General features: G+C 41.3%; 4 protein-coding genes and 1 long non-coding RNA gene across 5 annotated transcripts; 2 read left to right on the top strand and 3 right to left on the bottom strand.

The window, feature by feature from the left end:
• Positions 1-49,565: 49,565 nt before the first annotated feature.
• On the bottom strand, positions 49,566-50,048 carry LOC308079043 (nuclear receptor 2C2-associated protein-like; the record flags this gene model as incomplete). The annotated part of the gene is made up of 1 exon (XM_080420380.1): positions 49,566-50,048. The coding sequence occupies one exon, from the start codon at positions 50,046-50,048 to the stop codon at positions 49,566-49,568; it is 483 nt and encodes a 160-aa protein (XP_080276506.1).
• Positions 50,049-52,012: 1,964 nt separating this feature from the next.
• LOC308077773 (G protein-coupled receptor kinase 5-like) lies at positions 52,013-86,699 on the top strand. The gene is made up of 16 exons (XM_080418696.1): positions 52,013-52,164; positions 57,338-57,427; positions 58,300-58,412; positions 59,043-59,120; positions 59,922-60,019; positions 60,845-60,937; positions 62,794-62,857; positions 65,740-65,880; positions 66,511-66,701; positions 67,950-67,987; positions 72,488-72,577; positions 75,242-75,450; positions 76,595-76,732; positions 77,648-77,785; positions 80,937-81,074; positions 82,685-86,699. Exons 1-16 carry the CDS (start codon positions 52,113-52,115, stop codon positions 82,760-82,762), a joined length of 1,749 nt encoding a protein of 582 aa, XP_080274822.1. The 5' UTR covers positions 52,013-52,112; the 3' UTR covers positions 82,763-86,699.
• On the bottom strand, positions 85,529-87,375 carry LOC308077774. Its single transcript, XR_013932445.1, has 2 exons — positions 86,402-87,375; positions 85,529-86,216 (listed from the first exon to the last, which is right to left on the bottom strand). It is a non-coding gene; the product is annotated as an uncharacterized lncRNA (long non-coding RNA).
• A 97-nt stretch (positions 87,376-87,472) lies between these two features.
• Positions 87,473-118,347, bottom strand: ash2l (ash2 like, histone lysine methyltransferase complex subunit). Its single transcript, XM_080419299.1, has 17 exons — positions 118,306-118,347; positions 114,540-114,606; positions 113,673-113,818; positions 109,091-109,179; positions 108,133-108,227; positions 107,942-108,037; positions 105,722-105,817; positions 105,193-105,268; positions 104,644-104,661; positions 100,668-100,770; positions 96,687-96,904; positions 95,125-95,292; positions 94,341-94,534; positions 92,985-93,077; positions 91,561-91,659; positions 90,022-90,081; positions 87,473-89,015 (listed from the first exon to the last, which is right to left on the bottom strand). The coding sequence occupies exons 2-17, from the start codon at positions 114,573-114,575 to the stop codon at positions 88,908-88,910; spliced, it is 1,695 nt and encodes a 564-aa protein (XP_080275425.1). The 5' UTR covers positions 114,576-114,606; positions 118,306-118,347; the 3' UTR covers positions 87,473-88,907.
• Positions 118,348-124,392: 6,045 nt separating this feature from the next.
• Positions 124,393-125,402, top strand: LOC308079042 (lactose-binding lectin l-2-like; the record flags this gene model as incomplete). Its single annotated transcript, XM_080420379.1, has 3 exons — positions 124,393-124,506; positions 124,928-125,229; positions 125,391-125,402. Exons 1-3 carry the CDS (start codon positions 124,461-124,463, stop codon positions 125,400-125,402), a joined length of 360 nt encoding a protein of 119 aa, XP_080276505.1. The 5' UTR covers positions 124,393-124,460.
• Positions 125,403-144,179: the final 18,777 nt, after the last annotated feature.

Genomic DNA, 144,179 nt, shown 5'->3' with positions numbered 1-144,179 from the left:
GGTTGGACCTTACCCTGGTAGCTCACTGGCTATTCAGTGCAGCACTTGTTTAATATTTTTCCGTTGTTGTGGGACTGACCCAAGCAAAAATGGCACTGTTTAGGAGGTTCTCCCTGCAAAGTAGGCTGTGCTATTATGTTTTATTACTATTTTATTTTCATTCGACCAGTGACGTGTAAAAAAAGGGAGAATTTAACTGTTCTGGATCAAGCTTAATCAGCCCTAATGACTGCTGTGTGTGTGTGTGTGTGTGTGTGTGTGTGTGTCCTTCTGTATGACCTTCTGTATTCAGTCTTGAGCTAGACAGCATGGAACAACATTGTGGGAGTTAAGTGGCTGTCCCGCTTCTGTTCTGTCAAAATAATTCAAAGCTGGCTTGATCTGCTGTTTGTTTGAATACATAATTAGTCAGTTAGGTAAACGTCATGAGGTACGTTAAGGCTAAAAGGATAACACAAGTCCTGGGGACTTGTTTCCATTGTGGTCCTATGAACTAGATTCCCTTTCAGGGGGTCTAGTTCCAGTCCACAAATATTCCACAATCATATGGAATATTTGTGGAATACTGTAATTGTGGATTTGTAATTTGTTTGCGCAGCTGTGTATTCACAAGAAAAATAAAGAGATAAGGAAAAAAGTGTACTGAATTGTGATTTATTTGTAAACCTCTGCTCTGTGTACTGTATTCCCAGTTTTCAGAAGGTGGCATAACCATTTGATCCTGTTCATTTTCCTGTAGCTTTGTTTGATTAGCTCAGCAGCATGTTAACTGGAAACACATACACCTTCAAATGTGTTTCTGCTGAGCCAATCAAACAAAGCTACAGGAAAATGAGGATAACAGTTACTCTATGCAACGAGCCTAGAAGCAGTATAAAAAAGACGTCCACAATGACCACATTTGGACTAGAATAAGCCCTTATATAGAGGTGTGGACGTTGAAATTGGACGTTCAGAAGACATAAAAACTTGCCGGACCGAGGTGGAAGGGCAACACTGCCCTCTAGTGGGTAAATCCAGTTTGTACATGCACATATTAACCCACTATTGGAACAGTTAAGGTGTTTATTGTCACTGTATAGAGTACAGAAGTCCTGACGTCACTCGTCCATCCCCTGGGTCGTAAAGTAATTTCTCTATAGAGAATAACATTGGGTCATCATAGAATCGTCTCGTATATGAATTGTGGTCCAAAAATAAACAAACTGCCTCGGCGATATTGTCAGGGAGGAGCCTCTGTATCGTTTATGATAGTCAGTCACTCATATTTGAAACGGTCCGTTTCTGGCGAAAATTTTACTAATTCGGCGGAAGTAACATTAGAGTTTTCTCACCGTCAGTTGATGCTTCATATCCATAAGAGTAAAACCGCCGGGGTCATTTGTTTATTTTTGGAACACAGTTTGACGCGATATTTAACACGTCTATGGGAATTCAGAACGGGGGGAAAAGGTTTACGCACTTTAACAACTAACAGCCTCAAAGCACATACATGTGTCCTCTGCACTTTAACAACTAACAGCCTCATATCATTCTAAAGGTCCTTGCACACTGGTGCGTCTTTTCGTTGCGTTTTTTTTACAACAATGAAAAAAATTGAAAAAACAATGAAAAAAAATAAAACGCAACGAAAAGACGCACCAGTGTGCAAGGACCTTAAGGCTGTGGGTTTGTGTCATTCTAAGGCGTCGGTTTGTCTCCATCGCTGAAAATAACATACATGTAAACAGACACAAAACTGCTGTCCTGTGCATTTGGTGTGAAAAAACACAACCATTTCACTCCTAATAATACCTATTTGATCCTTTGGGGGGCAATGCAGCTTTACCCAGTTGATGTCTGCCCTCAGAGGAACAGTTAGAAATGTCTTGCTCAGGAACATCCTGACTTGGCTGCTGTGGCCGAGCTTTGAACCTGTTACCTGCGGCTCACCAGTCAGTCACTCTATCCATTCACTTAAAGCTGTCTCCTTAGAGTCTCTGGTTCTAAAACCCTTTGTTGTCAACCCCCCAAATATTTGGGCAGTGGACCCCAATGTGAAAAGATGTAGTGTCAGGGCCCCCCATGAAAAAGATTTATATTTATGCTGTTACAATGTTTTTTCTTTTAATTATTTGTCTTGTTTGTTGTTCAAGTCAAAGGAGAAGAAAAGCTGTATTGTATCAACCAGCATATAGCTCAGTGAGGTGAGACACTATATATATGATCTGGAGGCCATGGGTTCAAATCCCACTGGAGTCTTTCCTGTCATGTTCTCCTTTGCAGACTGGCTTCCAAAAAAACAACTTAAAACTACCAGGAAGGCTGTCTTTCTCAGCCAGCAGCTAGCTCAATGGAAGAGTATCTGCCCAATAACTTGACTTGACTAGAGTGGGTTCGATTCCCACTCAATGCAAATGTCCCTGGTAAGTTGGGGCGGCGGATACATTGACTGATATCTGTAGTGATGCTTTCCTTTAAAGACTAACTTCCAGAGAAACAACATAAATCCACCAAGAAACCTGTCTTTCTCAACCAGCAGCTAGCTCAATGGAAGAGCATCTGTCCAATAACTTGACTTGACTTGAGTGGGTTCGATTCCCACTCAAGGCAAGTGTCCCCGGTAAGTTGGGGCAGTGGATAAATTGACTGATATCTGTAGTGATGCTTTCCTTTAAAGACTAACTTCCAGAGAAACAACATAAATCCACCAAGAAACCAGTCTTTCTCAGCCAGCAGCTAGCTCAATGGAAGAGCATCTGCCCAATAACTTGACTTGACTTGACTTGAGTGGGTTCGATTCCCACTCAAGGCAAGTGTCCCCGGTAAGTTGGGGAAACGGATAAATTGACTTATATCCGTAGAATAACTTGTAGAGTGTGCTGGTTCAAATCCAGTCACCACCGAGCTGTCCTGGGTTCGATTCCCACTAACGTGAAGTCCCCGGTAATTGGGGCAGCGGATAAATTGACTGATTGACTGATATCCGTAGATTAACTTGTAGGAGTGTCCTAATTCACATCCAGTCACCACCTTAGTAACTGAGATCAAATCTGGCCAATTTGATCTCAGTTACTGAGCGATAGATAGAGGGTGTGTGGAGTAGGGGGTAGAGTAGAAAAGGGTGGGATATAGGAGGTGGGGTACAATAGGGGGAGGAGTAGTGGGCAGAGTAGAATAGGTTAGGAATAGGGGGAGGAGTAGGTTGTAGGAATAGGGGGAGGAGTAGGATGAGGAGTAGAAATAGGGGGAGTAGGCGGCAGAGTAGGAATAGGGGGCAGAGCAGGGGGAGGAGTAGGAGGCAGAGTAGGAATAGGGGGAGGAGTAGGAGGTAGAGTAGGAATAGGGGGAGGAGTAGGAGACAGAGTAGGAATAGGGGGAGGAGTAGGAGGCAGAGTAGGAGTAGGAGGCAGAGTAGGGAGAGAAGTAGGAATAGGGGGAGGAGTAGAATAGGTTAGGAATAGGGGGAGGAGTAGGTTGTAGGAATAGGGGGAGGAGTAGGATGAGGAGTAGGGGGAGTAGGCGGCAGAGTAGGAATAGGGGGCAGAGCAGGGGGAGTAGGAGGTAGAGTAGGAATAGGGGGAGGAGTAGGAGGTAGAGTAGGAATAGGGGGAGGAGTAGGAGACAGAGTAGGAGTAGGAGTAGGGGGAGGAGTAGGAATAGGGGGAGGAGTAGGAGACAGAGTAGGAATAGGAGGCAGAGTAGGAGTAGGGGGAGGAGTAGGAATAGGGGGAGGAGTAGGGGAGGAATAGGAGGCAGAGTAGGGAGAGAAGTAGGGGAGGAATAGGAATAGGGGGAGGGGCAGGAGTAGGAATAAGGGGAGGAGTAGGAGGCAGAGTAGGAGTAGGGAGAGAAGTAGGAATAGGGGGAGGAGTAGGAATAGGGGGAGGAGTAGGGGAGGAATAGGGGGAGGCGGAGTAGGAGGGAGAGAAGTAGGAATAGGGGGAGGAGTAGGAATAGGGGGAGTAGGAGGCAGAGTAGGAATAGGGGGAGGAGTAGGGGAGGCAGAGGAGTAGTAGGGAGAGAAGTAGGAATAGGGGGCGGAGTAGGAATAGGGGGAGGAGTAGGAGGCAGAGTAGGAATAGGGGGAGGAGTAGGAGGCAGAGGAGTAGGGGAGGGATAGGAGGCAGAGGAGTAGTAGGGAGAGAAGTAGGAATAGGGGGAGGAGTAGTGGGCAGAGTAGAATATGTTAGGGGTAGGAATAGGGAGAGGAGTAGGATGTAGAAGAGGAGTAGGATGTAGAGTAGGAATAGGGGGAGGAGTAGGATGCAGCGTAGGGGGAGTAGTAGGCAGAGTAAGAATAGGGGGATGAGTAGGATGCAGAGAAAGGGGAGGAGGCAGAATGAGGAGGGAGGCTTATGATTTTGGTTTGTTTGTGGAGGTGAAATTTTATTAGAGATTCTAATAATACTAATAGCGCGTGTGGAGGTGAAATTTTATTTGAGATTTGCAATAAGAGGAAATAGAGATAAATAGGAGTGTTGGCACTAGCAATAATATCTCCTACTCTGCCCCCTATTACTACCCCTACTCTGTATCCCACTCCTCCGCCTACTACTCCTTCCCCTATTCCTACTCCTATTCCTACTTTGCCTCCTACTCCCCCTATTTACTCTGCCTCCTACTATTCTTACTCTTCCTACTCTGTCTCCTACTCCTCCCCTGTCTCCTACTCCTCCCCCTACTCCGCCTCCTACTCCCCCTACTCCTACTCTGCCTCCTATTCCTCCCCTATTCCTACTCTGTCTCCTACTCCTCCCCCTATTCCTACTTCTCTCCCTACTCCTACTCTGCCTCCTATTCCTCCCCTTATTCCTACTCTGTCTCCTACTCCTCCCCCTACTCCTACTCTGCCTCCTACTCCCCCTACTCCTACTCTGCCTCCTACTCCTCCCCTACTCCTCCCCCTATTCCTACTCTGCCTCCTACTCCCCCTATTTCTATTCCTCCCCTACTCCTCCCCCTATTCCTACTCTGTCTCCTACTCCTCCCCCTATTCCTACTCTGTCTCCTACTCCTCCCCCTATTCCTACTCCTCCCCCTACTCCTCCCCTTATTCCTACTCTGCCTCCTACTCCTCCCCTTATTCCTACTCTGCCTCCTACTCCTCCCCTTATTCCTACTCCTGCCCCTACTCCTCCCCCTATTCCTATTCCTCCCCTACTCCTACTCCTCCCCCTATTCCTACTTCTCTCCCTACTATTCCTCCCCCTATTCCTACCCCTACTCCCCCTATTCCTACCCCTACTCCCCCTATTCCTACTCTGTCTCCTACTCCTCCCCCTATTCCTACTTCTCTCCCTACTCTGCCTCCTACTCCCCCCTATTCCTACTCTGTCTCCTACTCTCCCCCTATTCCTACTCTGTCTCCTACTCCTCCCCCTACTCTACCTCCTACTCCTCCCCCTATTCCTACTCTACCTCCTACTCCTCCCCCATTCCTACTCCCCCTATTCTTACTCTGCCGCCTACTCCCCCTATTCCTACTCCTCATCCTACTCCTCCCCCTATTCCTACAACCTACTCCTCCCCCTATTCCTAACCTATTCTACCCACTACTCCTCCCCCTATTGTACCCCACCTCCTATATCCCACCCCCTACTCCACACACCCTCTATCTATCGCTCAGTAACTGAGATCAAATTGGCCAGATTTGATCTCAGTTACTAAGGTGGTGACTGGATGTGAATTAGGACACTCCTACAAGTTAATCTACGGATATCAGTCAATCAGTCAATTTATCCGCTGCCCCAATTACCGGGGACTTCACGTTAGTGGGAATCGAACCCAGGACAGCTCGGTGGTGACTGGATTTGAACCAGCACACTCTACAAGTTATTCTACGGATATCAGTCAATTTATCCGTTTCCCCAACTTACCGGGGACACTTGCCTTGAGTGGGAATCGAACCCACTCAAGTCAAGTCAAGTCAAGTTATTGGGCAGATGCTCTTCCATTGAGCTAGCTGCTGGCTGAGAAAGACTGGTTTCTTGGTGGATTTATGTTGTTTCTCTGGAAGTTAGTCTTTAAAGGAAAGCATCACTACAGATATCAGTCAATTTATCCACTGCCCCAACTTACCGGGGACACTTGCCTTGAGTGGGAATCGAACCCACTCAAGTCAAGTCAAGTTATTGGACAGATGCTCTTCCATTGAGCTAGCTGCTGGTTGAGAAAGACAGGTTTCTTGGTGGATTTATGTTGTTTCTCTGGAAGTTAGTCTTTAAAGGAAAGCATCACTACAGATATCAGTCAATGTATCCGCCGCCCCAACTTACCAGGGACATTTGCCTTGAGTGGGAATCGAACCCACTCTAGTCAAGTCAAGTTATTGGGCAGATACTCTTCCATTGAGCTAGCTGCTGGCTGAGAAAGACAGGTTTCTTGGTGGATTTATGTTGTTTCTCTGGAAGTTAGTCTCTAAAGGGAAGCATCACTACGGACATCAGTCAATTTATCCGCTGCCCCAACTTACCAGGGACACTTGCCTTGAGTGGGAATCGAACCTACTCAATTCAAGTCAAGTTATTGGACAGATACTCTTCCATTTGAGCTAGCTGTTGGCTGAGAAACACAGCCTTCCTGGTAGTTTTAAGTTGTTTTTTTGGAAGCCAGTCTGCAAAGGAGAACATGACAGGAAAGACTCCAGTGGGATTTGAACCCATGGCCTCCAGATCATATATATAGTGTCTCACCTCACTGAGCTATATGCTGGTTGATACAATACAGCTTTTCTTCTCCTTTGACTTGAACAACAAACAAGACAAATAATTAAAAGAAAAAACATTGTAACAGCATAAATATAAATCTTTTTCATGGGGGGCCCTGACACTACATCTTTTCACATTGGGGTCCACTGCCCAAATACATGTCAATTTGGGGGGTTGACAACAAAGGGTTTTAGAACCAGAGACTCTAAGGAGACAGCTTTAAGTGAATGGATAGAGTGACTGACTGGTGAGCCGCAGGTAACAGGTTCAAAGCTCGGCCACAGCAGCCAAGTCAGGATGTTCCTGAGCAAGACATTTCTAACTGTTCCTCTGAGGGCAGACATCAACTGGCTAAAGCTGCATTGCCCCCCAAAGGATCAAATAGGTATTATTAGGAGTGAAATGGTTGTGTTTTTTCACACCAAATGCACAGGACAGCAGTTTTGTGTCTGTTTACATGTATGTTATTTTCAGCGATGGAGACAAACCCACAGCCTTAGAATGATATGAGGCTGTTAGTTGTTAAAGTGCAGAGGACACATGTATGTGCTTTGAGGCTGTTAGTTGTTAAAGTGCGTAAACCTTTTCCCCCCGTTCTGAATTCCCATAGACGTGTTAAATATCGCGTCAAACTGTGTTCCAAAAATAAACAAATGACCCCGGCGGTTTTACTCTTATGGATATGAAGCATCAACTGACGGTGAGAAAACTCTAATGTTACTTCCGCCGAATTAGTAAAATTTTCGCCAGAAACGGACCGTTTCAAATATGAGTGACTGACTATCATAAACGATACAGAGGCTCCTCCCTGACAATATCGCCGAGGCAGTTTGTTTATTTTTGGACCACAATTCATATACGAGACGATTCTATGATGACCCAATGTTATTCTCTATAGAGAAATTACTTTACGACCCAGGGGATGGACGAGTGACGTCAGGACTTCTGTACTCTATACAGTGACAATAAACACCTTAACTGTTCCAATAGTGGGTTAATATGTGCATGTACAAACTGGATTTACCCACTAGAGGGCAGTGTTGCCCTTCCACCTCGGTCCGGCAAGTTTTTAGGTCTTCTGAACGTCCAATTTCAACGTCCACACCTCTATATAAGGGCTTATTCTAGTCCAAATGTGGTCATTGTGGACGTCTTTTTTATACTGCTTCTAGGCTCGTTGCATAGAGTAACTGTTATCCTCATTTTCCTGTAGCTTTGTTTGATTGGCTCAGCAGAAACACATTTGAAGGTGTATGTGTTTCCAGTTAACATGCTGCTGAGCTAATCAAACAAAGCTACAGGAAAATGAACAGGATCAAATGGTTATGCCACCTTCTGAAAACTGGGAATACAGTACACAGAGCAGAGGTTTACAAATAAATCACAATTCAGTACACACTTTTTTCCTTATCTCTTTATTTTTCTTGTGAATACACAGCTGCGCAAACAAATTACAAATCCACAATTACAGTATTCCACAAATATTCCATATGATTGTGGAATATTTGTGGACTGGAACTAGACCCCCTGAAAGGGAATCTAGTTCATAGGACCACAATGGAAACAAGTCCCCAGGACTTGTGTTATCCTTTTAGCCTTAACGTACCTCATGACGTTTACCTAACTGACTAATTATGTATTCAAACAAACAGCAGATCAAGCCAGCTTTGAATTATTTTGACAGAACAGAAGCGGGACAGCCACTTAACTCCCACAATGTTGTTCCATGCTGTCTAGCTCAAGACTGAATACAGAAGGTCATACAGAAGGACACACACACACACACACACACACACACACACAGCAGTCATTAGGGCTGATTAAGCTTGATCCAGAACAGTTAAATTCTCTATTTTTTTACACGTCACTGGTCGAATGAAAATAAAATAGTAATAAAACATAATAGCACAGCCTACTTTGCAGGGAGAACCTCCTAAACAGTGCCATTTTTGCTTGGGTCAGTCCCGCAACAACGAAAAAATATTAAACAAGTGCTGCACTGAATAGCCAGTGAGCTACCAGGGTAAGGTCCAACCAGAGCTACATTGTTGAACAGAACAGAAGACAAGTACAAAATACACAATACTGTACAATACTGTGACACCAAGATCCCCCACAATGGACAGTGAAAGTTCAAGTTAAATCAGTCCTGAGGCCTGCTGTGTGTCCTCCGCCTCCCCTTCTTGCTAGAGCATGCTTGAGGTGGTCTGCGGCATGCTGCCTTATGAGGTCCTCTGTGGCTTCTGGGTCGAATTTCATGACTGCATCTGCATAGTAGAAAAAGACAATTGAAAATGCTGTCCCAGTGACATAATACACAGATCGATGTGTCAGGAAGGCCATGAGCATAATGACTCCTCCCACCCTTCCCACCATCTCTTTGAACTCCCGCCACCTGGTAGAAGGTTCAAGATCTTAGGTGGAGGCACCAGCAGGTCGTCCAACAGCTCTCCTGAACCCTGAATGCTCGCCATATATTGCCCCCAAAACCAACATCTTGAAAGATGGATGGCAAAAATGTGTTGCTTGTACATCCACAACTAGTTTAATACAAAGCCATCTCCCTTCTACACCCAACCACCACATTTATTTAAAATGTTATGATAGCCAACGGTAGACAGTTGGCATTGTATTTTCTAATGTCAACAGGGAAGGAAATATTTTACCCATTTCAATTTAGAGATTGGCGGGTGCCACTTGTCTGTCCTTGGTCAACATGACATACCTTGTATTGCTCTAGAAGTCTTGGTCTTCTCCAAAGGCATCTTCTCTTTTTTCCCCTTCCCCTTCATGCTGAACTGTGCCATCAGGCTGTTACTGAAGAGCCTGAAGAAAAACAATAGACAGTTATGTTAATAATGTAGTAGGATTAGGATTTTTTGTAAAACATGGTATAAACCCTTTATACTACAAATGTTCACTTAATGTTCAACCATTCTGTCATTGACATGACATAACAGAGGGTTCAGGTGTTAAGCTAAAAAAAGGCAAATGAATGGAAACATGCCCTCACCTAGAAGAATTAACCAAATAATTGTTCAGACATTGAAAACGACAGCGCACCCACACATCACACAAAGGGTTAATTCATATTGTATGTTGAAACATACCTGTCAAGAACTTGGACACAGTCCTTAATGTCCTTCCCTCCAATACGGGAAAGTTGCAGCACCTGTTGGAATAAGTCCATGAAAATACCCCAGAGGCACATAAAAAGTGTGCATCTTATAGTGTGTTATGCTGATCATTACTTCCAGACTCTTGTAACGCCTACCAGGGTATTAAAAGCTTGGACATCACTGAGGAGTTGCTCCTCTCTCTGGAAGTCCTCCATGTTCTCCATTCTCTCAACATGACTGACCGCTGAAGAGGCAGGTAAAATGCTATCTGACATTATAGACACCACCCTACAATTATACAAAACACTGCTATAATTGAAGAGCAGTTTTTGTGTCCTGATAGGAGAGGAGACAAGGACAGAGAGAACAGTTAAGGAAGAAAGGAGAGAAAGGGCAGAAGAGAGAAGGGTTGCAAATTAAAAGTGTCCCCCAGTTTTCTTGGCCAGTGTCCTGTCTTCATTGAAATAGATCAGAACTTACCTGGTGTTGGCAATGGGATTGCCCATGTGGGCCTCTCAGTCACTGCAGAGCACCTGTAATAAGAAAAAAAGTATGTTTTAGAAATTACAAAGTGATATTTTTGGGCGGTGAAACCGCCCCTATAAGTGAGATTTGGAAAAATTTACATTTTCCTGCGCTGTGATCTGGGCCCAGGAAATTAGTAGAATTATCCTGCGCTGTGATTGGCCAATCACAATCTATTCAGGACTGTGATTGGCCAGTGTCACATGACACATGTGCATAGCCCTATATAAGCAACCATAACTTGAAAAAAACCAAATATTTGTTTTTTTCAAGTTATGGTTTCGTCCATCATAAAGAGTGTTTCAATAAATGTATTTATCTTTTGTACATGATTGGTTGACTCCATTCAGTATTGTGATTAGCTAGCAAGACACCGCCCACTTCACACAGGGTGTGATTTTTGCATTAAAACTGAGAAAGATGAGAAATAATAAATCTGTCATATTGTAACAATTAGGGGTGCAAGATACTACTTGAATTATAAAGGTTTTGATTACTTGGGGCCTTTGGACAACTCACCGTGCCTGACGGTGTCCCTGGATCTGTCAACCTGACCGTGTCCCTCGACACATCACTGTCCAGAGCCTGGAAAAGACAAAGAATGTGCTTAGATTCCAAATATTGATTTGTAAAGAAAAAGGTGACTGTTTAAGTGATATTTATACTCACTAGGTGTGGACGTGTCTCTGCTCCTAGGTGCTGGGCTTGCATGTCGAGAGCCAGGAAAAGACAAAAAATGTGCGTAGATTCCAAATATCAATTTGTAAACAAAAAGGTAAATGTTTAAATGTGATGCATACTCACTGTGTGTAGCCATTTCCCTCAGCACGCTCTACCGGGCGAGGCAAGCCTGAAACACATTGAGCCTGTAACTACATTTACTCACTGCTTGTGAATTAGGTATGGTAATCATTTCTTTAGTATACACAACATGTAACACCTTGTACTGAATGTACTTTAAATGTATTGGTGCAATGGAGAAAGTGAATACTCACGGGGTGTGGACATTTCTCTACTCCGAGGTGCTACACTTGCATGTCGGGAGCCTGGAAAAGACAAAGAATGTTCTTAGATACCAAATATTGATTTGTAAACAAAAGGTGACTGCTTAAATGTGATGCATACTCACTGTGTGTAGACATTTCCCTGTGCCGAGACCCCTCCGCATGCGCCAACTCGACAGACATGGTGTCCACCACGACATCCACCAGGCCATCCAGGGCTTGATTTTCAGAGTCTGAAACGTAACAATCAGCTTGTAACTGATTTCATGTTGTGTGTACCCAATACATCATTATCATATTTCATAAATTGACATCAATACTCAATATTGTTGTCCTGGCTGGACTGCAACTTCCTTGGTGCGATAGGAAAGGAGGGCTCCTATACGGATGCAATATAAAATTAAAATAAACATTTCCATATCAAAAATAGACAGCCTTATTACAGCATTTGATTGTCATTTTTGACATTGGACTTGATTATAGAAAAAAAGTTACCCATCATGCTCGCCTCCCCCGGATCATCATCACATTCTGTTAAAGTACAAAACGTGATATAAAACATGAATGGTCTACAATGTGAGGCCCTGTTTCTGTTAACACATTTCATATTTAGAAATGAGTTAATAGAAATTAATTCGTAATTACTTGAGAAACATGAACTCTAAATCAGTCATCATCTTGTCTTTTAACATTCCTCTTCTTTTTTATCACCACTTCCTCCTCTGCTTGGCTGGTCAGGTTTTAGTTGTCACATTCACGAGCTTTAACTAGAAGTTATATAATTCAGCTGTACACATTGAACTATTTTTACTTGAATTATTGAGTAAATGATCCAAAAACAAAACAAACCTGTCATCTTTATCTCGACTAACTGGAACGTCAGCCAGTCCTCCTGGGGGTCCTTTCTCATCTTGTAAGCTTGTGTTTGTTTGGCATTTGGCCATCTAATGGTTCCCTTACCCCTGTCGACCCAGTTATTAGGAATTGTACCCTCCGTCTCCTTTCCATCCTCCAACCACACATCCCTGGCATATATGACCTGAAAAAGACAGCACAAACATGTGCAATATAAGAAAATAAATTACGTGAACCATAGTCAATAAATCACCGGACAAGTGGTCATGTTAGTAGAGGGAAAAGAACTGGAGGGGGCCACATTGAAAATGCTACGATTCTCATTAGAAGCGACATGGAGGGACAAGAACAGAAATGACTACATTAGAGTATAAGCCCAGGTTAGAAGGTTAGACGATAAAGCAAGAGAGGTGGATAAAGCGAGAGGTGAGGTAGAGATGGTTTATCTGCGGCGGAGAGAGGTGACATTGGGAGAAGGATGCCGCAACACAAGACAAATAGCAGATTTAGGGTGTGCCGAGAGAGACATGCAGGTGATGATCGAGAAAGGTGCAGCCGTGATGGGAACTAGCTGAAAGGAAAATTAAATGTAACCTTTAATATAGCTGTTCCAGAACATGGCGAAGGGGTATGAGGATATAACCACCGGTTTCTTGTGGGAGGCAAGCCACCTTGCGAAAACAGATCAGTTTCACGCAGTAGCACATTTTTCATCCTACCCTGACCATTTCCTGTGCACACTATATTTAGAAATTTGGAGCTGCATGGCTGGTCAAATAATGGCGACGTGTGGCGCTGATGCAAAATCTCACAAGCTAGAGTCCCATCTGCATTCTTCTGTCTAACAAAAGCAAATCTGTCATCTCTCAAGTGAAAACAACTGTCTTTTTCTTTAAAAGTAACAAATACTTTGGGATTCTTTTTGCTAGTGTTCAATTCTGAATGTTCAATTTCTGACTAGCGCCTGGTGACTTGTTCCAGAGGACTTCTACCACTCCTCACATGTTTCTTGATCTGTTGCAGGTAATTTTCAAACGGAAAACAGGAAACGTCATTTAACAAACAGTTGAAGTGGGCAAATGGCTCACATCTTCATGGAGATGAATTAGTCCATGTAAATTGTATATAGGAAAGGTCTTGCCATAGAGGTGAGCACTACACTTGACAAAGTGTTTAATTAGTTCATAGTGGAGCATTCCGAGTCATCTCATCTGACTCCAACATTATCGACATGGCTACTGTCAAGGGCAAGAAATATTCTCTCTTTCAGGGGACAGTGCTTTTCTTAATACCACAGGTCCTGTGTAGAGCAAAAAACTGCCTTAATTCAGTGGCCTTCCACCTACATAGATTGTGTAAACCCCGGGGTTGACGAGCAAACTCACTTGGCATCTTCCCTCTCAGTGCAATTAGTTGTTGGGATATTGCATCCTTTTGACTCACAGATAAACGACAAATCTTTGGGCCACGGGTCAAGTACATTAACATGCGTCTAACTACGCCCAAGCCGACCACATGCATGTAATCCAACACAAGGAATTCCAGCAGCAATGAGGGGGCTGGCACCAGTTTGGTTGCTGTACTCTACTCTAGAAAAAGCTTAGTCTGTTCGAGAAGCGCAGTCCTGTTTACTGAAAACCATTCTTCTCTCAACATGAACACCTCTGACTATACATATTTGACAACTCTGATAGGAATTATGATTCTTAATACATTTTAGATACAACCTTGCTGGCGCATCACAGACCAGAGCTTGAATATGGACTTGAATATAAACTATCCCATTGTCTTTGAGATGTTTGTACTCATAATTGTACTGTAATCTCTCATCGTCTTCAGCACCTGGTCCATACGACCACACTGGAACAGTCTTCGGAAGTTTCAGGTGCCTACTCCTGTGTTGATCTCGGGAAGGAAGGAAGAAAAAAAGAAAGAAAGAAAGACAGACATTTAAAAAAAAGCTCATTAGATTGCTCATAAACTAATAATATTTTCATAAGTAGCACATTCTGATTTGACTGGAAGGAGGGTTAAATATCCAGCAATAGTTTTGTTTTTATAATGCACTTTCTGCTTGTCTGTCATTGTCAAGAGACACATATTGTTATGCATTGAATACTGTAGGCTACTGATAGGCCTGCACTGGGATTATGTTGGCCTGAACACAGAATAAACACAGATCATTTGATTAAGAAAACAGAACAAATCTAGTTCTCAAATCCAGCCCAAGAGTGAGTGTTCAAGCGTGCCACATTCCACCAATCTCTTCGTCATCCGCTAGAGGATTGAGCGCAAGGAAATCGCGACACCTCTCAAGGTAAAGGAGGGGATCAGAACTGTCATCCTTCTTCCCAAAAGTCGGAAATTCCCATTTAATTGGCCGTACAGGGCGTCTAAACCCATCTGTATGAGCAGACGTATGAGTAGGAGAGCCAGAAGGAATTGCAGAGGTGGTGGGTGAAGGACTAAGGAAGCCATGAGTTTGAGGACCAGGAAGCATAGTGGACTGCATCCGGGAGGTCTGGGCTGTCTCCAGTTGTTTGGAGAAGACAGTCTTTTTATCAGTAGTAGACACCACAGAAGCTGTGTGCAGTGACGTTTGCCTGAGTGTGGTCATGTCGACCGACATGTCCCTTATCATTTAACCGCATTGTGAAAGCTCCATCTGTAAATGGTCTACTGACTTAATCAAAGGAGTAGTGGTTGCATTTACTTCCTGAAGAAGCGCTTGGTGGTGGTTCTTTAAGCGCCACTGAACGGCAGTGGTGAGTTGTGTTCTATGGTAATCAAACTGTTTGTCCATATTAGTTATTTCATCTTTTCCCTTCTCATTGAGTTGTGTTCATTTGTTAGACAGTACGTCCATGGCATTTTTAAGCTCCTTTATTTGTCCTTCCTGTTCAACTCTGAGCTGTTTGATTTGATCGAGGAGTGTTTGAAGTGTTTGCTGACTTTCATGCAGACTGTTTACATCATCTTGAATTTGGAGTAATAGCAATGAAGGTGTGAAAGTAGGTGGAGGTTGCCTGTGTCCAGGTGGCGGATTGCGGTGTTCAGGTAAATGAATGAGGTCCATGTCAACTATGGTATGACTGGTTAGCCTTCCTTTCTCTTGCACATCCACAGGGATCTGACCATCTCCAGATTGATTCAAAATAACCGGTTCCACATTGCTTTCATCCTCAGACTCAGTTTCACTTGGTGCATTGGTGACTGGGGTTTCCAGGTTGGCTCCATTGATTGATTGATTGACTGGGTTTGGCTCAGTTTTTTCCATTTTGGCTCCATTGATTGATTGATTGATTGATTGGGTTTGGCTCTGTTTTTTCCATTTTGGCTCCGTTGATTGTTTGATTGACTGGGTTTGGCTCTGGGTTTTCCAGGTTGGCTCCATTGATTGATTGATTGATTGGGTTTGGCTCTGTTTTTTCCATTTTGGCTCCGTTGATTGTTTGATTGACTGGGTTTGGCTCTGGGTTTTCCAGGTTGGCTCCATTGATTGATTGATTGGGTTTGGCTATGGGTTTTCCATGTTGGCTCCATTGATTGGTTGATTGCCTTCACTTTGCTCTGAGCTTTCCATGTTTGGTTTTATTATTCTCAATGTTTTATTGGTCCCATCTGGGGTGCCACTTTTATATGTAAGTCCTTTGTGTGGTTTTCAAACAACCACACAAAGGTGGTTGTGTGAATAGTTACGTACACATCATGACTGAAATGTGTGATTTACACAAACACACACACACAGAAAAACTGAAAGAAAGAAAGAAAGGAAAAGAAAAGAAAAAAGATGATACAGATCATTTGTGGTGCAGTTGAGTTACAAAATATCCCTCGGGAGATTTAACATAACTGATGATTTACGTACACATCATGACTTGATTTACACACATATAGTGTGTAAATCTGTATGTGTGTGTGTGTGTGTGTGTGTGTGTGTGTGTGTGTGTGTGTGTGTGTTCGCGCGCGCACACACACACACTTTGGTAGAGGTTTGGATTGTGTAGTTACCTTGCCAAGATGTAACTCCAAAGGTCATTGCAGATCAACAGCGAGACAAAATTAAACATATATTTCAAACCTAAACAAACAGATATTACATATATTACAATATACTACAAACAGAAGTGAGACTCAGTCGTTTTCTTCTTTCGTGTATCATCATCAGATGTCCAGCTCAATGACGAGCAGCCACGCCCTCGTCTCAGGTCCCAAATCAAAGAGGCCGGCCTCCGATGGCGGTCTCTGCAGGACACAGAGGTGATTATGTGATCGGTAGTCTGCTTAATCATACTTTGCAGTCTGTCAAGCCCAAACTCTAGGAGGAGTAGCGCGGCAAAATAATGTTCATCTTGAAAGAAAGAAGAAGAATAAAGTCGGAAGATTACTATAGTCTACTATAGTCCAAACTAATAAACACAGATCATTTGTAATGCAGTTGAGTTACAAAATATCCGTAGACAGATTTAACAGAACTGATGATTCACGTACACATCATGACTTACAGCCTGGAGTAAAGCCTTGCCGTGATGATGCGTTCGCTCATCGCCGTAGGGAACAGTTGCTCCATCTATCACGAGGTGCCTCTGCCCAGTCCAGCTCATCTCACTAACGCCTAGTATGTCGAGGCGATAATCTCTCATCGTCTTCAGCACCTGGTCCATACGACCACACTGGAACAGTGTTCAGACGTTTCAGGTGCCTACTCCTGTGTTGGCCTTGGTGTTGAAGATCTCGGTAAAGAAAGAAAGACAGAAAAAAAAGGAAAGAAAGGAAAGAAAAGATCATACATATTATTTGTGGTGCAGTCGATTAGTTACAAAATATCCCTTGGCATATTTAACAGAACTGATGATTTACGTACACATCAAGACTTGATTTACACATATATAGTGTGTATGTGTGTATGTGTGTGTGTGTGTGTGTGTGCACGCGCTCAAGACTCAGGCATCTTCTTCTTTCGTGTATCATCATCAGATGTCCAGCTCAATGACGTGCAGCCACGCCCTTGTCTCAGGTCCCACATCAAAGAGACCGGCCTCAGATGGTGGTCTGTACAGGACATAGAGGTGATTATGTGATCGGTAGTCTGCTTAAGCATACTTTGCAGTCTTTCACGCCCAAACTCTAGGAGGAGTAGCGCGGCAAAATAAAGTTTATCTAGGAAGAAAGAATAATAAAGTCGGAATATTACTATAGTCTACTATAGTCCACACTAATGAACACAGATCATTTGTGGTGCAGTTGATTAGTTACAAAATATCCGTAGACAGATTTAACAGAACTGACGATTTACGTACACATCATAACTTACAGCCTGGTGTACAGCCTTGCCGCGATGATGGGTTCGCTCATCGGCGAAGGGAACAGTTGCTCCATCCATCACGAGGTGCCCCTGCCCAGTCCAGCTCATCTCACTAACGCCTAGTATGTCGAGGCGATAATCTCTCATCGTCTTCAGCACCTGGTCCATACGACCACACTGGAACAGTGCTCGGACGTTTCAGGTACCTACTCCCGTGTAGGCCTTGGTGTTGAAGATCTAGGGAAAGAAAGACAGACAAAAAGAAAGAAAAGGAAAGAAAAGATCATACAGATCATTTGTGGTGCAGTTGAGTTACAAAATATCCGTAGGCAGATTTAACAGAACTGATGATTCATGTACACAGCATGACTTACAGCCTGGTGTACAGCCTTGTCGTGATGATGCGTTCGCTCATCGGCGTAGGGAACAGTTGCTCCATCCATCGGCGTAGGGAACAGTTGCTCCATCTATCACGCGGTGCCCCTGCCCAGTCCATCTCATCTCACTAACGCCTAGTATGTCGAGGCGATAATCTCTCATCGTCTTCAGCACCTGGTCCATACGACCACACTGGAACAGTGTTCCGACGTTTCAGGTACCTACTCCCGTGTTGGCCTTGGTGTTGAAGATCTTGGGAAAGAAGGAAAGAAAGAAAGACAGAAAGACAGATGGAAAGAAAGGAAAGAAAAGAAAACAAAGAAGATCATACAGTTTACTTGTGGTGCAGTTTATTAGTTACAAAATATCCCTAGGCAGATTTAACAGAACTGATGATTTAAGTACACATCATGACTTGATTTACAAATATATAGTGTGTGTGTGTGTGTGTGTGTGTGTGTGTGTGTGCACACGCTCAAGACTCAGGCATCTTCTTCTTTCGTGTATCATCATCAGATGTCTAGCTCAATGACGTGCAGCCACACCCTTGTCTCAGGTGCCACATCAAAGAGAATGGCCTCCGATGGTGGTCTGTACAGGACATAGAGGTGATTATGTGATCGGCAGTCTGCTTAAGCATACTTTGCAGTCTTTCAGGCCCAAACTCTAGGCGGAGTAGCGCGGCAAAATAAAGTTTGTCTAGGAAGAAAGAATAATAAAAAAATCTGAAGATTATTATAGTCTACTATAGTCCACACAAATAAACACAGACAGATCATTTGTGGTGCAGTTGATTAGTTACATTATCCATAGACAGATTTAACAGAACTGACGCGTACACATCATAACTTACAGCCTGGAGTACAGCCTTGCCGCGATGATGGGTTCGCTCATCGGCGAAGGGAACAGTTGCTCCATCCATCACGCGGTGCCCCTGCCCAGTCCATCTCATCTCACTAACGCCTAGTATGTCGAGGCGATAATCTCTCATCGTCTTCAGCACCTGGTCCATACGACCACACTGGAACAGTGTTCGGACGTTTCAGGTGCCTACTCCTGTGTTGGCCTTGGTGTTGAAGATCTAGGGAAAGAAAGAAAGACAGAAAGAAAAGGAAAGAAAGGAAAAGAAGATCATACAGATTATTTGTGGTGCAGTTGATTAGTTACAAAATATCCCTAGGCATATTTAACAGAACTGATGATTTACGTACATATCATGACTTGATTTACACATATATATAGTGTGTGTGTGTGTGTGTGTGTGTGTGTGTGTGTGTGTGTGTGTGTGCACGCGCTCAAGACTCAGGCATCTTCTTCTTTCGTGTATCATCATCAGATGTCCAGCTCAATGACGTGCAGCCACGCCCTCGTCTCAGGTCCCACATCAAAGAGACCGGCCTCCGATGGCGGTCTGTACAGGACACAGAGGTGATTATGTGATCGGCAGTCTGCTTAAGTATACTTTGCAGTCTTTCAGGCCCAAACTCTAGGAGGAGTAGCGCGGCAAAATAAAGTTTATCTAGGCAGAAAGAATAATAATAAAGGAAGATTACTATAGTCTACACTAATGAACACAGATCATTTGTGGTGCAGTTGATTAGTTACAAACTATCCGTAGACAGATTTAACAGAACTGACTAACTTACAGCCTGGTTTACTACAGTTGCTCCATCCATCACGAGGTGCCCCTGCCCAGTCCAGCTCATCTCACTAACGCCTAGTATGTCGAGGCGATAATCTCTCATCGTCTTCAGCACCTGGTCCATACGACCATACTGGAACAGTGTTCAGACGTTTCAGGTGCCTACTCCTGTGTTGGCCTTGGTGTTGAAGATCTAGGGAAAGAAAGACAGACAGAAAAAAAAGGAAAGAAAAGAAAATATGAAGAAAAAAGATCATAAAGATCATTTGTGGTGCAGTTGAGTTACTAAATATCCGTAGGCAGATTTAACAGAACTGATGATTCACGTACACATCATGACTTGATTTACACACATATAGTGTGTAAATGTGTGTGTGTGTGTGTGTGTGTGTGTGTGTGTGTGTGTGTACACACACACAAACACTTTGGTAGAGGTTTGGTTTGTGTAGTTACCTTGCCATGATTTCACTCCAAAGGTCACTGCAGATCAACAGCAAGACAAAATAAAACATATATTACAAACATAAACAAACAGATATTACATATGTTACAATATATTACAAACAGAAGTGAGACTCAGGCATCTTCTTCTTTCGTGTATCATCATCAGATGTCCACCTCAATGACGTGCAGCCAGGCCCTCGTCTCAGGTCCCACATCAAAGAGACCGCTTAAGCATACAGTGCTGTCTGTCGGGCCCAAACTGTGGGAGGAGTAACGTGGCAAAATAAAGTTTATCTAGAAAGAAAGAGGAAGAATAAAGTCGTTAGATTACTATAGTCTCACGCTAATAAACACAGATCATTTGTGGTGCAGTTGATTAGTTACAACATATTCGTAGACAGATTTAACAGAACTCATGATTTAAGTACAAATCATAACTTCCGTGATGGTGCGTTCGCTCATCGGCGTAGGAAACAGTTGCTCCATCCATCACATCTCACTAACGCCTAGTATGTCGAGGCGATAATCTCTCGTCTTCAGCACCTGGTCCATACGACCACACTGTAACAGTCTTCAGAAGTTTCAGGTGCCTACTCCTGTGTTGGCCTTGGTGTTGAAGATCTCAGGAAGGAAGGAAGGAAGAAAAAGAAAAGAAAGAAAGACATTAAAAAAAATGCTCATTAGATTGCTCATAAAATAATATCATGATCATAAGTACCACATTCTGATTTGACTGGAAGGAGGGTTAAATATCCAGTAATAGTTTTGTTTTTATAATGCACTTTCTGCTTGTCTGTCATTGTCAAGAGACACATATATTGTTATGCATTGAATACTGTAGGCTACTGATAGCCCTGCATTGGGATTATGTTGGCATGAACACAGAATAAACACAGATCATTTGATCAAGAAAACAGAACAAAACTAGTTCTCAAATCCAGCCCAAGAGTGAGTGTTCAAGCATGCAGTGGACTGCATCCGGGAGGTCTGGGCTGTCTCCAGTTGTTTGGAGAAGACAGCCTGTTTCTCAGTAGTAGACACCACAGAATCTGTGTGCAGTGACGTTTGCCGTGTGGTCATGTCGACCGACATGTTAACATTTTACCGCATTGTGAAAGCTCCATCTGTAAATGGTCTACTGACTTAATCAAAGGAGTAGTGGTTGCATTTACTTCCTGAAGAAGCGCTTGGTGGTGGTTCTGTAAGCGTCACTGAACGGCAGTGGTGAGTTGTGTTCTATGGTAATCAAACTGTTTGTCCATATAATTAGTTATTTAATCTTTTCCCTTCTCATTGAGTTGTGTTAATTTGTTAGACAGTGCGTCCATGGCATTTTTAAGCTCCTTTGTTTGTCCTTCCTGTTCAACTCTGAGCTGTTTGATTTGATCGAGGAGTGTTTGAAGTGTTTGCTGACTTTTATGCAGACTATTTACATCATCTTGAATTTGGAGTAATAGCCATGAAGGTGTGAAAGTAGGCGGAGGTTGCCTGTGTCCAGGTGGCGGATTGCGGTGTCAGGTAAATTAATGAGGTCCATGTCAACTATGGCATGACTGGTTAGCCTTCCTTCCTCCTGCACATCCACAGGGATCTGACCATCTCCAGATTGATTCAAAATAACCGGTTCCACATTGCTTTCATCCTCAGTTTCACTTGGTGCATTGGTGACTGGGGTTTCCATGTTGGCTCCATTGATTGGTTGACTGGGTTTGGCTCTGGGTTTTCCATGTTGGCTCCATTGATTGGTTGATTGACTGGGTTTGGCTCTGGGTTTTCCATGTTGGCTCCATTGATTGGTTGATTGACTGGGTTTGGCTCTGGGTTTTCCAGGTTGGCTCCATTGATTGATTGATTGACTGGGTTTGGCTCTGGGTTTTCCATGTTGGCTCCATTGATTGGTTGATTGCCTTGGCTTTGCTCTGAGCTTTCCATGTTTGGTTTTATTATTCTCAATGTTTTATTGGTCCCATCTGGGGTGCCACTTTTATATGTAAGTCCTTTGTGTGGTTTTCACACAACCACACAAAAGGTGGTTGTGTGAATAGTTACGTACACATCATGACTTGATTTACACACATTTAGTGTGTAAATCTGTATGTGTGTACACACACACACACACTTTGGTAGAGGTTTGGATTGTGTAGTTACCTTCCCAAGATGTAACTGCAAAGGTCACTGCAGATCAACAGCGAGATTTTTTTTTAAATGTATTACAAACATAAACAGATATTACATATATTACAATATATTACAAACAGAAGTGAGACTCAGGTGTCTTCTTCTTTCGTGCATCATCATCAGATGTCCAGCTCAATGACATGCAGCCACGCCCTCGTCTCAGGTCCCACATCAAAGAGACCGGCCTCCGATGGTGGTCTGTACAGGACACAGAGGTGATTATGTGATCGGCAGTCTACTTAAGCATACTTTGCAGTCTGTCAGGCCCAAATTCTAGGAGGAGTAGCAGGGCAAAATAAAGTTTATCTAGAAAGAAAGAAGAAGAATAAAGTCGGAAGATTACTATAGTCTACTGTAGTCCACACTAATAAACACAGATCATTTGTGGTGCAGTTGATTAGTTACAAAATATCCATAGACAGATTTAACAGAACTGATGATTTACGTACACACACATCATAACTTACAGCCTGGTGTACATTCTTGCCGTGATGATGCGTTCGCTCATCGGCGAAAGCAAAGCTCTCCAGCCATACTTCTCCCTATACCAACACTCCTGGTCTGTCAAATCCACCTCATTCTCTCTACCCTAAATGACCTCCATCATGTCCACGTGGACATCTTGGCAGCCTACCTTCGTAGGTAGAGGCAGGTTGCTCCAGAGCGTGGGACGGGGAGAGGCAGGTCGTCCAGAGCATTGGGGGGGCAGCAGCAAAGACTAGCAAAGACTTTTGCTAGTCTTTGGAACGACCAGTAACGACTGATCGGCAAGATCTCAGATCCCTGGCTGGGGTATATTGGTTCCAGGAGCTCAGCGAGGTACAGTGGAGATTTACTAGCCTGTCTAAAGATTTAAAAGGCAATAAAAAGGACTTTAAAATCCCTTGTAAAATTGACAGAATGCCAGTGAAGTGAGGCAATACGTTTACTTTATACATTTACTGTATCCTGTCACAACTAGGGATGGGAAGATAATCGTTATTAAAAACGCTCATAATAATCGTATCGCAAGCTTTTGTTGAGCTGCAAATTCAGTACCACTTAAACCCTCTATACTAACAGACCTGTAAAGATAGCATTTGGTATGCTCTTATTTCACTTTACACAGATCGATTCGCCAAAAATAGCAGATCTACAAGATCTGTGAGCTTGTAGATCGGCTATTTTGGGCTAACGTTCCCCCCAGATTAGGGATGCTGGGGGTTCAGGTGGTTTAACAAAAGTAGCATTAAGTCTTAAGCTTTTGATTAACTTGGAGAGCGGACAGATATTCAACCCCAGTGCCACTAGGGGGCGTCAACAAAGTAACTGAACATTATTTTTCATTTGTATTTTCAATTGCTTCTAAAAGCAGATGAAATATTGACTCAACAAATGCTATTGTGCAGCTATAGGGGCATTTACATTCATCATAAAATGTTTTCACGAGGGAAGTCAGGATGGCCGAGAGAAGAATAGCAAAGCTAATAAAAGGAGAGGAAAACAAGTTGGAGAAACAGTTTCACAAAATAACATGTATTAGATGACTCTGTATCAACAGCATTCCTTCAATAGTTCACCTGTTTTCGTCATCATAGGAGAGTCATCACAGTCATCATCAAAAGCCTCAGGGGGGATGAAGGCTAGAGTGCCTCCTTTGTCACCTTTGCCCGCAGTCTCCAAAACACTGTTGGACACCGTAGAAAAGCCAAAATCTGCTATCTATTGAAAGGGAGAGAACAGTAATTTTAAGCATTTATGCTTTTATTTCAGCAGGACAGTGAAGAGTCAAATAGTCAGGGCAAAGATGTGGCAATTTGTAACACGGCCTGTTAATACTTGACTACATTAAGTGTGACAGTAATAGTGTTCATTTTCAATGAAAACAATTATAATATAAAAAGATTAAATTGTTTTTTTTACGTGTATTTTATACAGTAGAATGGGACATCACCTTGGGATGCCATCTTGAATTTGAATCAGTGGTTAATTCCACTGATTCAGTCCCATTCTTTGAGCCCTAAATCCCAGGATTAGTTAACCCTAAAACCCGGGGTTAGACTAGAAGCACTTCAATTCTATTAGAGATATAGAGAGATAGAGAGAAAGAGAGATAGATAGAGGAGAGGTTCTGATTGGTTGTAATTCTAGTCTGCCGTCGTGTAGTAAACGGATTCATTGCTTTTAAATGTTCATTTAAATGAACCAAATGGACCCCATAAGGGTCCATTTGGTTCCACACTCCCCCAGTTAAGGGGGTCCATGACTTAATCATCAGTGGTGTAAAGTAACTAAGTACATTTACTTTACTACTACAATTTTGAGGTATTTGTATTTTGTACTTTACTTGAGTATTTCATATTTCCAATACTTTTAGTTCTACTCCAATACATCTCAGAGGTAAATATTATACATTTACCCCACTACAATTATTTGAAAACTTTAGTTACTAGTTACTTTGTAGATTTTGATTATTATTACAAATCATGCATTAACCACTTCAGCCCTATATACATGTCGGCCATTTGAAAATAGCAGATCTACAAGCTCACAATGCGTCGCAATGTTTTACACATTTGAAAACTTGTGAAATGCACGAGTACTTTTACTTTTGGTACTTTAAGTACATTTTGATGCCAATACTTTTGTACTTTTACTCAAGTAAATTTTTAATTCCGGAATTTAACTTGTAACAGAGTATTTCTACATTGCAGTATTGATACTTTTACTCAGGTAAAAAGATGTGAGTACTTTTTCCACCTCTGCTAATCATGCACACTGAAGGGGGTCCTTGGAATAAAAAGAAAAACTTTGAGAACTAAAGTAGCCTAATCAACAAGTCCAACGTATAAACAGGAGCTAATGGCTAGCACTGTGTGCTAACAGTTTCCTAAACAGCAAACAAACAAACTGAAAGCTCTTCTTGTCCGTTCATTACAAGTAATAAATAGGACTTATAAGTTAGCCTTAGATCAACACTCTCCTAGATGTATTTGATCAATTTTGACATTTATTTTATCTCTATTATTATTCCCCTGGAAAGTCACCAGTAAAGCCCGTATTTTTCCAAACATGTACAAATGCTAAATATAAGGTGCTTACCCGCTTGCCCCAAATGTTAACTAGGTGTCCGGAGTATTTGTCTAATGTATTAGTCCATATTCTTCAATAAAGAAGTGTTTTAATTCCGTCTGTGGCCGAACGCCATTATTTCCCCTCGTTTACTTCCAGTTTACAGTTAAGTGTAATTCCAGCTTTCACCTGATGCGCCCCGTCACTACCACCCATTGGGAACTTCCGACAGAATCGGCCACAGACGGGATTAAAACACTTCTTTATTGATAAATATGGACCAATACATTACACAAACACTCCGGACACCTAGTTAACATTTGGGACAAGCGGGTAAGCACCTTATATTTAGCATTTGTACATGTTTGGAGAAATACGGGCTTTACTGGTGAAAGTCCAGGCAATCTGGGGGGGTTGGAGCTAAGACTCTCGTAAAGATGAAAAAAAAACGATAAAATATTCTACGAGAGTCTTGATCTCATTATTATAACATTTACACTCACCTTGCAACCAAGCAGAAACACCATGTATCTGTCTCTTCTCTAGATGCGCTGCGGACAGACATGCAAACACATTGAGACCATAGACTGTGATTGAGACAGCTGGTCGAGCTGTGTTCCGCCATCAGATATAAGACTTCCGGTGGACGATCTCTTCAGAATAAGAGTACCCTCTAGAGTAAACGAATTCGTTTGCACATTAAAACTATAAATTAAGCATTTAAACGAAGCTAGACAACACGAATTATGTTTCTGTGTAACAAAAACAGTTTCTAACCGTTTTAATAACATTAAGAATGTATCTAAATTGATCAATTCTGTTCACTGGACGCCTAGACGATGTATGTATACTATATATGTGTATGTGTGTACAGTATATATATATATTATATACATATATATGTGTATGTATGTGTGTGTGTGTGTGTGTGTGTGTGTGTGTGTGTGTGTGTGTGTGTGTGTGTGTGTGTGTGTGTGTGTGTGTGTGTGTGTGTGTATATATATATATATATATATAGGCTATATATATATATATATATATATATAGTAGATAATTTGTATCTGCAAAGTAACTAAAGTTTTCAAATAATTGTAGTGGAGTAAAAGTACAATATTTTCCTCTGAGATGGTAGTGGAGTATAAGTAAAAGTACTGAAAATTGGAAATACTCCCATAAAGTAAAAAATACCTCAACATTTAACTTAATTAGAGTACTTGAGTAAATGTACTGTTACTTTACACCACTGGCCATGGGTGATGCAACTCTGATGATGCAGAGGGCCACTATATATTTCCACTGTCACTCCAGAGGGCCACTATATATTTCCACTGTCACTCCAGAGGGACACTATATATTTCCACTGTCACTCCAGAGGGACACTATATATTTCCACTGTCACTCCAGAGGGCCACTATATATTTCCACTGTCACTCCAGAGGGCCACTATATATTTCCACTGTCACTCCAGAGGGCCACTATATATTTCCACTGTCACTCCAGAGGGACACTATATATTTCCACTGTCACTCCAGAGGGCCACTATATATTTCCACTGTCACTCCAGAGGGCCACTATATATTTCCACTGTCACTCCAGAGGGCCACTATATATTTCCACTGTCACTCCAGAGGGCCACTATATATTTCCACTGTCACTCCAGAGGGACACTATATATTTCCACTGTCACTCCAGAGGGCCACTATATATTTCCACTGTCACTCCAGAGGGCCACTATATATTTCCACTGTCACTCCAGAGGGCCACTATATATTTCCACAGTCACTCCAGAGGGACACTATATATTTCCACTGTCACTCCAGAGGGACACTATATATTTCCACTGTCACTCCAGAGGGCCACTATATATTTCCACTGTCACTCCAGAGGGCCACTATATATTTCCACTGTCACTCCAGAGGGCCACTATATATTTCCACAGTCACTCCAGAGGGCCACTATATATTTCCACTGTCACTCCAGAGGGCCACTATATATTTCCACTGTCACTCCAGAGGGCCACTATATATTTCCACTGTCACTCCAGAGGGACACTATTTCCACTGTCACTCCAGAGGGACACGTTGCATATTGTTGCTGTCGGGTAGAAACCTCTTATCTCCATATTTTTACTTTTTTTCGTAAAGTAATGCCGTACTTCGTCATTCTAGTATGTCACACAAAAGTAGCAAAAATAGCAGATCTACAAGTTCAAAACATGCTGCATCACGACGCGCTTTGTTTGAGCTTGTAGATCTGCTATTTTTGCTATGTTTGAATTGGAATCCTGAAAAGTAAACATTTTATTTAATTTCAAATGCATTTAGTTAACTTTATGCAATACAAATACATTGGACATAAAGAATTAATTAAACTAACAGCTGAAATCAACATATCAGTATTCTGATATTAACCTGTGGGCCGCATTAAGGCTCCATTTAGACTGCAGTCACATCCAGTCAAATCCCATTTATTTCTCAAATATGATCTTTTGGCCCGACTGTTCACACTGCAGACTGTTCACACTGCAGACTGTTCACACTGCATTTGCAAGTGACCAGATCTGATCTGTCACAGATCTGTGTGTTCAGACAAAAAAAAAAAAAAAAAAAAACAGACCACAGAAAAACCACTGAATGTTCAAAGTTCTGTTTTTTGTGGTCTAATTGAGGTCATAAAACCCCCCAAAAAACATAAAATAAAAAAAGTGAAAATTAATGTCATATAACCTTTAATGTTTCATTATGCTGCTGCCGCACTAACCAAGGCAACCTTAGTGGGGGAACATAGGTATGACCCCACCAAGGCTAGCATTAAACCTCTTCATAAACATCACTACTACAACCATACAGTGTTGCACTAAAGTACGTTTAAAACATTAACACACTAAAGTACGTTTAAAACATTAACACAACATTCTCACAACCACTGGTTGGTTTTTATCAAGTATCTGGACTCAAACAAGCATAAAGTATGTTATGTTAGCATTAGAACATGAGTACGCTCCCCTAAGGCCTAGCCGCCTAGTGGTTTCACAACAACACTAAACTGAATTCTCTTTGGTCTGTGGACTCTAATAAGAGAATGTCTTATTAGCTCTGATGTATTAAGGAAATAATCTACAATAAATGATCATTGTGTGTGTTTTCATACCAGTAAATAATCTATAATAAATAATTCTGTGTGTTTTCATACCAGCAGTACTCTTCTTCACAGCAACCAAACAAAACCACCTGGCAGGAAGTGACGCTTACAGAACAGGAAGCAGTTCCTGAATATATAGGGCAATGGTTTTCAACCTTTTTCACGCCAAGGACCCCTAAATTGATATGCATTTGGCCGCGGACCCCCAACTGAAAATGTGTTGTGCCAGGGACCCCCAGAAGCAAAGATTTGAGTTAAAAATGTTTGCTTTAAAAATGATATACAGTATATTCAAAGATATGCTCACATTTTCAAGATCTTTCAAAAATAGCAGATCTATGAGCTTGTATATCTGCTATTTTTGAATAGCCAAAGCTAAGTGGTTAAAAATGATTGTGACGCTATGTTAACTAATTTTGCTGGGGACCCCCTGGTACCCCCCCCCCCAAGGACCACTGGTGGTCCCAGACCACTGGTTGAAAACCACTGATATAGGGTGTAGGAGTGTATTGCGCCTTCCAGTGGGAACAACATGCAACTACACCTCTAAATCACACATTTCTAGTAGCCTTATGACCATAGGGTTACACTAACATACATTATGTTACACATAGCAATGATTACCAGTGGTGGAAAGTAACTAAGTACATTTACTAAATACTGTACTTAAGTGCAATTTGGAGGTACCTTTACTTTACTGGAGTATTTCCAATTGTCTATATACTTTTACTTCTACTCCACTACATCTCAGATGCAAATGTTGTACTTTTACTCCATAACAATTATTTGAAAACTTGAGTTACTTTTGATTATCATTACAAAACTCACTTCAGCCCTATATACATTTTGGCCATTTGAGAATAGCGCGATCTACAAGCTCACAATGCGTCGCATTGTGAGCTTGTAGATCTGCTATTTTCAAAAGATTTTTATAAATTTTATATATTTGAAAACTTGTGAAATGGGACATTCTGCACAATGACTACTTTTGTACATTTTGATACCAATACTTTTACTCAAGTGAATTTTGAATTCCGGACTTTTACTTTCCGGACTTTGACAGTATTTCTACATTGCAGAATTTATACTTTTAATTAAAGGTTAAAGTACTATATTCTGATAGTATTCATTGCTACAGAGCGTTTGTTCGGTCACAGGGGTTTCTCCAGCTCTTTAGTAAACAGATTATAGTACATTTTCAGGTAGGTGACAACATTTAAGCCAATCAGGAGAGTGTTTAATAAAGAGCTGGAGAGACATGGGAGACTCTGTTACTGAACAAACACTCTATAGCAATGAGTACTATCAGAATATAGAGCTATTTAACACTTCTTTTAACCAAAGTAAATCACTTACCCTAGCTTTAAATAAAACATTTGAGTACCTTTTCCACCACTCATGGTTACTATAAGAAATTCATAATATAGAGCGTCAACTTAACAAAAAAGGGTTGGACTGTTACTCGTGCCGTTTGCATTTCTGTCTAATAAAGTATCCAATCAATGCCTTGTTCAGCGAACAGGTCATAGAACATACAGAAGAGTAACATACACTCTATACCAGAGGTGATGCAACTTTGATGATAGAGAGGGCCACTATATTTCCACACTCACTCCAGAGGGCCACATTTCACACACTGTCGGGCAAAAGACAACTCTTATCTCCATATTTTAATGTTTTTTTGTAAATTAATACCGTCTTCGACATTCTATGTCTCACAAAAGTAGCAAAAATAGCCGATCTACAAGCTCAGTTTTGAGCTTGTAGATCACCAATCAAGGTTTTCTTCTTAATAAGAATAGTAAAATCAACAGGATGTTGATTTTTTGGGACTGTTTTTGACTTAAAACATATGAATATTCCAAAATCTTATAGGATTTCTTCTTAGATGTATTCCCTTATAGGAATATTATCCTATTAGAATTGATCCAATAGGATCGATTCCAAAATCTTATAGGATTGTTTCTATTGGAATCCTGTAGGATTATTTGTTTGATTTTTCAACTGGATCCTATAGGACTTCTTGACTGCAGGGGAGTTTATTTTCTTAAAGAATAATCTACTGTATTAAAATGTACATAATAGAATGTATACATTTCTAACAGTGTGCTAACATTTAATCATTCATAAAAGCTGGATATAGAAATATGAATTATAATACTATGACACTGCTCCATTCAAATACATTAACACATTTACTCGCCGGTACCCCTTCAGACAGCACTACCCCAATTCAAATAAAAAACAACACAGCAACAATTGTCTTAATTTGGTTTATTAACTGATATTAATATACTGTAATGATATAACACAATTAATGAAACTGCCTTGAGTGCCTTCTTGCTTATCCCCTTAATATCTTGATCTCTGAAAGAAAAAGAAAGAGAGGGAGAGGGGGGGGCGGGGTGTAAGAGAAATCAGTCATGGGGTAGATGTAATGTCCTGTGTTCTGGTGAATTTTGATACTTTTATCAGGCTTGCTACTAGTATTGGAAAATGATGGGTAGATTTACAAATTTCATCCATTAAAAGTAGGCCTACAGAAATGTCAAGTGGGCCGAGTGTTTTCCAGAACATTCGGCCTGCTGGGTTCAAGCATTCTGCGTAAACAATGGGGCCAACTAGGTGTTTGGCCTACCGTTACTGTTATAGTTGTTGAAACATGTCCGTTGCTTTATTGACTGGTGCAGGGGTCATCAACATGTCCGTACACGGACAAACGTGTCAAACGTGTCCGTGGCAAGACTTGTCCATGTCCGTGACACATTTTGTATTTTGTTTATAATAATGTGTACATATCCATCCTAAATATTCACAATTTTATTTTTGAATAATTTGTTTTAATGATTTTGGTGACTCGTAAAGTGTCAGGATGACATGCTCATTAATATGTTGCAGGAGATTTGTTGAGTTGGTACCCGTACATGATTGCATCAGGTGAGGATGGAAGACAAGACAGACAGCTAGAAGTAATATTTGCTAATAGCTGCCTTAATTCTTTCATTGTTCCACTGACGTACCTTACATCATACCACTTACGCATGGTATGAGACTTTCTCAACAACATTGAGGTGCATCGAATACTTCTTCACCTTAACGGAAACCACAACTCTTGAAACTAACAAATGAGTGGGGCAGTGTGAATTAACACAGGATTGACCCTGACAGCATATCAATGGTACACGTGTGTTACCTGTTTATTAAGCTACTACTATTTTTCAACCACATCTAGTGAGACAAGACATCAGTTGAATGCGTTTGGGAACAGACCTCATGAGACAAAAGACATGGTAAACAACACATTATTTTTTATGGGAAAATAAATTGCAACAACTGAAGAAAGGGAACTTGGAAAGACACTTTCTGACAAACCATAAATCATTTGACCTTTCCAGCAGACCCTGGGAAAGCTGAGAAAGAGAAACTGAAATCTAAGCCACATGTATTTGAGTACCATACATGGAACTGTATAGAACTTTCTCATCATTATTCTACTTGTCTGATCAGCAAGAACTGCTGTGATGGTGAAGAAAGAGAACTTGGAAAGACACTTGAGGACAAACCACACGTCATTTGACTAGACACACCAAAGAGCATGCTATTTATATGGGATTTCACCCCTAGTCAGCAAGAACACCTTGAAGATTCTTGCTCCTCATGGTATAACAACACCACCCAGGCCTTAAAAATAAAGCTCCAAACATCCCAAAACAAACTATAAGGCTACTTCTTGGCCTCAACCACACAACCCATCTAACACCTGCTCACTTTGCTAGGGATGGATGGCTCAGGGTTGAGGACAGAGCAGAGGCGCCGGAATGGAATCTGACGTGGGGGGACCCAACCGTGCACGCATGTGGACCGTTTGCCTCGCACTCGCGGTGGTTGGCTGGACTGAATAGTGGGGGGACACAGTGTCCTTTAATTAAACAGGCTCCGGCGCCACTGGGACAGAGTACAGCAACTTGCTATGGGCCTGGTCTACAAGATTCCCCCAGTATTTGTCAAAATAATTCCAAAACGTAAATGAAGTCCACGATCATAACACCAGAGGCAGCTCCACGGATCATGTTCAACCCAGAGTTGGCTCAACAAAGGGAATGAACTCGTTCTCATGTTATGTCTACAAAAATGTGGAATGCCCTACCAAAAGGAGCACTTTCAAAAGTAAAGATACACCTTCAGGAGGCTATAATTTGAAAATGGCCCCTGTCAAAGTCTTAGGATACACACTGTTTAGACATCTGGATCTCAACACACACACCTCGTGCACAAGCCTATAGAAAACAGGGTATAAATATCTATTCTGAGTTGAACTCTGTCTCTTTCCTGCTGAAGCTGCCATGTGATGTTAACTCTTTACTCTCCTTAAATAAAGTAACAAAGTAGAAGCCATGCCTGGACTCTTTCATTCATCTCAATAGAGGAAAATAGTTCCACAGATTAATGCCCTTTACCACATATGTCATCATGATGTGTGTGCATGGGGATCTCATTTTAAACTAGAAAAAGTGCTCCTCGGAGCACAAGTCTCCGCCAGGTCAGTACGTTTTTGGTGAGGCCACATACTTTGTTACTGATGTGGATATTAGATAGATAGATAGATTTGTATTATAGTGTCCTGCACCACAAGATGCCCAGCTTGCACGGGCTTATAAGACACTCTCAAAATGTACATACACCAAGATACACAACAAAAAATCTGTAGGAGTGATGAAAAATGTGTTTTGCAAAAAGTGGCCTCCTGGTGGCGCTCTGTTTTTTTCTTGGCCTGCACATACAAAGTTTTACATCGATCGGTGCAGTTATAGGTAAAAACACGAATTGGCCTGTTATAGCGCCAGCGCCACCATCAGGCTCATTTAAAAAAATTCAATTGTCATTTCTTCCTCGTGGGAATGTGTGTGCCAAATTTCACGGAAATGTCATGCTGTGTTCATGATTTGAGGCATTTTGTTCAAAATGGAGCACTCTTGCAAACTTTGGAAGCCATTTTTAGCCAAACAGGATGGAATATGAAAAATCTGAATGACCTGTTTTGTTTAATGACTATAGAGATACTGTGTACCGATTTGCGTGATGTTTGGACAAAATCTGTAGGAGTAATGTCAAAAAAATTGTTTAGCGAAAATCGGCCTCATGGTGGTGCTATGACAGGCTGATCTGAATAATTAGGGGCAGAGGTTCTGCTTTGGCATCCAGGGAGTGTAAATCTGTAGGAGTAATATAAAAAAATATGTCTAGCAAAAAACGGCCTCCTGGTGGCAATATAACAGGCTCATGTGAAAAGCTTTTTCTGAATTGGCATCCAGGGAGTTTGAGTTTTGATTGAATATTTTATTAGGCAAAAAATGTAAAACAGCACAGTTACATTTAAAATACTTTGTCTAACAGGTCCGTTCATAAAAGTCCTTGCGGACTTGTTTCCAATGAGGGCCTTGGTATTTAATTCATAGACATATATAGTGGCACCACAGTTCGAATATCAATACAAAAAAACAGCAAAAACAAAATAACACTATGTACAACAAAAAAAAAGAAAAAGGGGGGGGGAAAAAAGATATGTACAAGAACAGGGGGGGGGGTCGGCTGTCTAACGGGAAAAGGTACTATACCTCCTCTTTTGGCCTCCTGAAAGGTGATTTTTTTTTAGACTATTCCAATCCTGGGTGGCAGTGCTGTAGAAGGAGAATTTGCCCATGTTTGTTTTATGGGTGGGTGGTACCAAATTGTTAACACTCCCTCTGGTATTGTGACTGTGGGTGTCGCTAACCTTTTGGAGGTATTTACTCAGATATGCGGGAATAGGGGGCATATCGGGCAAATTTGCATTTACAATTTTGAAGGCCAGTCCCATTTTTTGTTGTTTAACCCTGTCTTCCACCCTGAGCCAGCCTAGGCTGGCAAAATGGGTGGGAGAAAGGTGGGTCATGGGCCCCAATCCGAGGAGTAGCCGAATCAGTTTGTTTTGGGAGGTTTGAAGCTTAGTCTTCAGTGACACTGAGGTGTTGGAGTACCAGGAGGTGCAAGCATAGTAAAAAAGTGGTTGAATCAGGGCCCCTGAGAGGGACCTGAGGGCCTGAGGGTTGACAAAAGAGGAAACTCTGCCTATAAATTTGGTTCTCTGGTTTACTCCTTTGACCACCTTTGTCGCCATGCTTTCACCTGTCAGGTATTTGTCAAGAATACAACCCAAATAGGTAATCTCTTCTTTGCTAGAGATAATTGTGTCATCGACTTTGACCTTGAAATCATTTACATCCATCTGTCTGAGGGAATGTTTGGTCCCAAAGAGAATGGATTCAGTTTTCCCAAGGTGTAGTGACAGTTTGTTATCGGTAAGCCAAGTACAGATTTTTGAGAGTTCGGAGCTGAGCGCCTCCTCAACTTGCAACTTGTCCTCTCCCGAGATCAGGAGTGCCGAGTCATCAGCGAACAGGAACAATTTGCAGTTACAGGCAGCATTCATGTCGTTAATGTATAGAAGGAACAGTAACGGCCCTAGAATGCTGCCCTGAGGAACCCCACAGCTCACCGGGAGGGATGAGGACATGGTTCCGTTGATGTCAACCACTTGTTCTCTTCCCTCCAGGTAAGATCTCAAAGTGTGCAAAGTTTCGCTGCGATCGGGCCAGCGGTGCCGGAGATTAGCTGTCCACAGACAGAATGACACGCGGACGGATGGACGGACGGACGGACAGGATGCAAAACATACTCTCGGAGACAATAAGCAAAGTTACACTTTAGAAACAAACCCAAGAAAACCGTAATTTACAAGCAACCTTATGGAAAAACAAGCCCAAAGTCGCTTATAATAAGCGGTCCAAAAACAGCCTAATTATAAAACTGTAGATTTAAAGTTACTATAAAGTTGTGATTTATGAAACCAAAACTAGGGATTTTGTTAAAACAAAAAATTACAAATTGCTGACTGCTTTTTGAGCTGAGACGTGTGCAATACCGTCAGAGGTCAAGACACAAGAGAAACTTCTTGTAGACATGCAGTACTTGCTTTAAAATGTAAGCGTTTTTATATCTATATACCTTATCAAGATAAACATGGCCAGCAAACATGCGCAACTTGGTAAGTATATCTAATCTACCACTGCTAGGTCATCATATGAACCAACATTAGAAAGGTCCTTACTATACAGGACATACTGTAGTAACACAACCTTTTTGTAAAAGGTTGCAAACTAGGTCCAATATAATAGAAACAAGTAAGCTTGTAGACATGCAGTACTTGCTTATATATATATATATATATATATATGTTTACACTTGTTTGTTTGAAAAGAGATCACTCTGCTGGACATTTGGAGGCAGTGTCTGCACGCACACGCACACGCACACGCACACACACACACACACACACACACACACACACACACACACACACACTTAATCAACTACCTTATCAAGATAAACATGGCCAGCAAACCTGCGCAACTTGGTAAGTATATCTAATCTACCACTGATACCCCAACCTTCATCGGTTTACCCCTGTCCTAGACAGGGATAAAAGTCGGTGTAAGAGAAAACAAAATCATAAATTAACTAGAAAAAGTGCTCCTCAGAGCACAAGTCTCCGCCAGGTCAGGTAGGTTATTGTGGCCTCCTGGTGGCGCTATAATACAATGTGAAAAGGGTGCCATGTCTTCTTAGGCCTTTCAATCGGACACTGCATTCATGATTTGAGGCATTTTGTTCCAAAATTGTGTTTTGCTAAATCAGACCTGCTGGTGGCGGTATAACAGGCCAATGTGAAAAGGGGGGCATTTCTTCCTCAGCCTAGTGGGAATGTCCGTGCAAGATTTCACGGAAATTGCACGCTGCGTTCATGTTTTGAGGCATTTTACAAAATGTACCAATCCTGCAGAATTTGGAAGCCACTGTTAGCCAATCAGGATGGAATATGAAATATCGGACAGATCCATCAGAATCACATGACTATGGAGATACTTGTGTACCAATTTGTGTGTTTTTTGGACAGAATCTGAAGGAATAATATCCAAAAATGTGTTTTACATAAGTTGGCCTCCTGGTGGCGCTGTAAAAAGTAGATGTGAAAAATGCAGGGTAGATGTTTTTCCTTGTTCTCTAGGGAGTGTGCGTGCAAAGTTTCACGCAGATCGGTGCAGTTATAGTTAAAAACGCAAATGGGCCTGTTATAGTGCCACCATGAGAGGCTGATTTGAAATTTTTCAACTGGAATTTCTTCCTCAGCCTAGTGGGAATGTACGTGTGCAATTTTGCAGAAATCGCAAGCTGCGTTCATGATTTGAGGCATTTTGTTCAAAACGGACCAATCTTGCAAACTTTGCGAGACATTTTCAGCAGACAGAGAACTGAGAAAAATAAATAAACTAAGAAATTGAAATTTTAACCATTGCCAATATCAAGTCAAGCGCAATCATCAGTACAGTATGTTAATCATAAATAATGTTTTTATTATTCTTTGATGTGCATTACACTTTTTTCATAATTATATACAACTATTGACTTATTCTCTTTGCATTATTTGAACTAGCGGTCTATAATAAGATGAAAAGGCAGTGGCTAAATAGATCTCATGCCCTCAAAGAAACTGTTGGGGCACAGAGGGGGCCCTTCTGTTCTAACCTTCTTGTGAGCTTGTAAATCGATTTTCTTTTTTCCTATTAGATAAGAGAGATAGAGAGATAGATATAGTGTATATAGTGGCTCAGTATTTATGGCACTAGTGTTTATGAAGACGTACTAATATAAGACACCTCTTAATAGTTTAATAGTTTTAACATGTGTAGCACACTGGCATAGACACTATGGCACATTACGAGTCCATTAGTTTACATTTAGCGATTGTCATTTGGGTTTCTGTAAAATTATTGACCAGTTATTTTGTATGTCCATGACAACAATTTGACATTGATCAACATGTCCGTCACAAGCTGGCATGGTGATAACCCCTGGCTTTGGCACATGAAATGCCTTAAAAGTCTAAACTGTGATCAATGCTCTTTTGACATTCATGTTTTTTAGAATCTGCACCGTTCAAAGCTCTGTTGAGTTGAGAAAGTTTATAGGCAGTTCATAGTTCCAAGCAGTATAACTATATAGTTTACCTCTGTCTTTAATAAAAGACACTGTCGTCTGTCGTGTTATAAAACCACAACAAAGAACTCAAGACCATAAAAACAAACCGCATATCAAAGCATATATACTTTGATATGCGGTTTGTTTAATACTGCAAATTAATACTGCACAAACAGCATATTAAAGCACACAATCTGTTTGCGGAGGTTAAAAACTGTAGCCTAGCATCTGTTGACCAACACAGTTGGTTCACATAAGAGACAATGTCCTTTTTCAGTTACTGATGGTGCACTGTATTCTAAGGATCAAGGTAGTTCTTTCGGGGTGGGGGGGAGTCTCTTTAAACGGCATTGTTTTATTTTATTGTCTGATAAAAGATATTAGGTGTAGGCCTGCACTTCGTTGTTGCCTCTGCTGCAGCTAGCAGTGGGAAAAAAAGCGCACATTCATGCAACCTACTGACCCAAAGGACCTGTCGTGTCAATGTATAACCCACCAGCACGGCCACAGTGTGTGGATCTGTCAAGTCAGTAGGGCCTCATGATACAGACAACCCTCACAGCCTCGCCATAGTCAAGAAGGCAGGAAACTCACATTCGATCATCCTTGGCTGGATAAGATGACGTTTGTTTACCTCAATAGATAGAACACAGTTGGTCAACAGACTTGCCAACTTCAGGTCATTAACTGTTATAAAAGTCTTTCTTCCCTGCTGTCCTATGACTGCTGATATTCACAGTTTGACGTAGGACCAGTCAATAAAAAAAAATATGACTCTATTACAGTATTCCATAATAAGTGTGATGTACAATTCACCAGTGAACTAGAAAGGAGAACAAAAGTCTATTGACTTTGCTTTATTGGCTGTTAGATTAGGTAAATCATATCAACGCTGTTTAATAAATGACTATAAATCAAGTCACTCCTACAGAGAAAGTTTGACGAGTTGCCACTGTCAAACATCTATGCCCAAAGAGGCCCAAACTAACCGGCGCAGTGCTCCCTACAGTATACTCATTGTCCCATGATCTATTGAATACAAATATAATATTGTACCCTCCATATTTTTTGTCTCTTTTACATATAAGAACCGAAAATGAATTGGGAAAAAGCTCTGTGTCTGTGCAGCACAGACTGTTCAGTTTCTATTGAAATGACAATGAACTCAGCCATACAGGAAAGGATAAGGAAGCCATAAAGGTATGGTTTCCTTTAGCCTTAGATCAAGACTGTCATTGATTTATATCAATGTTGACATGTGTGTTTCTATGACAGACTTGAACACTTCCCCAAATTGTGTTTAAGGCCCGTACATCTCCAAGAATAATATAAAGTGCTTACCGGGTAAGCACTTTATATAGGCTATACTGTATAATGGTCACATAAAAATAAAACAATTGGATATACCCAATAAATTGCTCAATCATTTTTTTCCCTGTCTATTCCCATTCAAAATTATTGGTGGTGTTTAGTTTTGTGAGTTCTGCACAATGTTAAAACATGCTATCCAAACAACTATTAATTGAGGACTTCCAACAAAGAACCATATGATCTGCATACTGTAGATCATCTATTTACTAATTCAGCAGATAAATGCTCAAAAGTTGTTTCAGTGCCATTTGCATTCAGTGATCATAACATGATTGCCATGGCACGAAAAGTGATAGTCCCCTAAGTGGGACCAAAAATTATATGTAAAATCATCTATAAAAATGTCTCTGAGAATGCCTTTATTGAATACTATAACATACAGTGGGAGCGTGTATTTAAGTCTATGCATACTGAAGCTGCTCTTATGAAGTCATTTTCCTCTGTCTGTGATACATGCACCCATCAAGAAGCTCACTGTCAGATCTGTCAAAGCTCCTTGGCTTGAGTCTGACCTGAAGAGATCAACTGAAAATAATTGCTGTAGATTCAGGTAGCTCAGAGCTGAGGACTGGCTAGCATATCGCTCTTTAAGAAACAAAATGACCAAATTAAATAAATAGAAAAAAAGGCTATACTACCAATGTAGAATTGAAGAAATTAAACATGATGGTAAAAAACATATACAATTCACTCTTTATATTTGATTGCATTTCAATCAAAAATATATTTGAATATAATTAACAATCCAAAAGGGCCCACTTTCGGGCTCTGAGGGCAAAGGGCAGGCTCAAGTCCCCCCCCCCCCCCACCCGCTCTATTGTTAACTAGATTCATAGTTCATACGAGGTGAATTGTTTTGCGTGTGAGGAGGTGGAGATTCGTCACGAGACGGGACTTTCCCATATATAAACAGTTGTGACTGTAAAGTCTAGCCTCACTTCACAGAGAGACCAGAGGGGATCTTACCTTGCTTGTGAGACAGCAGCAGCAGCTTGTTAAAGGTAGGGTTATATTTTGGCTAACCACTCAAACCCCAGCATTCGTAAAATGCCGATCTACAAGCTTAAAACATGTCGCATTGCGATGTGTTGTAAGCTTGTAGATCAGCTATTTTTAGCAAAGATATTTAAAGTAGCGTGAAAACAGAAAAGACACTAGTAGCCTACTAGGAGCACTGAGGGACTCTGCTCAATGACGTACCTTATGGGGTTAAAACGTCTTTGCCATTTTTTTTACAATTTTTTAAAACATTTTCAAATAGTTCAAATAGCCAATCTACAAGCTCACAACTTGTCGATGTAGATCAGCTATTTGAACTATTTGAAAATGTTTTTAAAAATAGTAAAAAATGGCAAAGAAGTTTAGGGATAATGGGTAAGGCACGGACGAAAATATGGCCCTAAATATTTTTAAAAGGTTAAAGCACTATATTCTGATAGTAATCATTACTATGGAGTATGAATATCAATGTATGAATGAATGAACCAAATCGCATGTAAAGCGCTTTGAGCACTTGGAAAAGCGCTATAAAAATGAAATTCATTATTATTATTATTATTATTATAGAGTGTATTAAACAGATACATGTTCAGGTGGGTTGCCAATTTCAGTCAATCAGGAGATAATACACATTTATCACATTATTTTTTAATAGTTTTCTAGTTCCAATTTTTCTCATGTCGTCACTTCCTATAGAGCACCGAAGTCTGACGTAATTTACACATCCTTTGTTTGTCTACCTGGTTCGCGGTTTTCCACCCCCATTCTGAATTCCCATAGACGTATTTAATATCGCGTCAAATAAGAACTGTGTTCCAAAAATAAACAAATGACCCTGGCGGTTTTACTCTTATGAATATGAAGCATCAACTGACGGTGAGAAAACGCTAATGTTACTTCCGCCGAATTAGCACGAACGAGTGACGTCAGGACTTCTGTACTCGATTTCACTCGTTTAATCTGTATCCTGACTGAGTTCTCTCTCCTGACCCAAAATGTACTTTCTGTTTAATAAAGAGCTGGAGAGTCAGGAAGACCCCAGATCAGAATATAGAGCTACTGTATTTAACTCTTATTTTAACAAAGAATCACTTATCCTACCTTTCATTGTTTTGTTTAACAGCTTTGCTACAGTACATCCATCTCCTTCTCGTTGAGTAAGGAGTGGCATGCGAGCGGAGAGCAGAGACAGACCACACACCTGACCAAGCACACAGCCATCAGACTCCAGTAGAGGATCCTCAGAGATGGCACACCACGGATCCATATCTCCAAGGTATTGAGGTCTGCAGTTAACCAAGACAAAGTACAATTTGAATCTAGGTCTAGATTTTTCAAAACTTTTTTCAAAAATAGCCAAAGTAAATAAAAGTGGTTAATGTATTATTATTGTTATTATTATTATAATTATTTTATCATCTAAATCTGCAAAATAACTAGTAACTAAATTATTCTAATAATTGTAGTAGAGTAAAAAAAAATCCTCTGAGATGTAGTGGAGAAAATGTACTTTGTTACTTTCCACCACTGTCAACCACGCAATGTCACTCACATAGCATACTTGATTAAATATGAACACAGCGTATACTTCTTCAACCTAATTTGCATATCAGTAGCTTATTGTGTCATTGTACATCCATCATTTTTGTCTTTTCCAGGACGGACTCACTTAGACGTTTTACGGGACAAGATGTTGCAGCTATGCTCCGGATTTTGGCTGAACTTACAAATAGTCAAGAAGCCCTTTCACTGCTTGAGCAATGCCACACTTCCTGCATATATTCAGGAACAATTTTCCAGAACCTATTGCAACCAGATTCAATCAGAATCTATGACCAGTCTATATGTAGATCACAGGAGTCCGCCTTGACAAAAATCAAACAAGATTTAAGGGCAGGTAGACTTGTCATAGTGGATACCGGGCTTCCAAGTAGATCTCCACAGCATGTGTTTACTATCGAGCCCCTAGTAGTAGCCCCTAGGAGTCATGCAGTATATGCACGCATTACACATAGTTGGCAAGATATCCACCATATTCGGGGTGAAAGTGACATGCCTATTGACGAGATATTAAAGCTTCTGAAAAAACTGACATCTTTGGACTGGGTTACCGAAAGAAATGAGCTTCAACATGTATTTCGTCGACTCTTTGGAGCAGATAATACGGAGCAGATAATGTCAGAAATCAGTCAAAATCCAGGTAGAAGAACAGCCATTTTTAAATCGCTGATAAGTGGCTCGCTCAAAAGACCACTAGATGACATTGAGAAACAGCAGCTACAAGGTATCATCAGTGATGTACATGTATCAGAATCCTATTCGTTTAAAGGTTGCGCTGCTGTCGGAGCTGCCGGAGCTGCCGGAGCTGCTTTCGGGTTTGTGTTTGGGGTAAGTGGCGTACTGATATCTGGAGAGCATGACCCCGCAAAAGTAGCATCTGCTATAGCTAAGCCAACAGTAGCCTTTGGGACTGAGGCAGCTACAATGCAATATATGACGACAAACTGGGGACGTTCTTTGGTTCGTGACAATGCTGTGTCAGGATTAGCATTTTTTGCTGTATTTGCAATTTGGGATGTAACTGAATGGGGACTGAAAAGAATCACTGCAGTAGAGCTGCGTCAGCGTATGGCAGAAGGTTTAGGGGCAACAGCAGGTGGTGTTGCAGGTGGTATTGGAGGTGGTGCACTTGCTGGGGCAGAGGTGGGGGCAGAGGTGGGTGCAGTGTTAGGACCCCTTGGTGTAGCTGCAGTAGGATTGCTAGGAGGTCTTGTTGGTGGAATTGTAGGAGCCTTGGCTGGCAAGGCAATTGATGGGGCGATATGGGATAAAAGTGAAGATTCAGTAATGAACAGCTATGAATTCTTTGGATGGCATGATGTAAAGCGAAACACACGACCAGTGAAAACTGCTGGTGAAATGAAAAAAGCATATGATGAGAAGCTGGAAAGCAAGCCATCCAGTATAAAGGAGGCGGACTGGGATAAAATCTGCATGGCAAACCTCATGGTGCTTTTACCAGGCATGTATCCTGTGTTCACCAAGGTCATGAAAATGGCTAATGACCTGCGCAGGAAGAGAAATGCTGGAGTGTCTGCCATCGCAACAATGATGTATCACTCAGTATCTGGTGCTTTTAGTGATTAAAAGGAGGAGGAGGAGAAGGAGAGGAAGGAGTAGGATGCTGATGATGATGAGGAGTAGGATGATGATGAGGAGGAGTAGGATGATGATGATGAGGAGTAGGATGATGAGGATGAGGAGGAGGAGCAAAGCCCTTTGAAGACTTTTTGAACACGTTTCTGAGGAAGAGCCACTAGGCTTGAAACGTCACAGTAACGGTGCGGTGGTTATAAACCTTTGATCGTTTGAGGATATTCCAGTGTGCAGACTATTTGTTTTACTAATAATCAGACTGTGTCATGGATATTATTCCATCTGGAGTTGATCAATGATAATATAAAATGTACGTTTACTGGCAACACATACTAACTCTTAAATATACAAAGCATTAGATTCAAGAAGAGATTTATTTGGCATGTGCATACAAATGATTTTCATTTTTCAATATATTCTTCTTTAAAGTTCTTATGTTCTTATGTTTAAAAATAAGAAGCTTCCCATGATGTTTTCATGTCTGTGATGATTGAATGTATATCATGTTGACATTCCTATGTAGCGATAATTAAAATGTGAAACGTTCTTCTTGGAGGTGTCTTTATTTGTAAATAACACAAGAATAAAGATGAATGTGCACCATTATTTTTCATATATATTTACAAGCTCCCAACGTGCCCCAGTTTTACACATTGATCATTTTCGTTTTTTAAGCCATTTTGCAGCTATGATTATTTGGGGGTTCTGGTCTTGGTGTAGTAGCCGATTAGAGGTGAGCCCCAGGGCCACCTCAGTTTCCGTGTTCAATCCACGGTTTGGTTTAGTCATGCTCATTATTTAAAATGCCCGGCATAGTCCCCAAAAGCTAAACTTGTTGGGGGTTTCGCTGCGGGTCTTAGTAACAAGTGAGTAACACGTAACACGTTGCCGGTGTTGTTTAATCATGTTGCTGATTCTGGTATTATAACCACATAAGCTAATGTACCTGTCAAAGACAAGATAAGACAACAGGTGGGGGTGTGTGTGTGTGTGTGTGTATATGTGTGTGTGTGTGTGTGTGTGTGTGTGTGTGTGTGTGTGTGTGCGCGTGCGTGCGTGCGTGCGTGCGTGCGTGCGTGCGTGCGTGCGTGCGTGCGTGCGTGCGTGCGTTAACTTAACTTTGTGTTAACCCATTAACCTGGAACGCATCTGTGTCACTTTTTGATTTGAGCTAAAAAGCATTATTTTACACTTTGGCTATTCAAAAATAGCAGATATACAAGCTCGCGCTACGAGCTTGTATATCTGCTATTTTTGAAAAATCGTGAAAACTTGTGCAAACCTTTTTTAAAGCGAACATTTCTAACTCAAATCTGTGCTTCCCATGGGAAAATTCAGGTGTCACTCATTATAAATAAAATGGATATAAAAAGGAAGTGTCCAGAAACAGCTCAGAGCCTTATAGGTGTCTGCCCCAAACAACAGGCTCATAATCAGTGGTGTAAAGTAACTAAGCGCATTTACTCAAGTACTTTAAGTCAAATTTACTTTCAATTAAATGGAGTATTTCCAATGTTCAATACTTTTACTTTTACTCCACTACAATTATTGAAAACTTTATTGAAATTGAAAACTAGTTACTAGTGACTTTGCGGATATAATTTATTATATTATAAAATATACATTCACCACTTTGGCCCTGTTTAATATATAGGCTATTTGAAAAAAGCCGGTCTACAAGCTCACAACGCATCGCGACGTGTTGTGAGCTTGTAGATTGTCTATTTTCAAACATTTTAGTGCTTTTACTTTTGGTACTTTAAGTATATTTTTATGCCAATACTTTTGTACTTTTACTCAAGTAACATTTTTAACACAGGCCTTTTACTTGTAACGGAGTATTTCTACATTGCAATATTGATACTTTTACTGAAGTAGAAAATGTGAGTAGCTACTTTTTCCACCACTGCTCATAATGCGTTGCACATTGTGAGCCTGTAGATTGACCTTTTCCACAAATTTTCTGAGCTTGTCGAGTCTTGCCCCCGACTACCCCATATTACAAAAAAAAATATATATAGCCTACAAATAAGCATTTAAAAAACTAAAACTAAACTAGAAAACCCACTTTAAAAACGAATTAAAAATAACATAGTAAAAATGAAATAAAAAACTAAGCACACATACAAAACTATCACCTTGCTGTCTGAGTATGTAGACCCTGGTGTTGGTAGGACACCTAGTGGTTAACAAGTAGTACTGCCTGAGGCTTGTGCGCAAGTTCAGTAGTGAGTCTCATGCATGCCCCATTACTTCATCAGGTGGGACAGTGCAGAGTGGTGGTTCTAAAAGTGGGGACCAGGGGACCCCCAGGGGTCCTTGATCCATTAAGACTGGGAAGGCATCTGTGTATTTTTTTGATTTCTTCAGGCTATTCAAAAATAGCAGATATACAAGCTTGTAGATCTGCTATTTATGAAAAATCATGACAATTTGTGTACATCTTTGAATATATATATATATTTTTTTAAAGCGATCATTTGTAACGCAAATCTTCATCATTTTGGGAGGTCCTTGACATGAAAAAGTTTGAGAACCACAGATGTATAGCAACATAAGTTTTTTCAAAAAACTGTTAGGATTTAAACAATCTGGGAACCCATCGCCAAATGAAAAGGAAAACCAGCGCCCTCTGCTGTTTTTGACTATCTCACTTGGCTCTGGGAGGAAGTCGACGTAGCACCCATGCGCAGGGAAACCGGGATTCTGGTCTGCCTTCAGCATAGAGGTATAATATAACTAGAGGGCGGATTGCCCCGCCCCCAGCTATCATTTCAATGAATGTGCTCAGTGGCGTTTTGAAGCACCCGGAAGCCTGCCGGAAGTAGAATTATTGAGTCATTTTTGGTCACACATAGAGTTATGAGCATGCGCACTAGTGTCCTTTTTGCGTTCTACGGCTGCCCGTGTGTCAAGGATTGAACGCGAGATATTTATTAAATACACTCGAGATGCATATTTATATGTAAATGAATATGTATGTATGTATAATATGTTTACATATTTATATGTATAAATATAAATATCTCTCAGTATGTTTTGCGCATGCATGTATTGCTCCCGGCCTGCAGTTCCAGCTTTGGCCACTGGGGTGGCAGCTTCAATGTTTCTCAGCAACTCTGGGGGCTTGGCCTTCTGTTCTTGAGAGATTAGGATTTAGAAGACATTTGTAGAATCCCCCAGAAGCAAAAGAATGGATTTAAAAATGTTCGCTTAAAAAAAATATATATATATATATTCAAAGATTTGCACACATGTTCACTATTTTTCAAAAATAGCAGATCTACAGCTCATAGTGCGGCACTCGGTGCCGCGCTATGAGCTTGTAGATCTGCTATTTTTGAATAGCCCAAAGACATCTAAAATGACACTGATGTGTTCCCGGATTTAATGGGTTAAGGGGGTTCCGGGGGGGTCCCCACCAAAATCAGTTTAACCACTTAAACCCCATTTTATTATTTGACTATTACATTTTATCCATATATATTTTTTTAAACGCATGAAAGATCTGTGGGCGAACATTAGGTGAAAATCTGCAAATCTTGCTGTCTAAGCAGGGGCAGCCGATAGGCTGATAAGCTGCCGTGTTATGTGGCATCATGACACATGGTGAGCTTATAGATCCGCTATTTTCACAATTCATATTTTTGGGGGAAAATCTTTCTAAAAAAACATAATTGGTATTATTTTTGGGCGGTGTAGCCGCCCCTATAAGTGGGGTTGGGACACCTCATTAGTATTAGTTTCCTGCACTGTGATTGGCCCATTAGTAGACCCCTAGCTGTACTGTGATTGGCTGACTCTATTGGCTGACTCTATTCAGCACTGTGATTGGCTAGCGAGACACATGATGACATTAATAACCTATAAATAGGATTATGCACTTCCAAAAATCCATTTGTTTTGGAAGTGAGCTTCTATCACTATGATGACCACTGTGATGACCACACCGCCCACTTCACACTGGGTGTGATTTTTCACTTTGTAGTTGAGTAATATTTGACCAGGAGTATCTATACTTTGTATAAGTACTGTGGTTGAGTATTTTGCGGGGCGGCAGTGGCTCAGGGGTAGAGTGGCTGGGTAGAGTGAACTGGAAACCGCACGGTTCCCAGTTTGTTTCCCAGAGTGTCGAAGTGTCCTTGAGCAAGACATTGAACCCCTAACTGCTCCCGATGAGCAGGTTGGTGCCTTGCATGGTTTCCTCCGCCATCGGTGTGTGAATGGGTGAACGTAATGCACAATCTATGTAAAGCGCTTTGGATAAAAGCGCTGTATAAATGCACCATTTACCATTTATTTACTTTATCTACCACTAAAAACATAGCAACTGTGATGTCATAACAATACTGTCCAATCAGCACTCAGCTGTGTGATGCACCTACTTGGGAGACCGTTGTTTGATTATATAAAAATAAACATTTATTTTATTACATAATAGTTGAGATTGAAGCACTGAAATGCAATTGCAATAATGGTTAAAGAGAGTGTTGTGCGTGGCTACGCTTATATGCAGAAAATAGAAAAAAGACTAGAGACCGCCTTCCTGAAAGTCAGTCAGGCCTTCACCAAGAGGAACAAATGTGGAGAGACGAAAGACACACGAGACAACGTTAAAGACCTCGAGGAGGAGAGGAGGGAGACGAGAGGGATCAAGGTCCTAAAAATTGAAAAGAGGTTGGAGGGAGTGGAAGAAGAGACGACAACAACAACCTACCATCTGACATCTGCAGCCCTCAAGGAAGAGAAGAGGAGGGAGGACAGAGAAAAAGAGTACTTATCACAAAGGTTTCTCTCAGCACAGAACAAGGTAGAAAAGACAGAAAAAGTAAAAGAAAGGCTAGAGAACGCGGGGAATGTTCGACCAGAGAACAAGTGGACGAATCAGTTCTCCTCATCGGGCGCGTGTGAACTCACACCGAACCCAAACACGGCAAACAGAAACATCTCTCTGTCCGAGAGCAACAGGAAGGTGACGTGCGTGACGGAGGAACAGCTGTATCCTCCTCACCCGGACCGATTCAACCGCTGGGAGCAGGTTCTGTGCAGACAGGTGCTGACCGGACGCTGTTACTGGGAGGTAGAGTTGAGCGGATGGGTGTCCGTGGCGGCGACGTACAGAGGAATCAACAGGAGAGGGTTGCACGACGACAGTCTGTTTGGATACAACGACAAGTCCTGGAGTCTGGAATGTGACAACGGCCTGCTCGGGTACAGTTACACCGCACACCACAACGGGACCACAACGGAGATCCCCGTCAGTCCGTCCGACTCCAACAGAGTAGGGGTGTATCTGAACTGGCCCGCCGGCTCACTGTCCTTCTACAGAGTCCATGATGCTGACACACGGACGCACCTGTACACCTTCCAGTCCAGGTTCACCGAACCGCTCTACGCTGGGTTTGGGTTCTTATCGTATGACTCCTCAGTGTCTCTGTGAGATATACACGAGGAGGTACTGTAGCATCCTGTGTCCTCCGAGAGCACCGTATTTCCAACGTCAGGAGGACCACCAGGTGTTTAAATGGACCCCTAGGTGCAATACATACTCCTTCTGACGTCGGGGGTTCGGACAGGCTTTACCAACAACTATAGTTGAGTCAGGACATCTGAAGGTGCCACGTACAGGTTCCGAGATTGCCCCAATCCGAAGTTCGATATGACGTCAATTCGTAGTTATGTCACCTCCCTTTCCGAAAGAAAGGTTCGGAGTGTGGACAGAGGAGTTGGTCTGTACGTGTGTGCGTGTGTCTGGGTGTTTTTTTGTTTTTGTACATGCTTAGACTATCAAGTACAGTGTAACTTTGACGAGTTGGCATTTTAGTGTGTACACCGGCGTACTGCATAGCTGCGATTGGTACTGGTTTTGGAGCATACGATGAGCTGGAGGGCCAAGTAGGGCTGTGATGTATGAGGTTTCTCAAAGTCAGTGCCGTGGCACCATAGGGCATTGGTTCTCAAAGTGGGGTCCTTCCAGAGGGTCCCCAACAGAATCTGTTGATATAGCATCACACATTTTAACCACTTTAACCTTTTATACTTTGGCTATCAAGATCTACAAGCTCATACGCTATGAGCTTTTAAAAAATCGTGACAATTTGTGCAAATCTTTGAATATAATATATTTTTAAAGCGAACATTTGTAACTCAAATCTTTGCCTCTGGGGGGTCCCTGGGCTCCTTGACATGAAAAAGTTTGAAAAGGGTGCCGTGAGGTTAGGGTTAAATATAACGGTGGTTCTCAGACATTTTCATGTCAAGGAACCCCACATTTATATGTATTTGGCCCCCATCTGAAAAGAGCCATAAGAGATAAAAAAGTATTTGAATATTTTTTAATGTTTCTAAAATAGCAAACAAGATAACAACGCATTGCATCCATGTCGTGTCGCGTGAGCCTGTAGATCGGCTATAGTTTTGAATAGATGAAGTATAGAATATGGGTTAAAGTGGTGAAACTGTTCCTCGTTTTGCTGGGGACCCTGTGGCACCTCCTCAAGGACCCCTAGGGGGTCCTCAGACCACACTCTGAGAACCACTTATAGAGTTATAATGCTCGCCGTCGGACCAATGGTCCTTTTGAACGTTGGGCAATCTGGCGCCCTCACATGATGGAGGGAGAAAAAGATCATGTCAAAATCTCTCCCCCAAGACATCCAAGGAATACACAATAACTCTCCCAAAAAAGTCGGTACTGTCCTCAAACACTATTCTCAGTTTGTGAGCTGCCGTGGGTGTGGCCTCCTGTATGGGAAAGCTCTGAAGCGAGTTGTCATCCTCTGGGTAAAAACGGCCGATCAACATGAAGTCTCCCTCTTTTTGGCACCCTTCCAGTTTGCATGTTTTCCCAGAGAATCCGCCCTGGAACTGGACTCTGAGCTCAGACACCTTGACGAGCCGTGGGAACTCCACGGTGACCCACTGTCCGTCTCCCTGGTCCGAGTTCCAGCAGGTTTCTTCGTCGCGGTCGAACATGTGCTTCTTCCCGAACCGCTTCACGTCTCTGTTCAGCACCGAACTCACCGAGCTCCGCGTTTCACAGCCGATCAGTGAAGAAGCCATGTTGGATGTACTCGCCGTACTCCGCGTTTCACTGCAGATCAGTGAAGCCGCCATATTGGAGGTTTAGTGCGGAGACAAAACAGGAGGGTGTTGGGGGCGGGCGCGTCAACCCAAGTGCAGAACACGGGAACCAGTCAGGCGGAGAAAAGCAGGTGGGTTAGAGATGAGTTAGAATGATTGATATGTTATACTTTTGATGTTTATCGTCCCGATCATAATAGAAGTGAACTAGGTTGTTATACTGTTTTTATAATAGTCTCATATACGTCATACTTGCATCACGCGGCCCCGCAATGAGGTCATCATGGCTACCTCCAGTGTTGCCAGATTCTGTGAGAGAAACAAGCAACCAGGTCTAGGAAAACCAGCCCAAAGGAAGCGACTATGGGCCACATGAGCACTTTAACATATACGTCAGCTATTTGAAAATAGCAGATCTACAAGCTCTACAAGCTCTACAACGCGTCGCGATGCGACGCGTTGTGAGCGCGTTGTGAGCTCACAACGCGTCGCGATGCGACGCGTTGTGAGCTTGTAGATCGGCTATTTTCAAATAAAATCTTGCGGGGAAATGATAATAAGCAGAGCTGGCAACCCTGGGCAGGGGGGCGGCCTAGTCGAGAGCCCTGGGGGACCCCGGTCCAAGTATATCGTTGTTGTCGGGCAGAAACCTCTTGTGTCCATATTTGAACTTTTTGTGTATTTTTTGTAAATTAACGCCCTACTTCATCATGCTACAGCGTCACACAGAAGCATCAGAAGTAGTAAATCTACAAGTTTGAAACGCGGTGTAAACAAAAAAATGTATTTATTGCTATATAGAGTGTTTGTTCAATAAACAAGGGTTTTGGCTATTCAAAAATAGCAGATCTACAAGCTGCGAGCTTGTACTGTACATCTGCTATTTTAGGTTGTTCTTTAAAAAAACGTGAAAGTGCGAGAACTACTAATTTAGAAGGCATTTGTAGAATTGGATTTTTTTTAACTCAAATCTTTGCTTCTGGGAGGTCCCTTGAACAACATATGTTGAGATGGGGGTCAACTGACAAATACATATCATTTTGGGGGCCCGTGACGTGAAAAAGTTTGAGAACCACTGATTATAGCAACATAAGTAAAAAAAAAAAAAAAAAGGATTTAGAAGGCATTTGTAGAATCCCCAGAAGCAAAGATTTCAGTTACACATTTTGGCTTAAAAAAAACAAAAAAAATTGCAAAAATGTTCACGATTTTTCAAAGAAATTGCAGATCTACATACATAGCGTGGCACCAAGTGCTGTGCCATGAGCTTGTATGTATATCTGCTATTTTTGAATAGCCCAATAAAATCTAAAAATAGATGCGTTCTGGTTTGAATGGGTTAACACTAGGGGTGTAACGATACATTTTAACAACGATTCGATACGTATCACGATACTTGGTTGTCGATACGATACATGAACGATACAGGTTAATTTAGAACGATACGATATGTTTCGATTCAGTGATTTAGTCGATACGATACATGAACGATACAGGACAGGTTAATTTAGAACGATACGATTCGATTCAATGACTTAAAATCGATATAGTAACTATTTATTTACCCAAAAATTCTGTGTGAAAAATAAATACCTGGATACTGGATATAAACCCCTCTTTCTCTTTTTTTCTTCTTAAAAGTACTTAGTTTGATATAATTGATTATTTGCATTGCAGAACGATTCGATACGATTATTTGCATTGCAAAACGATTCGATACGATACAAAGTCAAACGATACGATATTTAGCTGTTTGCATATCGATATAGTAGATCGTTGAAAATTCAAAACGATGCATCGATGCAGTTACTGTATCGTTACGGGCCTAGTTAACACACATATCACTTCCACTATACCTTCAAAGTGATTCATGTCCTCAAGGTGACATCATTCATAAGACAGACAGACAGGATGATCAGCTGTTTGTTAAACTGTGATCCCGCCTCTGTCTCTTGCTCAAGGTGTGTGAGCTGTCACACACACACACGAACACACACAAACACACACACACACACAGCGTGCGTCCTTCATTCATTTGTTGTGAGTAAACAGGAAGCTCTGCTTCTGTGGAACGAACCAAAGACCCACCTGAGACTCATGGAGATTGACAACATGGTTGCAAATAGTGCTCTTATCAGAGCCAGGGAAGGTAAAAAAAATCTATTTTACATACTATTTAATGTGTAATGTTTGCACATTTTTTTTTTTAATGTTTTCGCTCACTTGGCATCTTTAAAAGCCTTTAACCACCTTAACCCTGCATGTCACTAGGCATTGCCAGTGGTGTAAAGTAACTAAGTACATTTACTCAAGTACTGTACCTATGTGCAATTTTGAGGTATTGCTACTTTATTGGAGTATTTCCAATTGTCAGTACTTTTACTTCTACTCCACTACATCTCAGAGGCAAATATTATACTTTTACTCCACTACAATTGTTTGACAACTTTAGTTACTTAATTTATAGATTTTGATTATTATTACAAAACATACGTTACCCACTTCAGCTCTGTATACATTTCGGCCATTTGAAAATAGCCGATCTACAAGCTCACAATGCGTCCCAATGCGACGCATTGTGAGCTTGTAGATCTGCTATTTTCAAAAGATTTTTATACATTTGAAAACTTGTGCATTGCATAATGAGTACTTTCTACTTTTGGTATTTTAAGTACTTTTGATACCAATACTTTTGTACTTTTACTCAAGGGTTAGACTTTCACTTGTTAACAGAGTATTTCTACATTGCAGTATTAATACTCGTACTTAAGTAAAAAAAATAATAGTACTTTTTCCATCACTGAATGTTTGCAAAAAAATATGTTTTTGTTTGATGTTTTCGCTCACTTAACATCTTTAAAAGCCTTTCACCTCCTTAGCCCTGCATGTCACTATTAATAGGCATTGCACGTATTTGAAATTGTTTTGAAGAATGTTTCATTCGGGGCTTTTAAAGTGTTTGAAACGTTTTTGTTTTGTTTCCTGTTCCTCATTCTAATCTAGTTATAATTGGTTAAATTAGGTAAACAGAAAACAAACCAAAAAACACTATAATACTATCCATGTGTGATACAAATCCTAACTTTATGGATTTGGTTTACAATTGCAGTCACACACTTAAATGTTCCTCCAAGCAAATAGTGCATTAATTTACACTTAAATATGACAGGTCAAGAGTGCAGGCGCAGCGTACCGTTCCTATCGGAATGTCCCCGGAGAGAGGAATAAGGAAATGATTGGACATAATAATGAAGAGAGGGAATTCTACTTTCTCTCGCCTTTCTTCGGCTGTTTCCTCAATGGCATGGCAAACATTCCATCTTTACTTAAGACCGCTGTTTGTCACAATGAACTGAGGCATTGCAAAAGTATACTGGATGCTCACCAGCTTATGAGAGTTTCAGCAGAAACAATGCGTCGCGATGCAACACATTGTGAGCTTGTAGATCTGCTATTTTCTAAAAAAAAATATGCATTTGAAAACTTGAAATGGGACAGTCTGCATAATGAGTACTTTCTAGTTTTGGTACTTTAAGTACATTTTTATACAAATAGTTTTGTACTTTTACTCAAGTAAATTTTTAATTCCGGACTTTATTTCTACATAAAACAATTGAGTACTTTTTCCACAATGAACAAAGGCACTTTGCATTGCAAAGGCATACTGGACGCTCTCGAGCTTATGGGAGTTTCAATGGAAAGCAAAACGTGCGAGACGATTGCTTTGTGTCATTGGTGGAAGACGAATACTCAGTAATTTAGTAACACAATGAGTAAATGTACTTTATAGTTGCATTCCAGCGCCAGCGGCTCGTGTCCTGGCGTGCATGTGAGTGAGTGTGTAAGCAAGGTGAGTAATGTAGTCCCACAGGCTTTAAGCTCCTGCCTGCTATTAATAGATCATTGTAGTGCAGCCAGTGAACTGAGATGTGGAACCAGATAGGCCAGCCAAACACAAACACACACACACACACACACACACACACACACACGCTAGCCTCTATGACACACACACACACGCTACCCTCTATGACACACACACACGCTAGGTGAGAGACAGGTGAGAGACATATTTGACAACACATTAGCAACTCTGCAGAAGCAGCTCTGATAATGTCGGCCGACTTCGCTGTAACGACGGTATCGCACGGCAAAAACAGCAGATTTTTTTCAAGCGAGAGACACCGCAGTAGAACACGTAGATCACCACTTAAGCCCTATTTTATTATTACTATTCAAATATTTGTGTTGAAGGTTATACACACATACAAACACATAACAAACAACCACAAAACACCACAGACACTGGTACTCAATACGAGATGAAACGGGTGAACTGACTGACATACCATCCAATTACTGATGGACCACAAATGAGAGATTTTTGTACAATACATTGGCATAGAAAGCGGCATTAATATTACAAATTTAAAGTCAATACAAAAAAAGAGAATAATAAATAAATAAATAAATACAAAATAAAAAGGAAGAATGGAATAGATTTTTTTTAAGTGAAATGCAATTAAATTAAATAAGTACAAAATCTGTAAAATAAATAAATAAATCAACTACAGTGTAAGGGTGGGAGGGGAAGGGTGAAAGGGAAGCCCTATTTTATAGTTTGTTGCACAATGGTGTAGATCTTGCAGATCTATAAAATATAAAATATATCTACAAGCTCACAACACCTTCAGGAGGATTGGAGCAACGGTGCGCCTGTGGCTCGTATGGGAACCCCCCCCCCCGGTGTATATTTGTATATTTGATGTATATTTGACAACAAACTAGCAACTCTGCTGAAGCAACTCTGATTTGTTGCACGTCAAAAACAGCCAAACTTTTCAAGCGAGAGACACCGTAGTAGTACTACGGCAAGATCACCACTTGAGCCCTATTTTATAGTGTGCTGTACGATGGTGTGGCTCAATGGTTCTCAAAGTGGGGTCCGCGGACCCCCAGTGGTCATTGGGAGGGTACCAGGGGGTCCCCAGCAAAAGTAGTAAATATAGCGTCACAATTATTTTAACCACTTTATCCATTTATATGTTGTCTATTCAAAAAATGTAGATCTACAAGCTCACAGCTGTGATCTGCTAGTATACTGTGCTTGTATCTGCTATTTTTGCATTTTTGTGAAAAATATTAAATGTTTGGACATTTTTGAATATTTAGATTTTTATTTTACATATAATCTTCTTCTCTTCTGGGGGTCCCTGGCACGAAACCTTTTAGATGGGGGTCCACGGCCAAATGCATATCAATTTGGGGGTCCTTGACAGGCAATTTTAACCCATTAAGACTGGGGAAAGCATCTGTCATTTTAGATTTTAACCACTTTAACCATTATTTTATACTTTGGCTATTACAAAATAGCAGGTCTACAAGCTCATAGCGTGGCACTGAGTACCGTACTATGAGCTTGTAGATCTGCTATTTTTTGAAAAATCATGAAAATATTTTAACATTTGTAACTTGAATCTTTGCTTCTGGGGGGATTCTACAAATGTCTTCTGAATCCTAACAGTTTTTAGAAAAAACTTATGTTGCTATAATATCAGTGGTTCTCAAACTTTTTCATGTCAAGGACCCCCAAAATTATACGTATTTGGCCGCGGACCCCCATCTCAAAATATGTTGTTCCAGGGACCCCCCCAGAAGCAAAGATTTTAGTTAAAAATGTTCGGTGCCGCGCTATGAGCTTGTAGATCTGCTACTTTTGAATAGCCAAAGCATACAATAATGGTTAAAGTGGTTACACAGATGCGTTCCCGGTCTTAATGGGTAAATATAGGATACACGAAGCAAATCACACAATACATTTGAATAAATAATATTATAATTATTAGAATCAGGTTCTTGAAAATCTTTGAAATATTGTGATTTTTTTTGCCCATGACCTGACAACATGCCCAAAACAGGGACGCCACGTTGAAAGTATTAAAAGGTAGGGTAAGTGATTTACTTTGGTTAAAATAAGTGTTAACTAGCTCTATATGCTGATAGTACTCATTGCTATAGAGTGTTTGTTCAGTAAAAGGAGTCTCCCATGTCTCCCAAGCTCTTTATTAAACAGACAATGCATTTTCAGTGCTCTCTCCTGATTGGCTTAAAATGTTGTCACCTACCTGAAAATGTACTATATTGTGTTTACTAAAGAGCTGGAGAGACCCCTGTGACCGAACAAACACTCTGTAGCAACGATTACTATCAGAATATAGTACTTTAACCTTTTTAACAACAACAAAAATTACCAAAAAATATCACAATACCTTTAAGTGTGATTTCTGTTCTACCCTCAGAACACAAAAAAGCCTGAGTGATGTTTGCATGGATTACAGTCACCAGTGGTGGAAGAAGTACCTACGCAATTTTTTTTGTACTTAAGTAAAAGTACCAATACCACAATGTAGAAATACTCTGTTACAAGCAAAAGCGACGCGTTGTGAGCTTGTAGATCTATCTTCAAATAGCCTAAGTATGCATAGGGCTGAAGTGGTTAATGCATGTTTTGTAATGATAATCAAAATCTAGTAACTAAAGTTTTCAAATAATTGTAGTGGAGTAAAAGCATAATATTTGCGTCATGAGATGGAGCGGAGTAGAAGTAAAAAATACTGCAAATTGGAAATACTCCAGTAAAGTAAAACAAACCTCAAAATTGTACTCAAGTTGCCTACAGTACTTGAGTAACTTTACACCACTGGATTCCATAGATGACTGATAGTCTTCTATGGAAGCAGATTGTGCACCGAAAATAGCCTGCACAATCTACAATCTACAAAATCAATCTACAAGCACAAGCTCAATCTCAATCTACATGTCACAACGCGTCTGCAACGCTTTGTGTGATTGTAAATATAATAGGCTATTTTCGGTTAAAGGGATAGTTAGACACCCCCAAAATGACTTTTCCAAGTCTCCATGGGGTGACTAATCGATAGAAAAAAACAACTACTACATCTCAGACACAAATATTGTACTTTTACTGCACTACATTTTGTAGATTTTGATTATTATTACAAAACATACATTAACCACCAAGCTCACAATGCGTCGCAATGCGACACATTGTTAGCTTGATATTTTCAAAAGATGTTTATACATTTGAAAACTTGAAACGGGACATTCTGCATAATGACTACTTTAACTTTTTGCACTTTAAGTATGTTTTCATGCCAATACTTTTGTACTTTTACTCAAGTAAATTTTGAATTCCAGACTTTTACTTGTAACAGAGTACTTCTACATTGCAGTATTGATACTTTTGTTATCATATATTATCTTGTTTCTATGTGTTTGTTTGTCTGTGGTTGTTTCTGCAGGTGGAGGAGGAAAAGGCCGGAGCTGGAAATGGAAAGAGATGCTTCGTTTCCCGCATATTAGCCAGTGTATGGAGCTAGCCAATAACATCGGTATGTACTCTGTGTGTGTGTGTGTGTGTGTGTGTGTGTGTGTGTGTGTGTGTGTGTGTGTGTGTGTGTGTGTGTGTGTTAATGATTTTTTTCCCCGTGTCTTGTCATAAGACCCATCCCTTACGGGAATATAAGACACCAAGAACATAGATAAACAATATCACATTCACATCCTGTAAACAGATACTGCAAAAGTAATAAAGAAAATATTTGGTTAATACCCCAAAAAATTATATATATATATATATACATATACATATGCATATACATATATACACATAATATGTATTCTTCTCTAAATATTCTGCAAGTGCGAATATCCAATGTTAAAATAATCCATATAAGTCTCTTTGCGTCACTTTACCATATCAAATCTATAGGTTTTAACACCTATTTTTTTTACATAACTCATGATATAGTGTGTGTGTGTCTGTGTCTGTGTGTGTGTGTGTGTGTGTGTGTGTGTGTGTGTGTGTGTGTGTGTGTGTGTGTGTGTGTGTGTGTGCGTGTGCGTGTGTGTGTGTGTGTTACAAGTCTGGACCTTATACAGTATCTTGTTGTATTGTGTGGTTTCCCGTAGGACTGGACGATGTGAGAAAATCAAATACCACAATATTTTTTGACCAAAAACATCTCTATATTGATATTGTGACGACGATACAAATGTTCTTAACAATCTTTTTAAATAAAAGACAGCAGAAAATATCAGTTTCTGCCAATTTATTAAAGTATCAAATGTACTTTTGCCATGATATCCAAAATCCCGAACGATGTCTAGCCTCATATCACAATATCAATATGAATACATGATATATTGATACATGATATATTGCCCAGGCCTGACGTTTCATGTTTGTGTGTTTTTCTGTCAGAACGGGACTACTTCAGTCTGTGTGTGACGCAGGCCATTGGCAAAGATCTCTTCTATCAGTTCTGTCGTGGTCGACCTGATTTACACAACTGCATCTGCTTGCTGGAGGCACTGGTACGTAACGTAAAAGGACTTATCGTAGTTCTACTGGATCTCTACTCCACTAGTCCGTCCCTGACATTTTAGTCTAGTTTTTATTTGCTGACGAAATTGTCAGTATATTTCATACATGGGCAACTAGCGGCCCGGGGGCCACATGCGGCCCCCACCTTCACTTAATGCGGCCCCACAGGTTAATATAGGATTACTGATATATTATTGATTGCAGCCGTTACTAACTAAATGCATTTGAAATAAAATAAAATGTTACTTTTCAGGATTCCAATAAAAAAAATAGCAAAAATAAAATCTGGATTCCAATTAAAAAATGGCAAAAATTGCAGACCTACAAGCTCAAAACGCGTCGCAGCGCGACGCGTTTTGAGCTTGTAGATCGGCTATTTTGGCGATCTACGAATGGCGGAAAAGTTAAAATACGGCGAGAGAGTATATGCAATGTGGCCCTCTGGAGTGAGTGTGGAAATATAGTGGCCCTCTCCATCATCAAAGTTGCCCATCCCTGGTATATTTAGTCATAATTTAGTTTTTAAATCGTTTTCATTTAGTTTTCATCAGTGAAAAAAGGTATATAGTCGGCGAACATTTTGACTATTTACTGTGTTCATGTTTCTATGGCTTCATCAGGAGAACTTTGACACCAAGCCGGACGAGGAGAGGACGGATTACGGCATGAATATTATTCAAGCGTTTCTCAGCAGTCAGGTTAGGCTGCCCTCATGATTATTACATCATCGTCTGATTGAATTATTTTTTTGTTGATATTCGCAATTATTTTTTTGCATAAAAATAATGTCTTTGTATATTTAAGTTATTTGTCATAATATCTGCCCCGTGCAATTTTAGTCTACGAAACCTAAAAGCCAAACAGAAAAGTATATACTGCATTGTTTATATTATGGTCCAAATGTTCAATACCAAAAACACAATTAATCATCAAGTAAAAGGTCATGATTCTGACATGGTATGGTTATGGTACTGTATATGGAATATATATGTAACTGGGGACCCCCCCCAACAATCCCTGCTGACAGGTGCCGCCCCCCAGCCTGTATAGGAGTACGTGCAATGACCAATATCACCCTCCCTGCCTGGCTTTCCTCCCCTGAACACCAGCCAATTGTGTTCGCACAGACGCCCGACAAAAGTCCTTAAATTGTCACTTTAGAAATGTGCAGATACCCCGTATACACTGTGTGTTGGTTTGTTTACACAGTCTAAGCAGTGTGTGGAGGTATAAGAGTATATATTTATGGTATATTTATCAGTCTAAGCAGTGTGTGGAGGTATAAGAGTATATATTTATGGTATATTTATCAGTCTAAGCAGTGTGTGGAGGTATACGAGTATATATTTATCAGTCTAAGCAGTGTGTGGAGGTATAAGAGTATATATTTATGGTATATTTATCAGTCTAAGCAGTGTGTGGAGGTATACGAGTATATATTTATCAGTCTAAGCAGTGTGTGGAGGTATAAGAGTATATATTTATGGTATATTTATCAGTCTAAGCAGTGTGTGGAGGTGCTACAGAACTATCAACAGAACTGCAGACAGAGTCTGGAGGCTGATCCCTGTGGAGACGTGTTTTACCACTGTAAACGGTAAGCAATGGTTCTGGGCACAGCTGTAAAAAACTTTTTTTGAATATGTTAATCTTTACCGCCCTAAGATACAGTATGGAAAACATGAGAATATCCGTTTCCATTATTAGGACAGATTGTAAATAACTTTAACATTGATGTTTATATAATTGAACCCCAGCATCCCTATTCTAGGGAGGGGGGGCACCCATAAGCCACAAATAGCCGATCTACAAGCTCACAACGTGTCGCAACACCTGTGTTGTGAGCTTGTAGATCTGCTATTTTTGGCACAATTATTTGGTATAGATCGACATAGAACGCACCAAGTACAACGCAACCTGCAGGTCCGTTTTACTAAGGATAGAGAGCTAAGTGGTTAAAACTCAGTGATACTGATGAAAACCGAATATTATCAAAGTATTCTGCGGCACCCCGGGGACTTATGCCACGGCACCCACTTTGAGAAACCCAGAGTTAGTCATTGCGAGTGTGCGTGCGTATGTGCGTTCATATGTGCACGCGCGTGTGTGCGCGTGTGCATTAACACGTGCATATCTGTAAGTGTGTATTGAAGTTCAGTTTGATTGATTGATTGATTGATTTAATACTTGATTTAACAGTTTGCTAAAAGTACAGAGGTACAATTATACAATGATGCTAAAAGAATAACACAAAAAGTCCTAAGGTCTTGTTTCCATTGTGGTCCTGTGTATTCAATTCATCAAGACGTTTAAAGAGATACAATAACATACAATAAATCGTGTGTGTGTGTGTGTGTGTGTGTGTGTGTGTGTGTGTGTGTGTGTGTGTGTGTGTGTGTGTGTGTGTGTGTGTGTGTGTTAGGAAGCTTCATGAACACCTGAGCGGATCTCCCTTCCATCAGTACCAGGAGAGCATGTTCTTTGATCGCTTTCTACAATGGAAGATGTTAGAGAGGTCAGTATGTCTGTATCACTGTTTCTACAATGGAAGATGTTAGAGAGGTCAGTATGTCTGTATCACTGTTTCTACAATGGAAGATGTTAGAGAGGTCAGTATGTCTGTATCACTGTTTCTACAAATGGAAGATGTTAGAGAGGTCAGTACACTATGTCTGTATCACTACAACCTGAGATAAAAATATGACAAAGGTGCCTGAGCGTAGCAGCAATGTATACTGTGCATGATATACTTATGGACGTTGGTTAAGGTGCCAAAGACAACAAAAAAAGTCAGTGCGTTATACATGGGATTAAGGTGCAAAATGTCATTGCGTGTCGACCGCATAATCCACATAAAGTGGACTGACACTGGTATAATCCGCAAGTAGTTCCATGAGGAAGAGCAAAAAAAGTCACTTGTACCTGGTGTAATCCACAGGTGGGTCCAAGGAAGAGCAAAAAAGGCCCCCTTCCTATACAAACACATTATAACTTCAAACTCTATTTTTAAACATGTTAGATTCATCAAAAACACCCGTCCTTGGTTCTGGTGACTCACCCTGCCCTCCTAATACGTGAGGGGGCCGTGTTTTTTCAATTACTTTTTTCATTGATTTTATATATTTTTTGGGGAAAATGAAAACATTTAAATACAATAAAAAAATATATATAAAATCAATCAAGGGGGCATGTCTGATAAAATGAATATTAAATATCTAAATACTGAATCAAGCAACTTAAAAAGGGTCTGGGGGGCTCACAAAAGCCTGAGTAGACGATAAAAGTACCCAAATTTGTGAAGAAGTGAAATATCCCTTTAAGCTGCCGTAGTGGCACAGCCACACTACGTATAGGCCAGGTGCCGTGTAGTCAGAGGCTTACCGACGAGGCAGAGTCATAGACCCTTCCGCTGCGGTTGTTGTGTAAACAGCACTGAAGTCTCCCCACGGCACGGTGTCTGTCTGCTGGTCCGGTCCGGTGCTGGGTTTGGTCCGTTCTCCGTCTGCTCGTACGCTGCCTGCTGCTCTCCGTCGGCGTGGGAAGACAGAAAAGACTGGGCAGATCACTGGTATAATGGCTATAAACTGTTGTAGTGGCATAGCCACTGCTGTTGTTCGGTCAGAGACTTACCGACCAGGCAGAGTCAGCAGCCCGATTTTTGCAACAAAAACTAATTCGATATTTACTCCTACAGATTTTGTCCAAACATCACACAAATCGGTACACATTATCTCTATAGTCATGTGATCAAGCATCTAAATTCCGAACATTCCTGGCCCACAATAACCTACCTGACCTGGCGGAGACCTGTGCTGAGGAGCAGTTTTTCCAAGTATAATTGAAAAATTGCCTTGTTGTTAAAATGTGCTAGACAAATAAAATTGCCTTGCCTTGCCTAAATGTCAGTCATGTACAACAGACTTTTTAATGTCAAGGACCCCCAAATTGACACTTATTAGCCCACGCCCCACGGACCACCATTTGAAAAGATATGCCAGGGACCCCCATAAGAGAAGATTTTTTACGGCTCTAGCGGTGATTGTCAACCATTTTCATTTCAAGGACCCCCAGTTTGAAATGCATTCGGCTAAGGATCTCTTGGACCCCAATTTATATTGTAAAATCAATGTTAATTTAACTCTGAGAGTGTACAAATGGAACCAAATGGACCCGTTAGGGCCCATTTGTACACTCTCAGAGTTACAGACCCATAAGGGTCCATTTGGTTCCTAACTATCTATCATTTAGCTGGGGACCCCCTGGAACCCCCTTAAGGACCCCTGGGGGTCCCCGGACCGCACTTTGAGAACCAATGATCTACAACATCAGTCGTCTTGTCTATGAGTGACATAAACATGTCATGTCTTCCAGGCAGCCAGTCACGAAGCAAACATTCAGACAGTACCGCCTACTGGGGAAGGGCGGCTTTGGAGAGGTAAGAGACTGCAATCACACAACATTCACCCTGTATTCAAAGTCCTAACCCATTAAGACCGGGAACGCATCCATCTGTGCCATTTTAAGATTTCTTTGGGCTATTTTTTAAAGAATCGTGAAAATGTGTGCAAATCTTTGAATATGTATGTTTTTAAAGCAAGCATTTTTAACTCAAATCTTTGCTTCTGGGGGGGGGGGGGGGGGTCCCTGGAACAACATATTTTGAGGTGGGGGTCCGTGGCCAAATACATATCATTTTGGGGGCCCTTGACAGTTAGAGAACCACTGATTAACATAAGTAAAAAAAAAAAAATGTTCGGATTTAGAAGACATTTGTAGAATCCTCCAGAAGCAAGAATTTAAGTTACAAATGTTCGCTTTTAAAATATTTATATTTGCACAAATTTTCCATGATTTTTCCAAAAAATGGCAGATCTACAAGCTCATAGTGCGCCGCGCTATGAGCTTTTAGATCTGCTATTTTTGAATAGCCCAAAGAAATCTAAAAACAGAGATGCGTTCCTCAATCAGCACGTTGTGAGCTTGTAGATCGCTTGTTTTAAAGATTTCGACAGGTAAAAAAAAGGGAAATGGACATTCTGCATAATGTGTATAGAAATGTTATTGCTACTTTTACTTAAAGGTAGGGTAAGTGATATTTTTTGGTTAAAACAAAAAGTATTTTGTTAAAAGGTTAAGATACTATATTCTGATAGTAATCATTGCTATAGAGTGTCTTTTCAGTAACAGATGTATCCCTGTCTCTCCAGCTCTTTAATAAACAGAAAATACATTTTTCGGTAGGTGTCAAAATCTCAGCCAATCAGGTGAAAGTACCCATTTCTAAGCTTAATTTGTATAGTGTTCCAGTTCCAATTTTGTCTGCTCATTTCTTAGTGTCATCACTTCCAATTTCACTTGTTTAATCTGTATCCTGATTGAGTTCTCCATCCTGGTTGGATAAAATTGGAAATGAAACTGAAATTGAAACTAAAATGCATTTTCTGTTTAATAAAGAGGTCGAGAGACAAGGAGACTCCTTTTACTGAACAAACACTCTATAGCAATGAGTACTATCAGAATATAGAGCTATTTAACAATTATTTTAACCAACGCAAATCACTTACCCTACCTTTAAGTAATAAAACTACTACTACTACTACTCCACTACTCCTCAGCCTGGTTGAGCTGCTTTCTTTGGCCTACTGGCAGTGACGACGAGACTAAGCTGATCGGTCCTGCGGTTTGAGAGATAAGCTCCGGACGGTTAGCCTCCTACAGACAGTGCAGGATTAACGGAAGGGCTTTAGGTGCTGAAGCACAGGGCCCCAACCTTGGGGGGGGGGGGGGGCGGGGGCACCAAACGACGGGGAGAAAGTGAAAGAAGACTGAACCATCGCCGAAAAGCGATAGTTTATTAAAATAATTAAAACAAGGAGCGCTAAAACTGTGAAAAAGCCATCATCTTCATCCTCTTCATCGTCTCAAAATAATCTCCTGAGCTTGGACCCTGTTACCGCTTGCACTTTATTTACCATGTTATCTTTCAGTCATAGCTGCCAGTTCCCACCTGACGTCGCGCGGGACCGCTCCAGACCGCACTGAATAACTGCTAGCTTGCATAGGGTCTTCAGACTAGGACTTAGGTCTAAGATGTGCATGGATGCGGGCCATCCTCCAGAGATGATGATACGATCTCCCACCGTGCAACAGCACATGTGATACGTCGGCCCATTCCCCCCCTTGGGCTCAACCTTCTTCCAGGAGAAGTTCTCTGGACTGAACTTCCACAGATCAGTAAAATTCTGCGTCTGAACGAGGTTGCAGCCACCGAATATGAACAGTTCTCCATTGTAAGTAAAGGCTGAATGACACCCTCGTCGTTCTGGAAGAAGCTGTGCAGAAGGCGTGCTCAGACAGCAGTCCGTCTCTGTGTCAAACACTCTGATGTTGCCGTCGTAGTCCCCATGGCCGCCCCAGCCCCCAAACACAAACATCTTTGTGCCAATGATGGTGGCAGAGTGACGTCCTGAAACAAGTCCTGTGGTGTTAATTAAAGACCAGGCCATTGTGGCGGTGTCCAGCTTGTAGATGTCATTAGAATATCCAGGCAGAATGTATCGTCTATGGATGTAGATGACCTTCCCCAAGACACAGGCTGAGTGGCCCGACCTCAACGCCGGAATAGTTCCGGTCACCTCGGGTTTGAACCATCTGTGGGTGTCGACATCAAATGCATGAAGCACGGTGTTATTAGAAAGCCCTCCCCAGATGTAGATGAAATATTCTATCAGTACAGCTGTGTGTTCAATGTGCAAGGGGGGAACCTCAGGGGCACGATCTCCTCTTTCATTTGTCACTGAGGGCAACTCCCTCCAGCGCAAAGCCACTGTGTTAAAGATGAGCACCTCAGTCTGAACACTTTTACTGTGGTCCCAAGTGACGCCAGTCTGACCGTTGGTAATTAAGTATGCTCCAAAGGTGTAAACCTTGTTCCCCACGACAACAGCATCATGGAGGAAATGACGTTGTCCTCCCTTCAGATGTATCGTTCAGTGCAACATTCCCTGGTACTGTTAAATTATGTGTTTCTTGAAAAACTCATTTAAAAAGACAACAACATGTGATGTCATTGCATGATGACGTCCTTATATAGAATAGCCAATAACGTTACTCAAACATGACGTTACTCAAACTGAAGTGTATAATTTGAAATTTGCTTGTTTAACACATTCCCTGCCAGGTATTAATCATTTAATAATTATGTAGCTTCTGCCTCTGTTGTGATTTGGCAATTGGCACTTTCACAAAATGTTATTGAAATTGAATTAAATGTACTTAGTTACAGTCCACCACTGTGTGTGCCTCCTCCCCATGCAGGTGTGGGCGTGTCAGGTGCGTGCGTCAGGGAAGATGTACGCCTGCAAGAAGCTGCAGAAAACCCACGTGAAGAAGATGAAAGGAGAATGCATGGCTCTCAACGAGAAACAGATACTGGAGAGTCTTCACAGTAGGTTTGTGGTAAGACTGATGCATGTTCTGTTCTGTTCAAAGGGGGTGAAAGTGATATTTTGTTTACCCAAACAAGTGTAAAATGAAAAAGTAATACTATATTCTGATGTATTAATATATTATATTAATGATTGCTACAGCGATCTCCCCGTCTCTCCAGCTCTTTAGTAAACAGAAAATACCGTTTCAGGTGGGTTGACAATTTGATCCAATCAGTAGAGATAACCCCACCCCCACCCCTCAGAAAAATCATTTTTCTGATCTGGAGACACACTAAACACACTATATCACACTAGCAATGATTACATTACCATCAGAATATTATAGAGCTATCTGACCCAAAATGATATGTATTTGGCCGCGGGCCCATCTCAAAATATGTTGTTCCAGGGACCCCATCAGTAGCACAGATTTGGGTTAAAAATGTTCGCTTAAAGAAATATATATTATTCAAGAATTTGCACACATGTTCACGATTTTTCAAAGAAATAGCAGATCTACAAGCTCATAGCGCGGCACTGAGTGCTGCTCTATGAGCTTGTATATCTGATATCTGAATATTGACACAGATGCGTTCCCGGTCTAAATGGGTTAATCCATGTTAGGTAATCGTCTTAAACCGTCGTTCTTGGTTTCTAGGTGAGTCTGGCGTATTCCTACGAGAGCAGGCATTCCCTGTGCATGGTGATGACCATCATGAACGGAGGAGACCTGCGCTTCCACATCTATAACATGGGTTCCCCGGGGCTGGACAGAGAGCGGGTGTGTTTCTACGCTGCGGAGGTGTGCTGCGGTCTGGACCACCTGCACCAGCAGGGCATCGTCTACAGGTACAGACAGTGTTATCTTATCCCATTAAGACCCATTCAAACCGGGGAAGCATCTGTGTAACCACTTTATCCACATTTTATACTTATTTATACTATTCAAAAATAGCTTGTAGATCTGCTATTTTTGGAAAAATCGTGAATATTTGTGTACATATTTTAATATATATATATATAGGGAACATTTTTGACTCAAATCTTTGCTTCTAGGGGTTTACTATTACAAAATATTTTGAGATGGGGGTCCACAGCCAAATACATTTTGGGGGTCCTTGACATGAACAAGTTTGAGCACCACTGATATAGCAACATACGTTTTCCTTCCATTTAGACCTCAGGTCTAAATGGGTTAGATTTGAGTGGTTTAGAACAGTGGTTCTCAAAAATAGCAGATAAGCTCACAGTGTGTCACTTTGTGACACGCTGTGAGCTTGTACATCTGCTATTTCTGTAGATTTGAGAAAAATCTTGAATTATTTTTGAATAATTTTGATTTTGTTTTACACAAATCTTCTCTTCTGGGGGTCCCTGGCACAAAACATTCAAATGGGGGGGGGGGGGGGGGGTCCGCAGCCAAATACATATAATTTTGGGGGGTCCTTGGCACGAAGAGGTGCGAACAAGGTCTTAAGTGGTCAGATGGGTGTTTAATTTAATGATCAATCAATCGATTGTGGTCCCGGCTTGGATCAATGGAACTTACATGGTATACCCTACTTTAAGTTCCTATCTATCAGTATCACAAAGAAAAGTCATGATTTCAAGGTTTTAAAGAAGATACATTAATTGAATAGATTTATTAAAAATAAAATGTTTTCTTCAGTTATTTGGAGGCCCACTTCAAATATCCTCACGGGCCACCATAGATTGTGTGTGCTGATCCCAGACCTGTGTTTGGTGTTGTATAGATGAATGTGTACATATATACTGATCCCAGACCTGTGTTTGGTGTTGTATAGATGAATGTGTGTATTTACTGATCCCAGACCTGTGTTTGGTGTTGTATAGATTAATGTGTGTATTTACTGATCCCAGACCTGTGTTTGGTGTTGTATAGATGAATGTGTGTATTTACTGATCCCAGACCTGTGTTTGGTGTTGTATAGATGAATGTGTGTATTTACTGATCCCAGACCTGTGTTTGGTGTTGTATAGATTAATGTGTGTATTTACTGATCCCAGACCTGTGTTTGGTGTTGTATAGATGAATGTGTGTATTTACTGATCCCAGACCTGTGTTTGGTGTTGTAGGGACCTGAAGCCAGAGAACATTCTCCTGGATGACTATGGTAAGGGAACCAGTATTATGACAACACATGCAACTTCTGTCTTCTGTCAACTTGTTGTACAGAAAACAGAAATCTTTAGGCGCCGTGTCCACAGAAAATGTCTCCTGAGCGGAGCGGCGCTTTGGATATCATGTCCACAACGCTCACATGCAGCGTTTACTAACACACGCAACGTTCAAACAGATCAACCGTTGCTGTGCACGAATGTCACGACAGAATATCAGGGGTGATGCAACTTTGATGATGGAGAGGGCCTCTATATGCCCACGCTCACTCCAGAGGGCCACATTGCACATACTGTCAGGCCATTCTACGTCACACAAAAGTAGCATTCAGTATTTTTGAATTGGAATCCTGATTTTGTTTTGCCATTTTTGAATTGAAATCCTGAAAAGTAAAATTTGTATTTAATTTCAAATGCATTTAGTTAGACTTTTGTTAACTGTATGACCTTAAATACAAATACATTGGACATAAAAAAGACAATAACATTTTAATATTAGCCATTAAGCTACTAATATAGACTGAAGTAATTAAAGCGGGTCATGTTTGCATGTTTGGAATTGTAACAGCTGAAATCAATAATATATCAGTATTCCCATATTAACCTGCGGGCCGCATTAAGTGAAGGTGGGGGCCACATGTTGCCCCCGGGCCGCCAGTTGCCCATGTATGTGATAGATCATGACATTCGTGCACAGCAACGGTTGATTAGTAGCACAAATAGTTGAAACAGAGTAAACAAAAGGCCTCTCATGGTCTGTGGTAACGATTCAACGTCGGGTCGTAAATTACCGGGTTGTCAGACACATCCAGGAGGATCAAAAGAGCAACGATATCCTCTCCAGAGGTTTGACCTTTTTCTCATCATACTGTCACTGTTTTTAATTTCAATAACTAATAAACTGATGATTGATTGCTTAACGTGACAGTGCAACCTTTGTCAACCGAGATGCAGACGTTTACGAGCAGGCATCTCAGGTGAACGGTTCTGGAGAATCAGGAAGTAATGATGATATTTTGACACGAGTCACAAAACACAGACGGATAGAATTACAGGAAGTTAAACGTGTGGGAAAAGCGTGGTGCAACAATGCGTGTTCTATTTTAAGAAGAGCGGCGGTGTGTTGCATTCCTATTGGTAATTGGACTTCCTGTTGGCGGTGAGGCGCATTCCACACGATGTTATGTCTTGCCGTGGTTCTCAACCTTTTCTGTATCAAAGGCCCACTTGAAAGTCTCAAGTGACTTTCGGCTCCCGTGTTTAAGTGGTCAGATAGGTGGGGCCGCGCGTGCGTTTTCAGCAGTGCTGTCATGGGGGCCACACGGAGTAGGACGGCGTGTGGCCGGTAAATGTACAGTACAGTGCACGCACGTGCACGCTAGAACCCGCGCCCCCCCCCCCCCCGTAGATTCACGAGCCAAGTACCCAATTGGCTACTTTGCATAACAGGTTTACAAGTGAGTGTGAAAATGTTTTCCTCAGATTCCTCACTCCTCGCATCTATAGGCTACACGCCACGGTAAGCAACACAGCATGTTGGCTTCAGTAGGGCTGCTGCCAGTATCCTGTCTGCACGCAGCAATGCCTCAGCCACCGTCGAAGAACAGAAAGATACTCGTTCAAAGCAAACTTTCAGTTTCAGCTCTTTATAATTTATGGCATTCCTTTAATTTTTTATTAGTTTCAAATGACTGAAACGAAGCTCAAAAACAATTCCTATACATACTCGTTTCCTACTTTACGGTAAAATTAAATGCGTGCGCCGTGCGGTGTGTGCGTGACGCGCGCGCGTGCGTGTGTGTGACATCATTAAAATACCGTCCACCAATACACCCCTGGTTTTCAGAGCATGTTTATTTTTAATGATCAATCAATCCATTGTGTTCCAGCTTGGATCAATGGAACTAACGTAGTATATAAGTCAGGTCATAGAAAGCTGGCCCCCCCAATCGATTTTGCAAAAAATAAATAAAAATGTTTCATAATTTTTTTTGATAATAAATCGGTAAAATCAGGCAAAAATAAGAATTAAATAACATAACCTTAAAGGAGAATTTTGGACTAAAGTTTTCTTACCTTTTCTATGACGTTATGATATCTTAGGATGAATGGTACAGTAGAACATTTTCATAACTCCACCCCTGAGCCGCCACAGCTTAAAAGGTGCACGGATAGGCCTTAGGTTAGATCACATATTTTAATAGCTTTTTTTTTTTTTTTTTTTGTGAGATCTGACGTTCATAGTGACAGAACACTATACAACCAAAAAAAAAAAAAAAAAAAAAAAACAAGTCTCGCTAGACGAGATTGAAATCTCGAGATTGAAATCTCGTCTAGCGAGACTTCTGTTTTTCTTTTTTTTTTGGGACAGTGTTCTGTCACTATGAACGTCAGATCTATCCGCGCACCTTTTAAGCTGTGGCGGCTCAGGGGTGGAGTTATGACATTTTTCTACTGTACCATTCATCCTAAGATATCATAACGTCATAGAAAAGGTAAGAAAACTTTAGTCCAAAATTCTCCTTTAAAGGTCCTTACACACCGGGGGCGATTTTTTCATGCGAATAATACGATTTTTTAAAAACCTTATAAAATCAATGCAAGCTTCCACATCAGTTTCACGGAGCGAAAAAGCGTCTTTTATTTATTTGGACGGAGTACGAATTTTGCGTATATTCACATAATCGCCGGTGTGTAATGACCATAACACCGAAATAAAGTAACCAAAAAACGCGGAAAAAAAGGAACAAAATCGCGTTGGCGCCGTATGCGCGTGATTTTGTTACCCACTCTCGCTTAGGCCCAGCCTATACTAGCGTCCTGGCTACGCCACTGATATAAGTTCATATTCATTGGTATCACAAAGAAAACCCATTTCTTCCAAGGTTTTAAAGAAAGAATTACCATGGCATTTTTTTTTATATTAATATTACATCGTCATTCAAATCGTACCGTTTTGCCGATCATTTGGACGCCCACTCGCCAGTGTCCTCGCGGCAACGCCGCCAGTGGGACCCCGGACCCGCAGGTTGAGAACCACTGGTGTGATCCAATCGTCTGAAAGCTGTCGAGCATGACATACGGCCCCGCTGAGGGAAGGAGGAAGTAGAGCATGTTGTCTAGAGAGTTTAAAAACATGGTTAACCACACTAAGACCAGGAACACATCTGTGCCATTTTAAGACGTCTTTGGGCCATTAAAAAATAGCAGATATACAAGCTCATAGCGCGGCACCGAGTGCCGCGCTATGAGCTTGTAGATCTGCTATTTTAGAAAAATCTTGAACATTTTGTGCAAATCTTTGAATACATATATTTTTTTGGAAACAACCTTTTTCACTCAAATCTTTGCTTCTCCCTGGAACAACACGTTTTGATGGGGATCGGCGGCCAAAAAGATATGATTTTTGGGGGTCCTTGACAAGAGAAAAGTTTGAGCACCACTGATTATAGCAACAGTAGCTTTTCAGTAAAATGAAGAAATTTGTTGAGACATTTAACAGTTGCAAAATTATCAATATTGAAAGTTTTGCACACGATTTTTCTAAAAATAGCAGATGTACAAGCTCATCTATGAGCTTGTAGATCTGCTATTTTTGAATAGCAGATCTGAGAAATCTTAAAATGACACAGATGCCTCTTAATGGGTTAAACCACTTAAGTCCTATTAGTACATGCACTTAGTTGACCGGGGTCTCCCAGGGCTCTGAACTAGTCCCCCCTCCTGTTTTCGTTCTACATTTTGTTACTGTCGGGCAGAAACCTCTTACCTCCATGTTTTAACTTTGTGTGGTTTTTTGGTGGTAAATTAACGCCCTGCTTGATCATACTACAGAGTCACACAAAAAGCATCAAAAGTAGCAGATCTACAAGCCGCTTTTTGAGCTTGTAGATCTGCTACTTTTGCCGTTTTTGAATCCCGAAAAGTAACAGTTTTAAGACATACAAGGTTTCCACCCGACAGCAACTATTTGGAAAATAACCAATCTACAACTTTACAACGTGTTCCGAGCTTGTAGATCTTCTATTTATTTATTTTTGGGGCCAAATGTTCTTCTATGTTTGCAAATTTTTTAAGCTATGATATTCCCAGAATAGAGACACGAGGGTTCATGAGGTCCAAAAACATAACTTAAAGGGATAGTTCACCCCCAAAATGACATTTTTTTCTATCAATTACGCACCCCATGAAGCCTTGAATTCATGGAGATTTTTCTCTTCTCGTCACATTCCTAAGCCAATAATTTGATGACTGGTGGCAGCTCCGGTATAGGGGACTCAAAGTGTCAACTTTGAGTCCCCTAGCATCTTTCCGTCGGTCATCATATTATTGGCTTAGGAATGCGACAAAACTCCATGAATTCAAGGCTTCATGGGGTGTGTAATTGATAGAAAATAAGTAAAAAAAAATTGGTGAACTATCCCTTTAACAAAAAGCATCTGTCTGTATCAGTTACGTGTTTAAAAAAAAATTATAATTACATCTGCTTCTTCCAGGACACGTACGCATTTCTGACCTGGGCTTGGCTGTGCGTCTTCCAGACAGGAATCTGGTGAAAGGGAGGGTGGGAACTGTGGGCTACATGGGTAAGTAAGCAGCACAATATACTGTATGTCTATACAGTACAGTTATTTTCTTCTTTTTTTCCCCCCCACGATTTTTGTTACCCATTTTTTTCACCCAGCGCCAATTGCCTAAGCTGTAATCCTGGGCGCTACTCTCCCTCTGCCAGCCTGGGGAGGAGAGCCCCGACCTGAGCTCATGCTTCCTTCAATGCATGAGGAGTGAGCAGCAGGCCGCTTCTTATCACCTGACCGGGGAGTTTCCCCCAGTAGGACTGGTTAAAAAACCAGTTCCTTTCCCCTCCATCAGGCTGACCAGGGGGAGGCAGTATAGAGGCCAGGATTACTGCATGTTTTTTGTGAGGGTACCTACCCTAGGGGACACGGGAGAACATGCAAACTCCACACAGAAAGGCCCTTTCGCCAACCCCACCTAGGGTATGGGTGTAGCGACCCAGCTGGACAGTAAGAGGGTGGAGACTTGACTGATGAGTTTTAATGATTTTATTTCGGTACTCAACGTAGAAACTATAAGGGAAGCATAAAATACACAACATAAATCAATCAATACATCAAATAGCACCATAATACATTTGCATTTCCCGTAGCTACATCACTTCTACAATAGCTTACACATTAGAAATGAAAATAAACCTCAGACGCTAAAATACTAAGTTCAACAATAAGATCAGAAATCAACCGTGAACAATACAAGTTGTTTAACAAACAATAAAAATGACAGTCACCTTGTTCCCCTTCCAGCTAGGTGCTAATTTGGCTTGAATGTGGCATGTCCATCAGTTCCAACTGAAAATACAAAACCCATTAAAACCACATTTCAACCTAACCCTGCATTGTAGATCGGCAGTAAATGATCAAGTAAACTCACAATGTCCTTCATATTAGTCCGTCCTTGACCATCCTTCCAGGTCCTTTAGTCCGTCCTTCCTTGACCATCCTTCCAGGTCCTTTAAACAAACATTTTCTGTGCAGTCCTTGATGCTCCTCTACCACAGAGCCCTTTTATGGTTTGCTGCTAGGCACCTTCAGCCCCATACTAAGCATCAGCACCAGGTGAACTTCATTACATTAATCAGTGCACAATCTGAGGCTGATGAGTTCCTGTAGGCAGGAAGCCCTTCAAAATAAGTCTCTAAGAACCTGACAATTGGGCAGGAAACCTTCAAAAATAAAAGTCTATAAAAACACCACTACGGGTCCGTTACAATGGGCACTGATGATTTTTTTTTAATTTATTTAGAGTAGCCAATTATTGTCTCCGTAGACTGTTTTCGCCCCTGTCCGTCCGTCCGTGTCTGATCTCCGGCACCACTGGACCGATCGGCGTGAAACTTGGCTGACACACTCCCAGGAGGCACAAGGAAGAACCTTTCACATCAGCCTGTTATACGCCACCAGGATGCAGATATTTGCGATATTATTTTTGACCATAACCTCACGCGAATCAGTATATCTCTATGGTCATGTGATCAAGGCCTATCGGTCAGATTTGTCATATTCCATCCTGATTGGTGACGATTAGATTAGATTGGTGACTTGTGTAAGCACAAGTGATATGGCAGGGGTTTACAGACCGAAGGTCTAGGGTTCAAAACGGCTACGGATTATTTTCGGTTTACATCTAAACTCTAAAAGATTTAGTACTTCGTTCTCACTTGTGTCTTCCGTCTTTGGCGTGAGCGCCATGTCCATGGTTTGTGAGCCAAAGGTATGGGGCTCAAACCCACCATATGGCAGATTTTCACTCTCCATCTAAAATTCTACCAGGTTAAGTTTTTCATTCTCACTTGCATATTCCAAGCCAGCATGGCTCAAGAAATAAGGTCAGGGGTTTGTCGCTGTATGTGATGTTATGGATACTGGTGAAGATGATCGAAATAAACGGAACTATTTAACTTTAAAACATACATTTCCCAGGGTAGTTAATACCCTCACAAAAACATGTAGTAATCCTGGTCACTACACTGCCTCCCCCTGGTCAGCCGGGGGCGCCTGATGGAGGGGAAAGGAACGTGTTCCTTCCACGCGCTACGTCCAACCAGGGAAACTCCCCCCTGTCAGGTGACTAGAAGGTCAGTTGCCTCTCATGCATTGAAGGAGGCATGAGCTCGGCCCTGGGCTCCCTAGGCTGGTGGGGGGAGTGTAGTGCCCAGGATCACTTAGAAAATTGGCACCGGGTGAAAAAAGGGTTACAAAATCGAGGGATAAAAAACAAACAAAAAACAGTTAAAAATAATAGAGAGGGCACCGGATATCGCCTCCCATCCACTTGCATTGAGTTGCTCACCCGACGCATGGGCTCAATTGAACCCTTCTTCCGGGTTGGAAATTTGGTGGGCGCGGCCTATTTGGGGTTCCGAACGCGTCACTTCTGTGACGCGTTTTGCGTCACAGTGACGCGTTTTGCGTCACAGAAGCGCGCAGCCCCGTGCGCAAGCTCGTGCGCATGCTCGTGAGTCGAGCCCATTGGTCGAAACCGTTTTCGCTCGTTCATGTAACGGTACTAAGCTGCAGTACCATGAATGGCCAGCATGTTCAATTGGCTTCAATGAAACCACTGGGTTCTGGGGGCTTGACAAAAAAACATACATTTCCCACCGACAGTGACGATATACACAACTATTACTATCTATTTTCTTCCTGCCACATCCCGCCCCCCCCCACCAGCTCCAGAGGTGATTGGTCAGGAGTATTACGGGGTGAGTCCCGATTGGTGGGGACTGGGCTGCTTGGTGTATGAGATGACGGACGGACGGCCTCCGTTCAGGAAGCGAGGCGAGCGACTCAAAACGCCGGAGATGGAGAAGAGAATCCGAAAGGCTCAGGAGGAATACGGCCAGATGTTCAGCAGCGAGGCCGAGGACCTGTGTCGCTCGGTGAGCGCCTCGACATTAAGAGATTTTCTCCACCTCTAAACCATTGGTTCTCAACAGGGGGAGGGGGGGGGGGGGGTCCCCAAATGATTTTGTCGGGGTCCCCAGATTTGCCTTTTATAGTGCTTTCGAGTTGTTCTTTTGTAGTTTGACCATGAATTAAAAATAATTGCTCCCTTGATTAGAAATTGATAAGTCAAAATACGCTCCTCATTGAAATACATTGTACAGTGAAACAGCTCTCAAAGTCGCTCTTTTAGCACGTGAACAAACATAAAACAAAGCTGATTCAGACAATATAGAACATCACCAAACCCAGTACTGTTTTTTTTTTTAATAAAAACGTTTACTTCCTGCTGAATTTACTTTTTGAAGATCCGGATTTGTGGATCCATTTCGAGTTTTCTTCTTACAAAGAAAATAGCTAAATCAACAGGAAGCAAGAATTATTATTTTGTGATGTTCTATATTGTCTGAATCAACTTTGTTTGTGTTCGTTTACATGCTAAAAGAGTGACTTTGAGAGCTGTTTCAGCGTACAATGTAAGTCAATGAGGAGCATATTTGGAATGATCTATTTCTAATCAATGGAGCAATTATTTTGTATTTCTTGTCCACCTTTAGAGTTACATCATGGCAAGGTAACTACACAACCCAAACCTCTACCAAAATGGTCTTGCCCTCTAACCCATTAAGACCTGGAACGCATCTGTGTCACTTTAGATTTCTTTGGCTATTCAAAAATAGCAGATCTACAAGCTCATAGCGTGGCACCGAGTGCCGCGCTATGAGCTTGTAGATCTGCTATTTTTGAAAAATCTTAAAACATTTTTCTTTCGATTTTTTTCAAAAAACTGTTAGGATTTAGAAAATGTTTAAGAATCGCCTCAGGTCTTAATACAGCATCACAATCATATTAACCGCTTCATCCATTTATACGTTGGCTATTCAACGATAGTAGATCTACAAGCTCGTGCCGCGCTGCCAGCTTGTGTTATTCTTTCACATAAACCTTCTCTCCTGGGGGTCCCTGGCACAAAGCCTTTTCAGATGGGGGTCCGCTATCCATGTTGGGGTCAAAAAAGTTTGAGAAGCACTGACCATAGGTCATTCATTACCTGCTTTATTTTATTTTGTTCCCCTGCAGCTGCTGACCAAAGACGCCGGACGGCGGTTGGGCTGCCAGGCCTCGGGGGCGGCCGGCGTCCGATCACATCCGTTCTTCAGCACCGTTCACTTCAGAATGCTGGAGGCAGGCGTCCTGGACCCGCCTTTTAAACCCGACGTGAGAAACTTCACTTCTCAAACACATTTCCACAGAGGAGTCATTTTCAGGGGGAAAAGAACAATGGTGGTGAGGGAGGGGGGGGAAATCTGTTACCACTTACCTGCCAAAAACGGACTTGTCCGTCAGTCTTTTTTTTTTGTGAAAAATTCCACACAGAACCAGAGATATCGCTATCCAAAGATTTACTGCTCCATTCACTCCATGGTTAACTTATTACTTAAAAATCCTGTATCTCGGCTCCTGTGTACTTTTTTGTTTTTACCATGTATTTTTTGGTGATTTTTATTTTTTTTCAACTGGCTGCAATTATGGAACGGATTACCGCGATCGGATAATTTTTTTTCCACGATTCTACGAGACTCCTGTGTGTGTAATGAGGGGATCACCGTGAGGATGGTGATCATAGAAAATATTTTGTGACTACTTAAAAAATGGTTTAAAAAGGTTACAAAATCTTAAAAAATGCTGGCACTGGGTGGGAATAAAAATAAAAAAAACAGAAAAAATAAACAAATGAGCCTGGCGATTATACTCAAATGGATATGAAGCTTCAACTGACGGTGAAAAGGTTCAAATTTATCCGAACACAGACGTCATCAAATGTAACTCAACATCACAAACGACACAGAGTCGCATACCTGAAAGAACATCGCTGGGGGGGGGGGGGGGGGGTCATTGAAGGGGTTTCAAATGGCATGACCCTTGCAGGTCTGTAACTCTTTTAGAGTGTACAGCCAAACAGACCCACTGTACAACTCTCAGAGTTGTGTGGTCTTGAAATGTTTGAGAACTACTTTACAAAGCCAATGGGTTGGGTTGGCCAGTCAAGGTAATTAAATACATTGTTTTAACCCAAAAATATCACTTACACTATCTTTAACTAACATGTATTTAATTTTCGGCCCCCCTCAGCCCAGACTGGTGTACTGCAGCGATGTGGACGACATCGATGAGTTCTCCACTGTTAAAGGAGTCAGTCTGGACGAGACGGACAACGACTTCTACTCCAAGTTCAACACAGGCAGCGTAGCCATCAGCTGGCAGAATGAGGTAAGATAAAAGAGAGGCAGAGTAGCCATCAGCTGGCAGAATGAGGTACAAGACATCACAGGTACCCAGGGTTAATTTTAGCAGCAAATTTTGGTTTAGTTTTAGTCCATAGTATTTTTTGAATAAAAAAAAGCTAAAAGGAGTGGGGGACTTAATTCCATTGTGGTCCTATGTATTCAAATCATCAACATAGCATACAAAACTAACACAATAATACAACAAATACAACAAAAGAGATGGGAAAAAGACATTTACTGGTGGTCTCCTGATAGATGTTTTTTCAGGCCAATTTAGAAAATCTGCAGAGGGCTATTCTTTTATTTTTTTTGCGCTGGCAGATTTGTCTTGTTTCCAGGCTAGGTATTGAGGGCACTGTCTCTTTGATTATCCTAACTCATTCACTGCCAGAACTTTTTTTTTTTTGCGTTTGCCCACTGCCAGAGATTTTTCAATGAAAAAAAAAAGTACTCAGGAGCCGAGATACAAAATGTTTAAGTTTTAAGATAACAAGGAAGTGGATGGGAGTCTAGATCTTCAAAAAATCATATCTCCTTGGTCTTTGGGTTAAAAAAAAAAAAAAAAAATAAGAAAAAAAAAAATATATATATATATATTTGTTTTTGAAAAAATTAAAAGTTTTAGTTTTAGTCGTTCTTGGCAGAGGGGGTTAAAGGACAGAAGTCGTTTTAGTCGTTCTAGGCAGGGAATGAGTTAAAGGTGCTTATATGGTGCTTACTATGGCGCTTATCTGTCTTCTATGGTGCTTACCTGTCTTCTGACCGGCTTCGAATGCCATCAATGCACTGAATCGGACATTATCACGTTTTATCAGACCATTGAATGGGCAAAGTAGGCGACATACTGACCTACCCGCCATTTATCAGACCATTAATTGGGCGCAATCAGGAGATACAGACCCATACCCGGAGGCAGAGCTGTCCCCACAACATGATTTACCATTCTGTGTCGGTACATAACTCAGACGGCGCTGAGCAGCGGTGTCATGGTGATTGTTTTTACTGGCAGGACGGCACAGTACTTTAATGACGTCACATGCACGCGCGCGCACGGTTCGCGCACACCGTGCGCATTTTATTTTACCTTAAATTAGGAAACATGTTTGTATAGGAAATGTTTTTTAGCTTAGTTTTAGTCTTTTTAAACTAATACAAATTCAAGGAATGCCATGAATTCTAGAGCTGAAACTAAAAGTCTGCTTTGAACGAGTATCTTTCTCTTCTTCGACGGTGTCTGCACGCATTGTTGCGTGCAGACAGGATACTGGCAGCAGCCCTGCTGAAGCCAACATGCTGTGTTGCTTACCGTGTAGCCTATAGAGCATCGCAGTTCCTGCCCCTTCAGGGTTCCACCGCAAAATACTCATTTCCAAAAATATTTATATCTAATTTAAGCCTAGAATCAAGCCATCCAGGGTCATGGTGAATCATGACCATAAAACGTTTGATTCTGTTATTATTATTTTTTGAAAACGGCAAAACAAAAGGGTATTTATTAAATATAGTATATCATATAATTAAAAATAAAATAAAAAAAAATCACAGAAAAAAAAGTTTTATGGTCATGATTCACCAGGACACTGGATGGCTTGATTCTAGGCTTAAATTAATTGATATAAATATTTTTGGAAATGTCAATGGGAAAAATGCATTGAGTTTTTCCTTCCGGCACCAGGAAAAACCAGGAAGTGGGCGGGAACTGCGTGCCAACGTGTCGTCACCACGGGGGGGGGGGGGGGGGGGGGGCGGGGGGGTGTTGGGGGCGTGGCATTGGTTGAGTCAATGTTAAGTCAACCTGGTTTTTACCCCTCAAAGATGTCCGCCGCTACCAAAAGACACTTGTTGACGCCCCCTTCAGGATTTTTGGCACGCTCTATAGATGTGAGGTGGAATCTGAGGATACATTTTCACACTCACTTGTAAACCTGTTATGCAAAGTAACCATTTGGGTACTTGGCTCGTGAATCTACTGGGGGGAGGCACGTTCTAGCGTGCACGTGTGTGCACGCACATGCACTGTACCGTACCGTGGCGTACGGTGCACGTGAAAAAATACACACGCCGGTCCTACTCCGTGTGGCCTCCATGACACCACTGCGCTGAGTAGGCTCAAGCGAACCTGCTTACCTGTCTTCTATGGTGTTTACCTGTCTTCTATGGCGCTTACCTGTCTTCTATGGCGCTTACTTCTATGGTGCTTACCTGTCTTCTATGGCGCTTACCTGTCTTCTATGGTGCTTACTTCTATGGCGCTTACCTGTCTTCTATGGCGCTTACCAGTCTTCTATGGCGCTTACCTGTCTTCTATGGTGCTTACCTGTCTTCTATGGCGCTTACCTGTCTTCTACCTGTCTTCTATGGTGTTTACCTGTCTTCTATGGTGTTTACCGGTCTTCTATGGCGCTTACTTCTATGGTGCTTACCTGTCTTCTATGGCGCTTACCTGTCTTCTATGGTGCTTACTTCTATGGCGCTTACCTGTCTTCTATGGCGCTTACCAGTCTTCTATGGCGCTTACGCTTACCTGTCTTCTATGGCGCTTACCTGTCTTCTATGGCGCTTATGGCGCTTACCTGTCTTCTATGGTGCTTACCTGTCTTCTATGGCGCTTACCTGTCTTCTATGGCGCTTACCTGTCTTCTACCTGTCTTCTATGGCGCTTACCTGTCTTCTATGGCGCTTACCTGTCTTCTACCTGTCTTCTATGGCGCTTACCTGTCTTCTATGGCGCTTACCTGTCTTCTACCTGTCTTCTATGGTGTTTACCTGTCTTCTATGGCGCTTACTTCTATGGTGCTTAGCTGTCTTCTATGGCGCTTACCTGTCTTCTATGGTGCTTACTTCTATGGCGCTTACCTGTCTTCTATGGCGCTTACCAGTCTTCTATGGCGCTTACCAGTCTTCTATGGCGCTTACCTGTCTTCTATGGCGCTTACCTGTCTTCTATGGCGCTTATGGCGCTTACCTGTCTTCTATGGCGCTTACCTGTCTTCTATGGCGCTTACCTGTCTTCTACCTGTCTTCTATGGTGCTTACCTGTCTTCTATGGTGCTTACCTGTCTTCTATGGTAGCACCAAACATTGAACTGTTACACAATGACTAACCGTATATAACCATGTCCTGTGGTGTGTAGATGATGGAGATGAGCTGTTACAAGGAGCTGAATGTATTTGGCCCCGAGGGGTCCCAGCCACGTGACCTGGACTGGTCCCATGCCCCTCCCCCCGCGAGCCCCAAGCGCAGCCTGCTAGACCGCATCCTCCGCAGACACGTGAGAATGGAATTATTATATTTACATTATGTTTACTTTACATACCTATAAAAAACGGATTCATTCTGTGTGTTTTCATTGTGTATTATCATGGTCAGTATCATGGTCACTATTATGTCAGGATCATGGTCAGTATCATGGTCAGTATCATGTCAGTATCATGGTCAGTATCATGTCAGTATCATGGTCAGTATCATGTCAGTATCATGGTCAGTATCTGGTCAGGATCATGGTCAGTATCATGGTCACTATTATGTCAGGAGCCTGGTCAGTATCATGTCAGTATCATGGTCAGTATCCTGGTCAGTATCATGTCAATCTGACCTACAAAAGAAAATCTAGTTTTCGTTTTCAAAAAACAGTGAAAATATGCGATCAACAAGCCCACAACACAATGCGAATCCTGGGGATATTTTCACTATTTCGGATATTTCAGATAATTTAACTATTTTTAAATAGGGCCCAAGTGATTTTTGTAAGTTTGGGTTATGGGGGAGAGGGACACATTTCTCCTTTGGGTCTGGAGCTGAAACGTTTTTTTTTGGAACACTGATGTCTCCTGGGTAACCGGAAGACTCGCCCCAAAACACGCTCGCCCTCATTTTTTACGCGGACCAGCGGTATTCTTGTATTTGTTTTACTGAGGATAAGGTTAGAAATAAGTTTAGGGTTAGGCATAGTTTTACTGAGGTTACATTTAGGAATAAGGTTAGGTTTAGCCTAACCTTCTTATTAAACTATGCCTAAACCTTATTCTTAAACTATGCCTAAACCGTTTCGGCAAAGTTTACTGAGGTTACGTTTAGGAATAAGACTAGGTTTAGGCATAGTTTTACTGAGGTTACGTTTAGGAATAAGATTAGGTTTAGGCATAGTTTACCGAGGTTACGTTTAGGAATAAGATTAGGTTTAGGCATAGTTTACCGAGGTTACGTTTAGGAATAAGATTAGGTTTAGGCATAGTTTACCGAGGTTACGTTTAGGAATAAGATTAGGTTTAGGCATAGTTTACTGAGGTTACGTTTAGGAATAAGATTAGGTTTAGGCATAGTTTACTGAGGTTACGTTTAGGAATAAGGTTAGGTTTAGGCATAGTTTTACTGAGGTTACGTTTAGGAATAAGATTAGGTTTAGACAGTTTTACTGAGGTTACGTTTAGGAATAAGATTAGGTTTAGACATAGTTTACTGAGGTTACGTTTAGGAATAAGATTAGGTTTAGACATAGTTTACTGAGGTTACGTTTAGGAATAAGATTAGGTTTAGGCATAGTTTACTGAGGTTACGTTTAGGAATAAGGTTCGATTTTGGCATAGTTTTACTGAGGTTACGTTTAGGAATAAGGTTAGGTTTAGACATAGTTTTACTGAGGTTAAGTTTAGGAATAAGATTAGGTTTAGACATAGTTTTACTGAGGTTACGTTTAGGAATACCAGGTGAATACCACCAGATTTGCCCCGGGGCGACTGAGTTTTTGGGGCGAGCGTTTTGGTATTTGTATCCTGGCGTTTCCGAAAGACGCCGTGTTTGTGTGTTTGTCCGCTCCACGGGATTCATATGTTTGTGTGTGTGTGTGTGTGTGTGTGTGTGTGTTTCTTCTCTGATCCACAGCATTCAAACAACAGCGAGCACTCCGTCTCTAGTGAAGGCTCCCTGGAATCAGCAGGTCTACTCAGCACTGCCCTCTAGGGACGATTCTGTGCCATCAATACAACTGATCCATCATATTATTGACAAAGTTCCTTTCACATCACTTAAAGTCCATGAGCCAGAGCCCCAAAATTGAGCAATGATTACCGAAAGAGTGGGCAAAACCATACCTATATTAGATTGTTCATAGGCTCAATATAAGTAAATAAATATATGATAACCTTTCCACAGGAGTAGCTTTTTCATAGTTATCACCAGTGTTGCTATGCTCATTTGGGATGTGCTTGCACTGTATTTTAATGATGTGACGCGCACGTCGCTTAACACCTAAACTATAGGTCACACAATGGACAATTGATATGCATCTAGGCTAATTCCTATGTTAATGTACCTGGCGTGAGTCGGGAGCCTTTGTAAACTTTGTTTAAGTGTGAATTTAAAGTAGTTTTAAATCTATGCGTGTGCCTGCGCGTGCTCCTGGTCAAATAGGTTCTTGCACGCCGTGCAAGGCCATCCAGTGAGCATTGCACCCCTGATTGATATGCATCTAGGCTTATTCCTATGTTAATTCGCTAGGTGTGAGTCGGAGCCTTTGAAAACTTTGTTGAGGTGCGAATTTTAAGTAGTTTTAAATCTATGCGTGTGCCTGCGTGTGCTCCTGGTCAAATAGGTTCCGGCACGGCGTGCAAGGCCGTCCAGTGAGCATTGCACCCCTGGTTATCACACATTTTGTTATTTTCCCCATACGTACATGACGGGTGAAAAAAAAAAAATATCACAAAATTAAAAAAATAGTTATCATAATGAAACTTCCCCAGTTGATTACTTACAAGTAGATAAATTACAAGTTTTCTGAAATTGTATATTTTAATTAGGGCATGTTTTCCTATATAATGCCTAATTTGCATATTTAAATATACAATTTCAGAAAACTTGTAATACAATAAATCATTGTCTTCATGTAAGTAATCAACTGGGGAAGTTTCCTTATGACCATTTTTTAAATTGTGATTTATTTTTTCACCCGTCATGTACGTATGGGGAGAATAACAAAATGTGTGATAACTATGAAAAAGCTGCTCCTGTGGAAAGGTTATCATATATTTATTTACTTATATTGACCCTATAAACAATTTAATATAGGTATGTTTTTGCCCACTCTTTTGGTAATGAAATCTTGTCTGGCTCATGGACTATTACAAACATTTTAAATGTGTTGTAAATTTGTTAAATGTGCCAACACAAAAATTTACTTAAGTAATACCCCCCCACTGAAACCTAATTCCAGTGGTGGAAAAAGTACTAAATTATTTTTTACTTGAGTAAAAGTATCAATACTGCAATGTAGAATACTGTTATAAGTGTGGTCCAGGCATCTATAGGCTCAATGTAGCCGGACGAGCGCGTCGCGGGTTCGACTCCCGATCCCCCCACAGCCTATGCTGTCACTCACCTTCTCTCTCCCCATTTCCTGTCAGCCTACTGTCCTGTCCAATAAAGACTTAAGCTCAAAATAAATCTTAAAAAAAAAAGAAATCTAAGATTTGCACTAATTTTCACGATTTTTCAAAAATAGCAGATCTACAAGATGAGCTTGTAGATCTGCTATTTTTTGAAAAGCCAAATAAATCTTAAAATGACACAGATGCGTTCTCGGTTTGAATGGGTTAACCCATTAAGACCTGAGGCCGATTCTACAAATGTCTTCTAAATCCCAACAGTTTTCTGAAAAAATACGTATGTTTCCATATCAGTCGTGCTCCAACTTTTTAATCTCAAGGACCCCCAAGATGATATGTATTTGGCCGCCGCGGACCCCCATCTCAAAATATTTTGTTCCAGGAACCCCCCAGAAGCAAAGATTTGAGTTAAAGGATCTACACCATGAATTTAAAAAACATATTTGATATTTAATATCATATGGTGTATGTCCCTCAAACCTTTTTCAAAAGGTTTGAGCCTAAATCATCACTCAGATATACTCATCCCAAGTCAATTGTCTCTGGCTTATACAGCACTTTCAGCTGCAATACCAAAACGTCCTCTTGGGCAGGGGGGGGCTACTGAGCAATTCTGTCTGGCCAGCATCAATGCAATGGCATTGCACATTCTGAAATGGCCTGTTCAGACACGCCCATTCTGAAAATCTCTGAAATTCATGGTGTAGACCCTTTAAAAAATGTTTGGTTTAAAAATATATATTTTAAAGATTTGCACACATTTTCACTTTTTTTCAAAAATAGCAGATCTGCAAGCTCGTAGCGCGGCACTCGGTGCCGCGCTATGAGCTTGTAGATCTGCTATTTTTGAAGAGCCAAAGTGTAAAATAATGCTTTTTTTTTAGCTCAAATCAAAAAGTGACACAGATGCGTTCCAGGTCTTAATGGGGGTTAACAGACGTATCAAAAACATGCCCTCAAACTGTTGGGTCGTCCTTTCCTTGCGTTCAAATCATGGTTTCCATGTTGCTGTTCTAATGCAAATGGCAGAGACATACATGCTGTATATACACTATACTGACACTTTCACACAAAATGTCTTCACCTTTGTAATAGAGCACAGAAGTCCTGACTCGCACGTAAAGTCATTTCTCTATGGAGAATAACATTGTGTCATCATCATAGAATCGTCTCATATAAGAATTGTGGTCCAAAAATAAACAAACTGTCTCGGCGATATTGTCAGGGAGGAGGTTCTGTATCGTTTATGATAGTCAGTCACTTATATTTGAATATATTTGAATTATATTTGAAACAATCAGTTTCTGGTGAAAATGTAACTAATTCGGCGGAAGTAACATTATCGTTTTCTCACCGTCAGTTGATGCTTCATATCCATAAGAGTCAAACCGCCGGGATCATTTGTTTATTTTTGGAACACAGTTCTTATTTGACGCGATATTAAACACGTCTATGGGGATTCAGAACGGAGGGGAAAACCGCGACCCAGGTAGGATGTGTGAATTACGTCAGACTTCGTGCTCTATAATAATAATAATAAAAAGAAAGAACATGCATGACTTTTTAGCATGTACAGTATGAACTTTTATTTAACCAGGAATATAAACAATTGCAAACTTTACAACTGAACAGCAATATTATAAAAAAAAGTCAAAATTCACAAAGACAATAAACATCTCTCATCAGACGTCAAGAGTCAACTCTTTGTTTACAACAGGAAAAGACCAGAGTCTTAAAAACACTTGAACTCCAGCGTCCATATTCTGGGAAACGACGTTTGGTAGGAAAATAGCCTGTAGCTCACAACGCGGTGCGAGCTTATCCATCGGCTTTTTTCAACCAAGATATTTAATGTAGAGCAAAAAAAAACAGAACAGACACCATTATAGAGCCCTGCGGGACTCCGCTCAACGAATGGAGGTTTAAGTGGCTTCTACAGCATCAACGACAGCTTCAAACATCACAGAGCTCTGGGATGACATCGAGGTCGAGGCATTTAATTTAGTTTGACAGATATTGTGAAAACAGCTGATCTACACGCTCACAACGCCTCAGATCAGCCATTTTCAAAATGTGTGCCTCTTTCTTGGGTAATATTTGACATTTTGGCCAATGTTTGACCATCTTTTATAGTATTGTTTGTTGATTACGTTTGGCGCAGTAATGCTTTTCTCTCTTTCTCTCGCTCTTCAATGTAGAGGTATTAAAAAGGTCTTACAAAGTGCTTAAATTGTAACTTTAGAACTGTTCCGATAACACTTGTTGCACATTAAGCCTATGATCTGGGGACCCCTAAATATCATTTGGGGACAGCCCTGGGGGTCCCCCATTGACAGTTTGAGAAACACTGCTCTAACCACGCTCGCTGTATTTTTTTTTGCCATTTCTGTGTACACCACCATTATACAACAAAGTAAAATACAGGGTTAATTGGTTAATCAATTCAGTCGATTATGAACAAAAGAATGTGTTTGTCGAGTCGTAGAATTATGAAAATAAAGTGCTTCTCTATTATTCATTATAAGTCAGTTATTGGTTCTAAATGTGGGGCTGTATATCTGTATAAATGAGCTTGTATATCTACTATTTTTGAATAGCCAAAGCTAAGTGGTTAAAATGATTTTTGACACTATGTTAACTAATTTCGCTGGGGACCCCCTGGTAACCCCCTCAAGGACCACTGGTTGAGAACCACTGTATTAGGGCACCGCCTACCTCAACACAATTCGACAAGTAATGTCTTTGGAGGGAGAAACGTCTTGATAATCATGGGGGAGCTGAACGGTCATGGTTGTATTGATGCTTTTTCAGAAAAATTAAATACGAAAAGCGTTGATAAAAGATGAATTACTCTTTTGACTCCAATATCTCGAGTGATCCATCACGTATTTATTACCACAAGACATCCGAGGAGCATAGACGGTCACCTCCGTGTTCACTTAACTCAACGAGTTAACCCATTGAGACCTGAAGCCGATTCTACATGTCTCCTAAATCTCAACAGTTTTCTGAAAAACGTATGTTTCTATATCAGTGGTGCTCAATCTTTTTCATGTCAAGGACCCCCAAAATTATATGTATTTGGCCGCGGACCCCCATCAAAATATTTTGTTCCAGGGACCCCCAGAAGCAAAGACTTGAGTTAAAAATGTTCGCTTGAAAAATATATAAATTCAAAGATTTGCACACATTTTCACGATTTTTCAAAAATAGCAGATATACAAGCTCATAGCGCGGCACTCGGTGCCGCGCTATGAGCTTGTATATCTGCTATTTTTGAATAGCCCAAAGTGTAAAATAATGCTTTTTAGCTCAAATTTAAAAATTACACAGTTCCAGGTCTTAATGGGTTAAGAGAGATCTTTTTGTTAGAATAAGTGTTAAATAGCTCTATATTGTGATAGTAATCATTGCTACACAGTCAAGTGTTTGTTCAGTAACAGGGCTCTCCCCCCCCGTCTCTTCAGGTCCTCAGGAAACGGAAAATTGATTTTCAGGTAGGTGGCGTCCCGATTTCATCCAATCAGGAGAGAGGACTCGTACGGTACACAGGAAGTAAAATTGGAAGTGATGAAACAAACAAAATTGGCACTGACTTGGCTATACAATTGAAGCTGATAAATTATCTCTCTCCTGATTTTCCCCGACCTGGAAAAGTCATTTTAAGAGAGTGGGAGACCAGTGTTACTGAACAAACATACATATTGCAATAATTACTATTATCATAGCTATTATCTGCAGCTATCCATCTATCTTTTTTTCTACAAAAACACATGACTTACACCCCTTTAAAACCACTTAAACCTTGTCATACTTCGTTGACCGGGTTACCCCAGGGCTCTACACTAAGCGCCCCCCCCCCCCCCCCCCCGCCCTCCTTTTTTCCTTGTACACCAAAATGGTCTTTGGCGAAAACCGCCGATCTACAAGCTCACGGCGCGTCGTAAAATGCGTCCAACGCTGTGAGCTTATAGATCGGCTATTTGCGCTGAATGTTTGCCCCCCTCAGAATAGAGACGCTAGTCGAGTTCATGTGGGTTCAACACCAGAGCTTCTACTGTGTATATATACGTCTAATAACAGATGTTATGCTGCCATGATAACTACAGCTGGCCTGTGGCAGCAGGCCACAGATGTTCACACCAGGTGTGTGTGGGGGTTGATCCCTGCACAGATGTTCACACCAGGGATGGGAACGATAATCGTCATTATCGTTTATCATGATCAAAGAACGCTCATAAAAATCGTATCGCAGTGATTTTAATTTATCGTGGAAATTGTCCTCAGTCATACACTGGGAACGCACCTGTAAAAGAACGTGCTTGGTACAGTCTTTTTTTCCCCCGCTCTCTAAACCTCTTTACCAAAAATCGCAGATCTACAAGCTCGCGACGCGTCGCGAGCTTGTAGATCTGGTATTTTTGGCAAAACGTTCCACCCTAGACTATGGACGCTGAGGTTCAAGAAAGTGGTTAACAAAGGTGTAATTTTAAGAGTTTTAAGCATATTTTTGATCATCGCGATAATATAGTAAATCGCGACTATTTTGTTCACAATAATCGTGACATGAAACTTTCATATCGTCCGATCCCTAGTCGACACCAGCCAGGTGTGTGTGTGGATTGATCACCCGGTGTGTGTGTGTGTGTATGTGTGTTGATCCCTCCACAGATGTTGACACCAGGTGTGTGTGTGTGTGTGTGGACCAGGTGGGGGGGGGGGGTTCACCCCTCCCAGGGGGGGCTGCGTCTCCCGTCTACGTCCGTCTCCACGTGGTACAACATGTCAGCTAGCGTGTGCTCCGTCACGGCTCCCCAGCCCATGTCGCTCATCTAACACACAAACACAGCGTCACACACAAAACACAACATGTCAGTCCCTTTGGACACGAAAAGGTTTGAGAACTAGTGATTTAGAAGAGGTCTTATAGGGCTGGTACACACTGTAGGACTTTTTTTTTTTTCCTAAATTTGTATCACCCGATTTTTGTAACCCATTTTTCCACCCAGTGCCAATTGTCTAAGTAATCCTGGGCGCTACACTCCCTCTGCCAGCCTAGGGAGAGTCGGGGGGGGAGTCATCTGATCGTTAAGCATTTCACACTTCACTTGGAAGATTGTGGAATAGGTGTCTGGCCTTGAGAATAGCGTTTGATTGAAGACCTTACAGGTCTACAAGCAGCATTCCACAAGCTGTTATTCATGGAGGAATGCGTACGTAATGTGTGTATGTATGCAACTGTTTATTTTGACAGCAAATTTTGATTTAGTTTTAGTCATAGTCTTTTGAATAAAATTCCATTTAGTTTGTCATATTTTAGTCACCTGAAATGTTTTGTCTAGGTTTAGTCGACTAAATACCATAAGATTATAGTCGACTAAATCTACAGTTGATTTAGTCGACTAAAATTTATTTAGGCGGTGCCTTGATGGCGTCATAATGGCTGATATTACACTTGGTTACATGCTGAAAATAGCCGATCTACAAGCTCAGAACGCGTCACAGCGCGACGCGTTGTGAGCTTGCAGATCTGCTATTTTCAGAGCACAACACCCGAGCGCAAACAAACAAAAATGACTTGTCTTTTAGTTCTACTGGATCTCTTCTCCACTAGATCCCTCACTAACATTTTAGTCTAGTTTTTATTTGTTGACGAAATTGTCAATATATTTAGTCTTAGTTTTAGTCATCATAGCTTAGTTTTTATTTTGTTTTTATTTAGTTTTCATCAGTGAAAAAAGGTAGTCGACGAACATTTTTCGTCATAGTTTTAGTCAACGAAATCAACACTGGTATGTAATGTGCGTACGTAATGTGTGTAGGTAATGAGCTACTCACCGGCTGGTACTTGATATCCTTGGGAGGGTGCTTGAAATGTGGGCCGAAGTTAACAGACACCTGTCAACAAAACGGAAAGCATTCATTAGGTGCGGCAGTGGCTCAGGGAGGTAGAGCGGCCGGATGGGAACCGTGAGGTTTCCAGTTCGATCCCGGGCTCCCCCAGAGTTGGTGTCGAAGTGTCCTTGAGCAAGACGCTGAACCCCTACCGATGAGCAGGTTGTGTGTCCCCTAACAGTGTGTTGCTACTAGTGATGTGCGGGTCGGGTTTTTTCATGACCCAAACCGCCTCAACCCGCCCCGCAAACCCATATAGAAATCTATGGCTCAACCCGCCCCGCGACCCGCGATGGGAAAAAAAAAGATAATCACATTCATAATAGCTCAGATTTATATAGCGCTCTTTTAACCATTTGACTGCCAATCACGTAGATCTACGCGAACCGATTTAAAGCCGCCACGTGCCAATCGCGTAGATCTACGTGAAGTGAAAAAAAAAAATTACTTTATTTTTTTTCAATTTCACCCAAAGACCAAGGAGATATGATTAGTTGAAGATCTAGACTCCTATCCACTTCCTTGTTAACTTAAAACTTAAAAAGTCTATATTTCGTCTCCCGAGTACTTTTTTTTTTTCCAATGAAAAACTCTGGCACTGGCTAAAAAAAATATGAAAATACCTCTGGCAGTTAATGGGTTAAGTACGCAAAGTCGCTTTAACCCATTGATACCTGGAACGCTTCTGTGTCACTTTAGATGCCTTTGGCTATTCAAAAATAGCAGATATACAAGCTCATAGCGCGGCACCGAGTGCCGCGCTACGAGCTTGTAGATCTGCTATTTTTGAAAAATCGTGAAAAAATATTTTTCATATTTTTTTCAAAAAACTGTTAGGATTTAGATTTGTTTAAAGAATCGCCTCAGGTCTCAATGGGTTAAATGTCTACAGTAGCACAACATTGTCATGGGCTAAATAAACAAGCATGTTGTTAAAAATAGTTTTTTTTTTGTTTTTGTTTTTTGTGAGAGAGCGGCTGACCCGCTCAGCCCACAGCCCGCATAATTGCCTCTGAAATCCTGACTCGACCACCTGCGCCGCGGGTTGACCCGCGGGTTACGGGTCGGCCCGCTCATCACTAGTTGCTACTGTATATCAGAACTTTTCCATGTCAAGGACCTCCCAAAATGTTATGGATTTGGCCGCGGACCCCCCCCCCCCCCCATCTCAAAATATGTTGTTCCAGGGACCCCCCCCAGAAGCACAGATCGGAGTTAAAAAGTGTTCTTAATGGATTAACCCATTAAGACCTGAGGCCGCTTCTAAACATTTTCTAAATCCTAACAGTTTTTCGGAAAAAAATGTAAAAAAAAAAATTTCACGATTTTTCAAAAATAGCAGATCTACAAGCTCGTAGCGCGGCACTCGGTGCCGCGCTATGAGCTTGTATATCTGCTATTTTTGAATAGCCTAAAGAAATCTAAAAGTGACACAGATGCGTTCCAGGTATTAATGGGTTAAAGAACTGAAGCTGTACACACCGTGCAGCCCTTGTAGAGGGAGATGGCAGGGAAATAGAGACCCTCGAAGAGGTTCTCATAGGCCACGCCTTGGCTCGCCCCGTTCTTATAGAAGATCATCTGAAAGGAGAGCAACACAAACTTTATTATTATTATCCATTGGAATACATCAGGGGTCTTCAACAGGGGGTCTGGGGACCCCTAGGGGGTCCTCAGACTGCACGGGGGGGGGGGGGGGGGGCGCCAAATCTTTGTGTGATAGGGACTTTATGTGTTTTACATTTAACCACTTGAATCCTAGCATCCCTTTTCTGGGGGGGAGCATTAGCCGAAAATAGCAGATCTACAAGCTTGTAGATCGGCTATTTTCGGCAAAGAGGTTAGACAGGGGAGAAAAGGAGCAGACCAAGTACCGAGCCAAAAAAAAGGGCAAGTTTACAAAGTATTGAGGGTTTTTTTCCTCTATTATTTTTATCCCGCGATTCTTTTCACCCGGTGCCAATTTCTAAGTGATCCTGGGCGCTACACTCCCCTCACCAGCCTAGGGAGGTCAGGGCCGGAGCTCATGCCTCCTTCAATGCATGAGAGCCAACTGACCTTCTTGTCACCTGACAGGAGGGGAGTTTCCCCGGTAGGACGTAGCGCGTGGAAGGAACACGTTATTCCAACCAGTTCCTTTCCCCTCCATCAGGCTGTCCCGGCTGTCATGGGGGAGGCGGTATAGTGACCAGGATTACTACATGTTTTTGTGAGGGTATTAAAGGTATCATGACATTCATTTTCACTTTTTTTATTTTCAATGTTTTATTTGGGGTTTTATGACCTCAATTACACCCAAAAAACCTGAACTTAGAACATTCAGTGGATTTTCTGTGGTCTGGGGTTTTCTGAATAATTAGGCTGAAAAGTAATCTGAGCTTGGCCCTTCGACAGTGAGGTCACAGTCGATTAATCCCGCCCACTCTCCTCCTCGCCCCTCCCTTCCCCTATCCTTTCCTTTGGGGGGGGCGGAGCAGAGGCGATGATTGACAGGCAAAATCCCTCACCAGTGACACCCGCAGGCAAAGATTTCTTTTTTCATTGCAGTTGAAAAGGCTTTAGAAATGTGAGAGAAAAACACCTGCCATGGATCACTGGAATGGAATTTTCACTTAAAACTTTTTGTACACTTTTGAAGGACCAGGACAAAGACTTTGAATGTGGTGTAAAAGTGAATGTCATTAAACCTTTAACTGCCCTGAGAGACACGGGGAGAACATGCAAACTCCACACAGAGTAGGCCCTTTCGCCAAAGTATTGAGGGTTTAAGTCGTTAAACATGAATCCAGTATGTAGACAGTGGGGGGTCCATGCTTCATCGCTCTCACAGCTAAAGGGGTCCTTTGGCCTGAAAAACGTTGTTGAAGACCCCTGGAACACAGAGTGCAGTTCAGTTTTCCACTGACCTTGCTGGGAGTGACGACCTTGAGGCTCTTCTCTGCCTTGTCCAGATAGTCCTTCTCCTCAAAGTACAGGTAGCTCTTGAACTTGATCAGGGCCTGAAATCAACAACAACACATCGTCAGGACCAGTGGTGTAAAGTAACTGAGTACATTTACTCAAGTACTGTACTTAAGTACAATTTTGAGGTACTTTTACTTTACTGGAGTGTTTCCAATTAGCAGTACTTTTAATTCTACTCCGCTACATCTCAGAGGCAAATATTGTACTTTTACTCCACTACAATTATTTGAAAACTTTAGTTACTAGTTACTTTTCAGATATAAATTATTACATTATAAAACATACATTAACCACTTTAGCCCTATTCTATACCTAGGCTATTTGAAAATAGCCGATCTACAAGCTCACAACGCGTCGCATCGCGACGCGTTGTGAGCTTGTAGATCGGCTATTTTCAAACATTTTATTACTTTTACTTTTGGTACTTTTAAGTACATTTTGATACCAATACTTTTGTACTTTTACTCAAGTACATTTTGAATTCTGGACTTTCACTTGTAACAGAGTACTTCCACATTGCAGTATTGATACTTTTACTTAAGTAAAACATTTGAGTACTTTTTCTACCACATCGTCAGGACCATTATTACGTCTGCAATGTAAATGCATAGGGGGCGGGGCTGTCAGTCACCATGATGAGATTGTAGCTGACGATTAATTTGTCACACATTTAATTGCGCTTAACGATTCAACTGTCTTTTCCGTTAAGCCATTCAAACCGGGAACGCATCCCTGTCATTTTAGATATCTTTGGTTATTCAAAAATAGCAGATCTACAAGCTCATGAGCTTGTAGATCTGCTATTTTAGAAGAATCTTGAAAATTAGTTTTGAGATGGGGGGGGGGGGGTCTGTGGCCAAATAAATAATCTAAAAATGTTTGCTAAATCCTAACGGTATGTTGCTATATCAGTGGTGGTGCTCCAACCTTTCTATGTCAAGGACCCCCAAAATGATATGTATTTGGCCACGGACCCCCCCCCCCATCTCAAAATGTGTTGTTCCAAGGACACCCAGAAGCACAGATCGGAGTTAAAAATGTTCGCTTTCAAACATATATTCAAAGATTTGCACACATTTTCCAAAATGTTTCAACAAATAGCAGATCTACAAGCTCATAGCGCGGCACTCACGCTATGAGCTTGTAGATCTGCTATTTTTTGAATAGCCAAAGAAATCTAAAATGACACCAAGATGCTTTCCCGGTCTAAATCGGTTAACATTTCAATATTTCATTAAAATCAATATTTTGTTTGGGTATTGATTAGTTTGATTAACTGCTACACCCTTAGGTTGTACCTTGTCTTTGTAAGTATCAGGCAGAGCCTTGGCGATCTCTGTCCCGTCGGGCAGCTCTATGAAGAAGCCCAGGGTGTCTCCCTGTCCGTAGGCCGAGGAGAAGTGCTTCCCCATGGACTGGTGGAACTTGGTGCCCTTCTTGCTGCGCCACGAGTAGCTGAACTTATCATAACCCAGAGGAGCCTGTAGGTTACCTGTAATATATACATACATGTTTTTATCAACGAATAAACACATAAAGACAATATATAGATTCTTTTTATTATTATCTACTAAATTAGTCTGGTTAAGCACTTCAACCCTAGTTTAAGGTTGCTAGCTTTTGGCCATTTTCTGTATACATTTCTGTGTACATCTGCTATTTTTGAATCTTGAAAGTGTTTGAAAATGTTTGAATAATTTTGAATTCAACACAAATCTTCTTTTCTGTGAGTCTTCTGGAGGGGGTCCCTGGCACAAAACATTTTCAAATGGGGGTCCGCAGCCAAATATATATCAATTTTCAAAAACGTTTGAGAACTACTGATATAGAAGACATTTGTAGAATCAGTCTCAGGTCTTAAAGAGAACCCCCCCCCCCAAAAAAACCCAAACAGATTACTTAAATCGATTCATTTGATTAACAGTTGCACTGTAGTGTGATGTGGAATGATTACCAGCCCTAGTCCGCCCACTGTGTTGTGTGTGTGTGTGTGTGTGTGTGTGTGTGTGTGTGTGTGTGTGTGTGTGTGTGTCTCTGTGTCTGTACGTGAGCGTGCGCGCGTGTGCGTGCATGCATACATACCTAGTGGTTGGGACCAGCCTAGCCGGGCTGCGGTGTCTGGAGGCATCTCATCCACTGAGACCTCAAAGAACCAGGAGCCCTTGCGGACGCCGTGGGACGCTCTGACCATGGAGTAGCCCTTCTCCCCCGTCACCGTCAGACGGTCGTCTGAGATCTTCAACTGGGGCGCTGGAAAAAAAACAGCCATGTCAATCAACTATACTGTATTGCAGGCGTTTTCAACTGATTTTGACCCAGGGACCACCATCCTGACTAAGAGCAACCTGGGGACCACCTCTATTGTGCGTGGTGGGTCCATCATAGACTCCACTCCACACAATAGTGGTGGGGGGGGGTTTATGCACCGCAGGGAGCTGGAGAAAATAGCTATAATATCAATATAATATCTAATCAAATACAGTGATATTGTTTGAATATGATGAAATATGATTAAGAATTACTGTGATTATGGTAAACTCACATTTCATATCACACACACACACACACACACACCATACAGTAAGAACTCCTGTAAGTTATTAAAAGTAAAAAAAATTATAAAAAAAAAGTTAACACATCGGGTGCCAGAGGTTTATTAAAATATTATACGTTCAGTGCCTGCATTTCTTCCATCCACTTACGTTGATACGTTTCGTGCTGTAGAAGCCCCGATGCGGAAGTGCATGTAAACAAAGCGTGGGTGCGAGACGGCGGAGGGTCCCGACTAACGCCTGGAACAATAATATTTCTAACGCGATCCTCCATTGCAGAGTGATCGCCGATCGAAAACGGCTCGCTTCCACCACGTTAAAAAGAAATGGAGATATTAAGCTTTTAGTCAAGGAGTTAACATTGGAAAGGCCGACCGGAAGGATTTTTGACATGGATCCACATCCGGCCTCTCCTTCTCAGAGACTCCTTGGATGATCCCAAAGTTTCGTTAGAGCGCCCCACGTGGGCCCCACGTATAAAAAAAAATTGGGTCAAAAACGGTCCGGACCGTTTTCGGCAGTCCTCGTTTGGATTCTCAAAAACGGTACGGACCATTTTTGGCACACAATGTGTTAAAAAAAAATGCATGGCCAGTAGTGATGTGCGGGTCGGGTTTTCTCATGACCCGCCCCGCCCCGCCACGGAACCCAACCCGCTTCAACCCGCCCCGCGACCCGCGGTGGAAAAAAAAAAGATAATCACATTCATAATAGCTCAGATTTATATAGCGCTCTTTTAAGTACCCAAAGTCGCTTTAAATGTCTACAGTAGCACAACATTGTCATGGGCTAAATAAACAAGCATGTAGTTCAAAATAGGGTTTTTTGCGGCTGACCCGCTCACCCGCAGCCCGCATAATTGCCTCTGAAATCCTGACTCGACCACCCGCGCCGCGGGTTGACCCGCGGGTTACGGGTCGGCCCCCTCATCACTAATGGCCAGGGACCACCTGCAATACCTGGTCCGCGGACCACCGGTTGAAAACCCATGCTGTATATCATTTCTGTCGGACAGAAACCTCTTCTCTCCACATTTTAACTTTTTGTGTGTTTTCTGTAAATGAACGTTTCCCTAAACAATGAACAAAGTACCTCTGTCGTGTAAGGCCAGCAGCACCCTCTCGTAGAGGCAGGCCCTGTACAGATCCCCCGGGATGGGCTTCCCCGCCCAGCAGTCCAGCTCCAGCTTCTCGGGGTCCGGGGCGTGGGGGTCCGGCTCCGCCAGGATGTAGCGGTAGCCGTCCTTGTTGAAGGGGTGCTCCAGAGGGTAGCCGTGTGGAGGCAGGCGTTGGGCCGAGAACAGAGGGTCACTGCAGGGACCACAGAGAACAGAGGGTCACTGCAGAGACCACAGAGAACAGAGGGTCACTGCAGAGACCACAGAGAACAGAGGGTCACTGCAGGGACCACAGAGAACAGAGGGTCACTGCAGAGACCACAGAGAACAGAGGGTCACTGCAGAGACCACAGAGAACAGAGGGTCACTGCAGAGACCACAGAGAACAGAGGGTCACTACAGAGACCACAGAGAACAGAGGGTCACTGCAGAGACCACAGAGAACAGAGGGTCACTACAGAGACCACAGAGAACAGAGGGTCACTGCAGAGACCACAGAGAACAGAGGGTCACTGCAGGGACCACAGAGAACAGAGGGTCACTACAGGGACCACAGAGAACAGAGGGTCACTGCAGAGACCACAGAGAACAGAGGGTCACTACAGAGACCACAGAGAACAGAGGGTCACTGCAGAGACCACAGAGAACAGAGGGTCACTACAGAGACCACAGAGAACAGAGGGTCACTACGGAGACCACAGAGAACAGAGGGTCACTACAGAGACCACAGAGAACAGAGGGTCACTACAGAGACCACAGAGAACAGAGGGTCACTGCAGAGACCACAGAGAACAGAGGGTCACTACAGAGACCACAGAGAACAGAGGGTCACTGCAGGGACCACAGAGAACAGAGGGTCACTACAGAGACCACAGAGTCACTGCAGAGACCACAGAGAACAGAGGGTCACTACAGAGACCACAGAGAACAGAGGGTCACTGCAGAGACCACAGAGAACAGAGGGTCACTGCAGAGACCACAGAGAACAGAGGGTCACTACAGAGACCACAGAGAACAGAGGGTCACTACAGAGACCACAGAGAACAGAGGGTCACTGCAGGGACCACAGAGAACAGAGGGTCACTACAGAGACCACAGAGAACAGAGGGTCACTGCAGAGACCACAGAGAACAGAGGGTCACTGCAGAGACCACAGAGAACAGAGGGTCACTACAGAGACCACAGAGAACAGAGGGTCACTACAGAGACCACAGAGAACAGAGGGTCACTACAGAGACCACAGAGAACAGAGGGTCACTGCAGAGACCACAGAGAACAGAGGGTCACTACAGGGACCACAGAGAACAGAGGGTCACTGCGGAGACCACAGAGAACAGAGGGTCACTGCGGAGACCACAGAGAACAGAGGGTCACTGCAGGGACCACAGAGAACAGAGGGTCACTACAGAGACCACAGAGAACAGAGGGTCACTACAGGGACCACAGAGAACAGAGGGTCACTACAGAGACCACAGAGAACAGAGGGTCACTGCAGAGACCACAGAGAACAGAGGGTCACTACAGGGACCACAGAGAACAGAGGGTCACTGCAGAGACCACAGAGAACAGAGGGTCACTACGGAGACCACAGAGAACAGAGGGTCACTACAGAGACCACAGAGAACAGAGGGTCACTACAGAGACCACAGAGAACAGAGGGTCACTGCAGAGACCACAGAGAACAGAGGGTCACTACAGAGACCACAGAGAACAGAGGGTCACTACAGAGACCACAGAGAACAGAGGGTCACTACAGAGACCACAGAGAACAGAGGGTCACTACAGAGACCACAGAACTAAGTCAGCGATTCAGATTAAATCTTCGACGTGGCACAGAATAAAACGGAAATTTTATTGCAGCGGTTCACAAATGATTTTTTTGGGGGGGGGGGTCCCCAGATGATTAGCTTAACCCTTTAACTCATTGACTGCTAGAGTTTATTCCTAATGTACTCACCCCTGTGCCAGCGATTTACGTGTTTTTTTATTTTGTAATTTTTCATTCAAATAAATTGTCTGAGTGTGGTTTTAAACACATACGACAAATCTGCCACTAGGGAGCAGCAAATAGACACCTTGATCAGCTCGCTGACTCGCTCGCCCCCCCCCCCACACAGAGTCAAACAGTCAAATACGTCAAACCGGATGTGACGTGTTCTCAGATTCTCCGACCGGCCAAAAGTACGATGTGATACACGACGGCGATGACTGTTCGTCACCCAGACTATAGATTATAGAAGTGGACCTCTCCGTTAGTTTTTTATACCGTGTGAAAAAATGTGTTTTTCCCTATTCTGGCCGAAAATGACTGGGGAAAAAAGAAAAGAAAACCGGAAACGGAACCCGAGTCATGAAACCGGATCCCAGTGTGGGTGAAGTAAGTGGAACTCGAAACCTAGAATGAAAAATAACCAGAATAGCGCGATCAGAGATATAAACCCCAATTAATCACTAGATCGCATTAATGCGATCTTGGCGGACAAGCGCGCTATTTATTAGATCGCATTAATGCGCGATTGGCGGCATATGAGTTAAGGCCAGGAAGGGAACGCATGCGTGTCATTTTAAGATTTCTTTGGCTATTCAAAAATAGCAGATCTACAAGCTCATAGCGCGGCACAGAGTGCCGCGCTATGAGCTTGTAGATCTGCTATTTTTTTGAAAAATCGTGAAAATGTGTCCAAATCTTTTTATATACATTTTTAACTCAAATCTTTGCTTCTGGGGTTCCCTGGAACAACATATTTTTTAGATGGGAGGGGGTCCGCGGGCAAATACATAATTTTGGGGGTCCTTGACATGGAAAAAGTTTGAAAACCATTGAAAAAAACTGTTAGGATGTAAAATCCCCAGAAGCAAAGATTTGAGTTAAAAAAGTATATATATATATTCAAACTAAAGACTTGCACACATTTTCACGATTTTTCGTGAAAAAAATAGCAGATCTACAAGCTAGTGCCGCACTACGAGCTTGTATATCTGCTACTTTTATATAGCCAAAGAAATCTTAAAATGACACAGATGCGTTCCCGATCTTAAAGGGTTAATACGCAACATTGTTTTCTCTCTCAACAGTAAACAAACCAACAACATACAGTATAAGTGTGTATACAGGGTATCTGCACATTTATAAAGTGACAACTAAATGACTTATAGGACCTTTTTAACACCAACTTGTCAAATATTACGTAAGAAAGGCAAACAGTGCTCTTAAGGGCCTTCCGCAGTTCCGAGGCGTTGTTGTGAGCTCGTATTTCGACTATTTTCACAATATTTATCTGTGGAACCGAGTCAAAATAAATGCAATCTGGGAACCCATTGCCAAATAAAAAGGAAAAACAGCGCCCTCTGCTGTTTTTTACTCTTTCACTTGGCTCTGGGCCGAGCTGAACGTAGCACCCGTGCGCAAGGAAACCGGGGGTTTTGGTCTGCCCTCAGCGCTCCACTTCCGGTGGGTGCCACTATGTTTTCATTCCCACTAACAATATTTCTACACGGAACACTAACACCACTTCTCCCAGAGAACATGGATGGTTTTGGTTATAAGCAGCACTTGTTTCTATGATGAAAGAGCAAGTTTAAAATGTTGTCTGCTTCGAGGACGCTATCGTTAAATGAGTTTCGGCTTGTTTTCAGTGGGAAGGCGTGGGAAGGGAGCGCAGCCACAGACAGTAAATCCCGGCCACTACATTTGATTGGGTAAAGCGCGGCCTGCTTCCTGATCTGAAGGCACGCCCACTTTGTAAGCTAGCGCGCATGTGTTCTGAACAGGGCTCTCGACAGATTCAGTAGCGTAGCACTGAATCTGTTCTTGAGAGATTAAAATAAATGTAATGCCTACAATTCCAAGTGCTTGTCAGGGTGAGGGGGGTCTCCCCAGTTCAAATACGATTATTTTGAGGGGTCCTCCTGGGCTTGAAAGCTTTGGGAACCCCCTGGTGGTATAAAGGAGGTACCTGCGTGTTCTCTTGGCTCCTCCTCCTGCCGTCGCTCCTTCTTGTTGTTGCTGTTGCTTACGCTTGGCTCCTCGACCCTTTCCTGGACCGGCGGCCAGAGCACCTTCAAACAGATGAAACCACGTTATGCTACCGTACAAAAAACACACATGATCAGTGTTGCCAGATTCTGTGAGAGAAACAAGCAACCAGGTCTAGGAAAACCAGCCCAAAAGAAGCGACTATGGGGCCACATGAGCACTTTTAACATATACATCAGCTGTTTGAAAATAGCAGATCTACAAGCTCACAACGCGTCGCGTTGTGAGCTTGTAGATCGGCTATTTTCAAATAAAGTCTTGCGGGGAAATTATAATAAGCAGATCTGGCAACATGATAGGACACATGCGGGATTGTGCGCGTATGCGTGCGCACAAACACACACACACACACACACACACACACACACGCACACAGCACCTAATTGACGGGTGGTGTATGTACTGTAGGTTGACAGCAGACTCAAAGAGGCAGGAATTATTAGTCCATAGCCACACCAAGAGCAATAATATAAAGATAAATATAAATGCATTGTTTTAAGAATTGTGAATGACCACACCTCAACTATAACAGCAGCGTCGTTGAGCGACATCATTGGGATCGCTCTCAGAGCGATTTGATTAACGGTCGAAAAAGTAGCCGATCTACAAGGTCTCATTGCTTTGTAGATCTGCCATTTTCGTCATATAAGGGGACAATAGCGTTTACATTTGAGAACATGTATGAGAAGGCTGAGGAGTAAACCACAAAGAAAAGGATGAAGCAAAGCTTCCATACACTCCATAGTTTTACTTATGATGAGGCCAGAGTGACGGGTTTTCAACTGGAAAAAACATTGTTTCACGTTACATTTGTCACATGACACTTTCTCACCAACGCATAAATCAGCCTTAAAAGCTCCCATCAAAGTCAGGTTATAATAAGCAACAACCAAAAACATAGAATGATATCATATGCAGCAGTCGTTACTGACACCAAAGCTAATCTTTAGAACCAGATTCCTGCACATACCAAAAGGAGAAAGGTTATTTCTATGTGACTGGAATTACATTCATATATATCAAAAAATATATATACAGTTTTATTACAGCTTTTAGCTGTAGCTAAGAGCCAAGCAAGAGTAGTAAAAACAAAACAAAAGCCAAGACAAAAAAGGAATTCTGATAAACAATAGGGCATAGCAGTGGCAGCCATTTCTTTTCCAACGGCTTTAGTTCCACAGATGGACAGCCCATTCATTCAGACCACCGAAACGTCCGAAAAATATTTATGTTCATTATTTCAAGCCTGGCTGGAACCAAGCCAAGGCCGGTGAAAAGAAATGGCTGCCACTGCTATGCCCTGGGGGTTCCCAAAGCATTTCAGTACGACATAAAAAAAAAGGGAAATTTGGTGTCTCCCCGGGACCCAAACTGAAATACACTAGGGCAGGGGTCTTCAACAGGGGGTCCGGGACCCCTAGGGGGTCCTCAGAGTTACTACAGGGGGTCCACCAATTCTTTGTGTGATATGATTAATTTAATTGAACCCTAGCATCCCTTTTCTGAGGAAAACTTTAGCCAAATATAGCAGATCTACAAGCCCACAACGCCTCGCAGCGTGAGACGTTGTAAGCTTGTAGATCTGTATTTTTGGCAAATTTTTGGCCGCTTGATTTTTGGCTATTTTTGGCTAGATCGGCTATTTTTGGCAAAGAGGTATAAGGCTGTAGAGAGGGAAAAAAGAGCAGACCAAGTTAAAAAAAAAAAAAAAAGTCTAATCTGAAACACAATTTTATACAATATAGAGGGGGTCCCTGCTTCATCTCTCCCTCAGCTAGGGGGTCCTTGGCCTGAAAACATTGAAGACCCCTGCACTGGGGTTCAGAGATTAAGGATCACCCATGTACCTTTAACCACATTACAACAGCTGTATTATTTCTAAGGCCATTTGTTTCAATGGAGTTGTTCTCTAGGCATGGAAACCAGGGATCTGACACAACAACAGGTGAAGCTGGGGAGAAGGAGCAGGATGAGGCTAATTAGTATTGGATGAAAGCCGCACGGCAAATTCCAAAATGGCACCCTACTCACACATGTATGTTATGTGTGGCGTAAAGAGTGCCATTTGAGACGGCAGATTTTCAGGGGTTTTCCAGAACCAATCAGCAACAAGCCAGAGGACGAGGCACACACACACATATAAACCCACCAATGGGAGGGGAGAAAGCTTTTCGGGGGCCAACAACCATAATGCAGAGCACAGCGCAGACAGGGAGGTTACACAACTGGACCTGGATGAAGTTGACCGTCAATAAGCCCCTATTTTTATTCTGAAAACAGATCTACAAGCTGGACAAGAGCTTGCTATTCTTTTTTTAAATGCCCAAAGTTGGGACACCTGGTTGAAAGAGCCACTTTAGATTTCTTTGGGCTATTAAAAAATAGCAGATCTACAAGCTCATAGCGCGGCACTCGGTGCCGCGCTATGAGCTTGTAGATCTGCTATTTTTGTGAAACAAAATTGACAATTTGTGCAAATCTTTGAATATTTGCAACTCCAATCCTTGCTTCTGGGAGAGTCCCTGGAACAAAATATTTTACAAATGTTTGCTTTCAAAAATATATATTCAAAGATTTGCACACAGATCTACAAGCTCATAGCACAGCACCGAGTGCAACACTATGAGCTTGTAGATCTGCTATTGTTGCATAGCCAAAGAAATCTAAAATGACAAGAGATGCGTTCCCGGATTGAATGGGTTAAGATGTAGATTAAAAACCTGTTTTGCCCCATGATGCCCGTACTGAATGTATCGATGTTATATCGATAGTGTGATATGAGACTAGATGGCATCTGGGATTTTGCATATCGTAATAACGTGATATTTGTCTTAAAGGGATAGTTCACCCCCCAAATTACTTTTTCTATGGATCAGTCACTCCATGGAGACCTGAATTCATGGATATTGTTTTTAGTTTTTGTCTCATTCCTAAGACAATAATTTGATGACCGGCAGCGGTTCCGGTAGGAGACACAAAGAGTCTCCTTTGTGTCTCCTACCGTTCATCAAATTATCCATGAGTTCAAGTCTCCATGGGGTGACTAATCGAAGTGTCATCTTTTAAATCACAAAAAAAAAAAAATTGCTACAAGCTCTTGCTTGTGAGCTTCTAGATCGGCCGTTTTTTTTGCTATTTTTGACAAACTTTTAAAGAGAACTTCTATCCCAATGCGATATTATCATAGCGATAGAGGTATTTGGTAAAACAAAATATATATGTGTACGTACAGTATATACTATCTTATTTTGTCCATATCGCCCAGCCTTAACACATTCCCTGCCAGAGGGTTTTTTTTATTTTACTTCCCCCAGTGCCAGTGTTTAAATTTTTTTTAACACAGGAGCCGAGATACAGGATTTTAAAGTAATAAGTTAACCAAGGAGTGAATGGAGCTAGAAATCTTTGGATCGTGATATCTCTGGTTCTGTGTGGATAAATTGAAAAAAAAAAAGACCAAAAAAATAAAATAAAAAAACCCCACGGTTATACTCGTGGATGGCAGTAAACGGGTGTATTTTTCATCAACGGTTATACTCCTGATTGGCAGGTAAAGTGTTAACCCTTTAAGACCTGGAACGCATCTGTGTCACTTTAGATTTCTTTGGCTATTCATAAATAGCAGATATACAAGCTCATAGCGCCCGCGCTATGAGCTTGTATATCAGCTATTTTTGAAAAATCGTGAAACTTTTTTTAAATGTTTTTATTCCGAAAAACTGTTAGGATTTATAATTTTTTTAGAAGCGGCTTCAGGTCTTAATTTGGGCTCAGGAACAAAGTTAGACGTTCGTTTTTAAAGCTCAGGGCCAACTTCGTCTTCTATCCAGAGGGTTACGGGAAGCACACACACACACACACACAGTTCAAAATGCTACAGTACATCATATATTCACCTGAGAAGGTTGATCCACCTGGAACACAATGCACAACACTTAGAACCACAGTCACCTTTAACGACGTCTTAAAGTCCTTACACACACACTGGGTGTGGACGATGCTATAAGAGGGTCTTGTCCGTCTGTATTGTCTGTATGTGTGTTCGGAGATAATCTCTCAAACCGCTGGAATGATCAGCGCCGCGGAATTTCTTGCGCACACTGACACTAGGCTAATGTAGAGCCTCACTGATTTCTGCGACATCATTTTTATTCGGGAACGAGGTCGATTCTCGGAGCTTCCGCAACACCAATAAAGACATCAACCTACATGAAAGAGGCATCGACTATACGTTCATTTGTCAGGCCCCCCCGGTGTGTGTAAAGGCCTTTACTCTCCAATTGGGGGCCATTACACTGTCCGTGTCATTTTGACACCACCTAAAAAAGGGTGGTTCAGTAGGTCAACATGAAAAAGCCAGCCGGTTATCACCAGCAAAATGTCTCCCTCATTGACCTCTGGAGATAAAACGGCTGCATGGCGATTATTACGCTACGATGACTCACCATTTAGTCCTCCGACAGTAGGGGCAGCGGTGGTCTGTTTCTGTGTATCGTATGAGGGCCCGATGTTCCCCAGGTCCTGTAGAAGAAGAACGAATTTCACACACAGTCAAATCCTCAGTGTTCATTTATCCAGATTTGTACCTCCCATGGGGGTCCTTCAAGGGCCCCCCCCCCCCCCACTAAATGACTGATAGCCAGTAGGATACAACAGCAGTGACAACAACACAGCAATGTGTGTGGGGGAGGTATTAATTGGCATAATTACTTAATTGAGGAGAAAAAGGGGTTAACCCATTGATACCTGGAACGCTTCTGTGTCACTTTAGATGCCTTTGGCTATTCAAAAATAGCAGATATACAAGCTCATAGCGCGGCACCGAGTGCCGCGCTACGAGCTTGTAGATCTGCTATTTTTGAAAAAATCGTGAAAAAATATTTTTTATATTTTCTTCAAAAAACTGTTAGGATTTAGATGTTTTTTAAAGAATCGCCTCAGGTCTTAATGGGTTAAAAAAAGAACAATGATTACCTGATCCAACAGGCCAAACTTTGGATAATCCTCCTCTGGGTCCTTGCTGCCGGGGTCTGGGTGTTCTTTCACCAGAAACACATCTCGTTCTTTGCTCTGGAACGCAGACACAGGGAGGTGAGCGCACACAAGGTACTGATATAATTAACACATCGAGTGCCAAAAACGGTCCGGGCCGTTTTTCATAATCCAAACGAGGTGTGAAAAAAATATTAATTATTATTTATTTTTTTCCTTCACAGCACCAGGAGATATCATTTTTCGAAGATTTAGACTTTAATCCACTTCCTGGTTAACTTATGACTTCAAAAGCCTGTATCTCGGCTCCTGTGTATCTTCTTTTTTTTTACTATGTATTTTTGACTATTTTTGACTATTTTCAACTGGCTGCAACTATGGAACGGATTACCTAATGTTTAAAAAATCCCCGATTGTACGAGACCCCTGTGTGTGTAATGAGGGGATCACCGTGAGGACGGTGATCACTGAAAATATTTTGTGACTACTTGAAAAAGGTTCAAAAATGGTTAAAAATCCAGGCACAGACTGTACCCTGTTTTAAAAAAACCCTGGCACTCAATGTGTTAACCTGAGGCTGATTCTACAAATGTCTCCTCAATCCTAACAGTTTTCTGAAAACCCTATGTTTCTATGTCAGTGGATCTCAAAACGTTTCCATGTCAAGGATCCCCAAAATGATTTGTATTTGGCCGCGGACCGCCATCTCAAAAGATTTAGTTCCAGGGAGTCAGGGACCACAGAAGCAAAGATTTGAGTTAAAAATGTTTGCTTAAAAAATAAATAAATATTTTAAAAAAAATAGCAGATCTACAAGCTCGTAGCGTGTCGCGCTATGAGCTTGTAGATCTGCTATTTTTTAATAGCCAAAGTATAAAATAATGGATGAAGTGGTTAAAACCTAAAATGACAGAGATTCCTTCCCGGTCTAAGTGGGTTAAACATAGGAATTCGTTACTTTTTCTATTTATATTGCAATAATAATATGCAGTAGGGGTGTGCCGATACACTAATTTCACGAAACGATACGATACTGGGCACACAACTTAGTTACGATTTCGATACGATACGCACTTTTTTATCATGAAAATATATGGGGGAGAAAAAAGCAAATGCAAACAAATATTTCTGTTTTTGCATTATTCAGACATGCAAACTTGTAGCTTTTCAGCTTCCACAAGCCGTTTTGAATCCAAATAGGGCAATAGTGTGAAACCTGACCCGAAAAAAAACAACATGTTGTCACTCTTTTCACCTCGGGGCTGTTTGCATGCCTGATTATTATCATTGTGAAAAAAAAAAAAAAAAAAATCTTTTCTCAAAACGATACATATCGTCACGAAAACGTATCGCGATATATCGCGGGACGATATATCGGCACACCCCTAGGCAGTTGTCACAAAATCCCAATGCAGCCCTGGACTTGTCTCACGGCAGACCAGTGTGCCACGGCGCACCGTTTGAAAAACCACAGGCTTAGTGCAGTGGTTCTCAAACCTTTTCATGTCAAGGACCCCCCAAATTGACACTTACCGTACTAGCCCGCGGACCCCCATTTGAAAAGATATGCCAGGGACCCCCATAAGACAAGATTTTTTTTTTACGGCTCTAGCAGTGATTCTCAGCCATTTTAATTTCAAGGACCCCCAGTTTGGCATGCATTAGGGCTACGGACCCCCATTTAATGTCCCATTTGTATCTCTGGGACCCCAATTCATATTGTAAAATCAATGTTAATTTAACTCTGAGAGTGTACAAATGGAACCAAATGGACCCGTTAGGGTCCATTTGGTTCCATTTGTACACTCTCAGAGTTACAGACCCATAAGGGTCCATTTGGCTCCTATCCATCATTTAGCTGGGGACCCCCAGGAACCCCCTCAAGTACCCGGACCCCACTTTGAGATCCAATGGCTTAGTGAATGCAATTTTTTTCCCCTAAAGGCGGTTACACACCGGCGAATATGCGAATATACGCAAAATTCGGACTCGTTCCGAATAACTAAAAGACGCTTTTTTCGCTCCGCGAAACTGATGTGGACGCTTGCATTGACTTTATAAGGTTTTTAAAAAAAACGTATTATTCGCATGAAAAAAATCGCCCCGGTGTGTAAGGACCTAAAGAATCAAACTCAAATCGTAGTTCAATGAGTTTTTACACAAAAGGTTCCCACTTTAAACCATGAAAAAGCTATACATTACCATGGTTTTCACTATGTTATTGGGCCATGTGAGTTTCCCTGGTCTCTGACGCGTGGTCATGCACTCCCAGTGCTTATCGATGAACGGAATGATGTCCTGCAATGTGGAAAAAACAAAGGAATAAGACAAACACATGTACTAACATTCATGACTAATGATGCAATGTTCAAATAAACTGGACTGCTGGGCACCTTGTCTTTGGAGAACATGGTCTTTGGGTGTTCCTCCTGGGTCCTGGAACGCCAAGTCAGGTTAGCCAGAGCGGTCAGGCACATCTCTTTAAGGTCTGAAACAAACAACAATAAATTGTAAATAGCTAAGTAATGGTCCCATTCAAACCAGGATCTGTTTTAGCATCATTTTAGATTTCTTTGGGGCTTTTAAAAAATAGCAGATATACAAGCTCATAGCGCGGCACCGAGTGCCGCGCTATGAGCTTGTATATCTGCATTTTTTTTTAATAGTGAACATTTAAAATGTTCACTATTTAACATTTAACATCCTTGACATGAAAAAAGTTTGAGAACCACTGATATTGTAGCAACATAAGAGTAAGAAGATTTGAGTTAAAAATGCTTTGAAAAATATATATATATTCAAAGATTTGCACAAAGAAAATAGCAGATCTACAAGCTATATTAGCGATATACAAGCTCATAGCCCGGAAATCGGTGCCACGCTACGAGCTTGTAGATGTGCTATTTTTCCGAGACCTTTGTTAGTCCCAAAGGGAAAATTTTGTTTCAGCTTCACCCAGCTGAGGGCTTGCTGCTCAGACAGTCATGTTGGGCGCTCAGGGGGGAGCAGTTAGGGGTTTAGTGTCTTGCTCAAGGACACTTCGACACAGCCGGGGCAGGGCCGGGCCAGGACGTGGAACCGGGGACCTTCTGTTTGCCAGACGGCATCCCTACCCATTCAGCTATGGCCGCCCTGCTAAGGCTTCACATGCATGCGACCTGGGATACTGTTTATCTTGATTGTACAAGTATCTGTGTCATTTAAAAAATTATTTGGCTATTCAAAAATAGCAGATCTACAAGCTCATAGCGCGGCACCGAGTGCCGCGCTATGAGCTTGTAGATCTGCTATTTTTGAATAGCCAAAGAAGAGTACAACTGAAACATCCGCAGGTAAAAGATGAACACCTACTGGCTTGCTTCCTGAGGAAGTATGTGTTTCCGCTGTGATGGCACACGTTGCAGTGGAACACGTAGTTGGTCATGAAGGGAAGACAGGTTCTATAAAAAGAAAGAGAAAGGAGTCGGTGAACAAAATGATACAAATATTATATGCTTATTTTGATTAAAGGAATACTTCTACCACAACTGGGCATGCGTGTGTGGTTCAACATGAGCTGAGATCACAGGCATGTGCTCCGGAAAATAAACGGTGCAGGACACTTTTTTTTATCCCGGAAGTGCTTTAAAAAGTAAAGTTTGAGAGAAAAGGTGGCGTTTTGGAAGTAATAAGGACACAGACTGAATACATGACACTTGGATTATATTCAGAGCCATGTTGGACTTTATAAAACAGATTTATGATATAGTTGCCCATTTTCTTCAATTCATCATGTATTTTTGGATTCTTCATTTCAAATTTGCTACGAACTCATAGCTTCCTGGGATGAGTTGTTATTTGATAGGAAAAAAGGTCATTTTGTGGGTGAAGTATCCCTTTAAGTAGTGCTTAATCGCATGCCGAAAATAGCCAAATCTACAAGCTTGTAGATTGGCTATTTTCAGTGCCCGACAAATCAAGCCGCTGATAAAAGTCCTTACTTCATAACCAACTGAAAGTAGGGCTGTCACCATTACAAGATTTAACCCATTAAGACCTGGAACTGTGCCATTTTTAGATTTGAGCTAAAAAGCATTATTTTACACTTTGGGCTATTCAAAAATAGCAGATATACAAGCTCATAGCGCGGCACCGAGTGCCGCGCTACGAGCTTGTAGATCTGCTATTTTTGAAAAATCGTGAAAATGTGTGCAAATCTTTGAATATATATATTTTTAAAGCGAAAATTTTTAACTCAAATCTTTGCTTCTGGGGGGTCCCTGGAACAAGATATTTTGATGGGGGTCCGCAGCCAAATACATATAATTCTGAGGGTCCTTGACATGAAAAAGATTGAGCACCACTGATATAGAAACATAGTTTTTTCAGAATACTGTTGAGATTTAGGAGACATGTAGAATCGGCTTCAGGTCTCAATGGGTTAAGGTGACGATTAATTGTCATCCTACTATAATTCTACAAAGCTCTGTAGTGGTGGTGAGGCCAAAATGTGTTCTGCCCGGTTCTCCTCAGTGGCTGGAGCAATTGATCTGAATTTGCACACAGCCATTGACCATTGCCATGTGCACGGAACAGCCAAGCCCGTTTTTCACTTTCCCCAAATCTCAGCTGTTTATTAGCATTTCTGTGTAAAAGAATGTCGCCATGGTTACGGCTGCCCAGCTGTGGGATGGCCCCGCGAGCTATGGGACGAACTGCCTCCCGGGTTGCCAGATCCATATCCCCCCCCACGGGTATGGACTAGTACAAAGGATTGCGATTAACGATTTTATTGTGTTTTGTTGAAAACTGGGGCACGTGAATAAAAATGACATTTCTGTCTGGCTCTTATAGTAGGGGGTACTAAGCACAAAAAATGGCCAAATCGTTACGCGGCGGATAAAAGCATGAAATTTGATACAGATGTCCCTTGGGTCATCCTAAAACATCCTAGAAGGGGTGCCCAAAAAAATCTTAAACAGGAAGTGAGTTATGGACAAAATTCAAAATGGCCACCTAAACTGTTGACCGTTGACTCAAAAGACAACAAAAGAATCTCCAAAAAGCATAAAATTTGGCACATATGTCCCTTGGGTCATCCTAAGACATCCTAGAAGGGGTGCCCAAAGGAATCTGAAACAGGAAGTGAGTTATGGACTAAATTGAAAATGTCCGCCTAGTGTTGTCGATTGACTCAAAAGACAACTAAAGAATCTCATAAAAGCATACAATTTGGCACACATGTCCTTTTGGTCATCCTAAGACATCCTAGAAGGGGTGCCCAAAAAAATCTTAAGCAGGAACTGAGTTATTGACAAAATTGAAAATGGCCGCATACAGTGTTATCCATTGACTCAAAAGACAACTAAAGAATCTCATAAAAGCATACAATTTGGCATACATGTCCCTTGGGTCATCCCAAGACATCCCAGAAGGGGTGCCCAGAAAAATCTTAAACAGGAAGTGAGTCATTGACAAAATTGAAAATGACCGTCTACAGTGTTGTCGATTGACTCAAAAGACAACTAAAGAATCTCATAAAAGCATACAATTTGGCATACATGTCCCTTGGGTCATCCTAAGACATCCTAGAAGGGGTGCCTGAAATTATCTGAAACAGGAAGTGAGTTATTGACTAAATTGAAAATGGCTGTGTACAGTGTTGACAGATGATGCAAAAGACACTCGTAAAAAATAATCTCATATAAAAGCATGAAATTTGGTACAAATGTCCCTTGGGTGATCTGAATGCATCCTAAGGGGTGCCAAAAAAAGTTTTAATAGTCTCTCAATGGAAATCACTCCTCCCACACGGGCTGCACTGCTACAATATTCAAATCGAGCAGCCAATCTGGCATTTGGTCCAGAAGCCTGAAAGCTATGCAATCTCTACCATCTCCTGACAAATATGGATGGATTAAAGTCGCTGATTCGTGGACACCTTTATGGACACTCTTGCCAGAGGCTGCTTAAGTTTGTAGAGAACTCAAGTGTGGCTGCAAAGCTGAGCCCTTCTGTTCGAGAAAGTGTAGATGCCGGGATGCTGGGTTACCTTGCAGAGCATTATGCCAATGTGCTGGTAATTGCGAAATGGCACACATGAATACATGTAGTTACTAAACACTAATAACAAAAAAACAGTAATGATCAAGAAGAAAATACATGAGAAGATAGAGTGTAAAACAAGCAAGAAGATGTAGAGTGCAAAATAAATAAGATGCAGAGAGTAAAATAAGAATATGCAGAGTAAGATAAGATGCAGAGTAAAATAAATAAGAATATGCAGAGAGTTAGATAAATAAAGAAGATTCAAAGAGTACAATAAAAAAATAATGCAGAAAGTAAAATGAATAAGTGATGTAGAAATGAAAACAGAAGGTAGACTACAAAATACGGCAGGTTATGCACTGCATAACCTGTCGTATTGAGTCTGCATAATATGCAGACTGCCATGGTCAACTGTTTAAACAGCCATTTAGAATTTCTTCAACATGGTCCCTTCCTAAAAAGTTTAATAAACAAGCAAATAAATAACCTCTTCTAGGATATATTAAGAAGCACTCAATGTACGTACCAAATTATACACTTTTATGACGTCCCTTTATGTTTTCTTTTGTGTCAACTGCTTTAGGCGGTCACTTCCTGTTTAAAACCTTTTTGGGCACCCCTTGTAGGATGCGTTCAGATCACCCAAGGGACATTTGTACCACATTTCATGCTTTTATGAGATTCTTTAGGTATCTTGCATCATCTTTCAACACTGTAGGCGGCCATTTTCAATTTAGTCAATAACTCACTTCCTGTTTCAGATTATTTTGGGCACCCCTTCTAGGATGTGTTAGGATGACCCAAGGGACATATGTGCCAAATTGTATGCTTTTTGGAGATTCTATAGGCTTTTTGAGTCAATCGCCAGCACTGTAGGCGGCCATTTTCAATTTAGTCAATAACTCACTTCCTGTTGAAGACTTTTTTGGGCACCCCTTCTAGGATGTCTTAGGATGACCCAAGGGACATGTGTGACACATTTTTATACTTTTTGGAGATTCTTTAGTTGTCTTTTGAGTCAATCGACAACACTAGGCGGCCATTTTCAATTTGGTCAATAACTCACTTCCTGTTTCAGATTTTTTTGGGCACCCCTTCTAGGATGTCTTAGGATGACCCAAGGGACATGTGTGCCACATTTTATGCTTTTTGGAGATTATTTTGGTGTCTTTTGAGTCAACGGTCAACAGTTTAGGTGGCCATTTTGGATTTTGTCCATAACTCACTTCCTGTTTAAGATTTTTTTGGGCACCCCTTCTAGGATGTTTTAGGATGACCCAAGGGACATCTGTATCAAATTTCATGCTTTTATCCGCCGCGTAACGATTTTTCACTTAGTACCCCCTACTATTAGGCTTCGTAATCAAACCTTCCACATGGCGGATATGACAACTAACTTGAATATATAAATAAATTACTGACATATCTAAAACATTTGTAGATCAGCTGAAATAGCTGATCTACAAGCTTTCATCGCATTACTTCGTGACGTGTTGAAAGCAATTTTTTTTGTACATATATTTTTTAAATGCTTTTTTTGTACATAGTGGTATTTTTTCTGTATTATTTGTATTTTCATGTTGATTTTTGAACTGTTTGGTTGCTACTATATATGTCTATGAAATTAACTCAAGGACCCCAACGGAAACAAGTCCGCAAGGACTTTTTTGGCCGGACCTTTTAGACAAAAGCATTATAAATGTAACTGTGTTGTTTTACATTATTTTGCCTAATAAAAATTTCAATCAATCAATCAATGTAGATCAGCTATTTCATTATTCATATTTTTTTTAAATATTTGAACATATTTTTCATCATGGAAGAAAATACGATTATGTCGATTAAGTGTGACCTATAACCTATAACTGAAAGGAGAAATGTTGCAGACAGAGTAAAATAAACGTACGCCGTGTCGATGGCGAAGGTGTCCGCGGTGAACCACTTCATACACAGGGCACACTGCAGCTCCACCTCGCCCAGCTGCCGGCCGCTCTCCTCGTCCCCCGACCCCGTCAGGGTGTCGGCAGCCTCCGAGCCTTCGCCAACCGTTTCCTGAAAAAACACCATGTGTTGGATAGAAGTAAGGGTTTGGCGAACATACACGGTTTTCCTCCCAACAGTGACAATAATACAATAGCAAAGCGAGTCGTTATTATGGGAATTAAATGCCAAGCATCAGGTCATTAACCCTTTAAGACCGGGGATGCATCTGTGTCATTTCAAGATTTATTTGGCTATATAAAAATAGCAGATCTACAAGCTCATAGCGCGGCACTCTGTGCCGCGCTATGAGCTTGTAGATCTGCTATTTTTTTTTTAAATCGTGAAAATGTGTGCAAATCTTTAGTTTGAATATATATATACTTTTTAAAAGCTAAAGTTTTTAAACTCAAATCTTTGCTTCTGGGGATTTTACAAATGTCTTTTTTTGTATTTTTTTTTTTTTTACTTATGTTGCTCATCAATGGTTCTCAATTTTTTTTCATGTCAAGGACCCCTAAAATAATATGTATTTGACCGCGGACCCCCTCCCATCTAAAAATATTTTGTTCCAGGGACCCCCAGAAGCAAAGATTTGAGTTAAAAATGTATATAAAATTTTCACGATTTTTCAAAAAATAGCAGATCTACAAGCTCATAGCGCGGCACTCGGCGCCGCGCTATGAGCTTGTATATCTGCTATTTTTGAATAGCCAAAGAAATCTTAAAATGCGGCCTTAAAGGGTTAAACAAGGTGAGAATGGAAAGCTACATTAAGTATAGAAATGTTTACCGTTCCCTCCTTTCCATTGGATGACTCAGTGTCCATGTTGGTTGCCAGTTCACCAAATCCAGCATCACTGAAATTAAAGAATAATATATAATAAGGTCATGAGATTGACCAACAGACCCTTTGCACACACATGTGGACCACCCACCAGGGGTCCAAGTTGGACCCTTACGGGTCTGTAACTCTGAGAGTCAGTGTACGGATGGAACCAAATGGAGCCGTAAGCCAGCCAGGGTCTATTTGGTTCCATTCGTAACACTCTCAGAGACCACCACTCACCAGGGGTGAAATGGAACAGAGTGGAACCAAATGGAACCGTGGCTTGTTCTGGGTCCATTTGGTTCCATTTGTACACTCTCAAAAGTTGAATTAACACTGAGGAATTCACAGTGTAGATTGGGATCTCAGAGATAAACATAAATAAATAAATAAAAAGTAAAAATCACACCCTGTGTGAAGTGGGCGGTGTCTTACTAGCTAATCACAATACTGAATGGAGTCAACCAATCATGTACAAAAAATAAATACATTTATTGAAACACTCTTTATGATGGAAGAAACCATAACTTTAAAAAAAAAAATGTATGTTTTTTTTTAAGTTATGGTTTCTTATATAGGGCTATGCACATGTGTCATGTGACACTGGCCAATCACAGTCCTGAATAGACTGTGATTGGCCAATCACGGTGCAGGTTTAGGCGGGGTACATTTTTGTACATTTTTGGCCAATCACAGCGCAGGATTTGTTGTACAAATATCCAAACCTCACTTATAGGGGCGGTTTCACCGCCCAAAAATCAAAAATGGGGGTCCATGACCTAATGCATATCAAACTGGGGTCACTGAAATAAAAAGTTGAGAATCGCTGTCTTGATCCATTCAATCTAGGAACGCATCTATGTAACCACTTAAACCATTATTTTTTATACTCTGGCTATTCAAAAATAGCAGATCTACAAGCTCATAGCACGGCACAGAGTGCCGCGCTATGAGCTTGTAGATCTGCTATTTTTGAGAAATCGTGAACATTTTTGCAAATCTTTGAATATATATATTTTTTAAGCGAACATTTTAACTCAAATCTTTGCTTCTGGGGATTCTATGTTGCTATAATATCAGTGGTTCTCAAACTTTTTTCATGTCAAGGACCCCCAACTCAAACTATTTTGTTCCAGGGACCCCCCAGTAGCAAAGATTTGAGTTAAAAATGTTCGCTTTAAAAAAAGAATATATACATTCAATTCAAAGATTTGCACACATTTTCAAGATTTTTCAAAAATAGCCAAAAAAAATCTTAAAATGACACAGATGCGTTCCCGGTCTGCATGGATTAAACATGTATCACTACTTTAATTAGTGTTATGGATTATTAATAATATACATGATTTATCTGAATAGTATACAACTATATACACTTGATAGTAGCAAGGGCAGAGGTCAGACAGACTAATTTGTCTGCCTCTTAAGTACATGTTGTGTGTACCAGTGACTCTGCAAAGTCTAAATAAAAACATGTCATGCCCCAGTCAGCAGAGAACACATCAATGCCAAAAAAGCAACTTAAAACCATAGGCTACTTTTGGAAAGAACTGGCACTATGTGTCAGGGTTTCACTGCTTGACCATTACTTCTGTTGACATCGTCTCATCTTATGTTTTGATTGTGACAGAGACTTGAATGGGTCAAACCTCTCAGATGTTTTCCCTCTTCTCTGTTAGGCAATAAGAGGTGTATTTATGTATCATGTGACGGCCTGTATAAATACAGCTGAAACTTGTGTGATGGTTCTTCAGCAGACCTGCCGCGGTATCACTGGTAATTGGCTTTGCATGGCTGACCATTTAAATAAACAAGTGACATATTGATTGCAAACAATTAAGTCGTGTTCTGTCGTAACTTGGATAAATAAGTAAACATTAGCGGCAGATGTTTTACCTGGTTCATTTAGTAATGTCTAGTATATCCTCGTCCCTGTGCATAAACACCATGACACATATTGAGGGTACTAGTCTATCTATGATTCAAAATCACCTTTTATGTAATTCTTAAGAACTTAAATGTCTGTGACTGTGTGTGTGTATCCTAAATGTTAGTGCATCAAGTTGTCTGGGTAACAAAACGGCATACGGTCTGTCGCTGGAACCCAAAATGAACAAACATAATCAGAAGGCTATTTCAATAGAAACATATCAAACTGGTACAGGTTAGAAATCACTACCGCTGTTTGTAGGATGTGAATGTGCGTGCCGAAACAGTAGGCTAAACTACTGTGTAATGTTGTAAACAAACACATACAGTGAATAATTCAATGTTATGAATATATTATTGACATTATATAATATATCTAACTCCTCATTGCTGGCTGTTAGGAAATCAGTGACGCAATTAGGAGAACGTATCCATTACAATTCAATTCATCAATTTACCAGAATATTCAGCTACATTCAAAAGGGAGTTATTTTGTATGTATTTATTATTAATCCTGTTTGACTTTGAGGTCCATCATTTAGTAGCATGTCTTAAAAAGTGGTAGCCTTGGATACTGAGGGTCAGTCCCCCCTTAACTGTTTATATTTCTTTCTTTCTTATTACTAATTGTATATATGATGTTTTTGTTTTTGCATATTACTGTATACAGTTATTGTTTGTCTATAAATGTCTTGATGAATTGAATACACAGGACCTTAATGGAAACAAGCCCTGGGCTTATTGGCTTATCCTTTTAGCATTCTTTTGTATAAATCTGTGTCACCATGCCTTTCTTTTGCAAACTGTTAATAAAGTATTTAATCAAAACCAATTAAAAAAACAGAAGTCTTGTATCAAGGCTAATTGTAACCAACTCATAAAAGATGACAGTCTTGTATCATCAAGGCTAAACAAATGGATGTTTTAGTGAATCTTTATCAGCAATAAGGTGGACATCACTACATTGCGAGCAGTAACTCATATTACTAAGTAATGTTACATCTAACAGCAGCCTACTGGTTTAATGCTAATGCAGTTCAGTTGGAGGGTTTATGGACAATATTTGCATTCATCTCATCGATGGATCAGGTTGATAGGCTATATTAGCTGAGGTGTAGCCATGGATCACAAGACGGTGACCGTCATGGATGAACGTCAACATAGTGTTTGCACTTTCTCCCTTTTTAGCCCGTACGTCTACATAAACGTTCAGATGTCAAATATAAAGTGTTCACCTCGTGGCCACGGATGTTATAATTATGTCCGGGCCCGCAGAAGTATCCGTATCATCCGTATTGTTCAATAAAAAAGCATTTTAATCCAATAGGTGGCCATTTTCTCCGTATTTTCTCCATACGTTTTCAACTACGTGAACCTATCGGTTGGGAGGTGTATCGCACTCCTCTGACACATTATAACTCCACGAGAAAACGACCACCGATCGGATTACATGTTTTTTATTGAACAATACGGAAGATACGGGTACTTCTGAGGACCCGGACAGTATTGAAACATCCGTGGCCATGAGGCAAGGCCTTTATATTTGAAATCTGAACATTTATGTAGATGTACGGACCAAAAAGTCAGAAAGTGCAAACACTATGTTGAAGTTCATCCATGACGGTCACCGTCTTGTGACCCAAGGCTAGGTTGAGGTGCTACTTCTGCCATTTCTGACCCATGGTGGGACTTCAGGTTAATATAAATAGTTTATTATCTCCGCACAGAGACAGGGAATGTGTCTAAAGTGGATCTCTACAATAATAAAACGTTTTAATACGTGTGGTGGAGCATAACGTACCTCTCTGTAGGCTCTGGTTCCACTGCAGCCTCCGCTCCGGACGCCATGTTGGTTCAATAACAATAAAAAAGGAAAAATACCCCAAGACCCCCAGAACCGCGGATAATGGTTGAAGCCTCAGAAGCCTGGTGGCTAAATCTGGTATTGCAGGACCTCTGTATGTGGGACGCTGCCGCGCATGCTTCTATCGTCTGAAATGCTAGTGCGCATGCTCCATTGGCCCCAAAATTGGAGCCTATTCAGGAAGTAGAGGTACTTCTGGGTGCTCGGTGCGCTCGTGGTGAGCAACTACCATTGAAATGAATAGGTGGGGGCGGGGCCGTCCGTTCTCTAGATATGTTATAAATCTATGGGGAAAATACCGCGAGAGACGGTTGGGACGTTGTTGTACTTCCGGGGTCACGTGGTCCAAAACGGCAGATCTGCAAGCTCACGACGTGTCTTGAGCTTGCAGATCTGCTGTTTTCCCAATATATTGGAAAACGGAGGGTTAGAAAACAGGAAACAAAGACAGGAAACGTGAAATACAAAATATTGAACAAACAAACAATAAATGAATGAAATAGATGAATAAACAGATATGTACGTAGAAAGGAGAAGACTGCTTAATTCCGATAAAATCCTTGAATTAAAGCAAAGTTCAGGTTCGTACCACTACCTCAAGTCATGCGGAATCCTAGGAAAGTGCCCCATCTGGTGGCCAACAGAGGCACCCGCTGGCCTACCTCTATTCTAGAATCTATTTGTATAAGTTTAGTATTATTATCAAGATTGTTATTATTTGGCATTATTAGTTGTATTAATTTCACGGATTATTGGTTTATTAGATTATTTGTGGGCACCAATGGCACACCTCTCCAGGGCCTGGTTGATTGACAGAACAATGCCATGGACAAATCTGTTTGTATAAGCACATTTCTTGGATCAGTAATAAATATACAAAAATGAAATTCAACCGGTAGGACCTCTTAAGTCTCAAGGTGCATCAGTGGGTTTTGTTGATTTCTTTGGAGCCGACGAAACGCCATTACACTAATTCTTCTTGACCTTTCTGAAAACTGTGGAGCTTGTACAAAGAAAAACCAAGAAGGATTTCACCCATTTTATTTTACACCTGTAAACCTGTGATGATGTGACAATAATAAAGTTGAAGTTGATGTTTAACTGCAGTGAATACAAAGAACAGAACAGACACTGATAACATGTATTGCTTAAAATTGAGATTTATTGTATAAAAAAAACTAAAAGTCAGTGGATTATAAAAGCATAGGATGGTGCTCTTTGGTTACAAAGGGGGGGGGGCCTTCAGAGTCACATAAGAAGAAAAAAAATACAGCACTCTTTAAAAATATTTTGAAGAGAAAATATTAACAGCTTTAAAGTGACACTATGTAACTTTTAAATTAATAAAATGTAATGTTGTCCAATCTGTATGGTAGAGTGTGTTCATACAATATAACGTATACAATTGGGGTGGTTGTATTTTGTCTCCCTGCTCTTCTATTGAGACATTTATGTCGTGTCAAAGGTCATGTCTCACCTAGCCACATAGTCCGTGAGCCAGGGGGGTTGGTCATTACCATCTGAGGTGATTAATGCTCATAGTGATTTTTGTCAAGGTATGCATGTCTAGAGTTAGAAAATATGTGATAGCCTTGCACCAATGGTAGCTTTATGGGTGCTATCATGCATTTTATGTTATAACACTAGGCGAAAATTACATGGGTCAATATATGAAAACATACTATTAACCCCCCCCAAAAAAATATACAAAAGGTTTTTCAATTGATTCTGGTACGTCTAGGCATGCTTAAGAACATACAAAAAAATCTAGGAAATTATATTTCTCGTAAAGCCATCATTTTCAAGATGGCGTCCAATATGACTGCCAGGAGCTTAAATGGCTTTATGATACTGTTCAACCTAGAAAGGTGGTTTTGGTGTCTAAAACTAGGTCTTAGGGTTCAAGAAATATGGCTGAATCAGTGAAATTACCATCAGTTAATTTTGTATTGCCAAATCAAAGATGGTGTCCATCCCATGGTGATGTTCCATTGTACTAAATTATGTTAAAAACAACAAAATATTGCAGTTGTGTGAGGGAATCTGTGAACTTCGTGAACGTGATTCATATGGGGACCTGGGGGGGGGGGGGGGGGCATTCATAGGTGTAGAATCTATTTCTAATGTTATATTTTGACTTGCTGGTCAGTCTTTGGCCTATGTGCTAAAGGTCAGGTCAAGGTCTCTCTCACACCTTATCGTCCAACCAGGTGTCCAAGCAGGCAGCAGATATGGTCACTGGTTGACATGTACAGCAGGCCCTATTCACCTCACAATTGACATGGAGCCGTTTGTTGACACCTTGCAGGTATATAAGCATCTTATATTCTTCAGCTGCATTGCAAAACTGATGCAAGGTTCAGCACTGGAAGTGGAAATGCATGTGGTTGCAGAACATGACAGGCAAGTTCAGTGGTCAGTCCTGAGTGTATCAGCAGCACTCTGAAGTGGTTTCTATCAACTTGGCCAAAGACATTTGAACAGATACAGCAGTAGCCTACCTGGACACTGCACATCTCCATCCTACTGGCTGACAGTGGGTAGACAACTTCTTCCTACACTTCACATCCACCAGTTTGAATGCGCAGGGAGACACATTGACATTAACTTCACCTTTTCTCTCATGAAGCACATGACTGAAGCACTTCTTCCATGCTGGCCATGTGCAGTGTGCTTGATATCTAACCCAGTGCCTGCTGAAGATGCATGTGCTCCATGCCATAGCATAGAGGCTAAGCTAGACCTTGTCTGTCGGCACCATGATGGATTCTGGATCACTGTCTCTGCTGACCAGTCTGGGGAGCAGACTGCCATAACGATCAGGAAAGATGCTGTCATGATGCATGTGAGTGGAGTGGACTGAAGCCTTCCCCAAAATGTGCAGAAACAGAGGGAGAGTTGAAGCACTGGTGTGTCTTGGTCATAAAATATTGGGGTGTAGGATTCCTCACACACAGAAAGATCATCTCTTCAATCCCATCCTTGGCTAATTTGCCCCCATGCTGTTGTGAATAGTAATGTCCTTTACCCACATGAGATGTCATCATGAAGAGTAAGAACATTAAGCAGAAGCCGTTGAGGATGTTGTACACCTTCAGTGCTGACGATAGATACTGCATTTAGTCATGATGAGGCAGACATCACCATGAGTTCCTATATCCCTGATGCAGCCATCTCTGGAAAGGGTGTGATACACATGCTCAGTGATTACACTGATGTTCTTGTCCTGTTGTATGCTGTGTATTGGGGTGTATCAGGTGGACCTACAGTGTAAAGTATAGATGGAGCATTGGGATGGGACAGTCTTATATGTATGACAAAGGCAAGATCAGAGCACACTACACTTTGCTGGCAGGGAACTTCCCAGGCTACCCTGATGTGCTGGGTGAGGTGGGTGCCACAAGTCAATGGCCCTTCCTCCAACACCGACCAACCTGTTGCACCACATGTGGGCTCATTTATTTACAAGTGATGTTGTGGAAAGTGGCAGACCACCAAGCCCCACCTGACAAGTCGTTTGATGTCACAAAATTTGGATAGGAGATCTAGGATATTCTTGTTCCTGTCATTGCTAAGGGTGACCCCACCGTCAGAGCTATGTGACATGGTGCAATATCAATTTAGGGCACAGAGAGTGAGAAGTACATCACTGATGTACTGTAACTGCTCTGGTGAAGATGGTTACTGATGATATGTTCAAGCTACAGATGAGGAGTGATGTTAATAAGGAGGATACTTGTAAGGATGAGGTAGAACAGGATGTGGGTTGGAGAATACAGATGTAGTTGCAAAAGATACATATTTGACATTAGATTATATCATTTTACATTCATGTTATTATGAATACCAATTCTTGTGACATGTTAATGACACTTTTCACAAAACAAAATCATGAATAGTGAACCATGAATGTTCATCAAGTTGTTTCCATTTGTTGTTCTCCCAGAGGTCAATTTTAACCTTGACCTGACCTTTGACATGATTGACCTGATATTAAAAAAATAACATCAGGAATGGATTCTACATATGAAAACCCTAAAAAAGAGGTATTAAACAGAGGTATTCTAAGACAAGCGGATTAAAAGTAAAAAATTGCCAGGCGTGTGTTTAGTGGCCATTTTGGATATTTTCTTACCCATTGCACTATATTCTGTTTATTGAATTTCATAATACATTTCCTTAGAATCTATGTATGTAAACATGGTTTTAAATCTATAGGTAATTTACAAAGGTACCCTTTGTGTTCCATCTTTCATTAAAACCAAAGTACATCTTATGTCACATATAGTCACTATGTTGTCACTGCCTGTAACAGAAAAATATTCTAGATATGCAAATTTTAACAACCTTTCTGGACAATATATAATCTGAGCTTTATCCCAACCATTTTTCAGAGAGAGAGGGTCAATAATAAGAGAGAACCATCAGTTTGAAGTAGAATGCTTCATTCGGATTTTGAAAACTGTGTTTTGGCTTGTGGTTATAAAAGGAGTGATAACACACAGATAGCTACCACCGATGCAAGGCTATCACATTTTTCCTAGCTCTAGGGGTGTATACCTACCCAAAAATCACTATGAGAATTAATCACCCCAGATGGTAATGATGACCCCATTTTTGGGGTCCTGGCTCACGGACTAACAGGATCTGACACGAATTTTAACCTGATGGTCAAGATTCAATGTATCCCCTGAGCAACCAGGCAGGCTCTATTAGCTCAATGGTAAAAATGTCAGCACTTGCGCAGGAAACCGGGTTCAAATACAGGGTGGAAGAGGATAGTTTACATAGTGCAGCTTTACTACAAGGGCTAGTTCATCTTTGAACAAAATGTAAAAACCAACATGTAGACAGGAAGACCACAGACACAAGCCTATACAGTATATATCTACCATCAGCTTTTCAAATGTATACATATCTTTTGAAAAAAGCAGATCTGTAAGTAGTGTTCACAGCTATTTCCATTCATAAATTGTACCATTCTGTCTGTATTACAGTCATAGACTGAAGAAAATACTTTTAATACACGTTAAAACAGGTGTTCGCTTGTCTACTGTCTCTCTCTGTGTGTGTGTGTGTGTGTGTGTGTGTGTGTGTGTGTGTGTGTGTGTGTGTGTGTGTGTGTGTGTGTGTGTGTGTGTGTGTGTGTGTGTGTGTGTGTGTGTAATGTGAACAGCACAGGTGCTAGAGTAGATTAATGAACCACTAGCATACAGTATCTCTCCAAGAGGACGTTTATTTATTCAAATGAACAGTTACTCACACACAAGATATTAGATATAAAACATACAGTATATTAAATGTATTAAAACAATGACAGTGAAACTGAGTAGTAATCTTTAACGTTTTGATATAAATAATTGTTTTTTAAATACTCTATTATTGGCATATTTAAGACAATATTACATATTACTGTATAACCATATCCCACTGTGTTGAAAAGGAGACCCCAACACACACACACACACACACACACACACACACACACACACACAGGGGTAAATCCATAAACATAGCCTATCTACAAGCTCACAGGTTGTAGATTGGCTACTTTCGGTGAATTTAGCCTATGTATAAAATACGGCTAAAGTGGTTAATATATGTTTTATAATGTAATAATCTAAATCTACAAAGTAACTAGTAACTAAAGGTTTCAAATAATTGTCGTGGAGTAAAAAGTACAATATTTGCCCCTGAGACGTAGTGGAGTAGAAGTAAAAGTACTGGAAATAGGAAATACTCAAGTAAAGCAAAAAATCCACAAAAGTGTACTTAAGGACGGTACTTGAGTAAATGTACTTAGTTACGTTACACCACTGATTAGAATGCATTTCCAAAGAAGTACCGGTCACAGAGCGTTTCCTGACAGTGACGACGTGTGAACACCACAGCTGTTAATGCACGAAGGCCAATCAAAATGATTCCAGCTGTGAAGACTCCCTCTCATGTGGAGCAGATAAAAAGACACACAGACAGCAACATACGCACACACACCCTTCAAGAAGACCCGACCCAAGATCACACTGACACAGACCCTTCAAGAAGACCCTGACCCCAGATCACACTGACACAGAGACCACCTGCAGGCTGACATGTTGCTGGTTCCTCAACTCCTATGCTTGCTGGGCCTGGCATTAGGTAAATACAAAAATAATGCTTCTTAAACGATGCTTTAAAACATCATATGGTTCAATATGGCAGTGGTTTGGGCAAGTAATTCGCAAAAATAGCAGATCTACAAGCTCACAATGCGTCGTGCTGTGAGCTTGTAGTAGCACTATATATGAAGGTGTCTATACCAAGTACATACACCTGGGAGACACTGTTAAATTATAGGGTTTTTAAGTGATTCGTGTTTTTCTTTTCTTAAATAAGTTCTTTAAAGAACCTGGGTCTATAAAGGCTCTTTCTGAAACCTTTTTTCCCTACGGCATGACTCAGTCAGAAGAATCAGTCTCAGCTCCATTTAATTATTACATTAATACCTGTGTGTGTGTGTGTGTGTGTGTGTGTGTGTGTGCGTGCGTGCGTGCGTGCGTGTGCATGTGGGTGTGTGCAGGCACCGTGCACGCTGCTCCCTCTGCCGATGAGGTGAAGCTAGAACGTGGCTCCTGCCCTCCGTTCTGGTTCACCTTCGACGGTCGCTGCTACAACTACGTGGCTTCACGTTTGAACTGGCAAGACGCAGAGTTCAACTGCCTGGACCACGAAGACTCCAACCTGGTGTCCATCCACAGCGACGAGGAGAACAACTTCGTCCAATCCCTGATCCAGAACTTTGACCCGATGAAGGGATTCACCTGGATTGGAATGAGTGACGTTCACAGAGAGGGCAGGTGGATGTGGTCTGACGGCTCCAGGGTGAGATACACCAGGTGGGGGTATGGGGAGCTAAATGGTGGTGGAGGTGAAAACTGTGCGTTCACAAACCACGGAACTGAATGGGGCGACCATAATTGTGGTAATACTTTTCCTTCCGTGTGTGAATTCTCCTTCTGTCAGTGAATTCTCTCCCTAATCAGTGGTTTGTCTGATTCAACCACCGACTTGTACTAAATGGTCACCATAATAAAAGCACATTAAATATATCCACGTGTTTACTGGTTCAATCATTTCAGTGTGTCTCCATCAGTGGTGGAAAAAGTACTCAATTTTTTTAAACTTGAGTAAAAGTATCAATACTGCAATGTAGAAATACTCTGTTAGGGCGCGCCCCCACCAAGAGTTGGCTGGCCGCTGATTGCAGAATCTGCCAATGCATTGTCAATGCAAATGCGTGGATTCTTGGAAAAAATCCGCAAGACCAGGAATCCACGCATTTGCATTGACAATGCATTGGCAGATTCTGCAATCAGCAGCCAGCCAACTCTTGGTGGGGGCGCGCCCTTAGGGCGCGCTCCCACCGCACTTTTACTTTACCTCTGGGGCAGAATCTGCCAATGTATTGTCAATGTAAATGCGTGGATTCACGCAAGAGCGGCTTTTGGTGGGAGCGCGCCCTTAGGGCGCGCTCCCACCAAGAGTTGGCTGGCTGCTGTTTGCAGAATCTGCCAATGCATTGTCAATGCAAATGCGTTGATTCACGCAAGAGCAGATTTTTCCGCTAGTCGCGCAGACCTTGCGTTTATCTGCTCTCCGCGACTAAGCATAAATCTGCTGGAGGCAGGCGCTGATTTTCTCCCTCTGTCCAATCGGGTGAGTCGAAGGCGGACCGTCTCAAGACTCAGGAAGCAACATGGTGCTCAAGGCAGCAGGCAGTGCGGGCTACGAAGTGAGTGACAGGCGCGACACTCCCGTTTTTTAGAATCCGCTGGCTGCAAAAAACTGTGGCCGCGCACAACCTGCGTTTAACAGCGGCCAGCCAACTCTTGGTGGGAGCGCGCCCTTACAAGCAAAAGTCCGGAATTCAAAATGTACTTGAGTAAAAGTGCAAAAGTGTTGGCATCAAAATGTACTGAAAGTACCAAAGGTAAAAGTACATTATGCAGAAGGTCCCATTTCACAAGTTTTCTAGAGAATATAAAATGTACAAAAATCCTTTGAAAATAGCAGATCTACAAGCTGAAGTTGTGATAGCAGATCTACAAGCTGAAGTTGTGCGTATGTTTTTAAAGCTAAATCTACAAAGTAACTAAAGTGGTCAAATAATAGTAATGGAGTAAAAGTACAATATTTGCTTCTGAGATGTAGTGTCGTAGAGGTAAAAGTATTGTACTCAAATAAAGTACACAATCTCAAAATCATACTTACAGTAAGTACAGTGCTTGAGTCCATGTACTTAGATACTTTCCACCACTGGTCTCATTGTGAAGAACATTCATAAACTCTATTAGCAATGGTGGACAGAGTACTCAACTCCAGTACTTAAGGTAAAGTAATAGATACTCCTGGTCAAATATTACTCAGTTAAAAGGTGAAAGTTCCTCAGTGAACTTGAGTTAAAGTACTGGAATATACTTTTTTTTTTTTTTAAAGTATTCAAAAATACATGCTTTCAAAAATAATTGATATTAATGCATTTCTGTATTGGAATTTAGACATTTTCAACAACAACACCAACAATCAATAATAGTCAAAGTAGCGTGCGACAGGCTGTGAGCTTGTAGATCTGCTATTTTCACCACACACTGAGGGTTTTACGGTGTACATTGGGGTCAACAAAGATAAAGAATGGTTCCATTTGCACTCAGAGTTATAGACATGAGGGTCCATTTGGAGCCCTGCTGGGCCACAGACCAGAGGTTGAAAATACATGTAACACTGATATATTAAATAAATAATTATAATACTGATATATAAAATCATTAAAGCGAAACCTTTTTTCTGCTTCAACGACTATTAGTCTAAAACAGGGGTCTTCAACAGGGGGTCAGGGACCCCTAGGGGGGTCCTCAGAGTTACTACAGGGGGGCCGCCAAATCTTTGTGTGATGGGATCATGATTTAGAAGGGTGACGTAGTCGTCCTGTCTCTCTAAACAGCTTTGAGGCATTTGGCCTTAGCCCCGCCCCCCTATAAAACATTTGGAGAGTGCACGCCCACAATTCAGAGAGAACTGCATTTCAAGACCAGACACAGTCTGGTCAGGTCGCTAATCTGCCATGAGCGCGAGGCTGCGCTGGCCTGCGCTGTTGCCCTATCTCTGCAGTCTGCAGCCAGCGAAATTAATACATTTTACATGCACTGCTAGGTTGGATTGGATATGCTACTTGTCTTAGTTGGATTAAACCCAAACAAGTGGCTCAATATTAGCCACATATTCTTGCTAGTCAAAACCTCTCCCTCCGCTGTATAGCTCCGACAGCGGAGGGAGAGGTTCCGTAGGGGCTATGTCGTGCGCAGTAAATAGCAGATCTACAAGCTCACAACGCGTCATGAATAGGACGCATTGTGAGCTTGTAGATCTGCTATTTACGGCATGCAACACCAAGTATGTTGTGCTCCGTTCCCCCTCTCATTAATTTATGACTTAAAGTAGCACGGATTTACCACTGTGAAGCAGAGATGGGGACTCGAGTTGGGGACTTGGGACTTTTTTTGGACAAATAAATGAATGAAATGCACAAAAAACTTCCACTCCCCTGTCCCCTCCCGCAAAGAAACCTCCGCTCCAGTGCGTGCTGCGCGGAGCTGGCTCCCAACCGGCTTCAGTCAAGCTGCTTCGTGCTGCTCATTAACGTAAACATGGAGAGGCGAGCACAACAGCTGCTGTGTGTGTGGCCGCCGCGCGGCCTTTCATCATAAAGTTTAAATATAAAAACTTCTAATTTAAACAAATATGTTTAGCTCAGAATCAGCTATATAACCTCAGTTATCTTGGCATATGCTTACATTTTTTATAAGATGGTCGGATCATCTGTGACAGCACGTTTAGGAAACATCAGGTTTTAATTTTGCGCCGCTGTCTCGTTAAACCCAGCTGGGTGAATATTCAACACTTCACCACGGTAAAGGCTACGCTCATGTAATGTTCACTGCATTAAAAGCTGTGGTTCTCAAACCTTTTCAGGCCGTGACCCCCCAAAAGAATCATATTTGAACTGGGGATCCACATTTAGTTTGACTCGGTTCCAAAGATAAATATTGTGAAAATAGCAGATCTACAAGCTCGCGAGGCATTGTGAGCTCCGTTGTGGTCCCGACCCACAGGTTGAGAACCACTGACTACAAGCAAGTTACATGTCTATGTTGTCGACCACGTAATGTAATATTACAGACCTCACAGGCTTATTTGGTTTCCAAAATGCGTAGTGTCATACTCCGTCGCGCCACATTGTTTATGTGCCCAAAAGATCAGATCTGTAAGCTGTCGACACGCCATGACGCAGCGCGTTGATAGCTTGTATGTCTGTTATTTTGGGTAGGTAGGCGACGGCACATTACGCGCGGTAGCAATGTATCTGGGTTTGAAGAGGCTATGATTGATGTAAACTTACTGTAAGTTACAGTAGCCTACTAGATTATAGCTGGCAGTTGTCACACTAGTGTTAGCTCTGTTCGGGATTATTGCACAAAGGTGGATGATGAAAAAGTTGCACTTTGCCAACGGGAACAATAGCCTACTTGGACATAACTGCGTCACTTCAGAGGAAAGTAAATGGATCTACTTCAGAGATGTTTACACACCCCTGGAATCCATTAGAATGGTGGAAATGGAACGTAAACGATAACAGCCAACGTGAGTACATATCTTTCCTGAAACTGGCCGATGTGTATAGCCATATGCATTGCTACTGTATGTGACTGTGTACCACCGCCCGGCCGGGTCGGTCCGGGGAGGTCCGTGTTGTAGGAGCGTTGTCGTTACGCTCAAGAGACATCACAGCAGTGTGCACTAGATGTAGGCTATACCCAAACACGTTGACATGCCAATCTTCCTTAATAAAACATATGTAGACTAACTAGCAGGCTGGTCGGCTGTGTGTGAGCCTGTGCCTTCCGCAGTTGAGCTGTGCTATAAGACGCAAAGGAGCCTAAATGAATAAGTGAATTAAGAAGTGTTTAAATCCCGTCTGTGACCGATTCTGTCGGAAGTTCCCAATGGGCAGTACTGACGGGGCGCATCCGGTGATAGCCGGAATTACACTCAATGTAAACAGGAATTAAACGAGGGGGGGAAATGGCGTTCGTCCACAGACGGGATTAAAACACTTCTTTATTGAAAAATATGGACTAATACATTGATTGCAGAAATACTCCGGACACCTAGTTAACATTTGGGGCAAGCGGGTAAGCACCTTATATTTTGCATTTGTACATGTTTGGAGAAAAAAATATCAAATTTAAAAAACGGCCAATTACTCTATTTAATTATTTTTTTTCGAATCTTGTGCCATTGAACGAAGCTTCGAATATTCGAGTTACTTGGGTCAGCCCTAATATACACACACACACACACACACACACACACACACACACACACACACACACACACACACACACACACACACACACACACACACACACAGTATATATCTAGGTGTGCCCTGGGATCTTATGGCTATGCACCAAAAAGGTTGAGAAACACAATAATCAATATCTTTTGAAATGGGGGTCCGCGGGCTAATAAGTGTCAATTTGGGGGTCCTTGACATGAAAAAGTTTGAGAACCACTCAACTACAGCCCTGTCTGTCTGTAGCGGTAATATGCATTTTGTCAATGAACTGTGAATTAAAGAGAAAATCTATTCTAATTCATATAGTATAATACTTGCACTTATTCTATGTGTTTTAACTCTCTTATAGGGGCATCGCACCCAGGGCCGATTTTGTAGTTTTCCACTTCAGGTGAAAAACTACTGTGTACTATCGTTGTTTATTGTTTATTGAATGGCCCTTAGCTCTGGACACCAGTGGGCAGTGGTGTAAAATAGCTAAGTACATTTACTTAAGTACTGTAGTCTGTACTGTGCTTAAGTACACTTTGGAAGAATTTTTACTTTACTGTATTTCCCATTTTCAATACTTTTACTTCTACTCCACTGTGCTTTTACTCCATCTACAATTATTTGACAGCTTTAGTTACTTTGCAGATTATTATCACAAAACATACATTATCCACTTCAGCCCTATACCTTTGTACTTTTACTGAAGTCAATTTTACTTCACACCACTGACAATGAGCCCTTTCAACATACATTACATTTGGTCTGAGATTAAGCTCCGTACAATTTCAGGATTGACTGAGTGCACAAATATGATCTAACCTTGTTAAATCATGAAACTTTGTATCTGCTGTTTAAGCGGGATGGGGGGGCCTTTTGCCCACTGAAGCAACACAGTCTCACTCCGAAGAAGGCACATATTGCCTTTTGGACTGAAGATAGGATGTCTCGCGGAATACAGTGGGGGAAAAAAGTCAACCCAAGATATGAGCATTTCCAGGAAACCAATAAACTCGGATGACGTTATTTCCGGATCCGGGTGGAAAGCAGTGGCGGAAAAAGTGCTCAAATGTTTTACTTAAGTAAAAGTATCAATACTGCAATGTAGAAGTAGGCTACTCTGTTACAAGTAAGAGTCCGGAATTCAAAATGTATTTGAGTAAAAGTACAAAAGTATTGGCATCAAAATGTACTTAAAGTACCAAAAGTACAGTACTACAAGCTCACAATGCGGCTTGTAGATCGGCTATTTTTAAATGGTCGAAATAGGGCTGAAGTGGTTAATGTATGTTTTGTGATAATAACCGAAATCTACAAAGTAACAAGTAACTAAAGTTTTCAAATACATGTAGTGGAGTAAAAGTACAATATTTGGATCCGAGATGTAGTGGAGTAGAAGTAAAAGTATTGGAAATTGGAAATACTCAAGTAAAGTACAAATTCCTCAAAATTGTACTTAAGTAAATGTACTTTACTGTACTTTACTTTCCACCACTGATAATGATAATAATAACCTTTTATTTGTATAGCACCTTTTAAGAGCAGAGTCACAAAGTGCTTAACAGAAGATATCATAAAACGTGACATACACCAATAGGCATGACATACATGTCATTTTTGGGGTCCTTGACATGAAAAAAGTTTGAGAACCACTGATATTATAGCAACATAAGTGTTTTTTTTGTTTTACTGTTAGGATTTAGAAGATATTTGTAGACTCCCCCAGAAGCAAAGATTTGAGTTAAAAATGTTCGCTTTGAAAGACATTTGTAGTGGAGTAAAAGTACAATATTTGCCTCTGAGATGTAGTGGAGTAGAAGTAAAAGTATAGATTACATTTGGAAATTCTCCAGTAAAGTAAAAGTACCTCAAAATTTTACTTAAGTACAGTACTTGAGTAAATGTACTTAGTTACTTTACACCACTGATTACACTGCATAGCGTTTATAATTGAAACAAACTGTAGCTTGTAGATCAGCAATTTGAACTATTTGAAAGGTTTCATGACATTCAGCTTTACAGCACATTAAAAGTCTTTATCGTGGTTGTAGAATGATCTGGGCCTTCCAGTATAATCATTGCCATATTATAATGTGTGTATTTTACCTGCTTAGTTAAGATTGTATGAACTGAGTTTTAATCGAAAAGGTACAAATATATGCACATTGTAAAGGGCCACAGCTCTGACCTGTGGCCTGGAGTCAACAGCAGAGTACATGAGAGTGTTGAGAGGGTTGATTGATTATGATTAAATCAGATAAGGAGCTGGATGACAATGGTCATCTGTCACAGAACAGTGCTAAAGGCCTGTGTTAAGTGATGTTTCATAAGAAGTTAAGTGACTCTACATGAATCAATAAAAAAAAACCGCATGCTGTAGGCTACTGTACTGTACCGATTGTCAAAGATCATTATGAGTTCAAGTCAGACAATATAATGTTGCTTTCAGGCAGAAACCTCTTATCTCCAATCTCCATATTTCCTCATTTTAGTTTTTTTTTCCATGAATGAATGCCCTTCTTCGTCAATCTACTAGTGTCACACAAAAGTAGCAAAAATAGCCAATCTACAAGCTCAAAACATGTCATGCGACGAGCTTGTATATCTGCTATTTTTGGTATTCGGTAAGAAGTTAAGTGTATGTGTTGTTTTTTATTTCTATTGAACCAATGAAAATAACTTAATAAGCACTTGTGATTATTAATAATAACTACATTGGATCCATTGGAACACTTGCTCCACTTTTTCACATTTCCTGAAATGTCACAGTTTTGGACTGTGCGGTCGGTTTCCACCTGACCGCAACGCTAAACTGGTGAAGGGGTGGTCGCTGCTCTGTGCTGACAATAAAGACAGACATTACGTATGTGTAGGGAACATATGGCGTCTTTGAGGGGGATGGTTACGACTCAAAACCCTCAAATCGGCCTCATGGCGTCATAACAGGGAGATTCACATTTTGGCCTATAACTCTTGAACTGTAGGTCATACAATCAACATATTTTTTTCCCTGGATTCTGTGACATTTATTCCTTGGCCTAGTCGGGATGTGTGTGCAAAGTTTCACAGCAATCGGACGCTGCGTTCATGATTTGAGGCATTTTGTACAAAACGGGCCACATGCAAACTTTGGAAGCCAATCTTAGCCAGCTCTATCTGTCTGTCTGTGTGTGTCACAGACCAAACAAAAATTGTTAGCTGTGTATACAGAAAAACCAGGTTCAAATATTGTAACCTTTATCACCGATATGGAAATGTTGTTTAGCACATCAAAGCAGAAAGTTATTTATGTCTGTGGGGATTTCAACATTGATTTATTGAATCCCCTAAAACATAAAAGTACAGATGATTTTATTGGTGTCATGTACGCGTTGTGAGCTTGTAGATCGGCTATTTTCAAATACCCTAGGTATAATTAGGGATGAAGTGGTTAATGTATGTTTTATAATATAATAATTTATGTCTACAAAGTAACTAGTAACTAAAGTTTTCAAATGATTGTAGTGGTGTTAAAGTACAACATTTGCCTCTGAGATGTAGTGGATTAGAAGTAAAAGTATAGACATTTGGAAATACTCCAGTAAAGTAAAAGTACCTCAAAATTGTACATAAGTACAGTACTTGAGTAAATGTACTTGGTTACTTTACACCACTGATTACACTGCATAGCGTTTATAATTGAAACATACTGTGCATTACAACTACTGAACCATGGTTTTATTTTAGCATTTACACGTTTACATGTTTTGGAGCGTCACATATTGAGCTGTTTGTTGATTTTTCATCAACTGCAGTTTAGTTGGTTGGACCTTAGACTTAGGGCCTTATCTTGCACGCCGCCTTACCTCTTATCCCTAAACTTATTAGCCATATTTTACTCTTTTGAAAAAACATTTTAAAATAGTTCAACTAGCCGATCTACACCGACACATTGTAAGCTTGTAGATCAGCTATTTGAACTATTTGAAAGGTTTCATGACATTCAGTTATACAACACATTAAAAGTCTTTATCGTGGTTATAGAATTATCCGGGCCTTCCAGTATAATCATTGCCATATTATATTGTGTGTATTTTTCCTGCTTAGTTAAGATTGTATAAACTGAGTTTTAATCGAAAAGGTACAAACATATGCACATTGTAAAGGGCCACAGCTCTGACCTGTGGCCTGGAGTCAACAGGAGGACATGAGAGTCACATGAAAGTGTTGAAAGGGTTGTTTGATTAAACAGTGCTAAAGTCCTGTGTTGACACATTTAAGATAATAGGCAGGTGATATTTGGTAAGAAGTTAGTTAAGTGACTCTCTTTAACGAATACTACATGAATCAATTTTTAAAAATCGAATCTGTTGATATGGCCAGTCAGCTGTTTGCTTATCGTTCACTACATGAGAGACTGTTGTTGTTGAAATGTGTGTGTGTGTGTGTGTGTGTGTGTGTGTGTGTGTGTGTGTGTGTGTGTGTGTGTGTGTGTGTGTGTGTGTGTGTGTGTGTGTGTGTGTGTGTGTGTGTGTGTGTGTTTGTGTGCGTGTGTATTGTAAATGCCTGTGTGTCACCCACACTTAAATGAATCTCTACATCACCCAACCAACCCCATGTGTAGTACCCCATTAAGACCCGAGGCCGATTCTACAAAAATGTCTCCCTAACCCTAACTGTTTTTTGAAACAAAGTATGTTTCTATATCAGTGGTTCCCAAACTTTTTCATGTCAAGGACCCACAAAATGATATGTATTTTGCCGCGGACCCCCCCATCTCAAAATGTTTTGTTCCAGGGGCCCCCCCAGAAGCAAAGATTTGAGTTAAAAAATGATCGCTTTAAAAGAATATAAATATATTAATTTGCACACATTTTCTCGATTTTTCAAAAAATAGCAGATCTACAAGCTCGTAGCGCGGCACTCGGTGCCGCGCTACGAGCTTGTATATCTGCTATTTTTGAATAGCCAAAGTGTAAAATAATGCTTCAATAAAGCTCAAATGAAAAAGGGACACGGATGCTTCTTCAGGTCTTAATGGGTTAGATACGAAACATCATGGGATGTTTTCTAAGTGGCATATCATGGATTAAAGTTCTCAGTCATTTCGATCCCATAGAAGCTGTCTGTCTGTCTGTCTGTCTGTCTACACAGTTCAGTATGACAGTAAACCATACACACCCTGTCTGTTTGAGATGACAGCGTCCAGTATCAAGCTCCCCTCCTCCACACAAACACCTACAAGGCCGCAACCTTAATGCTGTTAAGCACAACCACACATGCTGTAGGCTACTGTACTGTACCGATTGTCAACGATCATTCCGAGTTCAAGTCAGACAATATAATGTTGCTTTCAGGCAGAAACCTCATCTCCAATCTCCATATTTCATCATTTTAGTTTTTCTTTCATGAATGAATGCCCTTCCGTCAATCTACTACACAAAAGTAGCAAAAATAGCCGATCTACAAGCTCAAAACATGTCATGCGACGAGCTTGTAGATCTGCTATTTTTGGTATTTGGTAAGAAGTTAAGTGTCTGTGTTGTTTTTTCTTTCTATTGAACCAATGAAAAGTATTAATAAGCACTTGTAACTATTAATAATAACTACATTGGATCCATTGGAACACTTGCTCCACTTTTTCACAAGTCCTGAAACGTCACAGTTTTGGACTGAGCGGTCGGTTTCCACCTGACCGCAGCGCTAAACTGGTGACGGGGTGGTCGCTGCTCTGTGCTGACAATAAAGACAGACATTACGTATGTGTAGGGAACATATGGCGTCTTTGAGTTGTGACTCAAAACCCTCAAATCGAATAGTGAAAAATTCCAATGAAGAAAAGCCATCCTACATTTTTCAAATCAGCCTCATGGCGCTATAACATGCAGATTCATATTTTGGCCTATAACACTGTAGGTCATACAATCAACATATTTTTTTTCCCCTGGATTCTGTGACATTTCTTCCTAGGCCTAGTGGGGATGTGTGTGCAAAGTTTCACAGCAATCGGACGCTGCGTTCATGATTTGAGGCATTTTGTACAAAACGGGCCACTCCTGCAAACTTTGGAAGCCAATCTTAGCCAATAAGGATGGAATATGAAAGATACAACAGATCTGTATTGATCACATGACTATCACATGACTATGAAAAATGTGTTTTGAAACAATTGGCCTCCTGGTGGCGCTAACAGGAGCAGCAGGACAATGTGAACAATTTGGGACGGAGGTTTTGCCCTGACCTCCATGCCTTCGGCCTTGCGGAGACAAAAATAGCCAGCTTATTGTGTAAAACAAATGCATCTTTACCAATTACCCGAATGCCCCCACCCAGTTAAAAATCACAGAAATGATAGAAAGCAATAAATGAATTCATTCTAACACACATCTTTTAATTATCATCATTACAAACTAATAAAATAACACTTGTTGTAAAAAGAAAAAAGTTGTCCTTGAAGTTTATGATGAAATCAAATATATTTTATCTGTTACAGGTTTTGAAACTGATCCGGAATCCAGTCTAAAGTGTTGGAGAAATTACATACACTGTCATGTTTCTGTAGCCAAGTAGTTGAAACTGTACACGCCATTGACATGTCTATGTCAAGAACAAATTGCCAGCACTCACAGAGATGTCCTTCAGGTACTTTTAATTGTAGCAATACGTGTTTCAGCGTCAAGCCTTCCTCAGCGTGATGAGGAAGCCCAGCTATAACTCACCATATCCCAGGGTTAAGTTCACAAAAACTAAAACCTAAAAGGGCAAAAAATATTTTGTAAAATAAGAAGTAAAGTAGAAAAAAATTAAAATTAAAAGAAGTCAAATGAGCAATGCTAAACTAATGCCTTGCATTCTTTCCATCCTAACCATTTCAGCTTCTATAAATCAAGGCTTTCCTCAAACCTGAAAAACTAAATTAAGACTACAACTAAACAATAACTAAACTAAAGCTAGTCAATTCCTACAACTAACACTACTTGTGCACTAAAACTAAAACTAAAAACTAAAACTAACTAAAACTAAACTGAAATCAAACACCAAACTGAGAAACAAAAACAAAAACTGATGAATATTTCAAAACTGTCTATACATAAAAACATAGGAAGCCCATTAGAAAATATTGATGTACAAATGATATTCAAATGTAACGATTTATAAACTTAGGAAAACACCTTAAACATGAAATAAAAAACAAAGCCACGACAGGGACACTGGTCAATGTTTACGTACGATATTATGACCAAAATTGTGAATAAACAACCTATTGATGGTAGTATTGTCCTCTAATCCACATTGGCAGCAGTGATTTGTATTTTGTTTTTAGAACGTCTAGATGCTCTGTCACTCTGTAGGTTTCAAGACTCAGGCCCCGTTCAGACGACAACGGTCTCTAGAGGAAACGGCAAAATAAAATATCGGCCTTCCGTTTAGATGGCAACGGCGTTATCGGGGGTTAAAACCACAGCAAAGTGAAACCACATTCCAGAGTGGAAATCTTTGAAAACGCTCTGCCTCGCCGCGTCTCCATGTAAACGGGAAAAACACGGGGGAATCCTCAAAACGTGTGATTTCATGGTGGTTCTGGTGCAGAGCCGTAGAACCACTGTTGCCAGATTTTGTGAGAGAAATAAGCAGCCAGAAGCCCAAAAAGAAGCGACTATAGGCTACATGTTTATTTCGTGAAATAAATATATAACTGGAGCTGTCCCTTCATTTGTTAGACCATGTTCAAAACAGGATGTCTCGCGGAATACAGTGGAGAAAAAAATGTCAACCCAAGATATAAGCATTTCCAGGAAACCAATAAACTCGGACGACGTTATTTCCGGATCCGGGTGAGTGGAAAGTGAACCTGATCAGCGCGATCTCTTATAAGACAATTCAAAAACAAAATCAATCTCGTCTTTCTCGTCGACGGCATCCTGCCGTCACTGTCAGTGGCCTACGCTGTCTCTTTTGCGTGAAGAGACCGTGAAAGCGTTTCTGAGGCTTGAGAGGCGACCTTAGAGACTGCATCACGGACGAAGGGCTGAGAGGCGGCTGTAGAGACTGCAGCAGAGATGAAGGGCTGGAACGGGATGGATGGAGGAGAGGAGTGAAGATCTGGGCGTGATGTACCGGGCGGGGCGGCGGTGCCAGCGCTATCCTCTGGAAGTGACGCCCTCACAAGGCCCTCAGAGTCGGCTGAGATACTCTTCCTGTTTTTTTAGAATTCATGTCAGTTATTTCAAATCAGACAATAGCAGAATGAATTCATGTATATTTTTTTAAATTTGTATTTTTATTATTATTACACTTATTATTATTATTATTATTATTATTTGGCGGAAATCCAATTTCAAGTAAAGCTGTTTTGATACTGATGGGAAATAAACATCACAACAACGGCTGGATTAACCTTTGTGCATAGAGAGGAAACTCCCGATAAAGAGGGTGGGTGCAGTCAGAGCAGTGGTGGGAAAAGTACTCAAATGTTTCACGTAAGTAAAAGTATAATACTATACTAATAATACTGCAATGTAGAAGTACTCCGTTACAAGTAAAAGTCTGGAATTCAAAATGTACTTGAGTAAAAGTACAAAAGTATTGGCATCAAAATGTACTTAAAGTACCAAAAGTAAAAGAACTAAAATGTTTGAAAATAGCAGATCTACAAGCTCACAACGCGTCGCGATGTGAGCTTGTAGATCGGCTATTTTCAAATAGCCTATGTATAAAATAGGGCTAAAGAGGTTAATGTACGTTCCATAAAATCATAATCTGCAAAGTAACTGGTAACTAAAGTTTTCAAATAATTGTAGTGCAGTAAAAGCACAATATTTGCCTCTGAGATGTAGTGGAGTAGAAGTAAAAGTATAGACAATTGGAAATACTCCAGTAAAGTAAAAGTACCTCACAATTGTATTTAAGTACAGTAAATGTACTTAGTTACTGTACACCACTGATTATACAGAACAGACATGCTTCTCTTTCTGTACACCTATGCTGTTGCAGCCAGTGTGTTCTTGGTATACGTTCAGACTGCCATTCCAACAGATGAGGTAAAATTATCATTGATTAGGTCACAGTGGTGTCAAGGTGGCGGCCCGCGGGCATTTGGCGGCTCGCGGAAAGGTCCATGGCTAAGTGATCCTGGGCACTACACTCCCCCCACCAGCCTAGGGAGGCCAGGGCCTACCTAGCTCATGCCTCTTTCAATGCATGAGAGCCAACTGACCTTCTTGTCACCTGACAGGGGGGAGTTTCCCTGGTTGAACGTAGCGCGTGGAAGGAACACGTTATTCCAACCAGTTCCTTTCCCCTCCATCAGGCACCCCGGCTGACCAGGGGGAGGCAGTATAGTGACCAGGATTACTACATGTTTTTGTGAGGGTATTAACTACCCTAGGAGACACGGGGAGAACATGCAAACTCCACACAGAGTAGGCCCTTTCGCGAACCCCACCTAGGATATGGGCGCTGGTGACACGGAGGAGAAGACACGCCCCCAGCGCCCACAGCGTCCCCGGCGGGAATAGAACCCAGGACCTTCTAGCTGTGAGGCAACAGTGCTAACGACTGCGCCACCGTGCCTCCTCAGCGAAACTTGTTCTGTGAGAACAATTTGGCCCGGGCCCCAAAATGAGTTCGACACCCCTGGATTAGGGCTTAAAAAGACAGCCATCAGGAACATGGCAACATCAAACTTGGCAAGTTTTTTTTTTAGGAAGAAATGTAATAATTGCACTTGCATGGGTTGTCGTCATACTCAGTGAGAGAGAGAGAGGGAGAGAGAGAGAGAGAGAGAGAGGAGGGGGGGGGGGGATGGTACCAGAACATACCTTCCATTCCGTCTTCCGGGTCAGTATTCTTCTGCTTCTCTTCCTACACAAGCACGATGAAACAAACAGAGAAGATATTAATATTTGCCCAGCTCTATCTGTCTGTCTGTCTGTGTGTCTATCGTGAATTATGTGTTCTTGGTATCAAAAGCAAGAATAACAGCATGTTGTGTTTCAGGAAGCATTATGAAGAGTAAAATGTGTCTGTTGTGAATACATATTATCATCTGAGTTTTTAATACAATCAACGCTAACAATACGCCTCATTGTTAATGTGTGATTAAAAAAAAAGGGGGGTTTAAAAAGTAAAACGTGTCCACCCAGGGATGGGGATGGTTCTGACTAACCAAAATTATGTAAAATATACAATGGGAGTGCTATTTGGTGATTTGGTGGTTGATATCACAAAAGTATAGGCAAAGATATGTTGAAATGCAAAATCAGTCTAATTTTCATCTTGAAATAAATGGCCGCCATCTTTGATTTACGAGTGGTCCGGTTTCTTAAATCGAAGAGTGACCTCCAAAACTGATTTGTAGCAAATTTCACACTTGTGTCACCATTTGAACGATTCTCGTCTTTTTACAAAAAAAATTACACAGGAAAGTGGCCGTTTTTAGCCCAAGCACTGGTTTTGGTGCAATATAAATGCTTGCAATGGATTCAGGATTATTAAAAAAAAAACTAGTTTGACCTCTCACATACTACTTAAAGCAGAATTACATTTTGTATTATTTTCCCGCATAAGGTTAAGGGTAACCCATCTTTCAGCAGCTGTCACAAATTCCCCTAGGGAAATTAAATTTCAATATTTGTGAGATGTGTTACTTGACACCTTTACAAACACACTGGTGAAGAAATGTATTGGTAAGGAATTTATTCCCAGATTTTTTAAATATCCCCTGACTATATTGCCAAGTTTCGTTAAAAAACTGCACGGTTAAGGCAGAACTGCAAAAAAAACTGCGGAATAATAATAATAAAACCAGCAGAAACAAAAGGGTGCCTATACACACTGACGTGCGTGGCCCCCTATACGGTACCAACCTCTCTGTAGCTCATGGTGATGACATATCCTAGGAGTCCCAAACAGATGAGCACCAGAAGCACTAGGCCTATCCACTGGCACAGAAAATAGACAGTTAAGCAGTGGTACTGTACGTTCTAGACATGTCAAAACTGAGTTGACGAAATTACAAGTTAGTAGGCGTAAGGCATCATCGTCGCAATATGTAAGGGTTTTTAATACTGCATAATTCCAGTGGTGGAAAAAGTACTCAAATGTCTTAATTAAGTAAAAGTATCAATACTGCAATGTAGGAGTCTCTGTTACACGTAAAAGTCCAGAATAAAACATTTACTTGAGTATTAAAGTAAGAAAGTATTGGTATTAAAATGTACTTAAAATACCAAAAGTAAAAGTACTAAAATGTTTGAAAATAGCCGATCTACAAGCTCACAACGCATCGCATATAAAATAAGGCTAAAGAGGTTAATGTATGTTTTACAATGGAATCATTTATATCTGGAAAGCAACGGGTAACTAGAGTTTTCAAATAATTGTAGTGGAGTAAAAGTATAATATTTGCCTCCGAGATGTTGTGGAGTAGAAGTAAAAGTATAGACAATTGTAAAGTAAAAGTACCTACAAATTGTAATTAAGTACAGTACTTGAGTAAATGTACTTAGTTACTTTACACCACTGCATAACTCTAACGGGATAGAGGTCCTTACCTGTGATTCTACGAAGAACGTCTGTGATTGGAGCATGCATTTTTCGTTTGAGAGGTCCTTATTCTTGTGGGAACAGGTCACATTTTGAAGTGGCTCACACCATTTCTGCGGAGTCGTATCTTTAAGATTCACAAATCTACCTTCCCAGGTTGTCATGGCACAGGTAAAGTAGCGCCCGTCGAGGAACAGTATGATAAGCCAAATGATGGAGGGGACGACGCTGGAGCACATGTGGCTCCATATGCTCCCTTTGACCTTGATCTTAGTGCAAAGCATCAGGAGAAAGGCCATGACGGCAGGAATGATGAATAGCATAGACGAAGACAACGCGTTGATCCAATGTTTCTTACTACAAGGACACTCGAACTGCGTCTCCACGAGCCTCTCCAGTCCCATGAGGATGAAGCTGAAAGTAGCATTTGTTGCCAAAGGACTTTTGTTAAATTCATCTGTCACTGCGTGTAACCATGCTGCTCCGGGTTCTAATTTCTTTGAGTCTTTTTTAGTCATGTTGATACCTTCGTTAGCCATGTTGATACCTTCGTGCGTCCTCTGGCTTACTCGCTTGTTCTTTCTCTCTTAAGTACATCCACACCAGACTGTGATTGAACAGAGGGGGGCGTGTCATCTGTCACGACTTCTCAGCTGATTGGTTCATCAGGGGTTTCAGGTGGGGTTACATTTTAAACAGACAAACAGGAGGGAGTGGAGTAAAGTGGGGGGGGGGTTGTTGTTATGTTCAGTGGCGGAAAAAGTGCTCAAAGGTTTTACTTAAGTAAAAGTATCAATACTGCAATATAGAAATACTCTGTTACAAGTAAGAGTCCGGAATTCAAAATGTATTTGAGTAAAAGTACAAAAGTATTGGCATCAAAATGTACTTAAAGTACCAAAAGTAGAGTACTACAAGCTCACAATGCGTCGCATCGCGACGCATTGTGAGCTTGTAGATCGGCTATTTTCAAATGGTCGAAATGTATAGAGGGCTGAAGTGGTTAATGTATGTTTTGTGATAATAACCAAAATCTACAAAGTAACAAGTAACTAAAGTTTTCAAATACATGTAGTGGAGTAAAAGTACAATATTTGGATCCGAGATGTAGTGGAGTAGAAGTAAAAGTATTGGAAATTGGAAATACTCAAGTAAAGTACAAATTCCTCAAAATTGTACTTAAGTAAATGTACTTTATTGTGCGTTACTTTCCACCACTGATAATGATAATAATAACCTTTTATTTGTATAGCACCTTTTAAGAGCAGAGTCACAAAGTGCTTAACAGAAGATATCGCAAAACGTGACATACAGGCATGACATACACGTCATTTTGGGGGTCCTTGACATGAAAAAAGTTTGAGAACCACTGATATTTTAGCAACATAAGTGTTTTTTTTGTTTTACTGTACTCCCCCAGAAGCAAAGATTTGAGTTAAAAATGTTCGCTTTGAAAGACATAATTGTAGTGGAGTAAAAGTACAATATTTGCCTCTGAGATGTAGTGGAGTAGAAGTAAAAGTATAGACATTTGGAAATACTCCAGTAAAGTAAAAGTACCTCAAAATTGTGTACAGTACTTGAATAAATGTACTTAGTTACTTTACACCACTGATTACACTGCATAGCGTTTATAATTGAAACGTACTGTAGCTTGTAGATCAGCAATTTGAACTATTTGAAAGGTTTCATGACATTCAGTTTTACAACACATTAAACGTTTTTTATCATGGTTGTAGAATGATCCGGGCCTTCCAGTATAATCATTGCCAATTATAATGTGTGTATTTTACCTGCTTAGTTAAGATTGTATGAACTGAGTTTTAATCGAAAAGGTACAATTATATGCACATTGTAAAGGGCCACAGCTCTGACCTGTGGCCTGCAGTCAACAGCAGAGTACATGAGAGTGTTGAGAGGGTTGCTTGATTATGATTAAATCAGATAAGGAGCTGGATGACAATGGTCACTGTCACAGAACAGTGCTAAAGGCCTGTGTTAAGTGAGGTTTCATAAGAAGTTAAGTGACTCTACATGAATCAATAAAAAATTAAAAAAACGCATGCTGTAGGCTACTGTACTGTACCGATTGTCAAAGATCATTCTGAGTTCAAGTCAGACAATATAATGTTGCTTTCAGGCAGAAACCTCTTATCTCCAATCTCCATATTTCATCATTTTATGTTTTTTTTTCATGTATGAATGCCCTACTTCGTCAATCTACTAGTGTCACAAAAAAGTAGCAAAAATAGCCGGTCTACAAGCTCAAAACATATCTGCTTGTATATCTGCTATTTTTGGTATTCGGTAAGAAGTTAAGTGTATGTGTTGTTTTTTTATTTCTATTGAACCAATGAAAAGAACTTAATAAGCACTTGATTATTAATAATAACTACATTGGATCCATTGGAACACTTGCTCCACTTTTTCACATTTCCTGAAATGTCACATTTTGGTATAACTCTTGAACTGTACAGTAGGTCATACAATCAACATATTCTTTCCCTTGGATTCTGTGACATTTATTCCTTGGCCTAGTGGGGATGTGTGTGCAAAGTTTCACAGCAATCGGACGCTACGTTCATGATTTGAGGCATTTTGTACAAAACGGGCCACATGCAAACTTTGGAAGCCAATCTTAGCCAATAAGGATGGAATATGAAAAATCTGTATTGATCACATGACTATAGAGATAATGTGTACCAATTTGCGTGATGTTTGGACAAAATCTGTAGGAGAAAAAACAAAAAATGTGTTTTGAAACAATTGGCCTCCTGGTGGTGCTAACAGGAGCAGCAGGACAATGTGAAAAATTTGGGACAGAGGTTCTGCCCTGACCTCCATGCCTTCGCCCTTGCAGAGACAAAAATAGCCAGCTTATTGTGTAAAACAATTGCATCTT

Source organism: Gymnoscopelus braueri (assembly GCF_963280865.1).
Source record: "Gymnoscopelus braueri genome assembly, chromosome: 22".
NCBI classification, from domain to species: Eukaryota; Metazoa; Chordata; class Actinopteri; order Myctophiformes; family Myctophidae; genus Gymnoscopelus; species Gymnoscopelus braueri.
This window is presented reverse-complemented; position numbering and strand designations above follow the sequence as displayed.

What these genes read in the sequence shown, in the direction of transcription:
- ash2l (XM_080419299.1), bottom strand. Translation starts at nt 114,575, where the DNA reads ATGGACACTGAGTCATCCAATGGAAAGGAGGGAACG. An exon ending in ACCTTCGCCATCGACACGGC is followed by an intron (nt 109,180 to 113,672) that starts GTACGTTTATTT and finishes TTCTTTTTATAG; the next exon opens with AACCTGTCTTCCCTTCATGA. An exon ending in AGGATATCAAGTACCAGCCG is followed by an intron (nt 89,016 to 90,021) that starts GTGAGTAGCTCA and finishes TTTGTGTGTTAG; the next exon opens with ATGAGCGACATGGGCTGGGG.
- LOC308077773 (XM_080418696.1), top strand. Translation starts at nt 52,113, where the DNA reads ATGGAGATTGACAACATGGTTGCAAATAGTGCTCTTATCAGAGCCAGG. An exon ending in GTCTTCACAGTAGGTTTGTG is followed by an intron (nt 65,881 to 66,510) that starts GTAAGACTGATG and finishes CTTGGTTTCTAG; the next exon opens with GTGAGTCTGGCGTATTCCTA. An exon ending in CAGCAGGGCATCGTCTACAG is followed by an intron (nt 66,702 to 67,949) that starts GTACAGACAGTG and finishes TTGGTGTTGTAG; the next exon opens with GGACCTGAAGCCAGAGAACA.